General features: G+C 48.0%; 2 protein-coding genes and 1 long non-coding RNA gene across 7 annotated transcripts; all 3 read right to left on the minus strand.

Moving 5' to 3' along the window:
- Positions 1-9,307: 9,307 nt before the first annotated feature.
- On the minus strand, positions 9,308-96,578 carry COL6A3 (collagen type VI alpha 3 chain). Of its 5 annotated transcripts, XM_037849566.1 has the most exons (44): positions 96,329-96,578; positions 80,994-81,114; positions 78,887-79,504; positions 72,575-73,177; positions 66,169-66,753; positions 63,803-64,402; positions 62,017-62,589; positions 59,548-60,156; positions 57,642-58,247; positions 55,436-56,050; positions 53,421-54,020; positions 52,442-52,779; positions 51,629-51,707; positions 50,580-50,725; positions 49,162-49,254; positions 48,588-48,641; positions 47,619-47,690; positions 46,837-46,863; positions 46,602-46,646; positions 46,430-46,483; positions 45,911-45,973; positions 45,197-45,262; positions 44,683-44,736; positions 42,365-42,400; positions 41,701-41,763; positions 40,929-40,991; positions 39,535-39,597; positions 37,799-37,861; positions 35,896-35,946; positions 35,625-35,660; positions 35,079-35,141; positions 33,708-33,770; positions 32,400-32,432; positions 32,278-32,314; positions 32,162-32,173; positions 31,568-32,061; positions 29,179-29,275; positions 27,850-28,548; positions 25,932-26,034; positions 23,477-23,868; positions 22,180-22,443; positions 20,945-21,043; positions 10,854-11,018; positions 9,308-10,096 (listed from the first exon to the last, which is right to left on the minus strand). In XM_037849566.1, exons 2-44 carry the CDS (start codon positions 81,082-81,084, stop codon positions 10,050-10,052), a joined length of 9,534 nt encoding a protein of 3,177 aa, XP_037705494.1. In that variant the 5' UTR covers positions 81,085-81,114; positions 96,329-96,578; the 3' UTR covers positions 9,308-10,049. The 5 variants fall into 5 exon arrangements, with proteins under 5 accessions (XP_037705494.1, XP_037705497.1, XP_037705496.1 ...); XM_037849569.1 differs by lacking the exon at positions 78,887-79,504; XM_037849568.1 differs by lacking the exon at positions 63,803-64,402.
- A 21,274-nt stretch (positions 96,579-117,852) lies between these two features.
- Positions 117,853-133,881, minus strand: LOC119543866. Its single transcript, XM_037848687.1, has 7 exons — positions 133,843-133,881; positions 132,104-132,282; positions 125,386-125,509; positions 124,529-124,599; positions 122,028-122,134; positions 120,547-120,722; positions 117,853-119,931 (listed from the first exon to the last, which is right to left on the minus strand). The coding sequence occupies exons 1-7, from the start codon at positions 133,879-133,881 to the stop codon at positions 119,863-119,865; spliced, it is 765 nt and encodes a 254-aa protein (XP_037704615.1). The 3' UTR covers positions 117,853-119,862.
- Positions 133,882-136,377: 2,496 nt separating this feature from the next.
- Positions 136,378-142,917, minus strand: LOC119544651. The gene is made up of 2 exons (XR_005218892.1): positions 142,876-142,917; positions 136,378-137,969 (listed from the first exon to the last, which is right to left on the minus strand). It is a non-coding gene; the product is annotated as an uncharacterized LOC119544651 (long non-coding RNA).
- Positions 142,918-143,429: the final 512 nt, after the last annotated feature.

A 143,429-nucleotide genomic window follows, 5' to 3' on the forward strand; every position in this document is an offset into this window, starting at 1 on the left:
TTCCCTCTGCAACTGCCCAAATGTCTTCAAGCAGGCAATTTTTGGCAACAGCAGTGAGAAGGTGTTCACAGACACCGCGACTTACAGCAGGAAAAGGGGGTCTGTTCTCCAGCTCGAGTAGTGCTAGGAAGGTGCTCCCAAGACTCAGAGGCTCACTCTTCTTTTCTTCTTTCCCACCACCCACTCCCAGATGTCTTTTGGCTACCACAACTGCACTTTAAAATGCTACTTCTCTGTTGTTTAGTTCTTCAGTAATTTCACATCCAGCACATTGGTCACAGAATCGTTAATCATGTGGAAAAGGCTTCGTGAACTGGACCCGAGCTGGGCCGCAGGACCTCTGAAGGGTGGCCCAGCTCTGAGAGTCCAAGCAAACAGGGAGACCCCCCTGGGGATCCAGTGATCCGAGATCGGGTCACCAGCAGCACTTCAGCTCCAAGGGAAGGCAGCAGGCCAGGCAGCATCAAAGCTCAGGCTGGCAAACCCAAGTCGTAGACGGAGCAGACCGGGGGGCAGCAAGCCACTGGCCCATGGCCGGAATGCTCCAGACCATTAGCAGCCCCCGACTTCTCCAGAAGCCATGCCCGGATGGGTGGTACTCAGGGAGCCTGGCTCCTGAGGAACAGCTTGATCCAGTTGGAAATCTGACTACAACGGAATATTGGCAGGAAAGTAAGACCCATTCCCTGAAAATGAATCATCTCAGGGAAAGAAATTTAAAATTGATCTTGAGGGTTCACGATAGTGGCCCCCTACAGAAAGGCTGGCAGCCATTCACACGGGTTGTGATTTCTTTTTAATTATGTAGAAAATTTTAATGAGGGGGAAAAAAGAGTAGAAGGCGCTTATATTCACAAAGATAACAATGATGATGATGAAAGGATCGAAATGTGCTAAGTTGAGTCCAAACAGATGTCTCAGTGACTTGGCCTCAGCAAGCCACTTTCTATAAAGCTCCTAACCATGCTCCAGACATTCGAATGTTCCAAATCCCTTCCTCAGTCTAATGAAAAAGGGATGGGGAAGACTGAAACACAAGGAAAGGGGAAGAATAGAGTAACAGAAGGTCTCAGACAGGGTCTGGAGAAACAAACCACCAGGCATGCTTTGTGCGGGAAGAAAAGAGCCTTAATTCAACCCACTTCCAGAAACAGTCAGAAGACTTGGGTGAAGGACAATGTGAGTCTCAGAGGGACCAAAAAATGCTGGGAGCCCTGGGAGAGCTTCTGGGTGTGACAACTTGCTCAGATGCAGCCTCCGCTGGGCAGTGGCTGGGTGAACTGGCCCTCCTGGAGCTGTTGTTTCATCATCTGCAACACAAGGACAGGATGACGTCTGGGTGGTGTGACCTGAGCTAGTGCACCGGAAGCAGCTAGCACAGTGCCCCCACACAGCTGCTGCTGGGGTTAATCGTCTGAATTGAGGTAACCCTAGCTGCTAGAACAACCCATGATCTCAGGGCCTTACCCCTGCAGAAGTTTATTTCTTACCTACACAATCCAAAACAGGCGAGTCACCTTCCACCTGGCCAGGTTGGAGGCTGCCCCAGAGGGAATGGTATGGATGTCGGGGTCAGGAACAAGCCAGGGTTCAGGGAAGGATACAGAGTTGGTGGCAATGTCTGGCACCAGATAGGTTTCAGGAAGAGGAGAGTCAGGGATTCTGCAACTCAAATCAGGCTTTTCCACACCCTAAGTTGGGACATGTAAATGAACAAAGGGTTTTGTTTTCTTTGTAGGAAAAAAAATGTGAAAATTTGAATTAAATGCAAAAATTGAATCAATTCTTGCGTATGTTGTATCAAAATAGATCAGAATCCACTTCCTGGCCCCGCTTCTGCACCAGCCCTCTGGTCCCAGCCACCACCCACTGCCTCCACCTCGTGACAGCTGGCCCTGCTCAGCTCTGTGACTCAGTCATCTCCTCTGCGCACAGCAGCCGGGGGCCTTTTAAAACCCGAGTCATGTCATGTCAGTCCTCCTGAGCAAGCCGCTGAATGGCTCCCACTTTCTGGAGTAAAGGCCAGTCTCCTTCCAAGACCCCCAGTGACCCTCTGCCCCGTTCCCCTGCTCGGCACCATGCAGCCCAGCCTCCTTGGTGTCGGCACCCCTGGCTCCAGTGCCTGCCTCTGCCAGAACTCCCCTGCCCCCCAGATGCCTGCTGGACACCTCCCTCGCCTCCTTCAGGTGTTTTCTCAGTCACCCCCTTGGGGTCCCCTGAATTATGTCACCCTTCAGAATTTTGGTGACCGAGTGGTGACAGCCCCACCCAGAGCTCTGTCAATTCTCCTGACCTCCTCGCCATGCCTTCTCTGTCGCAGTTATCACCTCCCACGGCAGCGTATAATCTGCTCGTTTGTCAAGGTTACTGCATTTTGTCCGTCTCCCTCCACTAGGATGTAAGCTCCTGGGGTACAGGCATCCATGTCTGCTTTGCTTGCTGTGAAATCCCCAAAGCCCAGAGCATCTGACACACATGCACTCAGTATCTATGGAATAAAGTAACATAGTCAATTAATTGTCTTTATTGGAAAAAATAAAACAAAATAGAATGACGTGGAAATGGGGCCTCCAGATAAAATTGAGTATTCACCCATTCATCAGCCCTGCACCCCTTTTTATAACTCGTGCTGGGGTAAGGGGTGGCTTTGGGATTAGGGTCCACACACAAGGGCAGGGAAGGGGCTGCGGCTGGCACAGGGGAGGGGTCGGAGGGTAGCTCTGGGGCGTTCATGACTGAGCGGCCTCTGATGACCCCAGTCCACCCCGGCAGCTCCCAACCCTGATGTCTGAGCATCTCTTTGTAGGGGTATAAGGCATAGATATGGGCAGGACAGGTGCATGTGCCCTTGGGCACCCCTAAGGTTCAGGTTTGCTTTTCCTCTGGACTGCCACATGCAAACTGCATAAGGGTAGGATAAAAAAACAGTGAATGGGAGAGGCTGCCTGGCTGCTTCTGACCTCCTCATATTTTAAAGGTGCTTTGTCTGATGCCCCCCAACTAGGTCAGTGTTCCATGAGAAATGCAATCCCAGTGCCCAGATCCAGATCTGATGTGGTAGACATGCAGTGAGTTCTTGTGGAGGAATGAGTGAATGAATGAATGAATGGTTAAATATATTCATACACACAGATTATAAAGCAATTTAAATTTACAAGGAGTATAATTCTTAAAGGAAAATATCAGCAAGTTTGAAATACCTGTTTGACCAAAGTAATATATGTTTGTTGTAGAAAAAAATTTTAAATGCTGAAGCATTTAGAGAAGAACATTTAAATCATCACACCAGAAATAGCCACTGTCTAAATTTTGTTGTATTTGTTTTCAGTAATTTTTCTTTGCAAAAGAGCAACATATGTTTAGGTGTGCTTATGTGTGCATGTACACATATGTATTGGATTATCATATTAAACATACAGATTTGTATCCTCTTTTTTAACATTCTATCATAAATATTGATTGATTAACTGCATGGACCATCTGCTGACATTATAATATGTCTATGGACTACTTTGCTTTTATTTCATGGATAAAGCATGTTGTTCTTAAGCAATGGCCTCCTGTGGGCCATTTAATGATCTTCAATTCCTTTTTGTCATTGCAAGCGTTGAGTAATGAATATCCTTGAACAATCTGTGTGTCTCTGTTTCACAAGGATGCATTCCCAGATGCAAACTTATTGGGACAAGAGTTAAGAACTCTAAATGTTGTTGTGCACACCGCCAGATGGGATGATGAAAAAGCCGCATGCCTGGAATGTGGTGATGATTTCACAGGTGTATTCATTTGCCAAACTCATCAAACGGTACACTTAAAATGGGTGCATTTAATTGCATGTAAAGCATTTCCAAAATACATTTTACCATATATAAAGTTGATTTTTTTTACTTTGATACAGTGAACAACCCCCATGTGAACATTCTGACAAGGAGGAGAAGTCCGACAGCCGTCCCCTGGGCTTCTGTTTTCCAAGTCAAGTGCTGAGTCCAAGGGCAAGACTGGAATTTCCAGGGGTGATGGAGATTGTAAGCTGGGTGAGAGAAGAGGAGGGAGTGATTTGAGGTGAAAGGATCTTGGCGGAAAGGAACTTGGAGGCTGAGAACATCTTGTTAAAGGGCATTTGATTGAAATCAAACCACATAGTATGTGATAAAACTCTCCTTTCCCTTCCAGTAGTCTTCGGTATAATGTCCATTTCGCACTGTGTGGTGGAAGCGGGTCTGCTGGGTGATGCCTCGATGAGCTGAGTCTTCCCCCAAGGAGGGCGAGGGACAAGGAAGGAGGCAGTGCACAGGTGAGCAGTCACACCTGAGTTACATAAAGGTGACCGAGCCCTGTCCTGTCCCTCATGGATCTTCCATCTAGTGGGGGGAAAGAAGTTGGCTGCTGAGTCAGAACAGCTAAGATGGATAAAAGATGGAAGGACAGAACAATTCTGCTCGGTGGGGGAGGACGAGGCAAGAAGAACCTGAGCTGTTCCCTGGGCCCACAGAGGAGGGGGGCTTGCGGAGGAGGGGGACCTGTGTGTGCAAGGACCCCGAGGAGGGAAACAGTCTAAGGTGCTGGGAAGGGACACCTAGTGCAGTCAGCCAGGCGGGCACTGCAAGGTGAGGACAAGAGGAAGTGGTGAGGCTGGAGGTGAGCAGAGCCAGGCTACAGAAGGCCCCCAGGCAAGACAGGACTTCAGACATTTCCCTGTGGTCATTTGGAGAAAGTAACCCCCATCGGTGCCATGGTCCTCTCCAGGAGCGGCTGCACATCCTCTCACAATCCCGCATCCCACAGACCAAGCACTGGGCTGGGTGTCCTCTTTGCTTCCCTTTCTTGCTTCCAAACCCTTTCTCTTCCTTTCTCCTTCCAAACCCCAGGTTCTTTGATACTCATGCTGTCCAGCTCAGCTAAACCTCCACCCGCTACTCCTCCTCCCACCCAGATCAGCCAGCCTCCCGGTCTCCCTGTTCACCGTCTTCCTCTCCAACTGCCATCTACAGTTGTCTCAGCTTTCATAGGGACAATCGTCCAATCCTGTCCTCTCAGCTCTGGGACTCCTCACCTGACAACCTTCCATGTACCCTGACTCAGTCACGTGCATCTGTGGTTGCCCCTTGCGGTGCATTGGCACCAGCAACTGAAACCCAGCTTGGTATCACCCAGGCCCTCAGCACCAACCACCCACCTCCCATCTCCATGGTCCTATGAGTCGCCATCTCACGACCACTCCCTTGGCAATCCCACAACTGCCTTGCCCTCTTCTTTCTCTATTGAATCCACCTGGGGAAACCCCAACCCTGGTGGAACCCAACCACCTGCCTTTCTTATGTCTGTGCAGAACTGCTGGGGGAAATCCCACCACCAAGAAATCTGGCTTTGCTTCAAAGTCATGCCTGCAAGTCTGCTGCATCAGCCTGCTAAGTCTGCTTTCCCATCCCCAAAAGGATTATCCAGACCCACGCCTCCTCTCCCATCACCCACAACCAGTCCCCTCCCTCGGCCCATGACCACACCTCGTTCTTTATTTAGGAATAGGAGCTTCCTTGTTTCCTCACTTCCACATCCACCAGCCAGTGGCCATGGCCCCTCCTGTAACACACGCTAAACCTTCCCCTCATGCCTCGGGATGTTGTCCCTCCTCATGTTCACTGGGACCTGGCTCCTGAGACCACATGTCTCTCCCCTCCCATCCTTCACTCTCAGCAACACAACACCCATAGCAGACTGGTCCTACTCAGGGCCACATGTCCCACTGCCTGCAGTTAACTGTTCATTGTCCAAGAGCAGCTTGCCATCCCCTCGGTCACCGCCTTGCAGCCAGCCCTCTGACAGCCCACCTGGAATTTCTATCCTAACTCAGGTGAGAACATTGGTGTGATTTTCCCAGCAGCCCTCAGCGGCCCAGAGATAGGTGCAGAAAGAGAACCAACCAACTTCAGGTTGTAGGGTGGGAGAGCTGGAAATTGGAGGTGGTGAGGGGGCAGGAAGGGTCCTGTCTGGAGTGGATGGAAGCAAATCTCCCATGATGGGCCCCACCCCAGCCATATTTGTAATATGCCTGTGTCGGGCTCTGTGGGTGCCCCACCCATATACCTTGAAACTGACCCCTTCCCTGTGCTCCAGAGACTTTCACGTGCCCTCTTTGTGGAAGGCTTTCTCCAATGCCTCGGAAGGCCACCTTGCCAGTGTGTTTGTAGACTAAAAGAACCAGGGAATTAACTCCCAGGAGCAGCCAGCAACTTATAGGAGTTGGTGTATAAATACCCCAGCTCCCTCTCAACTCTGATTGGGTACGTCCGCTGTGGTAAGTGGGCCATGGCGGCTCCCCAAGTTTACCTGTGGGGTGAAGCTTCAGGTACTCACAAGGACAGCTGACTGCATGACTCTTAATTGCTATTCCTCCCCTGACTCAGTTGCTCAGTGGTTTCCTTCACCTCCCAAATAAACTACTTGCACTCAAATCCTTAGTCTTAGGGGTTGCTTCTGCAGAAATGCAAAAGAACACCTGGTTGTGATGCTCATTTTATGGGCATAGTGGAAAAATCAACAGGGGGGATCACTGGGGAAAATGCAGGGTTCAGCCCCCCACTAAGGGATTCAACTCAGAGCTCAGTATTCTGCAAGCTCCTGTGAGATGCAGGTGTTGGACCCTGGCTGGATCTTGTTTCCCCAGAGCCGATCACCAGGGCACACTGCACTGAGCACCCCACAACCACAGCTGATATAGGAGGACCAGGGGGAAATGGTCATTTTGAGGCACACAGAGTTTGTGAAAAGAGGCCATCCTCTTCCATTACCTCCCCATGGGAAAGAGGGACTCACTTCCCCATGGATGCTGGGAGAGTCAGTCAGGTGAGTCCCTTCCCTGAAGCCAAGGCCCGATGAGGCCCTAAGAGAAACACTCAAAGTTAGGGGTTTCTGAATCATTCCTTCCCATACCTCCAAGTCAGGGCCTGGAGACTAGCTCTTGACCGGAAGTTGCCTGACACTGGGACTGCAGAAGGAGTGCCCTGGTTGAGCCGAAAGAGAGATGCCAGTCAGCATGCAAGAGTGTGTAGGTTTCCTGCGGGTTACATGACCCACAGGAGGGCTGGGCTTGAGCCAGCTTGCTTATGCTTTACCTCAAGAAGGTGGTCTACTGGATGAGGGACCCAGCACCAAGAGTTTGTAGGGTGGACTCCCCAACAGGAGGTTCAGGATGGGAGAAAGAGGTTACCAAACCCAGATTGCCCAAGCTGGGTCCCCACAGATTCCTCCAGAAAACCAATCTATGCCCACGAGAGAGTCAGCATGTGGAAACCTGTCACAGATGGAGAGCCAAGGACAGGTCAAGGTGAGAGGGCACCCAAGGGCAGGTCAAGGTGAGAGACGAGCCAAGGGCTGGTCAAGGTGAGAGACGAGCCAAGGGCTGGTCAAGGTGAAAGCATCAGCAGCAGCCAACAGAATGGAACTCAGACCTTATCTCTGGAATCCAGTAAGGAGTACCAGTACATACCCCCACAGGCCTAGATTAAAAAGAAGAAGGTGCAGGAGAGCAAGCCAACCCCTTCCTCCCGCCCCCAACTCCATCCAGAGCCACGAAGCCAGCCTGCACTGGGTTAAGAGCAGAAGGGCTTTGAAGAGGGTCTGAGATGTAAGTTCTACAATGACCAGGACCTAGCCTTAAGGCCCAAAAGAGTTAGCTCTAATAACCAAGGTGACTAAGAAGTAAGGGAATTTGGCCAAGGTCTCTTTGGTGGTGCTGCAACCTGGCAGTTAGTGGTGGAGCACCAAAGCACGCTCCAGGTATTGGAAAAGCTGCGATTGTGTCATGTTTTATATCTACCCCCTACCAATTCAGTGATGGTCCCCCTCCTTAGCCCCAGTACAAACAGGTCTTTGTTCCAATGTGAGGAACTTAGTGTGAGCAGCCTGAGGGATGTGTGCGGATATATGTATGTACCAAGACAAGAGGCTGCTCCTGTGGGTCCGGGGAACTTCAAGAAAGTTCCAGGACATGCATTTCCCACCCAGGACAAATGGGTTTCTGAAGGGCATTCATGGCCATCACTGGACTCTGTGGGTCCACTAGGTTGGCCTCATGCTGAGAAGGGGAGGCCTTCTAAGTCGGTGGGGGGTGTCAGCATGGCCTAGAGGGCAGAAGGGGCCTATGGAAGGAAGGGACGGTTTGTGATGGAGAGAGGATTGCCAGGGGCCTCCGAAGACCGTGGGAGCAGAGGACGTCCAGGGCAGCCTGACTGTGAGAACCGGCGAGGAGTCCCCAAAGCTTTGCACTTTCCCTGCAGCCACCCCAGTGTTCAGCCTTCCCAGTCCCAAAGAGCTGCAGTGGAAGCAGATCCCCACCATCACGCATCATGAAGTCCCAAGTCTTCACCAAGATTCCAGCACATTCCCAGCAGTGGCCCGTCTGCCCACAGCATCCTTCCACTTCTCCCTGTGGTCCAGATTCGCCCCCACATTGACGGAGCTCAGAGCTCAGTTCTCTCACTAATTTCTAGAGTTGCACTCACTTGGAGCAGTCTGAAAATTTGGAAATTTCTCCAAAGAATCTGGGTGACTATGACCAGGTGTGTCTTTGTATCTCACAGCTGCCCCTCATCTCCCTGTATCTACACACTCACTCTCCTCCTCTCTCCCTCCCAATGGATGAGCTGACAAAGTCATCCCCCAATCTCACAGTCAACACTTCTACCTGCACCCTAGATCTTGCATCTCCACCATAAGCATCTGTCAGTGTATATATTTTTCAAAGTCAGTTTCTTTCCTAAGTGGAATCCAGTTGCCACCTAAATATATAATCTTCTCTTCTTGGTGTTATTTCCAAAAACAGGAACAAAAGGTCTTTCAGAAAAAGAAAAAGCTATGCCTTGTCTTTGAGACTCCAGAGGGGGCAGGTGGCTTGGGTCTGGGGAAACGGCATCTCGTTGCTCAGCTGTGGTGGGTGGGGCAAGGTGAACCCCAGAGAGAGCCTCACATTAAAGAGGAGGACAGGGAAGGAGGCCAGGGCTCTGGGGTCCAACCAGAACAGAGGAGGGGATGGAAAGCCATTCTGGCTCTGCAAACCAGGATTCAATGGCAGCATGGTCCTCTCAGCCAAGGGACGTGGGAGCATGTGGGGGCTGAATCCACAGGCCCAGGACCTGCACCGTCAGGGCCCCGTGAGTGCAGACTAATGGAGCTCTCTCGTCCCCCTCCACTGGACCCAAAAGGATGGGGCCCCAGACCATGGGCCAAGATGGGTCCAACGTCCCCGGTCAAGGGGTGGTTCTGACAACCGTTGTTATGGAAACAAGACAGCCAAGAAGACAAAACCCACAACACTTTCAATATACTTTATTAAAAAGTTTCTTTGTATAAATTTCCTAAAAATTTTAAAATTAAAATTAAACACCCCCCTCCCCAACAAAATAACAACACACATTAGAGGAATGCCAAAAATATTCGGTATTACGGCTTTTTAAAAATTCTTTAATTAAGGCATTGGTCCCAACAGTGCAAACAGATTAAGAGACTTTGCTTCCTTCTAACTAGATCATATGTTACAAGCTTTAAAAGCAGAAAATTAGCTCGAAATCTAATCCAAGAAATGGAAAAAAAATAAAAGAAGTTGGATTTTTGTTTATCCATCCTACACAGGCTGCTCATCTAACGCCGTGCTTAATCAAGAAGGAGGAAAATGAGCCAAGCTAAAGCACAGAGAGAAGCTGTGGAATTTCAGGTTACTTTCTAGACCTTACATTTGCCTGAAACAGGCATGAAACGAAACTCCAGAGGGAATCTGAATTTATAGAAATGTTCACATAAACACCAGCAGTGGATAACGATTACACAACGTTCCAAGTATACAATATAACTGCCTGGAGACAAACAGCGGGGGGTCCACAGACACATTTAGCACCATATTGATAAGTCATGCAGCAGGAGATCTCCCAAGTTCGAGTGTCAATCAAAGCAGGAAATGGTACAGTGCAAGGTAATGTATGCTGGGTTCTACACGGATGAGTTGGGAATGGCTGACTCCTTCTTCTTTAAGAGGTATGTGTGGCTGGCAGCCGTCCTTAGGTTTCTATCGCACTGATGACTCCAGGGTTGACAAGTACTGAGCCTTAGTGGAGGGGCAGGAAGAGAAGAGGGGAGGAAAAAGTCACATTACGGACTGACAAGGACATGAGTTTATCATGAAAATTATTGCACTGCCTCTGGTTTTCATGGCCAATCTACTGTCCCATGCAAATACCGCCAATGGTTCCCATCACTTGCAGGGCTGGGAGCTGGCGGCTCTCTATGCAATCTGAGTCCATTCTTTCACCCAACTTCATCTATTGGGCGTTTAGGCAAACTGAACTCTCCTTATTCTGGTGCTAGCCCAAGCTCACAAATAAAGTTGTTTTTATTTGCTTACCATTTGAGTTGGCCAACATAATGGAGATATTGGATGGTCCCAGTACAAACATTATTTATAAGAAGCAAAATTATTTAAAGATGAATATATGATGGTTATTTGCCTTTGGTGTTATCTATAAATGTTCACTGTATTATTTTCCTAATAATTATGTTTGGCACAATGTTTTGTGACTAACCAAGACTTAACAACACTTCCCAAGAGCGACAAGTTGTCTGCCATGTGTTTCTTCATCAGCAAAAATAAAAGTATACAAATATGTTTTTAGGAAACAAAGTAATGATTCATCAAATGAATTTCATGTGCTCTATTTGAACATCTTCCATATCTGAGGAGACAATTTAACTTCCTCATAGAATAATCATAACCATCGTAATTCAAATTTTTTTAAAAGGTGAATTATTGACCTGGATCTCTTAGCTAATTTGCAAGTCATAAACACAAAAGAATGACCACTTACCGGAAATGCAAACCTGTTCACATTCTTCCTGTGAATTAAATCTGTTTTTGTTTCCACCACAGCCTCCATACCAGAACCTTGCACAGCTTTTGGTCTCCGGATCATAGTACCACTTCAAAATAAAGTCTCGGCAAGTCCCTTCTTCTTTTGAAAGCTTACATATATCTTTAATTACGAGGCGAGAAAAGAACATTAATGAGAACTTGTGCGTTACTCTGCTTCCGGTGTTAGGGGGTGACGGTCTGATCACAGTGCTGATGTAGAGGGGAAAGAGAAGAGGGTCTCGAGAGGGGAACTGTCTCTCGGCCTCCCTCGGCCTCAGTGTCCTCCCTGTCCAATGGATATATTAACCACTACGGCTTTGTGGGGAATAAGTACAATCATACAATGAGAGGACTTCATAAACTGCCGATTGTAACACAAATATTTGCTGTCATTATTGGACAATAAAAAGGAAATGATCTAAGTTTTCCCTCTTTCCAATCATCGGGGCACTTGCCTGCTAAGTCCTTTAGTGCTAAATCCCAGAGAAGAAGCTGAATTTTAAAGTCTTGGAGTTTTATACTCCTTGGCAAATGGCAATTAAATCTTGTCAGGATATAATTAACAAATAAGGCTTGCATAGTCGCTACAAGCCAAGCAGATTGAAAATAAAAGTAAAAGTGGAGAAGACAACTCCTATAGGAGTGTCTGTGCGTGTGTAGCCTGTGAGGCTTGCCAAATTAAACAAGCAAGTAACAAGTACTAACACTCATATAAAATTCACAAAGGCTAAAACATCACATGGCAAAGCTATTTTGAAGAAAGAGGAGCATTCTTTTTCCAGTTAAGGAAGTTCATATTTTAAATGCACACTTTTGATGGAGCCCAGCTGCAAAGTAAGATCTACAGACCCTCACTGCCTGGAGAGAAAAGTTTAGGTTCACATGGAGTAAGACTTGTGTTTGTTCTGCTTATGAGGTTTTCTGGTAATCCTCAGGATATGCTGGGAAGGGAGAACACTGATGTCAACTGTTACTTGAAAGCTGGAAAAACACAAACCTTCCAACAAAACTCCCTGGCACTCCCAGCATCATAGGACAGAGAACATCTTCTTGACCAAAAGAGGGATGTGAAAGGAAATTAAATAAACTTCAGTGGCAGAGAGATTGCAAAAGGAGCCAAGAGGTCACTCTGGTGGGCACTCTGACGCACAATATAGACAACCCTTTTTAGGTTCTAATGAATTGGAATAGCTAGCAGTAAATACCTGCAACTATCAAACTACAACCCAGAACCCATGAATCTCAAAGATGATTGTATAAAAATGTAGCTTATGAGGGGTGACAATGTGATTGGGAAAGCCATATAGACCACACTCCCCTTTGTCCAGTGTACGGATGGATGAGTAGAAAAATGGGGGAAGGAAAAGAAACAAGGCAACCAGTGTTTTTTTTTTACTTTAATTGTTCTTTTTCACTTTAATTTTTATTCTTATTATTTTTTGTGTGTGTGGTAATGAAAATGTCAAAAATTAATTTTGGTGGTGAATGCACAACTATATAATGGTACTGTAAACAACTGAATGTATGCTTTGTTTTGTATGACTGCATGGTATGTGAATATATCTCAATAAAAATGAATTAAAAAAAAAAAAAAACACTCCCTGGCACTGACAATGATATATGTTTACATGAGCAGGAAACATGCAGGAATCATCCTGCCTTCCCACAAAAGGACTGCGGCTTCCAGTTAGCCTTTATCTTCAGCTCCACCAGGTGCTCGGAACTGCAGAGGTGGTGAGCCCCTACAGCTCTGACAGATGTCACCTTTGAGGTAAGAACCAGAGCTTGGGTCAACCATTGCAGACAAGACTGAATGGTGTCAGAGAATCGAGGACTCAGAATTTGTCTACAATGTTCTCAGTTGCTGTCACCCAAGGTGAAGGCCAGTGCCTCCACGATTTCATCATCTCCTGGGTGCAGATCCTCTCAGAGTTCCAGAAGGGCCAACAGCACTACCACAAGCCTTCAAAGGTCTGATGAAGTGTGCCAGTCTGAATGTATTATGTCCCCCCAAATGCCGTTATCTTTGATGTAATCTTGTGTGGGCAGAGGTATCAGCGTGTTGATTAGATTGTAATTCTTTGAGTGTTTCTGTGGAAATGCACCCCGCCCAACTGTAGGTGATAACTCTGATGAGATATTTCCATGGAGGCGTGGCCCCACCCATTCAGGGTGGGCCTTGATCAGTGGAGCCATATAAATGAGCTTATGGGCAGAGGGAACTCAGTGCAGCTGTGAGTGACATGTTGAAGAGGAGCTACAGCCAAGAGGGACACTTTGAAGAAAGCACAGGAGCTGCAGATGAGAGACAGTTTGAAGACGGCCGTTGAAAGCAGACCCTTGCTCCAGAGAAGCTGAGAGAAGACAAATATCCCAACTGCAACTAAGAGTGACATTTTTGAGGAACTGCAGCCTAGAGTGGAACATCCTGGGAGAAAGCCATTGTGAAACCAGAACTCTGGAGCAGACTCCAGCCACGTGCCTTCCCAGCTAACAGAGGTTTTCCGGACACCATTGGCCATCCTCCAGTGAAGGTACCGGATTGCTGATGTGTTACCTTGGACACTTTATGGCCTTAAGACTGTGTAACCAAATAAACCCCCTTTTGTAAAAGCCAATCCATCTCTGGTGGTTTGCATTCCGGCAGCATTAGCAAACGAGAACATGAGGCCACAGTGCACTGAGGACAATTTATGAAAACAACCATCTTCCCTTCAAATGTGCCAAGAATTGAAGGAAAATTCTGGGCTTTCAAGGAAGTAAGGGAGGAATTGAGTGAGGCAAGATCATTTCATCACCAAAACATATTGCTCGTTTACCGGTGAGTTTTCCAGTTAGCATGGGGTGCTGGCTAAATGACTGCCTCGTCCCCTCTCCTATCCAGAGCATTCACCGAACGGACCATCTTTGTTCGGTTTTATTTGTTCTGAGTGTACTTTGGTCCTGGCTGCCTGTCTTTAGCCACTTAGTTCCAACTCTGCAAGCTCTTTTGACCCAGACACGGTGCTTCTGCCCGGACCCAAGAAAACCTGGCTTGTGGGTCACCCTGTGGGAGGACACTCAGCTCCCCTGGTTTCTTTTTCAGGCTTCTTTTTATTTTCCCCTCAACTTTCCAGTACCAAACTATTGCTCTAGCATTTTGTATCCTTTATTCCAGAGGAGTCACTGCTGAGACTCTGTAAGGTTTACTAATGGAACAGAAGGACATTGTTACTGTGGATAACTGTGTCTGGAAAACCAAGAGAAAAATATTAATAAGAGCCACACACTATTCAAAGACAAAAGCCAGATTCTCCAGGCTTAAAGCATGAAAATGAGAACTTTTATGTCCTTCAGAGGCCGTATAATTTTTAAACTCCATTTCATCTTGACTTCTGCAACCCTCTATCTACCCTGGACTCTCCTAAGCTGTTTGAAGGCCAAAAATAAATCAAACCGTCCTGCCGTCCAAAGAGGGGATGCTCGAACCTCATTGACCGTCCTCTGGGTTTTTCCCAGGAACGAGCTTTGGACACAGCAATGGTTCATGTTTTCCCTCTAAAATGAGCCCCTTCAGACACAGCCCTGGAGGGAGCCTGGAGTCTTCTCTTTGATAAAAGAGGAATCTTTCGCTGCATATTCATTACTTTTCTCCTTATATTGAGAACATAACAGGAGCCTAAAAGACAAGAGGGGGTGAAAATTTTCAATAACCTTTCCTGGTTCACTTTTGCCTGGGAGTATAATTCACAGAAATGCAAACACATTTCATCTTAAAGGAGACTTGAAGGGCTGCCTGATTCAGATGACCGTCTACAGCAACACCTGGTGAACCGTCCTCACTATTGGCCATTGAGCTTCAGAGCATCCAAATGCAAAAAGGAAACTAATGCAAATGTAAGGTCTGGATAAAACCCTGTTCTTGGAATCCCACGTGTTCACAGAAGCCACAAGGGCCCACTAGAGCCTCCTAGATCAGCAGCGATGGGTTGGAAGGCCCTGGAAGAACACAGTCCATTTCTGTAAGAAAGAAATGTTTGTGCACTCGCGTGCACGCACCTACAAGTGACAGTCACGGAAAAGGTCAAGAAGGATATGCATTGGGCCATTGGGCTTCAATGCAGTCATCAATGGGCATCCACACTGTGATGATGGAAGTCACATTTTCTTATGTTTTTCTGTATGTTCTGAATTATTCACAATGAATACCTATTAATTTTATAACCAGGAAAAAACTATTACTTTGTGAAACATAAAACATTCTGAATTGGAAGATCTTGCCTTTTTCTTCTTTGAGTGTTCTGTAGGGTTTAAAAGCATGATTAAAGCCATCAGCTGTGACATTTTCCAAACCAGCCAGTTCTGGCCATCTGAGTGCTTCCTTGAGCAAAAAAGGGGGCTGGTGGAAAGTGTTTATGCTGCAATGTAAATATGTTTCTCATCGGTTTAATGGTTTCCAAACAAGAAGAATGTTTAATGGCCTTCAGAGCAGACATTGTTGACATGATATAAAAAGCTTCCAAATTTTTAAAGTAAGTATAATTTGCCTAAAGAAAAGTGCCTTCCTGCATCCATGTTTTGAACATTTGGTTGGCTCAAAAGTTACCAAGGAAGCTTTTTATATTTTTTCACTTTATTTTAAATGTAATTGTGGTTAAGTTTTGGACCCTTTGCTTGTCCAGATTATGACTAATAGACTTATTTTTTAAAAACTATTATACTTCACAGTGAAAAAAATGTCAAATAGCCTTTGAGAATCTTTGTAACCAAAACATTGCAGCTGACACAGATACATTCTCACACAACGATAAACAGACAGCCTTGAAGATGGCTATTTCTCCGTACTCAAGGAGAGCAAATATTTGTAGCTATTTAATGTACTTCAACCTGTGGGGCTGAGTTAATTCTTTAAATTATTATGAACCTAAAGTCAAGTCTTTCCCTATTACATCATTTTGTGCTAACCACTGATAGAGACTCACAATGGAGCATGGCCAACCAAATGCTGTATTTCATCAAATTGAAGACATCTTGCTTTTATGATGCACTGTTATTTTATGTTCCATTAGGTAAGAAAAAACATTGTCAATAATCACCAGTTGTAAGTCACATTCAATTTCGGAGATATTAAAATAGGGAAAACTATGCGTCTTAGAATCAATAAAATAAGTAATATGATGATGAGCTGATTTCCTTTGGAGATGACAGTTATGTATGTATAACTGACCCAGTAATGTCTGCTTATATAAAGTGATATGGCCAGTTCTACAGATTGCTAATTTCTAAAATAAGTGAAAAAGACTGCTCTACATTCTGCTAATTATGCTGGCTCTTTTGTGAATTAGAACTCTTCTTCAACACATAGGGATAAGCCAATAATTTAGGATCCATTTTGTAAAAAGTAAAAGGTAAGTATTCTGAGTTAGATTTGTTTAGAAACTTTGAAGAGTCTCAGCTTTAGTAATAATATGCATTTTAATAGGGCTTCCTTAGCCTAAAATTAAATGAAGGGAGGTAACAAAAAGCTGAAACTAAATTTATAGCAAATACACAGCACTCTTAAAACCGAGATAGTAACAGCACGCTACAAAAACACCTAGCCCAGTCAACACTTTTTAAGGTTTTGATAATCAGTGAAAACTTACTGCTAGCTGCCATTTATAGACAGCAAATGTATCATAGAAAAGCGGCTGGGGTGTGATTCTTTTCCATGCTGAAGACAGCCAAAAGTGGAGTGGGACTTTTTTGTGAGCTTTTATCTTATTTCCTTTTGTTGAGAAAAATGTAAGTCTTGATGGCCTGAACTTGAATCACGGAATACTGCAGAGTCTGGACTCCTGCATGGTTAGAAATGCTCTCCTCTGCTTGCTCAGGCAATCAGCCCTTTCCTCAAAGCTATGGGTCTACGGCCACACACTGGCCCCAAACAAAATGGGGCAGAATTAGTTTTGGGGATAAAGAATTCCTTAACTAGACAGTCCTTGCCTTGTGGGCCTGTGCCAAATGCCTGATGAACAAGGATCTGTGAAATGTGAATTTTGAAATGGGAAAATGTTAATATAAGTAAATGAAACCTCAAGTATTAAAACTCATCACCTCGTCTTCCCCTGCATGAGACAGGACTAGGACTTGGAACTTGATATTGCATAGGGTTTTGCCCTCACATTCTTGCTTAGGTTCAAACACTGGTCACCACGTTCTTTAAACCCAAAGGGGTAAACTGACAAAATACAGTTCCCTCAGAGAGTCAAAACCTGGTGAAATCTTGTATTTACAGAGGTAAGAAAGCAAGGAAAGGTATATAACCTTCAATACTAGAAAAGGGACACATCTCTGTAAGCATAAACCTCTCGTCTAATTAATTGGTGATGTAGAAAGTAAGAGGAATTAAAATGCACACATGTCCATAAGATTCCACCTACTATATAAAAGCTAGTTTAAAAATTTACTTTTGCCTGAATTGTCTAGAAAATACATCTATGGAAAAATAATACATTTTGTGGTAGTTGGTCTTTAGATGCAAATATAGCTGCAATTATTGAGTGAGAATGCAGTAACCATATGTCTAAAAAGTTGTTTTACAATGATTAGTTGTCATTTCTCTATCTCCAAAAATACAAAAATTATTAAAATGCCCTCTCTGGGGAAAATTTTCTATGTCCATTATGGATGGGGTAGTGTACCAGGGGTGCGGGTAGGGGATGCATTCATCTCCTAATCCTGTTTATCCATTTTGAATTTTAAGCACTCTAAAGTAAATATCCAATTAACTTAGTTCAAAAAGGGCTCTTGAGCGTGGCAGTTATATGTGAACACCTACATATAGTCCTTGTTCAGAAACTATGTATTAAGCACCTTCTCCAGAAAAAGCACTGCTTTGTTACATGTGGGTGGCAGAGATCAATTATGCAGACCTCATTCTTAAGAAACAACTGGGCAGTGATTTGTATCTTTGCACTGACCTGTATCACTGAGCGGGAAAGTCACACAGATTTACGTGCACACACGGCATGCACACACATGTGAAATGGTGCAAGAAAATGTGAGTCCAGGACTGGGGGGTTATGTTCCAAACAGCATGAAAGAGAAAGGTTTAAGATTTATCTGTATCAAATTATTTGTAGGCTTGAGATAAACATGAGCCTTATTTTCCAAAACTCTTTCCTCTTATCATCCAGATGGAGGAATCCTAAATGCGAAAGTCTGAATTGAAAACACCTTCTTAATTGTGAACCTTGTGACTCAATATTTAAAAAAAAAAAAAAAAAAAAAGCAGCCCAACCAGATTCTTGTTAAAAGATTGGGTTGTTTATATTAATGAAACACTGTGTATACATTCTTTTTCCTTCCAGACCACACATAAGAGAACCAGAAACATACCCAAATTTTGCTGCCTAGTTTACTCTGAGTTTCTCCCAAGGAAGCACCAAGTTTGCTGGGAATTTTGCATTTCCCATTCTTTATTAGGGGCAAAGTTAAGCAAGGAGTGGGAAAGCTTATACACAGATTTTAACGACTCTGAAATTAGGGTTGAATCCCAGCTGACTTATAGCTTTGGGGAAATTCTAGTATGTTCTTTGTACCTCCTCTCCGAGCTTAAGCACCATATTGGGGAAGCCTGAGTGTGGTAATTCAGGAATGGGCTGGAGGTCAGAAGCCACAGGGTACCAGCAGTGGAGGGGGATAAAGCTTCTCCATGGTCCCTTAATGTGGGAGGCAGAAAACTACTTACAAGCAGAAATTAAATGAGTGAGACTTTAGCATTCTGTACCCCCAACCCTCACTCCATATCCACATTTTAAAATTTGAGTTGAAAATCATAACATTCAGAGTTTTTATAAAATCTTTTTATACAATCCTTAAGAAGTTACAACTTGATTATGCAATCTACCACAAATTTCTGAATCATTCCTATAAATTATATCTAGAATAGAGAATTTTCTGTTTTTGTCAATCTTTCCATTGGGAAGCCTAGAAGAGTTTGAAAAACACATGACTGCCTCTATAATAGAGGAATTCCTAACCTTGTTTCTGGAAGAAAACTATTTCAAGACTTTTTCAGTTCTACAAGTCATTCTTTATTTGCCCTTATGATAACATCTATGTGTATAACCATTTCCTATCCCCGCTTTGACTTGCTCACCTGCTTTCTAGTAACTCTGGATGCCGAATGTCAGCCAAGTTGTGGCCCCACCAGGGGATGGCAGCCATATATATACTCACAAATCTATAGACATACAGACATTTCTGTTATGTTCTATTTTCAAAGGAAATCCATCAAAGGAGTGAAGCATTCGCTTTAGAAATATTTGGAAGCATCAGGTGAGCTCTACACACCAGTAGTCCCAAAGAGATGGGACTGTAGAGTCAGAAAATACTTAGAATCACCTAATTTTATATAAACACAGAAGAAATAGGGTGCAGACTCTACAGAAATGGTAGGAATAAACATTTTTAAAAAAAACTGATGGTGGGGAGAATAAAATGAGGAAGACGTGCCCGATAGCTCAAAATTGATGTGCTTTGGCTTTCTTATAATGCAATACATCTTGAAAGGGCATATCTGCTTTTAAATCTAGGAGGCACTCAACAAATGCCTTGATCACTGTCAATTTTAGAAGTAAACATAATAAAGAGATATGCTTTCTTCCTACTATTTGTGGCCAATTCACACAAAAAATAATAAATTACTCCAATAGCGAGAGGAAACTTTTTTGCTTTGGGGTCTATAAAACCATATAACTAAATCTAATGTAATTTCTTTCCTTGACATAAGTACTATGCCGGTTTGGATGAATTATGTCTCCCCAAATGCCATGTTCTTTAATGCAATCTTGTGGGGGCTGACTTACTAGTGTTGATTAGGTTGGAATCTTTGGATTAGGCTGTTTCCATGGAGATGTGACCCACCCAATTGTGAGTGACAGCTTTGGTAAGGGTGTGACCTCTTGATTGAATGTTTCCATGGAAATGTGGCCCCACCCATTCAGCATGGGTCTTTGATGTAGTAACTGAAGTCCAATATAAGAGCTCAGGCAGAAAGAGCTCGCAGCTGCAGCTTAGAGAAATCTGTGTATAAGCTATCCCACTCCTTGCTTAACTTTGCCCCTAATAATTTTGAAACCAGAACTCCGAAGCAGATACCAGCCACGTGCCTTCCCAGCTAACAGAAGTTTTCTGGATGCCAATGGCCTTTCTCCAGTGATTGTTGATGCCTTTCCTTGGACACTTTATGGCCTTAAGACTGTAACTGTGTAACCAAACCCCCTTTATAAAAGCCAATCCATTTCTGGTATTTTGCATAACAGCAGCATTAGGAAACCAGGTAAGTACTAACATCTTGTGCTGAACACTCTCAAACAAAACATCTCAACTACTTAAATAACCAGCTTCTCATGGATGAACAGTTTGAGCTTCAGTTCTGCTGAATGAAGGACTAAATGAAGGTCTCTATCAGAGTTGCACTTGTCCCAGAACCACGGTGAATAACAGCCTCCATTCCTGTATCACACCTAAATTCTCACTGATTTAATCTGAAATGGGCACAGACTCTCTCTGGGTCAGGCACATAAGATGGTGGGAATACAGACGAAGCCAGGATATGTGTTTAGGGAATGAGGACCAGAACATCCCATGGGTCACATTCCAAAGTGTGTGTGATGGGTTCCAATCTGGGCTGTCTGGTGTGCATCTAAGCAGCTGTTTATTACAGTCAATTACTACGGGGATGAAACCCTACACTTTTCAGCATCGCAGACCACAAATCAACTCCAGTCCCAATACGAGGCCTAAGGGAAATGACTAATGGATACACGAATTGCTGGTCCCATCCAATTTCCCTGAGAACCTGGGGACAGGCAAAGCAAGTTACCATTTACCTCTGAGAATGCGCCGAGTAAGAGCAGGTTGGGCTGCACAGGGCTGACCGGGGACTTTCCCCACGGAAGTCAAGCCTGGCCTGGGAATTACAACTCAGATGACCCAGAATCAAGACTTCAAAGGTTGGATAATATTTTGAAAAATATTTCTTTTGGTGCCATTAACAGACCTAATATTTTCACAACTCACCTGTTATAGGACCAGCCAAAGGCTCGGTGTTCACCATTAGATTGATGGTTGAACTAGAAGCTGATCTTGCTAGTTGTGGAGGTGGAAGCTGAGTTTTCTCTATAAAAGAAAAATATAAGCAGCTAGGGTGTAAATCAAAAACAGATGGACTTAAGAATCCCTAGCAATTGATGCAAGCTTGTCTTTCATGACCAACGTTTTATATAAGGGTGGGCCATTGAAACGGAGACCTGAGAAGTGCCTTCTTTCAACTACATGTGTGTCGTCTGCAACTTGGATCCATCTGTTAACAAACTAAGAAACTCTCTGAACAAAATCCTCTCATCTCCTACATAGCCTCTACTGCTGCCATGCAAGGCACTAGAACCCTGGGGTTGGATGGGCATCTTGGACTCCTGTCTCTAGGGGCATAATCCATGGGGACTGTTGGAGTTCCCTCTACTCAGCAAAGTCCCTTGATCTGAATCCCACTGGCCAAAAAAGAAGAGGGTGTTCGCCTCCCCTCCACATCCCAGGAGCAGTGGGGTCAAGGAGAACAGGGAGGCAGAATCCAGAAGAACTTACATAGAAGAGAGAAGGGGCCATGAGTAATTAAGAAAGTCTGGAAGGGCTCCAGAAGGGGCCTCCAGTGAAGCAGAGGAGTTGGGGAAGGGGGAGCAGACAGCAGAGGACAGAGCCAGGACGTGGGGGGACCAGGGCTGGGAAACTCAGAGAGTTTCTTAGTTTGTTTGTTAACAGATGGATCCAAGTTGCAGACGACACATATTCCTTTCTGCAGTGGTGTTGAAGGCTCAGGGCCCCTGGGCTTCAAACCCTGGGGTGGGAAGGCTTGCTGGACTCCTTGCTTACTCCCCAAGAAGGCAGTGCCCATCAGTGGTGTTTTCCACTCACTAAATATGGAAATCTGCTTCCGAAACATGGAAGGGGTGGTGGGCAGAGGAGAGCCCGAGACAGCTGACAAGGACACCTTTCCCAGTACTGTGGGGAAAGGGGCTGCACCTCCCCCACAAGGTAGCCCAGGACCTCAAGGGCAGGGCAGCCTTCCACGTGGAATCACACTTTCTATTCTGCCGATTTATAAAGTTGGGGTGCAACCAAAGCATCCAGGAATTGGTTTAAATCTTGTTGCTATTTCAGAATAGATTCGTAAATAAGAATTGCTCCCTTTATGTTCCATTTGATCTTCAATGTGGAAATCAGAGGCTGGATTTTGGCAAACCGGTCTGTGTACGTACTTGTAGTGAAGCTTCCTTGGTAGGTGGCCCTGACTTGGGATCTCAGGTAGCAGACCACCGCCACGTGATACGTCTGCCCGGCGAGCAGCCCCCCGATGACGCGGTCCGTGCCCGTGAGGTTGTGCTTCAGAACCGGGGACTGGTCGTGGGCCGAGGTGACGGTGAGATGGTAGAAGTAGGGACTCGGGGGCTCGGGTCTCTCCCAGTGGAGTTTGGCACTGTTCTCTGTGATGTCAGACACCTGCACCTCTCGGGGCCCCCTCACTGGAGGACAAATCAGAGGATGGAGAATGGATAAAAATAAAATTCTAAATGACTGCAGCACATAGGCAAGAGATACAACCTGGAGGAGATATGCCAGTGCACAGTTGATGCTCTGAAATTTAGATGAGGCAAAGAACTGATTTCTTGTTCAAGTTCCTGAGAGAAACTATTCTTATGATTTAATAACATACCTGAAATGTGTATTCATGGTAATTAAAAATCTAATTATTCATCAGCAAGGACAAAGTCACCATATTTTTTCCCTTTGAAAATCTCTTCTATTGAGGAGATACTTTGCAAATGCAAGGCCCAGCATGTGATCTGAAGTTAAGTGTTCCATTCAAAATGAGTCCCGTAATTTAAGATGTCACAATACTTTAGAGCATGATATGAAATAATTTTAAAAGAATCTCTAATATCTTTCCATTCATAATATAAAGACATTTTCCCTCTTTTCACAAGCACATATGTGTGTCCTCACCTTTCTGCACAGCTTGCCATACACTAAAATACCTTCTGTTACCACCTTTAAGGGGAAAATAAAATAACATACTTTGAGTTGCATTAAACTCACTGACCCCTCGTATCTAATTCGGTCTGGAAGGCATCTGTCTCATGTCAGTGCTAGGACTTGGCTCAGTCTTGGGGAGGAGCTGATTCAACCAGGTTCTGACTTTTCACTTTGCTAAACCAAGACACCCAGATATTGCCTGAGCAGACACTTTGGGATCTCTTTCTGTGGGTGGCATGCTACAGGGATGGAGTTTGCACATCGGGCCCCTGAACCCAAGAATGGAAACACAAGCTTTGCCGTGTGCTGCCAGCTGGCTTTCTCTTTCATGCTCTCTCATTCCCTAGATGAGAACTCAAACCCTATGTCCACTTAGAACCTCATCCACTGAGCCTAAGACAACTGGATTTCCAGAAAAGGATATCCAGTGCTCCAGTGCTTTACAAACAGGCTCCGAGGGACACCCCTTGAGGCAGTAGAAGACGATGCAAAGTCATGCAGCTCCGTCCAAGATGTTCTCACCTACGGGCTTGACGGCGGCCGGTTTAGCTGCCTGTGACTTGGTGGCCTCGGGCCTGGTGGCGGAGGGTTTCACGGGGGTGGCTGGTTTTGCAGCTGCTGGCTTCGCCACCACAGGCTTCGCTGGCACAGGTTTCGCAGCCACTGGTTTGACAGTGTCCGTCTTGGTGGCCTCGGGCTTGGTGGCCTCAGGCTTGGCAGCCACGAGCTTTGCGACGGCAGGCTTCGCCGATGGCTGATTTACGATGACCACTGGTTTTGTGGTTATGGTCACTGGTTTTGTGGTTGTGGTCACTGGTTTTGTGGTTGGGGTCACTGGCTTTGTTGTGGTCACTGGCTTCGTCGTGGTCACTGGTTTGGGTGTAGGCTTGGAAGTGGCATTATTCGGAACATTTCTGTCAAAACAAATTTATATTACCTCCGTCACTATGGTCTTTTGCCTGCTATCTAAGCTAGATGGACATGACGCCGTGAGTTACGTGAAACATGCTGTTTTAGCAAAATACATGCATCTCATACTACTTTTATGTATTACATGTAGCACAGTATATACCAAATGCCTTCTTTTTAGGATCTGTACCACAGAAGAGATATTGAACAGCATATAAAATCATCAAAAATGAACTCTACATCATGCTATAAATACATCTGATACCTTGTTTTCAATTTATAAAATAAAGGAAAAGAGGCAGTCATAAATAATAGTAGTTGAACAATGTTCTAATTATAAGAACTAACCAACTGAAATATATATACCAGAAATTAAATAAAAGTTAATAGCTACTCTTATTATAAGAAAGCATCCACAAAATATCAGCAAAATGCCACACTGAACTGGAAAGTTATGAAGTCAAGTGTATACCGTTTTACTCCAGAGTTTATTGGTGTGTGGAGCTGTATTTTTTGTCTATAGTCAATTTCTAAAGAGAATAGCAATGTAAACTCAATAGCCATAACAGCAGAGACCCACACTTTAATATGTTGCTCTTAGATGAAAATTCATTATTTTATGGTTATATGATGTTACCTGCCATCTACAGTATAGTTTATAGTTGATATCATAAAACTTCAAACACTAGGTTACTTTTTCTATTCTGATTTCTTAGTGATATGAAGAGTGACCCAAGTTTAGGGAAAGTTCCAGAGAAATAAATAATAAGGATAATTAAAGGCTAGAAAAATAAGACCTATGACTCTAAAGCAAGCAGGACCAGAATCATTGACCCCAGAGAAGCGTTGCAGCTGCCCGAATAATGATTTTTGACTGAATATGCTGAGATGTGAAACCGTTCCGTCTGGGGACAAGACAAGAGCTGGAGGACCCAAGGAGCGAGAGAGGGAAAGGTTTGTAGCAGCAACAGCCAGGCTCTCTTTCCCCATTTGGAGGTCTGCCAGCAGGAAGCCAGATACTCATTTTTCAAGGATAAATTGAATCCACATCTCATCTGGGTACAAAGGCCCGAGCCCCATGCCCACCAGATGCCACAGTGGGACACACATTGCTGACGTGCTGCTGGGGCTCAGTTCCCCCCAGCCAGCCCGTCACCTGCCACGCTGCCCTCCTCTCGGCTCCTGGAGTTGGACCAACAAGGGAGCAGGCATTAGGCTGACGAGCACACTCAGCAGCCAGCATCGCTGTGGGTCCCACAGGGCCACCACCTCCGGACCTCTTGTTAATCAGTCTTCCTAGTACAACATACGTGTTGTCCCCTGCTGTTACCTAAACACTCGCCACATCATCACTTGTGCTATTGTAACATTAATAATCCTAAGATTTGGGGTCCATTTTTGGTCTAATGTGTCTAATCACTCTACACGAAGTCATTTCTCCCCAGATACGGACGATTGTTTGCACAAATGGCCCCAATTATCCACCTCTCTGTGTACCCATGACCTTCAGCTTCTCCCATCAAGCCTGGTTTCCTGAACCTAGGCTGGCCTTGGGACAGGTTTGGGCCAATAGAATGTGGCAGAAGGAACCGTGTGCTGGTTCTGGCCTCAGCCCCAAGAGGCCTTGCACACGTCCTCCCTTGTGCGCGTGGAGCCCTGCCCAGTCTCCTTGTGAACATCACGGGCCACATGGAGAACAGGTGAGCCATCCCAGCCAAGACTATCCCAGACCAACCAGTTCACAGCCTACCAGCAGCTGACCAAAATACGTGAGTCCAGTAGAGACAAGAAGAGCTTCCAGGCTGAGCCCAGCCCAAAATTGCTCGCACACAGAATTATAAATTAAATAAATGATTGTTGTTTTAAGCTACCAAGTTTGGGGTAGTTTGTCATGCAGCAAAAACTAACTGATACATCAGATAGTTTGAGAAGAATGACCCAAGTAACCTTTGGGAGTCATATTTTGTATGTCTCCTTGTCCTCACCCATAAATTAAGGGGTCAGTTAGAGGACCTCTGGGTCCCTCCTAGCACTGCAATTTTTGAAGACAATGATTATAAACACTTACACTTGTTTGTGACCAAACTTCACAGAATTCTTTGTTGGTTGGTCCCCTTGGAACCAATCACACTGCTTCCTAATATCTGGGGACAAGTAAAAAGCATTTTCACCTAGAGGGAAATAAGAACAATACATGTTAACTGCATTTGAATCACACACAAATTAAAATTAATCTGCTAAATGAGTTAAATGGGTCACATAATAGACGGTCCATAAATAGTTGTTGAATTAATGTATTAATTCTGCCACACAAGCTAAGTCCAGTGATTTTAAGCATGAAGTGTGATGTTACCTGATCTACTAAATATCTGAAACCAGTATCTTCTATTTGGTGATAGCTGAGTGATTAGGTTAAAGGTAATATTTATTCATCACGTGGGAGAAGACATGAAAAGAAGAAAAATCAAGTTGCCTGTTGAACAAGTTCCAAGCTCTTAAGCATCAATTTATCTTCAAATCACTTTTAATATATTTCCAATGCTTTCTATAACAAACCTTTTTTTATTTTTTATTGTTTCAATATTCTGAAGACAGGTATAATGGCCCTTAGGTAAGCTCGCTAATGGACCTTTTCTTCACATTTTTTCCCTAATTCTTTAGTGGACTAGGCTTTCACACACATAAATACCATTTTCACAGACCTCAGCTTTCCCTTGAACACTGAACTTTCAGCATATACATGTTTATTTATCCTTTATAAAGCTCCCCCCTTTCCTCTTTTCCCATGCCTGCTCTGGGCTGTGCACCCATGCCAGGCTCTGGAGAGTAAACTGGTGAACCAAACACCTCCTCAGGGAGCAGCGTCTACAGGGACCCCAGACCCATAAATGAATAACCAGCCGGCCACACGAGAGGTGCCGTGCTTGTGGAAAGCACAGGGTCCAGATCCGGGCTGAGCAGGCCTTGGGAGTGAGGACATCCACGGGGAGCAGGGGCTATTGGAGCTGGGTTTTAAAGACGAATGTGGTTTGTTGCTAGAGCCAGGGGGGAGGGCGTTCTGGGGAGGGAGAGCTGCATTGGCAAGGGCCCAGAGGCACCCAAAAACATGAGTGTCCGTGGCTGCTGTGGGTTGAACTGTGTCCCCCAAAAAGATACGTTGAAGTCTTAATCCCCAGTGCCTCTGAATATGAACTTGTTTGGAAATAGGGTCATTACAGATGAAATTAAGCAGGTCAGAGTGACATCACATTGGAGGAGACTGGACCTGAATATGACTAGTGTCCTCATAAGGGGACAAGAGACACACAGTCAGAGACAGAGAGAGGAGACGGCCTTGGGACCAAAGAGGCAGGGATGGAACTGTGCCGGAAGCCAAACAACTTCCAGGAGGGCCAGCCACCTCCAGGAGTGTGGAACAGAGTCGTCCCCACAGACTTCAGAGGGGGCAGGTCCCTTCTGACACCTTGATCTCAGACTTCCAGCCCCAAGAATTAAGAGGCAAAAATTTCCTACTGCTTTAGGCACCCAGGCTGGGGTACTCTGCTGTGGCAGGCGTGGGACCTGAGGCAGTGGCAAAGCCCAGGACAACACAACTCCCTTGCAAAGCTATCCCTGGCCGCCCCGCCAGATGCACTCTCCTTTGACATGCCAGAACATCACATCTTGTATAAATAAATGTGCACTTGACCAGTGGGCTGACCTGGATTGTAAACTCTCAGGGACACTGAGAGTGCCTTATAGCTAAGAGGTGCCCAGCAAAATCTGGCTGAATGAATGAGTGAATGAGCAGTGTCATTCACTGCTGTCTCAGCACCTTAGGGTCTGGCACAGCACATGTGCTCAGTAGATATTTGCTAAACGAAGGAACAAGTCAGCACCGGCGCGCTGGTTTCTTTCCCATGCCCGTGCCCCCTGTCCCTGACAGCTAAGGGTGTGAGTTCACACACAGCCATGCGCCGCATCCCTCCATCCCGGGCAGGACTTACTGCTGACAAAAGAAGGCAGCAGCCGCCCAAAGCGCATCAGAGGCTCCTCGTTGAGCTCCGACGACTTATCCACTAGTTTGAAGAAGACGTCGTTCGGCTCGCTGGCGAAGCTGTACACCTCCTTGACGTTCACCTTCCTGCCAATGCCCAGAATCACGAAGAAGTAGCCCCTGCATTTGGCCTGCAGGATGGCTCTCCGGGCCTCCTCCAGCTGCTGCTTCTGCAGCTCGCCCGTCAGCATCAGGACCACGATCTTCAGGTCCCGCGGGTTGGGCGCGCTCTCGAAGATGTTCTCCACCGTGTATTCCACGGCGCTGCCCAAGGCGCTGGTTCCCTGCAGCTGCTTCATTCCACTGCTGAGGAATTCCACCAGCTTCTCCTTGGAGCCATAGTCGGTCAGGGAGAATTCCACCTTCACGGGCGGCTCGCTGGCATTGCCCACGGACTCATAGGGAGCCTGCTGCACAGCTGCCACCCTTGCAAAGTGCTGGGAGGCCTTGGGGTCTGGGCTCAGGTCCAGCTGTCTGATCAGGTATCCCATGTACTTCTTCATCTCGTTGAACTGGAAGAGTGTGGTGGACTCTGAGCTATCCAAGATGAAGGCCATGTCGATGTCGACGTCACTGCCCGCCGCCCTCCTGTCCCGGAAAGCAGGCCTCCAGCTGCCAAAGCCACAGGACGGGTCGATGTTGCAGATATCTAGGAGGCAGCACAGCAGCTCATTTATTCTGTGACCCTCACAGAGGGTGCCACACCTCACCCCACTGGGAGCACCAGGTAATTAAAATCGTCACAGAATATAGAAACCTCTTCCTGTCTCACTGCCATATTTTAGTTTTCATCACCTAACACTCATTAGACTAAACAAATATACAAACTAAAATCCTTGTTTGCATATGACAGTACTGGCATTTAAAAAAAAACTACTTTAGTTCTTTGCCCCTTTTGGAAGAACTGTGTTCTAGAAAAGTCACTAAAGCCAGACATTTAAATTCTGGACTCCAAGGTCAAACTTGAGCAGAGACCACCTTCTGCTTTTTTGTTTATGAAAAGCATCATTCTCTCATCTAAGAGAAGGCCCACTTTGGGGGTGGGGGACCCACTTAAATACGGAAACTCCATCCCAGCTGTGGGTGCACAGCTAGGCTTGGGGGCGAGGCTGTGTCTCTTAGCTCCATAGCTTCACCTCCCAGCATGCATGCAGTATTTATGCTGCTAAACTCAAGGCTTTATTCATCTTAATTTAACTCGTACTCTTTACACAGATCGTAATTATTCACTTTTTGCAGCAGCACCTGGGTAGATTTTCCTGTTTGAGAAAAGCCTTACCCAAGCAAATGTGACAAGTCAGGACATTCTTCAAGAAGTCAGTGAGGTCTCCCCTGGCGGGTAGGACCAGCGCGTGTCCGACCGCGGTGTTGTTGATCTGGGTTAGACAGAAGGAAATGTGTGGGAGGAGTGTGGTCAAGAATACAGTGAAGGACAAACAGAGCCAATTCAATAAAGTAAATTCCCAATAGATCAATGTTTTCTAGTTGTTGAGCCATTTGTGGTGGGGGGGGGGGGGTGCTGAGTATAACAGAAAAACGTAAATTTGTTCTGATGAGATGAGCTGGAGTTCAAATTCCACCCCTGCACTTCCTGCTTGACCTAAAGCAGAATTATTTAATCTCTGAGGGGCTCAGTTTTCCCAGCTATAAAATGGGGATAATGGTCCCTTTCTAAGAGGATCATTTGGAGGAGAAATTTAGATAATGTATGTAAAGTGCCTGGCATGTCCTCTAGCAAAAAGTGGGGCTTGAGTGTTATCATCCATTTTAACAGTAAAAATAGCTGCTAACAAATGTCGGCTCCATCCCTTTACTGCTCTCCCAGGTCTAGAAAGAGATTTCATGACAAAGCAAATAACAAATCACTTCCAATAGATTATAAAAGCCCTACCCATCACAGTGCCTGGCATACAATCAGTAATTATTGACTGCATGATTTTTCAATCTTGTTGAAACTACGACAGTAAGAAGCCCATCTGGGCCTGGGTCACTCGGCCCACACAAGGGAAGATGCACATAAATGTCCAAGAGCTTAAGGTCCAAGTTTACGACTGGATTCCCAAGTCCAGGGTTCTGTGGGTCCAAGTAGACCTGCAGTTTGGCAGAATAAACATTGAGAGATGGCGGCAGTAACTCAGCTGCCTCTTGCTGTCACAGGTGATGGCAAACCCACAGGATATCCAAGTTGGAAAGAAAGCCCTTAGGGAGCGTGTCGCCCCAGCTCATCTTTTACAGAAGAGAAACCTGAGACACAGAAGTGACATGACCATGCTATATTAAAGGGCTCAAAGCTGGAAAGGGGGAACTAGAACTGGACCCAAGACCTCCAGACTCTTGGTCACTGGGCCAGATGCTTTTCCTCCACACGCATCATCTGCAGTCCGTGAACAGAACTGAATATTAATTGATTGACTGTAACAATTGAGTGATTTATTTATTTAAGCAAGTGGCAAGGGGTCCTTGGCTTCTCCCCAGGCTGACCCTCGGACTCCAGCCTGGCTGAAGAAAGGTTCACACAGTGGTGCAGATGGGGGTGCCGGGATCACTGAGGTTTCAAGGACATCACTAAGAGACCCAAGGGCCTGCAGGGGCAGCTCTGGGAGATTCTCCTCCAGGGCTAGTTGGGGCAGAGTGGGGTGGGGTGTTAAGAGCACATGGCCCTCTGACAGGCCAGGTTTCATACTTGTTTGACACCCTCAATAATCCCAGATCTTCTTATCTGTAAGGTAAGAGTAATGATATAAACTTCCCAAACCTGTTCTGAGAATCCAATGCCAAGCACAGCATGTAAGCAGCTCAGAATAAGCCTCTGAGGCCATCTGAGATGTGCCATCACCCCAGGGAGGAGCCAGAGTGGACCCAAACTTCTGGGGACCTCATGAACAGAGCAAGCAAGTCATACTACCACCCCTGCTAGTAGACAGGAAGTGTCCACCAATGCTGGAATCTTGATCTGGCTGACAAGTAAGGAGACAGGGCTTTACCATCTGGCAAGAAACTCTACAGGTAAGGAGGGTCCTGGTGGGAATCAAGCATGGAGCTTTTGATGTCTGTCTAGTGCTGGAGCCATAAAGCTGGGCTGGTGTTGTGGTCTGGAGCTGTATGTATCCTAGGAAAAGTTCTTAAAGTGAATCCAATCCTATGGGTGTGAACCCATTGTAAGTAGGACCTTTTGGTGAGGCTACTTCAGTTTGACCCGCCTCAGACAGGATGGATCTTAGTTCTATTACTTTGGAGTCCTTTATAAATGGAATAAATACAGAGAGGGCGAGAGAAAGCCATGGGAGCAAGAAGCTGAAAGCAACGAAACCAGCAGATGCTACCACGTGCCTTATCGTGTGACAGAAGAGCCAAGGATCACCGGCAGCTGGTCATTGGGAAGAAAGCATTGCTTTGATGATGCCTTGATTTAGACATTTTCTATAAACTAATGAATCCCATTGCTTAAGCCAACCCGTTTCATGATATCTGCTTTGAGCAGCCTAGGAAACTAAAACACCTGGGAATCTGACAAGAGAAGTTCTCAGTCAGACTAGCCTCATCAGGACCTTTCAGAAACCAGGGGACCTGAAGCCGCCAAAGAGAGTGAGGCTGGGCCTGAGAACCTCCCCAGAGCCCAACACGGAGAGGGAGATGGGAGATGTCGGCCAAGCCCACAGAGCACAGACCTGCAAAGCGTTGATGAGCTGCCGGTCCTCCTGGCTCGTGAGGAACAGGGGCATGATCCCCGCATCCGAAAGCTTTAGCACAGCCTCTCTGAGCTGGGGGGACGCTCTCGTGGGCCTGTTGCTGAAGAAAATGGCCACTTTCCTCATCAGGAATCCATTCCTCACTCGCTTGAATGTGTTTCGGGCCACAAATGACATGGCGGTCTCCAGACTTGGCTGCTTGGATGTCAGAGCCACCTGGAGGTTCTTGATCCTGTCCAAGAGAGCGGACTTCTTCTTGGAGTCGGCAAAGCGGACCTCCGTGGTGACCTCGTTGTTGTAGGTGACCACGGCCACGCGGGCCCCCCGGGGGCAGTTGCTCTCAGCGATGGTCAGGTCGCCGACAATGCTCAAGAGCACGTCTCTCATCCTGCTAAACGTTTCTTGGGTGACCCCCTCGGAGGTGTCTAAAGCGACGGCCAGTTCCGTCGGGAAGACGGGACACTCCAGGGGTCCTGGGGGAAGTGGGGAGGGGACGTTCAAAGACACAGTTTACTTACATAAAAGGGATTTTTCTTTCCTCAGAAGAGAATCAAACCACTGCGATCAACTTACCATAGCAGCAAGCTATAAACGAAAGAAGGAAAACGGTGAGAGGAACGTCTACCGTGCAGAAATTTCAAATGTAAAAAAGTAAATTTGTCACGGACAACAGAAAATCAGGTACTTACGGCACTTGTCCTTGATGCTCTGGACAAGGGCACATTGCTGTAAAAGAAACAAAAGAATAACTACCAAGAGCAGACAAAAGGCGGACGAGGCAACGATTCAGCTCGGGACATACACAACTTACATCGACGGAGTCGCCTCTGTTCCCTTTGTGGCCCTGTAAAAGCAAGGGGGAAAGGCTGAGATCATGGCAGAGGCCCCGGGGGAGGAATTTCAAAGAACAGCCTCCGGCCCAAAGAAACAAGACAGAGGAAGTGCAGCGGGACTTTAGCAAACCTTGATCATTGAGAATGGCAGACTCTCATAAATTTGACTTTACTGCCCGAAGAGCAAAAAAAAAAAAAAAAAAAAAGAGGAGCCTTGGAGAACAAAAGTATTTCACCAGCAAAGCAATTTGGTTTTGCAAATGGTTCCACACCCTGAAAACTTGGAAGCTCGCTGCAAATCAATATACATCGCACCCTTAAGCTTAAGTGTAAATACCACTTCTCTGGAGAGAAAAGCCTCCCCTCACCTGCTTGCATCGTGCATCCTGTTCAAGAAGGCACAGCGAGGACTCACACAGCTCACCCCTTCACCTTCGCGGCTAAAGTGCCTCAGCTGGGTTCCACCACCGGTGGGATCCAGGGCTAAACCCACAGCAGCTCTCGGCGTCTCGTCCAAGGCATCACCGCCCAGACGTCAGGCAGACGGCTCTCGGGCCAGCGGGCGTCCTTTCATGAGGCCACTTCTGCCTGCTTGGGCTTCTGTGGTAAACGGGCTTAACCACTCCCCACTAAGCGCCTCACTCCCTCAAGCGGCCTCAGCCTTCTCCTCCCTGGATCCGATGAGCCGATCCCGTAATCCTTTCCTTCTCAGAGTGACTTTTCATCTCCAGAGTTATGTTTCCCATTCTTCTCTGAACCTCGTCAATTTCAGTGGGAAATTAAAATATGGAAACCGAGGCATTCATAATCAAGAGTCTGTCGAAGAGCTGTGTGAGGATATCCTCCTGGCTCCGGGTGGCTGCAAGACTGGTGGGTTTCAGCCAGTAACCAGGAGCTCCCTTGAGGATTTTATAGACCAGAGGAAGTGCTCTGACTTAATTTTACTACTTCTACCAGATGCAAGAAAGAGGCATTCAAATTTGCTCTCTCTTGTTTTCCCTCTACCCCAACCTCAAATAAACCTATACCAGGAACTTATAAAGGCAAATTACAATCCTGCCTAGGCTGCAGAGCATCACCTGCAACTTTTCAAAAAAGTTTCTGTTTACTCTAAAACTCCAAAATCATTTTCCCTATTGTGGGTAGCAGAAAGGAAGTGCTTAAAAAAAAATGAACAACAACAAAAATGTAGCACCCCTTCTTTATGAGGAAAGGAGAAAGTTTTCAGGGGCCATGCATCACACCACAAAGCCCCATGGCTTGGTTGGAAGAAGGAAAGTACTTACAGATGGTCCTGGGTAGCCAGGATCTCCCTTCTGTCCAACTGGCCCCGCAGGTCCTGCATTTCCCTAGAGGGGCAGAGCAAGGGTTGCTAAATAGTGGCAGAAGATGTAAAATCTCAACTCCTGCAGTGGGAAGCCAGAGTCAAGGTGACCTGGTCTAAATCTCCCCATCACCATGAGTGATTTCCCGCCTTAAAGGGAGCTCACATGTCTCCAAACTTCAAGACTACGGACATGTGACCTTGACAAAGCTGAAGTGCATCTCTTGCAGCTATGTTCTCTGGCAGGCCAAGAACCACTACAAGAACCATTAGTCAGATGGTCTGTGGGTGCACAAGAGAATCAGTAACCAGAAATTAACTAGACAACTGGGCATGTAGATAACTAACTCAATGTTTTAAAACTCTACCTGAGGAGTAAATGATCTAGTTTGATTGTCTTCGCTGATCAAATAACAGGATAATTGAGAGGCTTGTTTTCACTGTGTTTCAGGCTAAAGTTAACTGTCCACAACTTTTACCTGCATCTACAGCACAATTCAAGACTCAGTAAAACCTTGGTAGAGTAAGTCAACATCCATGAGAGAGGTTAATCCAGAACCAAGAGGACTTTATGGAAGAGTCTTATTAGCCGGGGGATGGGGAGCCCCTGGTCTCAGGCTGGCTGTCCCGTGAGCCTGGTACACTAGTGAGCAGTTTGTGGACCTCATAAATCCTCATTGCCTCACCACTGGGTAGGCATGGCTGATGGTGACAGCACAGAATTCTAACATGGCCCACTCCGAGGCTTCAACCTGGCTGGCACCAAGCTGGGGGTTGACCTTGGGGTAGTGACCCTGAAAATTGTTAGCAGAAGGGGCTGTCAGGGCCTCCCTGTGAGGGGAGCATGGCTGAAGGAGGACAGCCAGAGACTACAGCCACCAAGGTTCCATCCGCAATGCTTACGAGGGCCTGGGGATATCTACACTGTTTCTGGACCAAGGTACTGGAGCAGGAATGTTTCCTGCTCCAACCCTATCTTCCAGGTGCAAAGTAAGAACATGTCTATAAGTGCATGGTTTGAAAGACTCCCTTGGCAAAATGGCACTAGCACACTAAAAATGCTAAGAAATTACCAATAGTTTTTAGTAAAGATATTGTTTTGATGTATAATCAAACACTCATTGATGCAGGGAATCTGCCAGTTGGAAGGAAACTTGGTTCCATGCTTCTCTGAGTTGACCTGGACCTTAGGAATCCTTTCCTTCCACCTGGTACTATTCCTGGCAGGATGCAAGGAAGACAATCTTCAAGGATGCAGTGGCGCCTTCCACGGTTAGTTGCACCCCACACCGGTTCTCACATCCCCTCTACAGCCAAGGTGCAGGACACTCACCCTTCGGCCCCTGATCCCTTTGGGTCCCGGTGCTCCGTCTACCCCTGGCTCACCGGGGGTGCCCTGGGAAGAGAGCCAAGAAGCAGAACATCAAGCTCTGGAATGGGGAGGTCCAGCCAAGGGGTTCTGGGCAGCAAGCAGCTCTAGAAGGTGTCAGGATCACCTTTACCGGGGTGGTCAAACGGTTAACTTCTGTTTACTTTTCTGCTGGGCTACTAGTATATTTGGTGGCATTTCCGGATTCAGCCTTACTTTATTTAACCAATAATGAAAATAACAGTGAGATTATAGTATTTTACATTTAAAAATAATTTTATTGCAGTGCTATTTCATTTAATCCTCCTGAACACCATAAGTGTGTCTTGTCATGTCCATTTAACAGACAAGGGAGCTGGATCTTAGTGAGAAGGGAGACTTTCCTAGGGTCATCGGCTAATTAGCTGCAAACCCAAGCCTAGATCCAAGATATTCTGATTTTCACAGTCTATGGACATACCAGAATTATCATAAAACATGCTAATATTTTACCACCAGGGGAATATTTACCTTTGGTCCTGGATACCCAGGGAACCCTCTTTCTCCCTAAAAAAAGATAAATAAATGACTCAGCATATGGTTCCAAATTAAATTCATTTAAAATAAATTGATCTTGAGAAGAAAAAAATATATCTGTAGAGTCATCAAAAGGAAAAAAAATCACTACAATACAATTAAATTCACAGAAATAATTCTTCCAAAATGCAACATGTGAGAAGCTGTCCTTGGAGCCTCCTGGCCACAGGGTGTGTGTCTTCAGGAACTCTCAGCAGATACCTACTTTTTTGCCTTTTCGTCCTTCGCTGCCCACACCATCTCGTCCGTCATCACCCTAAGAATGGAAAGATGGCATTACATGGGGCACCCCTCAGTCTGCAGACATCTCTGCCCTTCTGCTGCCCTGAACCTGGGGGTCCTTGAGCCCCTGAAATGTTTCGGGAACAGGGTACAGACACAGGAACACTCCCTGCTCCTGCCCCACCCTCCAGGTGTCGATGGGAACCTGTCTGTACGTGGTGGGCTTAGAGGACCCCCTTAGCAAACCGGTGCTGGTGCACTAAATACATGAAGAAACTACTGCTAGCTTTTGGTAAAGATATTGCTTTGATGTACAACCAAATACTCCTTGAATGAGGGAATCTTAGATTTGGAAGGAATCTTTCAGGCCACCTTGACTCTACGCATCTCTAAGTGTTTGACTTCAAATAAGATCACTGGAACCGACCCCTTGAGCCCTCCTGAGTCCTAACCCAGGTCTTACCTCCTCTTCCCCTTGCCCCTTCCCTTCCTTCCATGTCATCACCTCTAGAACACTCTCCTCCCCACACGCCCTCCTCCGGTATTTCCGAACCTGTCTCTATCCCGCTCACATGTGGGGCACTCAGAACTGGACACCATGAATCATCTCAAAAGAATCAGAATGGTGTATGTTTATATAATTAATATCTCTAAAGCATGTATGGAATGTGCTAACTAGTTAATTCACATTTTTAAATGGACTTCATATGTTTTTAACATATGAACAGAAGCAGGAAGACATTTCCTTTAATGGTTTGAATAGATTTCAAAATCTGACTTTCTCCCCTCTGCTTCTGAGATTAACAGTAACAGAAATAATTTTTTTTAAACTTCAGTTATCTGGAGAAAAGTTACAAACACAAGAAAAAGTATTTAAACTTTGGGATTATAACAGATAAATCAACCGCATCCATTTATGTAGTTTACAGGTATGGTGACTCATTCTAGAACAAATCCCCAATGTGCTGTGGATTTATTTTTCCTACATCGAAATGCATTTTGTGAAATTATTGTTAGTAGCTGTTTGGAGTATTTTTAAAAAACATTTTTAAAAATGAATTATCAGGGTCATAATTTCTATTTCTAGAATGTCTCATTCAAAAGAAATTGTTTCACTCTAGAGTATAACCTTATCAAATCTAGTTCCATTTTAACCCAAAGACATTTATTTCTTTTCAAAAAAGCTCCATCGGGCCATGCTAAAAAAAATGGTTGCAGGGCCTAAAATGAAAGTGCTTGAAGCTTTAGTAAATCACCACATTCACTGATCAGGAAGATGAAGAAAGAACCATCAATGAAATGAAACTTATTTGTTGTTTACAAGCATCAGATCTCAGTGTTTTTCAATTATATCCTTGATAGGTACAAGCAGCAGAAATCAAGTCACCTCTAGCTTTTAATATTCTCTTCTCAACATTGGTGGTATTTGCTACTAAAAATCTTTTCATGCAACTTACCTTATTTAAAGTGAATTTTTAAGGTCTCTTTTCTCTCTTCTTAGAATTCTACAGAAACATTTAGTACAGTACAGTAGCATATAGCTATCAGTTTCCATCCCTGAATTTTGACGTTCAGTATCTAACAAATCCATTGCACCTTTGGTAATCTAAGATTTGTTTACAAATGTGCAAATTATTTAAAGTATAGACTATAAAGGCATTAAAAAACCTAATGAAGGTAAAATTTACATGCAATATGAAATAATTTTAATTTTGGACACTGTGCATATGTTTTTGTTCTAATAAACACAGTTGCATTAAAACAACAACAACCCCAATTTGCAAGGACAAAAAGCTGGCCCAGAGAGGGGTCCCATCTCCTCACTTCTTGAATCTTTCAGCAAAGAGTCAGAGACTACCTGGTCCCAGAACACACTGTGATCTTACCGTCTCCCCACGGGGGCCGCCGCTCCCGGCTCCTCCTTTTGGTCCTGGTAATCCAGGATCACCCTAGACAAGAGAAGCAGGGCTGAGAGAACCGGGGGTCTAAGACCCATTTAAAATGTGATTTCAAGTGCTGCTTCCATCCGAGGTGAGGTCACTGGCAGGGCTGCCTCGAGCCACCAAGGCTCCCCTTTTAGGGTTTGGTAGAATGAGTTTTAAAATATCAACATTCATGTGTGACTCCTGGAAAAGAATCTAGGAAATTTTGTGTTTGTTCTTTGCATCAGCATGGCTAGGACACTGGCTGAAGGGGAAGAGAGAATGGGGGAAAGAGGGCATGAAATGGTGGGCACTGAAATCAGCGATTAAACCCTCAACATCACCGAGGCAAAAGGATGGTTTGGATGACTCCGGGGATGAATCTGAACCTGGCATCATGGGACTGAGAACATCTTCTCGACCAAAAGGAGGATGCAAAATGAAATGAAATAAAGCTTCAGTGGCTGAGAGATTTCAAATGGAGTTGAGAAGTCACTCTGGTGGACAATCTTACACACTATATAGATAACATCTTTTAGGTTTTAATGTATTGAAATAGCTAGAAGTAAATATCTGAAACTGTCAAACTCCAACCCAGTAGTCTGGACTCCTGAAGACAATTGTATAATAATGTAGCTTACAAGGGGTGACAGTGTGATTGTGAAAACCTTGTGGATTGCACTCCCTTTATCTATATGGATGGATGAGTAGAAAAATGGGGACAAAAACTAAATGAAAAATAGGGTGGGATGGGGGGGATGATTTGGGTGTTCTTTTTTATTTTTATGTTTTTATTCTTATTCTGATTCTTTCTGGTGTAAGGAAAATGTTCAGAAATAGATTGGGGTGATGAATGCACAACTATAAGACGGTACTGTGAGCAGTTGATTGTACATCATGGATGATTGTATGGTATGTGAATGCATCTCAATAAAACTGAATTTAAAACAAAAAAAAAAGATGGTTTGGGGGCCCATGAACACATTTCTTTTGCTGAGGAAATATTTAAACAAAGATCAAAGGCAGCATTTGTCATATGTTTGTTGTTTTCACTACTACAAACGTTCCCTAGTCTTAAACAATATGGTTTACCAAAAGGGACCTCCAAAAGGCCTTGTATGCTAAGCATACTTCTTAAGAAGACAATTTGAAATATGCTCTTTTCAGATTTGTTATGAAAAAAAACTGTAGTTTTATAGAAGGCAGCTTCTCAGGCAGCTTCCTGTCTCAACAAACAGCAGATTCTCAACACACTTGCTGTTATCCAAAATAATTGGAGTCTGGGTGTCTTGGATATCTGAGCATGGTCAGCAGGGCTGTTTCATGTGCACTGCCAATATTTTTTAAATGTGTGTTCAACACACTCAGAAACTGGGCTAAAGGCCACCAGACAGCTCTGAAGGCCCAGACGGCGCTCTGGCCATCCCAGCAAGTGGATCAGATAATCCACCAGCTGATGGAATGTTCTGGCAATGAGAATGCCGACCCGCTGAGCCCCAGCCGTGCATCCCCCATTGTGGGGAAGCTGGTCCTGCTGCAGAGCTGGCATCAACAGGGGAGGCTGGGGTGGGAAAGCCAGTGGTGAGGAGAAGGGGTGTCGACACGAAGCCAGCGGAGAGTGGTGAGGAGAAGGCAGAAGCAAGCATGGCATCTAGCAGGTACCTGTCCTGAGCAAGTGAGTTCAACCTTTCTCAACGAACCTTTCTTCCCAGGGGGCCAGTCCTGCCGCGTTCTCCTGGAGCACCAGCCGTGCCTCCGCTTCCCTGGGGGAGAGGGGAAGAGGCTGTCAGGGAAACATTCCACCACCTGGAAAAAGCATCTCTGGAGGCTGCCTCTTCCCCTGCATAGAGATCAGAGCCCCTGGGGGAGGCACCCGTCCTCCCTCCAGGTCCCCAGCACCCTGGACCTCACAAGTGCTATGGACTCAAACACAGACACGTGTGGACATGGCTTTGTAAACCTGTGAGGTACTGTGCAGATTTAAAATATTAGTATCACCTCCCGGCACTGGTTTTCACAAACCAAGGCATATTGCAGATATTAGATGACAGGCACCCAGAGTTCATGTGACTTTGTTTCCCCTCTCTTTCCTACCCCTCACAATAAGCACCTGATGTATACTGGTAAATAAACATGTGCTGAATGGATCAAACAATCTGTGAATGAAAATAACTCTTACGGGGTTGTGCAGCATTTGTGGCCCAGAAATGGCCCTAACAAGTCACAAAGAATAGACAGTGGGAAAGTACAAATTAATAAATGGTTCTGGGGCTATTGGTTAACTATTTGAATAGCTTTGGACCTAAACATTCTGAAATTCTTGATTAATGAGAAGTTAAATAAATGCTTTAAAAAACAAACTCTTTAAAACTGGATATTTATGACAGCTCAAGATGGGGATGATTTTCTAAGCAAGCCTTTCTGCTCTGATTGTAAAATAGTTTTGTGCATTTATGTAGCCACAGGCCAGATCGTTGCCAATTGATTCATCATTACTATTTTCTTGTAACAAGTGATAGGATGGCTCCCTCAATACCGTATCAGATGAGAGAGAAACCAGAATTCATCAGGCTACAGCTCCTGATCCCCAGCTCAGCAGTGACATGTTTCTGCTTGTTCATAGCTAACTGCTGAGACATATGTTGATGTCTGAGGTCATGGCAAGCTTAAAGAACATCTTCAGTGCTGAACTTGAGGACAAGGAACACCCTACACAAAACACCTAACCCCAGGGCTATCTCTAGGGCCAGTTATGACATACCTCAGCATAATCTAAGAATTTTAGTAGCTATAACGAGGCCTTGCATGGTTCCATCCTAAGACTTCTGATAGGAGGCACTTCCTTCCCTGCTTACCCCCCGCTGACCTACATTTGGAGGGAGCAAAACTGAGACTTCAAAGTCCCCAGAAAACCAAGAATCGGGGTCTGTTAGCAAAACACCGTGAGACTGAGGTTGGACCCAGGGTCCGTGTCACCAAAGAGCAGGGCCACGGGGACGGTCTGCCCACAGTAAGGTCATCCGGGACCCTCCGCCCCTCGGGCCACGTGCCGGTCTGTTTAGCTCAGAGGTGCGGGCGGAGGAGGGGGACTCACCCGAGGCCCGGGGATGCCTTGCTCACCAATCAGCCCTGGAGGACCCGTGGGGCCGGGGGCGCCCTGGAGAGGGAAGAGGCGACATCAGAGCTGTGCTCGGGCGAGACGCGTCCACAGAGCGCAAAGCCTCGCTTCTGCCATCCACGGAGGACAGCAGGAGCACGTCCCCGCTCTCCCCGCTGCAGGACCCACCGCCTCAGTCCACGCCGTGAACGGGAAAGTTAGTTTACAAAAATACAGGGAACAGGAGTTCAACCAAGTCCTTGTACACAAATGTGCATAGCGGCATTATTCACAATAGTCAGAGGTGAAAACAAGCCAAACGTCCATCGACAGAGGAACAGATAAACAGAAAGTGGGGTATCCTGCAATGGAATATTAGTCAGCTGTAAGAAGGAAGGAAATTCTGATAAATGCTACAACATACAACATAGATGAACTTCAGAAACATTACACCAGGAAAAACAAGCTAAACACAGAAGGAAATGCATGTACAATTCCATTTACATGAAATATCCAGAAAATGTAAACCCAGAGAGACAGAAAACCAAAGGCTAGTGGGAGAGGGAGGGAGAGTGACTGCTTAGTGGGTAGGAGGTCAGCTTTGGGACTAGATAGAGGTGGCAGCTGCATCACATGCACTAAATACCACTGTACCGTCCACTTTAAAACAGCTCACTGTATGCTCTGTGAATTTCATATCAATTTTTAAAAAACGCACGACATCACCTGGAAAATATCCCAAGGCATGCAAGCGCACAGGGGTACTGACCTGTGACCCCCTGGTCCCCTGTTCTCCCACAAAGCCCGGCTGGCCTGGATTTCCTCTGTTGCCCTGGAAGCGAGAGAAGGTGCAGGGAGGGGTCAGCAGGCTTCATATCACCATCAGCTCTTGGTGCTACAACCGTTTCTGGACCAGGGAAACAGGTGAAAGGAAGCTCGGAGAGGTGGGGACAGGTGATCGACACAACTCCCTCAGGGGAGACATTTGAGAGCATGGAACCAGTCATTACTTTGTGCTCTGACATTTGCTTCCCACTTTGGCATCACCTTTTTTTTTAGGACGGCTTTACGGATATTTTAGCCCCAATCCTCTCTTCCACGGGTGGGAAGATGGAGTTGCCAAGAGGTTGTGACTTGGTGTTGATGAGACACCTGCCCAGGACCCTGCATCCTCAAGCAATGTGCCCCAGTTCTCCCCTCGTGCCTGCCTTTAACCATTTTCCCAAGTCTATGGAGAACAAGTTAAATTGGCAAAGATGGTAGAAAAGGTGGTGGCTGCTGTCTGAGCTACGAGAACCTCGATAGCCTAAGGAGAGGGTGTTTTAACACGTACGGTCCGAACGGCACCTGGGTTTTCTGTATAACACCCTCGCGTGAACACACAGCAAGTTCCATGTGATGACAATGAAGAGGTGCTGGCCTTAGAGGCTTACCTTAGCTCCTGCTGGTCCCCTCCGGCCGAAGCCACCCTGCAGAAGAAGTGACACAAACCGTGAGGGGGAGATGGGGCCCTGGGGGCCAAGGGTGGGGTGCTGGTTTCTGCAGCTTCACCTGCGCGCCTGTACACCTGCTCAGAGGACCTGAGCCGAGCGCCCACTGTGTGGCTCGTCAGCCTGCAGACACCCGCATGAGAAGGCACCCATACCCCTCCTGCCCTCAGTCCCTGGAGAATCCTGGCCCCCACGCTGCCTCTGCGATCACCCAAATGAAAGATGCGAGAATGATTTCAGACCTGCCAAGCAAAATGACGATTTCTCCTGGCTGTGCAATCCCACCCGATTTCAAAAAAGGAATGTGAAACAAGAATGTCAAACCTATTTTTCTTCCATTTTCCTAACCATTGTCAGAAGGAAACCCAATAATTATCATGGGAGTTCCAAACTTTCCAAGTTGCCCTGGCCAAATACAACACATACTCAGTTAAGAAAAGTATCCAAAATGCACATATGTGAACCTTAAGACCCAATGTCCTGAGGTTGGACTCATGACTTGGCAACATCTTCCTTGGTGCTCCACAGGTGACCCTGAGTTCAAACAAAGGTGGGCTCGCTGCACGAGCAATCCATTAATTCCCACTCGGTGCTTCTTTCCTGCGTGGTGGAAAGTTTGGGGAGGGAATGCGAGAATGTCTGGGTATGTCTTTCCAAGGTCAGGAGCTGGCCATTCCAGGACAGTAACAGGCTGCCTCTATTATGGGGCTGGGTCCTTCTTCTGCAGCAACTCAAGGACCAGGCTCTCTGCCCCCCAGGGACCAGCCCAGGGATCTTCTGGGGTGACCACGTCATCGTTCTTCACTGCAGTGACCACCTCCTTCCATGGATCCCACGTGGACAAGTGGGGGCACCCCGTCCCATGCAGAGTAAATCTCGCCTGGCCCCAGCTCCTCCGGAAGGAGACATCCTGGAGCACTGTCAGAGTCTACCAGTGCTCAGTAGTTCCCGGCTCATGAGCCCGTGGAGGCTCCGAAGGACGATGTAAAGAGTACACAGTCCGGTGGGAGGGTCAGACTTCATCTTGGCATGAACCTGGACCACTGGGGTCCTGAGGGAAGGGGTAGAAGGCCACACCCCCTCCTCACCCTGCTCAGAGAGCTCGTAACTGCACTGAATTCAAGCCCAAATTTCTACCCTGTGCACAGAATGGAAACGAGTTATATGCACCACTATATTTTAAGTCATTTCCCCAAAAACAAGGTTTGACTCGGTTCATGAGCTGAGTTGAAATAGCTCATGGTAACAATTGGTATTTCCTCATTTTTTTCATTTTACAGCTCAAGATCATTATTCAAAAATAATGCTCACATCTTTTGGAATCGCATTTTAAAAATTTAAAAATTTAGGCTTTCTTCTGAAAATTCTGTCCATGGCATATCATTCCTTTTAAAAGGAATTACTTCTGAGTGCATTCGCTCTGACTGCACAGCTGGTGATGCCCCAGTCACCCCACTGCCACACGGGAAGTGGCCAGAGCTCCCAGTTCTTGACTGAACAGGCCCAGTTGACTGCTTTTGTGCTCGGCTAGTTTCAGAGCAGAGACCTGTCCGAGGCATCCACCAGCATCCTGAAACTTCCGGAGTATTTACAGACTCCCAGGCCTCAGCTTCCTCAGGCAGGCTCCATCTCCTCCCCACCCTCAGGCCCAAGTTCTCTGTGTCCTGGTTCTGGAAGCTTCCAAATGGCATCATCAAGATCATTTACATCACTTTGGCTTTAGCATTTCTTCAACAAGTCTCAAAGATTAGGCATGCAGTGAGCTTGTCTGCAACAGACATTTCCAAAATGTCTTGAAAAAGCAATTTCAACATGCAATAAACTAGAAAAGTGAATCTAGTTTCATTGAATGAGTTTCAATAGCACAAAAAAAATGGAACAATTATAAAATGACCACAGATATACAACCCCCCAGCCTTCTTGCCCCATATGCCCTCACTCCCCTGGTATTTCCATTGGGATTTTGAAAACATTTAGTGGAATAAAACCTAGCCAAACATTCGAAAGCAGCAAAGATGTTATGTTTAAAAATCATTTCGTTCTGTTTTTTTTGCAGAACAGGATTGGGGGAGGGAGAAGGAATGGAAAACAGGGTAAATTACAAGAATAAAAAATTTATACAAGTAGCAAGATACAGGTGACAATGGTTCAGAAATGCCATTAAGTTCCCTACATTCAGAGTTGCTGAGCCACCCTGGCAGATTTATGGGGTTCTTGCTGATTCCACCTGAGAGCCCCCCAACACCCAAAAAGGCACTCACATCCTTCCCAGCTTCTCCAGGGCCTCCAGATACTCCATCTCTCCCAGGGAGACCCTGATGTGAGGGGAAAAAATTGACGTTAAAATTCTCATCCACAGAAAAGAATGTCTTAATCTGGGATATTGCATAGACGCTACCGGAAATTGACCAACATGCAAAGAGAGGTCACATCAGAATCAGCATCCAGAGCCTGTCACGTGGGGATGCTCCCGTTTTCAGCACACTCACACCCTGACACGCCTTTGGCTCGACAGGCATTCGCTGTAAATATCTAAGGCCTCACACTCTGCCGAGAAGGTGGCCCCATTTGGTAGCGACAGCTTTGGTCCCCGTTGGAGACGTCCCTCACGCCCACACCCAGACCCGCTTCACTGAAGCCCTGTGCCCCCAACCTTGTGTTACTCGACAGGGGTCAAGGCCAGTTCCATGGCCTCTCTGAGTGACGATAAGCCAACACGGGTTTTGTTTCTTTGCCCCTCCACACAGGCGATTCTCGGAACAAGGGAGAACTCACCATGGGGCCAATTTCCCCGGCTTCTCCTTTGGGTCCTCTTTGCTGGCTGTCCCGTCCCGACTCACCCTGAAATCAAGAACACAGATCAGGGAAATGAGCCACCTGTGCCAGGAAAGCTGCCACCGCCTGCACTGGGTGGTCAGCGTGACCATACAAACATAGGGCTCCCAGGGGACAGCCCTCCAGCCGCATCCATCTGGATAACAGCCATCCAACTCGACACAGGGTCAGCAAACCACTCAGAGCCCCAAACGGGGGACACTGGTCCATCTTTTCCAGGAAGAGGACCCCTCTGCTGCCAACCCTGGGCAATGGCTCCCTCTTGCCTTGTCCTGAGCCATAGGCATGGAATGGCCTGGAGGAAACGAGGCTGCCCGTGATGGTCCCTAACTTGAAAGTTTTACAGAGCCATGGACGGAAAAAAAAAACTCTTCTCTTTTCCAAAGGCAGATCTGAAGTGTGCTGAGATCACATTTTGGAGAAGCATTTTAGGTCTACATACAATAGACCCTGCAAACACTCATCTTGGCAGCTGGAGAATGAGTTCATCCCTAGCAATCCCGAGATTGCAGAAGAAGATGGACCACACATTTACCGACAAGTTTCAAGCAATTTCAAAAGTAAAATATTTCCTTTGCTCCCCCTTGCTCCCCACAGCCCTCCCCTCCCCCACTGAGGCAAGTCTAAGATTGTTGATAAGGAGATGGTCCTTACAGGGTCGCCTCGGATTCCAACGTCTCCCCTTTCTCCTCTGTCTCCTTTGGGTCCTTTGTCACCCTAATAAAGAACAAAAGGTGAGGAGGCCAGAGATTAGCTATGGTTTCAAATTTGCATTTCACTCTCAAAATCATGTTCTTCAATTCATAAATCTTAAACATAATTTTGTATACCATTTACTCACTTGCCATGATGATAAAATCAGTTCCAGATATTTCTGACTTACTAGTCAACCCACAAATATTTACTGACATCCCACTCTGTACCAGCCTCTGGGATTTATTTATAGTGAAACAACCTCAGTCCCTGCCCTATGGGATGTACCATCTAAACAAGAAAATGTAATGATTCTAAGCTGACCCGGGACTAGGGGATGCTGGGGGTTGGGACAGGGTGACAGTCAGGGAAGGCTGCCTGGAGGAAGTGGGCTTAATACACAGGAATAAAGGAATCAGACAGTCCTTAAAATGAATGTTTATTTTTTTTCCATAGTAGTAACACTGGAAAAACACCTACCCGTCTTCCAGGACTTCCTTTCTCTCCAGAAGAACCAGCCAATCCTTTGTCTCCCTGCCAAGACCAATGACAAAATCTTACTCCTGGCACAACTGCCACAGGGGACTCAGGGGTTGGTCACTGGAAAAATCAGAACTCAAAGCAGTTTGGACCAAGAGTGAAAATTGCTTACATCTTCACCGTCAAGACCGTCCAGCCCGATTTCTCCTAATTCACCCTGTGGGGGAGGAAGACACACAGATGAGCACAGAAAAACATTCCAGCAAATATTGCATTAAAAAGAAAGAGAGAGAAGGGGGAGAGGGAGGGAGGAAAGGGGAGGGAGGGAGGGAGGACAGGAGGGAGGAAGGAAGGAAGGAAGGGAGGGAGGGAGGGAGGAAGGAAGGAAGGAAGGAAGACTTGAATACCTTCTCTCCTGGGAATCCGCGAGAGCCCTGGAAAGAACAGGAAAGGGGAAGCCATCAGCTCCCTTTCTGCAGGGCTACCACTCAGGGGCAGACGAGGACAAGGCCTTTTCCCCCCTCCAGCCCCAATTTTATTGCCATCGTGTCTGAAACGTCAACACTTCAGTATTAGAAATGCATCTGCCTGGCTCCCTCTCTCCCCGTCTAAATTGCCTGGAACTGAGCACTCAGGTGGTCTGGGCTCCCTGGACATCCCAGAGGGGAGAAAGGGCATGAGAGGTGGGCCCTACAAGCCAGGGAAAGAGGCTCCAAAGGCCAACAAAGGTGGGTTCTGTCGACTTCATGACTTGCGTCATGATGGACCTTCCTTTCAGCATCTGCTTTCATTTGCATCAGCAAACAAAGGCAGGCAAAGTGCTTCAGCTCTTGAATCCAAGCGTTTCCTATCAAAGAACCTCCCAAAGCTTTCCACCTACTCCTCGTAGGCTCCCTCTCCGCCCTGGCCCCAAATTCTCTCCTCGTGAGCATTCCCTGGCCACTTCACGCTTCCACAGAAAACTCCTCGTCCGCTCCCAGGCTCCCTTCCAGCTGTGGGCCTTGCAGCTGAACCAGCCTGTCCCCGAGGTGCCTTCCGAGAAGCGGCCGCCGGGAGCCGAAGGCTGGGGTCACAGCAGCCAGTGGGCAGCGCTCCCCTCCCAGGACCCACACAGGCCTCTGGCACCGCCCCCGGGGCAGGATGCTGCGGGCCCCTCCCCAAACTCAGGGTAGCCCGTACCCCCGGGTACCTTGGTCCCTCTCTGGCCGGGGCAGCCCTGGAAACCTTGAGTGCCGTTCACGCCAGGAGGGCCTCGTTCACCCTGTCGTGAGAAACAAAGGCGTTGGCAAGGTGGAGCTGCTCGTTACACGCGCTCCACTGACAGTCTGCATCGCTGCGAGAGGCACGTGACAGAGAGCAGAGTCCCTGGCACGGAACATGATCAGCCGATGGGCCAGGCGGCGCCTCTCAGGGCCCCTGCCCACCCCAGGCCTGTGACAGCAGCCCCCACGCTAGACCTGGCCTTGAACCTGGGGTGTGGGGAGGGCATGGGCCTGAGGGGCCTCGGCATGGTCCCTGGTTTCCCCAGCTTTCCAGCGGGGCCCAGAACCAGTCCCTACACCAGGCACAGACATTGGGGCACTGCCAACCTCACCTAACTCCTGGGAGTCCCTTGACCCCCACCCCAGGGCTGACCTTTATCTTATGTCTCAAGACCATCTCTCAGGTCTGTCCCAGGCACTGGGATCTGCTGCTAGTGTCTAACCCTACCACTCTCAACTGACCCCAAGGCCACCCATGACCCCATCCAGTCTCCTGAAGGTCATACCCTCTGTACTCTGTACTCCTGCCCCCCACCTCCCCACCCCCACCCCCAGCTTCAGCTCACTCCCACTCCTGCTTGGAAGTCTTCATTTAGCAGAGACTCTGGGTATGTGACATAATGAAGGGCTCTCTGTCTTAGAAACCATTAATCTCTACCTCTGGAAACGAATAGCAAAAAAACCCTGCACCTTATATTCATATTTGTCACGCTGATTATCGTACTATTTTCCATAATGTAGAAATCTGAGCAAAATTAGGGATGTTGGAAATTAATATTTCTCCCAATGGGAAAATCAATGCAAACTGAACAGATTATGAATTCTACAATTTAGTCCCAACATATGAAGGACAAGGAGGGAACAGAAAGTTAATAAGCGAAACAGCTTGTACTTACCGGTCCACCCTCATCACCAGGGTAGCCTCGGTAGCCGTCTTCTCCAGAAATGCCCTAAATGCAAATGAAATTCCTTCATTAAACACTGTCATCTTCTTTGTTCTATATTTAAATATCTCCATGCTCCCCTTCATTTGGTAAAGTAGTGCTAAAATTTATCATGGCTTTGTTTCCTAGAACTTCACAGTTTCCCACGCACTACTTCAGTGTTTTGATTCTTTCCATCTAATGCTTTCTCTACCAGGAAAGACTGTCGGAGCTTCCCACCAACTCAGGCAAACACTGTGGATGGAGCCCGGCCTCGGGCATGGAGGTTGCCAGTGTACGACACCTGCTGTTTTAGCGTCATGTGAGGAAATGAAGAACCTCTGTGTTAAAGGAAGGGGTACACATCCCATGGAAAGGGGGTACACAGCAGACAGTGGGACCTGCCTCGGAGCAGTGAGGTTCTGGTCCTCAGGTCTCCCATTCCACCAAACGGGAATATTCTTTCTCCAACCTTATCCATCTTCTGGCCACGGTGTTGGAGAAACCACCCCAACAATGTTGGCATCAGGTACAAAAGGGACAGTACCTTTGGCCCGATGTTGCCGATGAGCCCCCGGTCTCCCCTCTGTCCTGAGCACTTGCAGGGAACCCCACAGCAAGCCTTCTCGGCGATGTTGTCCTACCAAAATGAGAAAAAACAGTTCAAGTCTCAGGAAATGCCTAGGAAAAAAAGCATAAATATGCTGTGAGGGGTAAAATCTGATGCAAATTGGTTTTCACAGGGACAGATGAAGTCACTCCTGGAGGCATTAAATCAAGGACTGGCTTAGGCTGAGGGTTCAGCTCTTGGCGGCTAGGGGGAGGGGGTCTCGGCCTTATTTCTAGAACTTTCCAACATACATTCATGTTTCAAGTATTAAGTAGAACTTACGTATTTTTAAGCAGTAAAGAGCAAAACCTAACAAACAAATTTCAAATGGTCAGGACTGAAGGCAGTTCCAAAATACAGATACACAGCATGCTCTTCCTCAGAACCACGGTCAGGGTCACAGAAAATGGCACCAGCCTAGCGGAGTCCTCTGGAACAGCCTCTTAGTCACACAAAACACAAACTCTGGGTCACTTGTGCCTCTAACACCCATCAGACACCTTTGACCTTCCCTGCCCATCCCAGACCCTGATCTTACGTGGGTAAGCACACACTCAAAATGTTTCCATCTGCTAAACTGGCGGTTGCCAAATGTTTTTTCTTGCAATGAGCTTCCTACAGCTTTCACTTTCTCCTATGTCCCAGATTATTCATTAAATCACTTCTTTTCACCCAATTTAAAAAAAAAAAAAAAAAGAATGAAAGAAAAGTCCTAAGTCCAGCCTGGGAAGAAGGATGGAGAGAAGGAAGGGGTAGAGTCAATTCATTCCATTCACAAAACCACAATCCACTGTTGCCACCACCAGAGGATCTCTGAATCCAAGACACAGCCTCACCCTACCCATAAAAACCCAACCCCATTCCAAAACCCCTGACCTCTGTCCTGACTTTGCCCACCCTTAGGAGCTGTTCCTCCACCTGAGAGAAGCTGTACTCAGTGGGAATTAGGAAGCCTCAGAGGGGCTCCATTGCTTCACAGGAAACTAAAGAACAAGGCAATAAAGTGCTTCCCCACCCAGAAGTGGTCTTCCTCTTCCCGAACATTCCAACACCGGGCACACTGTTTCCTGTTTGAGGATGGCCATCACAATGCTTTGCATTCCCAGCAATCTTATGAATGAAAAGCTATTAAAAGGGCAACTACGAAAGGCTATAATAGCAACTTATTTTCCAGCGAACTGTCTTTCTAGCTGTTTGACATCTCCATGTGGCAATTAGGCAGATCCCAATGAATTAAATGAATTAAAATTACCCACCCAGAAACTCCTACCCCATCCGTCTGGTGATAAATGACTTCAGTATCTTGAAATACCAAATGAGTGTGGTATCTGAACGTAAGAACATGAAAGACTTACAAGTTGCTCTGCTAGTTCGTAATCTAAATCCAGCAAATTAAGACTCAGGGGCCTGTTGTACGTGAACCCTCGTCCGAACTCCAGCTGCATCACCCTCTCCAAGTTGGCCACACGCTCCAGGCCCACGAAGATCAGCGCTTGGACACCTGTGAGGACAGGTACATTTAATAGGCTCCCTCAGCACCTGAGAGCCATAATGGCTTTTTTCTGGACTTTCTTTATTCACTTTAATCAAACCTATTGGTGACTTTGAAGAGCTAAAATTCTGAAACTTTGGACTCTGCTGAGTGGCTGTTTCAGATATGTCAATAACTAAATTTACTATCATAAATGCAGCAAGTGACACCCATGAAGTGTATTTGTGCATTCATTCTCATGCTCAGCTCACACACAGCGTGGGTATGCTGTGGAAGGAATTGAAACATTACACCTCCAAAAGCAAATAATGGCCGTCTCATCTCCACTGCTCAGGGAAAGTAAGCTAATAAATATAATGCTCTTACGATAATTTATACTTCCACAAATTCTCCTCAAACCTTTGGTGTTGGCCACCACTTTTGTTGGCCAATGCTACCGAATTCCAAGCAAACAGCAGTCAAACATTACATCTGATCAAAGGCGTGCATGCTTGCATTATTTATTTTATATAATTTAACTGTATTTTCTTTCCATATTTGGCATTGCTGAGCTGTAGAGACTGCAAACAGAAAATACAGCAATATTTTGGCCAGTAGAATAATTCCTGGTCTATATGAGAGAGCTAAATGAATTGCAATTTCCAGCTGTGCTACCCTCTGGACGAGTCTGAGCCCTGTGGGGCTTGTGCCCGGGACGTGGAATAAAGCTGTGCCTGGTACGTGAGAAGCCTGGGATCAGCACTGACACAGCACCCACGGGCAAGGCAGGGCGAGGACACCGGGTGGAGGGGCCTTCACCTGAAGCCCTGCCCTTGGAGGACTGTCGGTGGCGTCCTTTCTCTCCAGCAGAGATGTGCCCCCTGCCTCCCCAGGTCTGTTGCTCACATATAGAAAGCCACAGAGCATGCATACCTTCTTGGCGGAGCTCCTCAGACGCTCTTTGTAAATTGGCCATATCTCCATCCACCCCATCGGTAAGATGAATGACCACCTGCAAATAAAAGTTAGGTCAAACCCTAGTCCATATTAAGAAGAAATAATGTCATGGATCATTGTAGGGGAACTGAGATTATCTCATCAAATCCTCATTTTACAGGAAACTGAGGACCAAGGTTGAGAAATGATTTTCCCATGTTCAGGGCTATTTGATATGATGCAATAAATGAGGTATAAAATAAATGTGTATGTGTTGGTGCTTGATCTACTAAAAAAACAAAATCAACATTGACAGTAAAAACAAAGCCAACATTGACGATAAAAGCAGTTTATCTCATTCTCGTGTTTATGTGTTGTAATTTCTGAAAATCATATGTGTGTCTGTATACAATATGTATGCATGTGAGTGTGAACACACACATACACGCACCCAGAGAGAGAGATATAAACAGGAACATAACATTTAATTTATAAAACTATATTTAGACATGAATTAATCTCAAACTCAACTCAATCAAGCTTACTTACTAATTTTCAGGATACTTTTATTCTATTTAGAGCTTAGGTAAAACCAACAAAATGGGAGAGATATTACACTTCGGGCTGTTATGACCACTTAGTAAGTAAAGGACTTTTGCGTATACATGTCATCAACCTGGTCAACCATGAAGAGCATTTATATAAGAATAATCTGGGGGAAGCACTTCCAGACATCAAGGTATTCCTAATTACTATGACAAATCCAGAAACTTCCCAGAAAGCACCTGAAGCACGAGGAGCCCCTCTCACCTTCACGCTGTTGGGCGAGGATTGCCTGAACTTGTTCTGGTAGACCTTCAGCGTGTCCGCAGTGAGGACGTAGGGGTGCTGGTTGCGCATGTTCCGGAATTTCTCAAACAGCTCTGGCCGGTACTCATCAAAGTCAAAGGCCTCCACGGGCCCAGTGGGAGTGTTGGCCGCGATCGACACCCGCACGGTGGGTGCCTGGCTGCCAGTGCAGCTAATCCTCTGCATCTGGCTGATTCTATTCAAGATGTCATCCACCCTGGACTCAAGCCCTTTCTGGCTCACAAATACATTCTGGTTTGTCGAACCATCAAATCCCAGAATCACATCCAGATTACAGACTGAAAAGGAGAAACACAAGCAATGAGCTGTAATACAAGCTGCAGAGACCAGTTCTACTTACACCCGTGGCAAGTACAACCCCAAGGCATAGACTGGGACATCATGCTCATGGATGAAATGAGGGCTTCCAAATACAATCTTTGAGAAGCAACTAAATCTGCTTCTTTCAGAAGGAAAAATGATGCTAATGTCAGGGAACAAAAGTGTAGGTCTTTTAATACAAGGTTGCTTTTTCGTCATGTTCATTAATTTTGGTATGATAATATTCAGTTGCTTTTTTAGATGCATCCCAACTTTGCACTTGAAATTAAACACACATGAGACCTGAAATGCTCTGATCTCAAGCAATGGATCTAACAAACCTATAAACAGAAAGAGGGATTAATAAATCTGAATGGAGGGGATAGGAAAAAACTAAGTGTCATAAGGGCAAAAAAAGATAAGCTGTTCATGCTTATCCTGCAAGAACATCCAACAAGTGACTTAGGTGGTCACTAGGAACCAACCCACATGGATACAGCTAACTATCAGAAGCAATCAACTGCTTAAGGAATCAAAGAGCCAGCAGTGGGGATCCATATCAAAATGAGGATCAACTATCAAAAGCACAGGATTGAAAATAAGCACACAAGGGGATTACCTTTAGAAACATCAGTCACACCAGGGCATAAAGTCTCATGCATCGCATCGTGCAAAGTTTCCAACACTTGCTCGCTCAATTCCGACAGCTCCTGGACATTCCCCACGCGGAACGCCGTAGCGCTGTTGGACGCCATCTTCCCAACCTCCTCTGAGTCAATGTTTCTCACGCCAACCGCGAACACCTTGACACCTCTCTGGGTGAGCGCCAGGCTCATCTCCTGGGCGTCCTCGACCGACTTCCCTCCCGTGATCACGAAGGCGATCTGAGGCACCCTCTGATCCAGCCGGCTGCCTGCCTCGGGCACGAAGTGATTGAGCCGCAGGTGCTGGAGGCCCACCTTGGTGTTGGCATGTCGCCCCCCTTTGTAGACCACTTTGTTGATGGCGTCTATAATCTCCCGCTTGGTGGTGAAGTCCTTGAGGAAGAATTCGTCGGTGGGGTCCGTGTTGTACTGGACCAGCCCCACTTGGATGGAGTCCCCTGCTTCGTAAACCGTGTCTACAATTCCGGACACAAAACGGAGCACTTCTTGGAAATTGTCCCTCCTGAAATTGATGGAGCCATCCAACAGGAACACAATGTCTGCTTTCTTTTTCTCTAAAAATGATTAACATGAAAATGAGGAGAAATTCAGTTTCCGTACCAGGAACAAAAATATACAAAAAGGTCAATTGAAATGAGACTTTGCTATAGCTTATTCACAGCGAAACCTTGGCTCTTTTCCATACTTCCCTAGTTCCCTAATTCACAGCCCTCAAAAAAAAAATGCCACAAACAAAAAGATAAATGATGACTCATCAAAGCAAAAAGGAAAGAAAACACAAGAACTCAGAGAAACTGAGCCCTGGGTATCCCGCGCAAATTGGAATTATGCCAAGAATTCAACAGGGGCCTGAATTGACCATCTGTGGTCTTGGGTGTTTCAGGAAAGGCCACTAAGCTATTTCTGTTCAGTCAAATATAAATGGGAGTCACAGCCAAAAGTTAGAAACAACCCAAGTGTCCACCAACAGATGGATGAATAAACAAAATATGGTCTACTCTTACAATGGAGTATTATTCAGCTGTAAAAAGTAATGAAGTTCTGATACACATGACAATGGGGATGAACTTTGAAAACATCATGCGGAATGAAAGAAGCCAGACACAAAAGGATAAATATTGTATGATTCTACTTACGTGAAATATCTAGAATAAGCAACTTCATAGAGATAGAAAGTAGATTAAAGCCTACCAGGTTACCAGGGGACATATGGAAAGGGGAATGGGGAGTTATTGCTTAATGGGTCCATTTGGGGTGATAAAATAAGTCCCGGTAACAGATGGTGAGGATGGTAGCACAACATCGTAAATGCAACCAATGCCATTGTACGGTACACTTAAAATGTTTAAAATGGTAAATTTTATGTTATATATCTTACCACAATAAAATTAATTAATTTTTTAAAATGAGGCTCTCCAGCAGGAGTAGGGGGTGGTGGGCAAGGAAGAGCTGGGAGAAAAAGGTTGGAAAAAGGGAAGGAGTCCTACAAACCTTTGAAAATTGTATGCCAGGTTTGTGGCAGCCTGCTGAACATCAGCAGCACTTGGGGATAATTTCCTAATTATAATCAAGCAATCAAGACAGGAGCGGTGGGGAGGGGGGGGGGTCAGGAGACAGTATGAGGGGTGCCACAGCCATGCCGGAAGGACACAGTGAAAGAGCCAAGCAGGAACACAGAGACACAGATCCTCCCCGGAAAACCAGCCCTTGCCATTTCCTTCAGACACCCGATCAGCCACCACATGGAGAAGGGATTAGATTTGCTCTTGGTAGCCGCAAAGGTGAGAACCAGGAACACAGGGTAGAAGCTTTAGTTAAATAGCTTTACGGTCACAGGGAGGTGCTTCCTGATGGCCAGACCTGCCCGAGGAAGGACAGGGGCCTGGACCACGGTGGGTGTCCTTAATTCATATTAAAACAAATGCTTGTTGACAACACCATCTGCAATCATGGATCATGCAGCTTGTACCTGGCCGTGAAGAAGGAGGTGTGTCCACTCCTGGAGGTGCAGGGGTGGCTCCAGAGGGTTCAAATGAGTACAAGACTCTGTTTTCTATGTTGGGAAGCTGTGAAAATTCTTGCACAGTCAAGGCCAATGTGGGGTTGTTGGTGATGGTCTGCAGCTCGGTCAGGTCAACATCTTGGTCTCCTATCCCTAAGCTTATGATCCCAGAGGAGCCGATCACCTGTGAAAACCTGGAAACGTCATCCTGGGAGTTTCCACCAAGAAACAGGACTAGATGTTGGGGCACCCCATCTTCTATCCTGCTTCCAGCAGACTTAACAAAGAGATTTCTTGCCACGAATTCCAGAGCTTTGCCAGTGTTCAGCGGAGAGCCTCCTTTTAACCTCAGGCGACGTAAGGCATCAAGCACAGCGGGCTTGGATTTGTAGGTCTTCAGGAAGAATTCTGGGAAGACATCATTGCTGAACTGCACAACACCAATCCTCACTTTACTAGGGCCGATGTTGAGTCTTTGGACAATCCTGCCAACAAAATCTCGGATGTGTGCAATATCATCAGACCTAATGCCGTCAGAGCTATCAATTAGAAAGACAATGTCTGCAGCATCACTCTCAACAGCTATGGGTAAGGGAACAAAAAAAGGAAAATTCAACTGAATGACTAGCACTCAATCTGCTTTTGTTTCTGAGATTTGCATTATATTATAAATTTTACATTATATTACACCATAATATTAATTCATAAGCATTAAAATTATATCTTGAGACACCTGTGTTGTTCATCTCTTAGGCTTTTTAAAATTAATCATTAAAACATGTGCCTGTTTGCCTTTTTCATCAAGACAATTTCTACTTCTTTAAATATTTTAAGTTCTCTAAGACTGTCTCTGACTTTATTTTAATTTGGGCTTTGTGGTCTGGGTTGCTACTAATTTTTCAAAGTTAAGCAGCATTGAGAAATTAATCCTGGATTACCACAATTACAGAATCATGATCAGTTGCTACCACAAGATGAGAGAGTCAGCTGAGGCCAGAGGAGCTTGAGTGACTTGTCCACAACCATTAGCTAGTGACCACCTGAGTACCTCAACTCTATGCCGAGATGCCACATCTCCCCAGCCTTCGTGGCCACCCCCGCCCAACAGGGGCAGATACGTACAGTACAATACCATACGCTCTATATGCATCAAGCCACATTTAGTCTCCCCAGATGCGTCTTTCACAGCATTTCTTTTTGCTCACTTATCTCTAATATTTACAGAAAGCTTTTATTTTCACCATTTTTCCATTCTTTCTTTACATGAATCCATTCTTAACTATTATGTTAATCCAAACATACTGGAAAAAGACAAAATCATGGTTTCCCATTTGTCAGAAATATAGTATTGTACTTTTCAGATGCCGTTTTATTAAACTACTCATTTGTTGCCCCTCAAAAATTTCAACCTGTCTTTAGTCTCATAAATTGCTGAGCTATTGATGTGGAAATGCAGCACAGCAAAAGCTGAGCGGGTTGTATAATTGAACCATTTGCACTGGGGAAGAGAAAAGCAGCCCCTGGCATCAGGGAGCTGGCATGGCCCACAGAGCTGGGCCTTGGGGTTCCTCCGTTGGACATAAGCAATTTCACAGACAAGTCAACATCAGAGAAGGCCACTCTGTGGTCATGATGAATCAGGACAGAAACAAGACCCCTGGAGAATCATATCTGAACACAGACAAAAAGAAGAACATTGTCCAAACCACAAAAAAATAACTAGACACTGCCTTATCCAGACTAATATAAGCTACTGCTGCTTCTTTACCAATCACAGCTTTGCCTCGCTGTAGTTTTTCCTCCTAAATAAGATTTATTAAGATACCCAATCATAGCATTAGCCCCATTTCTTGACAGCATCCAACCTAAAGCAAAGCCTATCTTCCTTAAAATTACCTTCCCCAAAATCACCCATGACAGGTCCAAATCCATACTAAGATGTCCCATGCTTCATCATGGGGTGTGTACTCTCTCACTGCAAGAAGCAATAACCCAACCTGCTCAACCCCGGTGTGGCCTGGTGGTCTGGGGCTGGAAGACGTTGAAAATATAAAGCTGAATGAGCACCTTCAGATATTCCTTTATTTTTATTTAACTTATCATGAACACCATGGTCCTTAAGCCTGTTAATTTTTATATCAAAACACTCAGAGAAAAAAACAAAAGGTCTCACCTGGAGGAGGATAGCGAGTGCTAGCCAGGATTCGCTGTATTTGCTCTGAGGTCAGGGTTGTGATAGGCGTCAGCAATTTCTGCTCCAGGCTGGGCAGCTCCCTGAAGGTGCTCACCGAGAACACATATTCAGGGCTGAGAGAGATCTTCACCAGCTCCTCCTGGTCTACATTCCTTGCGATGGTAAAAGGCGCTACCCCGTACTGCTTGAGCTCCACTGCTGAATCATCAACCTCATCATCAGATCTCCCAGAGATGATGAGGACCAGGAACTGAGGGACACCCTCTTCAATCCGGCTCCCCAGTGGCCTCTTGAAGATATTCTTGGACACGTACTCCAGGGCTCCCCCAATGTTGACTTGCCTCCCACCTTTGGGCCTCAGGCTCCTCACTGCATTCTGCACTTCCTCCTTGCTGGTATGAACATTCAGGAGAAATTCCACCTTGGGGTCCTCACTGAACTGGATCACTGCTACCCGGGTCGTGTCGAAGCCCACGTCCAGGGATTCCACCAGCCTTTCAATGAGAGTGCGGATGTACTGAAACTCTGGCGCAGCTCTTTGGGATCCATCGATGAGAAAGACCACATCCTTCTTGCCACCAACATCTGTGAATCAAATGTCAAAATGGGCTTCACCTTTGTCGGCACTAAACTCTTAGCTTAAATGGATAACCTCCCAGTTTGTTGCACGGTCACCACCTGATAGGCAAGGGATCCTAATAATCACTGTTTGTACAAAATATCAGTTGGGGTGAGAGCAGAGTGAATCCTGGACATTTCAATGTTAGAGGTCAGGGGGAAGAGGAGGAACCAACAAAGAAAACAGAAAAGAGTAACCCTGAGGGAGGAGGAAAACTGGAAGAGAGGGTGCCTCGTGTTTCAAGAAGGAGGGAGTCTCAACTGTGTCGGAAGGAGGATGGTGCCTGAGAATCAACCATTGGCTTTCACCAGGCAGTGGGATCTTGACAAGAGCCAGGGTGAAAGCCTGATTAGGGTGGTTCAAGAAAGGCTGAGAGAAGGATTATAGATGTTCTGTCCCAGTTTCCCAAGAGGAGGTGAGCATCCCTCAGTTGTACCATATCATTTACCCCCATGCACCCTCATTTCCCCAAAGGGCACTGTATAGTGCATCTGACTTTTCTTCCACTCTGACTCTTCTTTCTTTCTTTCTTTCCTCCCTTCCTCTTTTCCTTCTTTTTCCCCTCTCTGAGCCATGGGGCTGCTGATGGTGTTCTGCAGAATACGAGCTATGAGAGAGCAAGGACGTGTCTGCCTCACGCACCTCCTGAGCCAGCCTAGCTGCAAGGGAGCCTTGGGGAGTATTTATTGAGGAAGTGGGTCTATCTCAGCCTCCTTCCCTCTTGGCAGTCAGGGCTCCCATGTTTCCTAATTTATTGCCTGAGGCCTAGAGAAAAGGTGCAGGATGAAGGAAATGGAATCACTTACTGCCAGTTAAAGACACTGTTTCTCGGCACCAAGCAAATGCAAGCACCATCTTTCCACTTAGACTCTGAAAACAGCAATATTTCAGGGACTGTGCCCAGGTTTCAAAGATCCCCTGTGGTCAAGCCCCATCCCTGACCACAGAAGGCTGCCAGTTTAATCTACACAAGTAGGTTGGAAGCAGTGTGGACAGACAGCACACCTGGATGTCTAATGTGGCCATCAGAGGCTAAACAATGAACCACGATATGTCCACCTTCGAGAGCTAAATTTGAGCAAAACATAAATCTAAGCACCTCTCCCATCCTCTGCCATTTCTGGCCACCTTGGCCAGAGAAGACCCACGGTTCCGAATTTTTTGTGTAGCCCTAGTTTTTGCTCCTTACTGCAGAGGAAACAAAATTTGTAGCCCACAGTCCAAACAAACAGATACAGATGATTATGAGAAACAATTACTCCTTACCTGGACTCGTGGGAAGGATCAAAACTGGCTGCAACCTGCTCAACTCTTCCCGGCTGAGCCGGGTCACTCTCTCGGAGACGACCTGTTGGACGGTCGCCAGCTGTCGGAAGGTGGGGATGGCCACGGCGTAGTCCGGGATGTAGGAGATGGTCTGCATCTCGGTGATGTCGGCATTCCCAATGCCGATGCCGATGGGCACTGCCCCGCCCCTCTTGAGGACCACCGAGGGGCCCCGCACATCGTCCCCAGACCTGTCCGCTGTGAGGATGATCACCAGCTGGGGGGTGCCTTCTGCCATCCTGCTGCCCGCGGAGGCAATGAGGATATTCCTCAGGACGAAATCCAGGGCAGCCCCGGTGTTGGGGACTGGCCCTCCCAGCAAGGTGAGCTGGCGAATGGCGTTGACGACACCCTGCTGGTCCATGTACGAATTCAGGTAGAACTCCGGCCGGGTCCGGTCGCTGTACTGCACCACGGCCACGCGCACCCGGTCTGGGCCCACGTCCAAGCTCTCCACCACTCGCTGGACAAACTCTTTCAGTACAGTGAAGCCGCTTCTGACGCCGTCAGAGCCATCGATCAGAAACACCACGTCCTTTTCGGCTGAAACTGAGACGAAGAAGCCCTGATGACTCACACAGGGTGAGATAGTGACAATGTCATATCAATTATGGCAGGCTGGGTAATGGCCCTGTGATGGATTGAACCGTGTCTCCCATGTTCAGATCCTAACCTCTGGTCCTATGAATGTGACCCCATTTGGAAATAGGTCTTTGAAGACATTATTAGTTAAGATGAGGCCAAGCTGGATGAGGGTGGATTGTAATACAGTATGATTGGATCCAATATACAAGATGAGGAAATTTGGACACATTCAGTAAAAGGAAAACAGGGAGAGATTCAGCCATGTGACTGAGGCAGAGCTTGAATTATGCTGTCGCCAGCCAATGAGTGTTGTGGATCGTCACGCACCAGAAGTCAGAGCAGAGGCCTGGCATGGATTCCCTTCTTTTAGAGGAAGCATGGCCCTGCTGACTGCTTGATTTTTGGATTTCTGGACTCCATAACTGTAAGACTGGAAATTCCTGTTGTTGAAGCCCACTTGTCTGTGGTCCTTTGTTGCAGGAGCCCTGGCCAACTAAGGTAGCCTCCCAGAGATGCCTGGGGCCAACCCTCTGGAACTTGGAATATGTACCCTATAGGGTGGAAGGGACTTTGCAGATGGGATTAAGTTAAGGACCCTGGATTCTCTGGGTGGGCCAATGCAATCACAAGGCTCCTTCTAAGAGGGAAGCAAGAGATATCTAGAGAGAAGACATAAGGACAGAAGCAGAGGTCAGAGAAAAGAGAAGATGTTGTGCTGCTGGCTTTGAAAATGGAGGAAGAGACCACGAGCCAAGGAGTGTGGGCTGCCTTTAGAAGCTGGAAAAGGCAAGAAAACAGATTCTCCTCTAGAGGAGATTTTAGTCCATTGAAATAATTTCTGACTTCTGACCTCCAGAACTGTAAGATGATACATTTGTACTGTTTTAATCTGCCAAGTTTGTAGTAATTTGTTATGGCAGGAACAGGAAATGAATACACCAATATATAGCCCTCTTCTTTGTAGAACTTTTCAGTACTTGAACAGTATAGTTAACTTTCAACTTTCAACAGTGTACTCAAGAAGACTGGGGGTAGGGAGGAGTGGATATGGTATGGCAGAGACCCCATAGTCATTACCATTTTATAGATGGAAAAGTGAGGTTCCAAGTCATGATTGAACCAACAGGGAAAAAAATGTAACCTGGATGTCCAGGTGACAATCTGAAACCTACAGCAACGGTGCCCTGTAGTCAATGCATACTCTGTAGATGCTCAGTGTTTAATCAAAAGGACTAGATGTGAAATTATTCTTTTCACAGCATTTTAATCAAGAAATGGAAACTGATCAAACAAAGCCATCACAATGTAGATTAGCCGTTGAAAATTTTAACAGAGTGTTTGTGATGAAAATTTATCTGCCTCCCCTAATGCCTTATATTTTTTAATGGCTACAGCAACATCATTATAATACAGTGATGTCCACCTAAAATAAAGACATTGGGGAATAGAAAGACTGTTTAGCTGTAATTTAACCGTGTCATGTAGCTTTTATTATGCATATGGCAAAAGTTGTGTTTGTAAAAGTGGGATTTGAATCCACTGGTATGTCTAAATCTTTATAATGAATCTTATTATGAAATATTCTAATGTCGTTAAAAATACATAAACTCCAATTCTCTTGTTTGACCTAGAGAGCAGGAAGACAGTCAAAGCAGGAAGAGAAATTTTACATTCTATTGTTCCTGCAGAAACCACCTGTGAAAGTTTCCTCTGCCAGGTAAACCTACGGAAGCTTCTATCTGAGGACACAGAGCCAGCTGCCCACCTTCAGCTCATGCATTGGAAAATTGGGGTGCAGAAGCAATCAGAATTCCTATACCATACCTGGTGTTGGTGCCCCATTCTGCACCGATTTTAAGAGATTCACTATCTGTGGTTGGAGGTCTCCCATCTTGGGAAGCGACTCCGCAGCCAGGATAAAGGCGGGGGACGGAACGATCAGCTCCAGTTCCGTGGGGTCTGCGTTCTTGGCTTGGATTATGAACGGTACCACCCCAGTCTGCTTCAGGTTGCCAGCCGGCCCGTCCACGCTGTCAGACGACCTCCCTGCAACCAGCAGCACCAGGAACTGCAGCACTCCATCCTCGATCCGGCTCCCGGCCGACTTAACGAAGATGTACCGCTGCGCGTAGTCCAGAGCATACCCCAGGTTGAGGGCCTTGCCCGTCTTGAGCTTCATCCTCTTCACTAGACTCAGGATTTCAGGCTTATTCTGGTGCTCATTGAAACGGGACTCCACCCTGACATCATCGCTGTACTGGGCCAAGGCGATCCGGGTTCCGTCGGGTTTCACGTCGAGCTCATCGATAACCTTATGGAGAAAGTCTCGGATGGCAGCTATCTGGCCCATGGCATTGGACGAGCCATCGAAGAGAAAGAGAATGTCTCGCTTGCTCTCTGCAATACAAGTAGACACAGTGAGGGATAGGAGCACCACATCTCCAGCTGACATTAGCCCAGCACCACCAGCCTCCGCTCAAGGGTTTTGACAACTCCACCTGATGGCCACTGTACCAGCAAGAGAAGAGAAAGCCTGCAGCGGTTGTCACTGAAATGTCCAATTTCAAAGCATCACATATTTGCAGAGGAATTGGATGACTAGATGGCTGTATCCGATCTAGTGTCATGCAAACAGAGCAAGCTAAGGAAACTGCCCAGAGGGTTCTTTGCTCTCTCTCTAGGAGAGCAGAGAGCAGTGTCAAACTATTATAAATAAAACTATTGAAAATGTGATACTTATTGTACTTTTGGTTAAAAAATGACCTTGAGCTCTAGTGATAAAAACCAAACTGATACCGGTTAACCTCCCACTCATGAACGATTGTCACATATCTGCTCTAATTGGATTATCTTCTCATTAAATTTGAGGTCATGGATTAGAACCCAAAATTGTACCCTCATTGCTGTTAGTGAGTTGGGTTCTCAGTCAGTGAAAGCACAGCTGCCTGCCTGCAGGAGGCCATACAATGTAGTATGATTATGATTTTCAGTTCGAACTGTTCTTAAAATTACTTTGATTAGGTTTCAGTTGGCTCAAACTTGATACCCATTTGTGGCGTCAGGGCTGGTAGATCTAATGCTTCCAAATCTACTGCCATATTAATTTGTTAATGTAAAAAATCCAGACTTCATTTGGAAACCATTTTACCATCTTGCATAAAGAGATACTCTTTGTTGGGCTTATAACAAATAATTTTCTAGATACAGTGGATCTTGAACATAAAAAATGTCATATAAAGAAAATAAAATTTTCAACTGATTCCAATGCAACTCTTGCGTTAAATGGAATCTCTCTCTCTCATTTCCATCATTTCCATCTGGATTTTCACTCCAGAAATCTTCACAGGCATTGGGGTAGGGATGGAGGAGCTTCTGAATAAAGGTTGGGAAAACATGGGAAAACAGAAGCTGGATTTCTATACTTCCTTTCATCAACAAACACCCTCTAGGCAGAGAATCTCCACGTGCTGGTACAGTGTCTCAAGCACCCATGGGAGCAAGTCGTCTTGGTGGAGTTCATGACCCTCTTGAGTTGGGACCGGCCAATTGCCCTCCAGAGAGGTCTCCGAGGAGGGGGTGGGAGGATCCCCGCATGGTAGGGTGACTTTACCTGGCTGGGCGAGTGGGACTTCCTCCACACCTCCACTAACATATGTGGTTAGGGGCTGAATCAGCTGCTGAGGCAAAGCCGGCAGGGAGCTGAAATCATCCATGAGGTACACCAAGCTCGGGTTAAAAGCAATCTGCTCGAGCTCTGCTTTATTCGCCTGGCTAGCTCCCACACAAAAGGTCAGGACGCCCGCCCGCGCTAGGGCATTGGCAGCTTGCAAATAGGAGTCATCAGCCTGCCCGGCCGTGAGCAGGAGCAGGAGCTGTGGCACGTGTTCACGGATCCTGCTTCCGCCGGCTTCCGTGAAGTGGTTGGCATGGACAAAGCCCAGGGCCGCGCCCGTGTTCAGGCCCGACCCCCCCTGGAGCTGCAACTGCCTCAGGTGAGCGAGCAAATCTGCCTTGGTCTCATATGTGTTTAGAGAGAACTCCGTGACGGGAGTGTCACTAAATTGCACTAAACCGACACGAATATTGTCATTTCCAACATCAAGGCTGCTAACTAGGTTCACAGCAAAGTCACGCACATAAGGGAAATTGGTTTTTCCAACGTTGGACGATCCATCCAAAAGAAAGATGATATCTCTTTTGTTTGCACGAACTGCAGTGGAGCACAGAAAACAAAGTGAGACATACACACGGCGGAAGGGCTCTCATGTGTGCTTGCAACACGTGCACACATGCCAACATTCAGAACACAGAGAAAACCAGGGTGGCAAAGCATGTCCATCTCATAAAATATGGCAGACGGCTGCATATTTTCCGCTAGTGGTGGCCGGTGTTTGTGAGGCATATTGATAGCCAAGTTTACGAAACCAAGTTGGCTCACAGAGAGATACAGTGCCAAAGTCAGAGTTTTTGCAACCAACACAAATGACCAGAATCCCTGAAAGAGAGCATTCCTTCCCTGGAACACGAATTCTCCAAGGGTGCTGGGCCTGCCTGCATCACACATGTAACCCCAAGACTGCAAGCAGATTTGCATGTGCAGAGCTGGGTCCTCCTTGGTTTACCTCTGCACACTTACAGAGAGCTTTCCATCTACAGCTTAAAAGCAGTTGACCCAAGTCAACTGGAGGACACAGTTCCTTAAAGCTAAATAAATAAGCTCTTCCTTAAAGCTAAATAAATAAATAAGTAAGCTCTTCTCATCTTCAAATCTGCCTAGGACCTCCAATTTTTCCTTCTCTACTGGTTTTCTTCCCCTGCCATTGGGGATTCACAGTATTGCTAGGCAATAATCCAATGGGGTGTCCCTGGGAATCCCCCCAAGATGTGACTACAGAATAACAGGGACAAGTTACAATACAAGGAGACTGTTTGCCATGCATGGCTAAGGTTATATACATGAAGAATAAAAAGTACAACCTTCAAATCATGGGTTTTCCCCCAAGATATTTAGCACATGCCTTTAAAAAAAATAATTTTCCACTTCTTCCCTTGATGCCTTGCTAAAATTTAGACCTAACAAGTGATTTTATCCTATGTTCTTTCAAACTGAACATTGGCTACACAACTGGATTAGAAGTTTGAAGGAATGAAGAGAGAGAGAGAGAGAATACAGCTTCTAGAAGACCAGGGCCTCAAGAGAAAGCATGCACTCATGCAACGACACAGTTCATGCATTGAACAATCCTTCAGAATTCGTGGACAAGCTCCCTTCCATGATATTCATCTTCATTAAGGACGGCAATTTTACATGGTCAATTCACAAGCTCATTAACTTTTATATTGTCTTTGAAGATAACTTTCCACTGATCATCATATTATATGAGGGCTTTGAAGAACCTCTGGGTTTTCATCTTCCCACCCACTCACCTAATACACTTTCCCTTAAAGACTGAGAAGGGGGTGGAGGGGGTAAGAGCTGAGGACACTGCAGCCCACCCTGGTCAGATGGGGGCCATTTAGAAGAGGACGGCCAGCTCAGGAGAAGCAGGAGACAGGCTGAATATTGGTGGTAGGAGAAGGAGGATGGACAGTTGTCACCATCAAAAAAGAAGAAGAAAGAAGAGAAAAGAGAGAAGGAAGACACTGGGAACTGGCCAGGGACAAGAACTGAGAAGCAACGTTCTCAGCCAGAAGCTTCAGCAACAGGTGGCCCCATGGCCCCGCAGTCTGAGGCATGTAATTCTTAACGTCTAGAATTTTAAGTCATACAATTCTCAACTCAGGCTGAAAGGAACCCCAAAATAAATCTTATTGTTTGGGTTTTCTTTTGTTTTGTTTTACTGTTGCTTTCATCATTTGACAGTTGACTGGTCTAGGCTCTCCTTAGCTAAATTCAAATAAAACCTCTTTTTTTCATTGTCAATGGTCCTGCCTCCAGACCACGGCACTGTGTGTCTGCAGCGGGGGCCACCTTACCTTCTGTGGTCCCGGAGAGGGTCCTCAGCGGCCCCAGCAGGCCGGGCAGCAAGCCTTGCAAGGGCATGGCCCGGAACTCGGCGGGGATGAACACCAGGGAGGAATCAAATGCGATCTCTTCCAGCTCAGCCCGGTCAGCCTCCTTGTTCCCGACCGAGAAGGCCATGATGCTGCTTCTCTTCAGCTCCTGGGCGGGCTGGCCGATTTCGTCTCCGGACTTACCACCTGTGAGCAGCACCAGAAGCTTCGGGACGCCCTCCGCAGCCCGGTAGCCGGCCGCGCTCGTGAACAGGTTGTTCCGGACGAAGTCTAGCGCGGAGCCCGTGTAGCGGGCCGGGCCGTCCAGGGCCTTCATTCTCCGCACGGCCGCCGTGGCTTCCTTTTTGCTTGGGTAGCTGTTGAAATAAAACTCGGGCTTCACGGTATCTGCATACTGAGCCACTGCCACTTGGATCAGGTCCTGTCCGATCTCCAGCCTCTGGATGATTTTGGCAATGAACTCGCGGATTGCGTTGAAGTTGGCTGGTCCCAGGGCCGATGAGCCATCTACCAGGAAGACTATGTCCCTCTTGTTGACTTCGATGACTGCAGGTAGCAAATGTTATAGGGTCAGGAGAATGGCCTAACCAAGCACATTCAACAACAATCTACAAAGCTAACTCGGTTTAAAGGATGTTCCCATTAGCTCCGGCCAGTTTGAAGTCAGTGGGAATCCCAGAAAGAAATTTGTCATGAGGCACATGCCACTTACGGCTGCATCCTTCCCCATGGAATGACAAACCAGGTGCCCTCCCATCCTGTCCATCCTACCCACAGCAGCCCTTTTTACAGAATAGTTGCACTAAAACAAATTTAGCTTAGCAATGTTGTCACTCCAAAGCCAGTAAGCTCTTTCAGCCATAAATAGACAGCTTGGATATTAGAGGCCAGAATGAAGCTGCAGTTTTAATAACTTAAGGAGAAAACGGCATCTGCTTTACTGTCTGGAGTTCCAAGAACACATGTCACCAAATGCAAAGGCAGAAAGAGCACAGACCTGCCCACCCCCTCCAGCTCTATTTTCCATGTCTTCATTTGTCAGGCAACACCAATTGCTTGGCACCATAAAATTTATTAAAAGGAAATCAGCGTCAAAACCAGCAGGTGCCACAGGAGTATAACATGTTGAGAGTACGATCACTTAAAGACAAATCACATAGCAAAGCACTGCACCAAGGACACCGCCGGACAGGGACGACTGAACCTCTGTCTAACTAGAGAAATGCTGTATCAAGGCTGTGGACAGCCCACCTGGGCCATGGAAACACCATCCAGAGACCTGCTACACCTCTCAAGACTTACAAGAACACAAATGGTTAAACCTGGGTGGTTTGTTATTTATTATTTACTAAATAATTATATGAATTCAGTAGTCCTCCATTACTCTTTACTATCTGATACATAGCAATTAGATTTTGCAACACTTCAATTCACTTGAGATTTGACTATCTTAGTATTATTGGTCCAAACTCTCCTCTTTAAGAGAAAATCTATAAATGCACACACAGATACAAAATGACCGGGGTCAGGCTCTTAGGGACCATTGCTTTGGCATCAAATCATGGTATAAACAATGACTTGCAGGTCCTCAGACTCCTCAGGTAGACAGGACATGTGGACTTTTCGCCACACACGCATGCTGTTAGATACTGAGCCCCACAGACCCCTGCCTTCCTCTTCTCTCCATGTACAGGTAAAAGATAAGTAAATACATATGTAGCTGTCCATACAGCTAATGACGTACTTTTCGTACACATTCAAAGACAGTGAGCACACCTGGATATACACCCTCATCTACACACTCCTATATACCATAGGTGGTATAGACATTGAGATAGACACCATAAATGCAGAGGCTCCTATACAACATGAGATGATATGATACATGATTGATAAATAGATCGATTTCCATCCTATTGATCACCAGAGCTCAGCAGGCACCCGCATCCCCTGCTCCCACCCCAGTTGGCCTAAGAGACCCAGGGAGACGTCTCGAGTGGCAGGGCCCAGTGTGCCCTGCAAGTCTGGAGGACAGTCTGGGCGCTGTGTTCTAAGGATGAGGCTACATAGGAAGGCACCTGAGACATCTGCAAGGAAAGGCTTCTCAGGAGCCCCTCTCCTGACCGGGCAGCCCTCCCTGGACTACCTCCTCCCCGTGCTGCGCCCGCCTAGAGCCGGCTATGGATTGGAATGGTGTCTTTCTGGATGGATTTCATTCATGCCCGTCTTCCCCACTAGACTGAGAGCTCAAAGAGAGCAAGGACATAGCTGAAGTCATGTTGAATAAATGAAAACAAATGAAATACAGAACTCAGATCAATGGCCAAAGGAAGGTGGGTTTGGGATAAATGTGAAGAACTTTCTAGGAGTTGGAGCTCCTCCTATACTGCACCTCTAGAATTGGCCCAGAGGCCGTGAGTGTAACGGATGGATTCGCAGATGCCTGCCTCGAAGAGAGGTGGCCCCTCATCTGCGCACTCTCTGCACGGAGAGGAGACCCTGGTTCTAGAGAACAGAAGGCTGTATTCTCTGTACTAGCATCTCTAGTACCAACAGCACAGTTATCCACCAGAGTAGCAGCATATTTCAAACATCATTTAATCTTTTCTTAAGATTTGTAGTCATTGGTATGAACCTCTAGGTTGAGCTTTCTTTCCTTCCTTTAGTTGAGAACTTGCTGTCTCTCTGGGCCACACCTTTTATTATTTTGGTTTAAAATATATTGGCAGGTAAACCTGGATGTGCAGATGTGCAGGGGTATGTTGTAGACTGAACCGTGTCCTCCTAAAACACTTAACCCCCTCGTCCTGTGGATGTGAACTTATCTGGAAATAGGGTCTTTGAAGATGTGATTAGTTAAGAGGAGGCCACACTGGACTGGGATGGATCCTAATCCAATGTGCCTGGTGTCCTTATAAGAAGAGGAAATTGAGCACAGACAGACAGACAGACAGAGGAGAGAAGTCACATGACAGCTGAGGTACAGAAGGCTGGCAGCCACTGCAGAGGCCAACAGTGTGGATTCTCCCCTCCACGCATAAGAGGAAGCAGGGCGTGCTGACAGTTTAATTTCAGACCTCTCGTCTCCAGAACTGTGAGACAATAGACGTCTGTTGTTTTAAGCCACCCAGATTGTGGTACTTCATTACGGCAGCCCCAGGAAACTAAGATGGGGGCTCTTCACGTTATACATAATATTAGAGACGATAGATAGATACATAGGTAGGTAGATGGGTAGGTAGATAGACAGACAGACAGATAGAAAGATGATAGGTAGATAAGTAGATAGATAGATAGATAGATAGATAGATAGATAGATAGAAAAAAGATAATAGATGATTACAGACAGACAAGATTAGAAAGATAGGTAGGTAGATGATTGACAGATAGGTAGGTAGGTAGATAGATCAGTAGGTAGGTGATAGATTGATATTGATAGATATTCCATATGGAACAATATATCATGTATCTACTATGTACATATTTATCATGTACATAACATAGAATAAATAGACACTCTATAATGATTACCCTGAGAGCTCAAGATACATGAAGCTTCTTGCCCCTACACCAAGTGGCCCCAGCACATTATATCATTCTTTCTGAGTACAAACAGTGACACAACATGTGGGCTGGGAACTGGGAAACATCACCCTTTCCTCCTCCCAAATGCTAACACCTCCTGCCACCACGGCACTATAAAATCTACCAACGGGCCAAGGGAAGGGCTGAGTTCCAGCACTGATGAAACACGAACTTGGGGGGACCTGGAATCAGCCCCATGAATTTGGAAATGCACCCCTCAGGATTTCAGTTCTGAGCCAGAGGTCCCCTTTGGGTAAGCAAGATGTCACTTACATTTAATTTTATCTGCAGTCCTGGGAATTCATAATGAGATAATGGATCCTTGTACCTAGAAACGTGCTTAACTAAATATAATAAGCCCCCCAAAAGTATTTAATGAATCAAAGAATAATTGAATCCCTATGTTTGCTTCATGGCTCAGTCACTTACTAGTTGCCTGACCTTGCAGAATTGTGTAATTTCTCTGGGTTTTGGTTTTCTCGTCTGTAAAATGAAGGGGCTGCACCATGGATTTCCTTGATTCTGGTTATAAAACCCTGTGATCCTCACAACTGCCTCTTCTGGAGCCAGATCATGGACACATCGCTAATCCCTTCAGCCTGCTGTGGAATGCCAGCCCACTCTGCTGGAACTGGGCTGAAAATACCCTTGTCAGGAGGTCACCCTGAAGGCCCTGCTCACTGAAGGCACTGGATAAACCCCTTGAGCCCTCACCTCCCGATTGACTGCCCCCTGCCCGTCACTGGATGCTGACCCCCGTGGCCCTCAAAGACCCAGGATTGGTGGGGAGTGATCTTGCTCTTCCTCTTCTTTCCCTACAAAATTGTCCTCCAACTTCCAAACCACCCTCAGCCTGCCTCAGTGCTCTCTTCCTCCTCACACTAGTCCTCCCACCACCCTCAGCTCCTTGGGGAGATCTGCCCAACACTGCATCTCCGTTCCCTGAACTCCTTCCCACCAATAAAGTGTATTCTCCATTCCACTTCAGACTCTGCTCCTGGACCACATCTGGCCTTTCAGCCCCAGAGACACCCCCTCTGACGTCCCACCCATCCACCCCTGAGGGACCTCCTTCCCCTCCAGCCCATTCCCACTGCCCCATTTCTTCAGCCACACTGAGGTCTCCAATTTATTTAGGTTACCCACTCTTGGTGAGGCCCTGTCTAGCTCTCGTCCCTCTCTGGGCTGCTCACCCGCCCTGGGCTATCGTTGGGACATCTCTGACTTAAACAGCCTTGTTCCCTTGCTCCCTTCCCTCCACCAGACTCCCCGGACACAGCCTGCACCCTGGGGCTTCTCCTTGTGTCACCCAGTCAGGTGGATGGTTCTGGAGAAAATCGCACAACCAGGCTCCTGCCCTGCAAGCTTGGCGGCATCAGCACTAGGCTACGGGAGAAGGCTGTTTCCTGGGACGCGCCACCTCCCCGGGCCCCCGATCGACGACTTCACAACTCAGCTCTCTGCTCAAGCCTCTCTCTCTGCCACTCCCCAGGAGGATCAACCCCCACTGACGAAACAGAAGCCCTAGAGGTAGCTCCCACCACCTACCCCACACACCCACCTTCTCCCCTCCCACGTCTCCATCACCTCCTCTCATTTGCCACTCGCGTCCTTCCCCTCGGCCCCCCAAGCCAGTGAAGCTGGGGATGAACTCGGTCTTCACCCTACTCTGGGACCCCGCCGGCCTCCCTGGGGCTGTGGGATTTTTAAAAGTCCCCCCAATTCTGGAGCCCCCGTTTCCTCAGCTGGAACTGGGAATGGGGTCCATGCCCCAGCACGTCTCATGAAGTGTTATTCAAGTCAAAGGGAAAGCACTTTTGTTACTTTATGATTAAAATAATTCCAAGCAGAGGGATGTCCAGACATATCAAGAGAACTTTCAAAATGTAATGTCACATCAACTCCAATTTACCCCTCCCGGGAATATGTTTAAAGTCATTGCAATAAAGTCTCAGATGGTTGGAGAAATTATTGGTAGAACTGGGTCTGCCTGATTTTTTATTGCCACAGCATAAAGTGCAACTGGATTCTGATTTAAATTTTGCAAATGCACCTCCCACGTCCCATGTTTGTTACATGTATATGCTTTACGTGAGTCGGTGGTTTATTTGTTTTTTAAAATCACTCCTAGTAGCTGTTTTGCATAGACCCTACATTTGAATATATGCCACCATCTTGCTGTTCAAAAGAATGACTCCTAAACTTGATTATCACAGGGAAAATATTTTCATAAATTCTCCACCAAATGAGTGTTTTGTTATTTCTTACCTTCAGAAGGAGTTCAACTCTTAGTACTCCAGGACAGAGGGACTTGGAGGTGACCACCCTCACCTTGTGCCTCTTCATAGCTTTTGGAAAGCGATTCTTTGTGTCTGAGCACACTCTGAGCATGCCGACTTTTAGAAATCATTGCCATTTTCCTGGAGTAATTTTCCCAGAATTGTCACGAGCCCCTCAAATCCATTTATAAGGTGACTGGTTTATACATAGATCATGCAACAAGGTCTAATAACCTCCAAGCAAGAGGCTTGAGTCAGCCTTCAAAGCTCACTTTCTTGACCATGCACACTTTAAAAGTGCCCAGGCATGAAGTAAAAACACAACCACAAGAGTGAACATCACCCCAGGCACTTGGATCCCAGGAGTTCATCATGGAAGGAATGGACTGTGGGTACTTACAGGTTCTCCTGGGGTGACTCACTCCAGCGCCCGCCTGACTTCTACGGAAACCAACACCCAAAGGACCCCCCACCCATTCGGATGGCGAGAAGAGCATACGTACCTTGTGTGACAATGGTTGGGGGTTGCAAGACAATGTGCCTTTGGGCCACGCCAACAAGGTACGGCAGTAATTGTTCCTGGAGGTCCCCAAAGCTACGGAATTCCGGGACAGTGAACACCAGGTTGTCATCGGTAGCTACGTGCTGAAGCTCTGCCCTGGAGGCGGCCTGGGCTCCGAGGCCAAACGAGAACACGCTAGCCCCCTTCAGTGCTACCACCCCGTCGCGGATCTCGTCACTGGAAGGCCCGGCACTTACAAGGACCAGCACCTGGGGAACCCCTTCCTCCACTCGGCTGCCCCCCGCCCGGGTGAAGTGATGCTCAGCCACAAACTCAAGGGCAGAGCCAACATTGGCCAGCTCCCCACCGGTGAAGCTGAGGGCTTTCACCGCGTCCAGAACCTGGGCCTTGGTGGAGTGGGTGTTCAAGGAGAACACAGTTCTGGGCTCATCGCTAAACTGGACCACCCCCACTCGAATCTGCTGAGCTCCAACTGAGAGTCTCTCAAGGAGATTTACAAGGAAGTCTCGAATGATTGCGAAATTGATACTTCCGGTGTTGTTTGATCCATCAATAAGGAAAATAATGTCAGCAGAGTCTTGTGCTTTAAAAGAAAGAAATGCAAAAAAACGTGAAAGCGTTAGAACAAGTGATCACATGCATTTGTTCAGTGTTCTGACATGTTTCTTTGGAAACCAATAAGAAACACGAAATATGGACAATGAAACACATGTTGTTTAAGGAATGTGAAATTCTCTTTCAATTCTGCATTCTGAATGGATAAGAGGCAGCTTCTTAGTAATTATGGTGTAAAATGGGAGCATTCAGATCAACTTTTCATTTGTGCCATTTTTGTGGTTAAAGTTCAAAACATCAGCTCCACTTTTCTCAGGGAGAAATCTTGGGTACGTATTCTGGAGATGTCTAGCACAGTCAGAGAGGGAAATGCAGTTGCATGGAATTCTGCATTGCCACACCTATGGGAGAAAATAAATGGGTAAACTAACCAAACTCCAAAGAGTTCTAATGTCTGGACATTGCTCCAGCTTTCTTGTGTGATTACAAGAATTTTTTAGAACAAACCCATAGCTGCAAAACAGAATCTCAGATCTGTGCTTTGGTGACTCAGCACCCCAGGGTGCTGAACACTTGATTCCTTGAATAATTGTTGTTTCTTTCTTTTTCTTTAACAATCAAAAGCCTGAGCCCATGCGACTTTGTGAATCTGCAAGGAAGAACTAATACTACATCAGAAGCTTGTATTTTAGAATACCTTGATGAATTTTTGGTTTGATTTTCTTTTCTCACGTGACGCTCAGCGGTATGAAACTCCAAAGCTGGTCTGGGATTGGTCATAAATGATGTTTCTTTCATTCATTTTTTTCTGTTGCCTCTATATTCAGTCATATAATGCAGAACGATGTTAAACAGGGTGACATGGAACCAGTCATGACAAAATTATCCAACCTTATTTTTATGACAAACCAAACTGATTGTCTTGTGGGACCATGAGCATCTAATAAACCTTTAATCAGAATTAACCCTGGAGCTGTCACCATGGACAGATAAATGGCTAAGACCTCTCTTCTCCCTAAAATGGCAAACTTGAAACTTTCATTCTGTTACTGAGAATGGGGGTTACATCGGAGCATTGAGCAAACAGTAGCCATCAATAAATCTACAAACCAGAGAAGGATGTATCAAAGGCTCAGCTAAAATGTTTAAATCATACTGAATTAAACTAGAGTAAAAACAAAATAATTCTAGTAAATATTTTTAATAACTTAAGTGTGTTAGCAACAGGAGGAAGTTTTATGTGAAATATATGATATTTATATTCTAGGAGTCAATGAATCCCAGTCATTATTTAAGCTATAATTGTAATATCATATGTAAGACCATTCATTCTGGTCTTTTTTAAAGTATGAATGCTTTATAAAGTACTCATTTTTATGACAGTGAATACTTTATATTTACCATTTTTTTCCCTTATTACAATGAAATTGCTTTTGTTTTCACTGTGGAAATAGGATACAAAACTTGTCTCTTAAAATTGAGTAATTTTGCTGCAGTGAAATCACATTCTTACTCAAGCTCTCTCCTTAAATGAGCTGAAACAGGGATTGCTACCATCAGAACTTCTCTCTTGCTCTCTTTACATTCACAAAAATTCCTGACAACATCTTTTCAGAGGAATTATTTACATAAGGAAAGATAATAACTTGGAAATATTGCTGTTACAATCTTTTTGTAAGATATAATGTGAAGATAATTGTTTGTTACAGTAATTAAGGTCTTGTGTTCTCAGTAACTGTTACACAAAAATATTCCGCAAGACTGGGCCGTCGCTAAGAAATCCAAGGTATCTGTCACTCTTTGACCAAAACATGAGCTTCTAGAAGGATCTTGGGGAGGGTGCAGAGCCAGGGAATGGGACTTATGCTGCAGACCAAAGAACTGGCCCACATCCCCGCACCAGAGAGAGGTTCTAAAAATGACACAAAACCCAAACCTTTCCGAGGCCCAAACCAATGACCCAGAAGGACCTGGAGAATTTGCCACTTAGCACATTCTAGAAGGAACAACCATGGCCTTAGGGTCAATAAAAGAAAAACAACATCTAAATCATAGGATGGCACTATCCCTACTAATTTATTCCTAACGTTGGGGTTGCAATTTACAGTAGTAAAAATAAGAAGATAAAAGAGGCCTGAGGGGAAATCCTTGAACGTTTTCTTCTGAAAGGCTGAGCGTCTACAATAGCAAGTCATAGAAAAATGTTGGATAATTTGTCATCACTGAAAAATAAAATGCCACCGTCTTCCACACACACAATGATGCAACACACATAAATGCATGCTTGTTATCCAGGACAGCGGAGCCTCAGACAGACATGGGAACTGTGGCAGGGCACACCGGTGACCAAAATTAATGCCGAGAATAATTGGATCGCTCAAAAATAACTGTCGACGTTGCCTGGTTTTCTCCATTGATGGCTCCTGTCTCACACCCTTCATGGCATTTTCTATGGGGGAAATGTTTCGAAAATGTCTACGGGAAAGTCAAAGGCCCCTTAGCATTGGAAACACTATTTTCTTGAGCACATTTGTGTGGCCTCAGGAGATGCTTCCCTTATAAAAAGAAAAATTGCATTCTTATTTCCTATGCAGACTCTAAATAGTGGCTGTTTCATGAATTTTTCAAATCCTCATATTTTGCAGACAAACGAAAGCTCATGCCAAGATGTTCACTCAATACATAGCACCTTGAGCTTTCACTTTACTATAAAAGTTCTATACCCTAGTCACATACATTTTTTAAAGAATAACAAAGGAATTTTAAAAACACACAACTGATCACCGTTAGAGATCAATTACTTAAGTGGAGTTCGTTTAGAACAGTGGCAGGTATTAATCTTTTACGTGTTTATGTGTTTCATAATCAGTTACAATATATGGGAAAAGTTACCTAGTGAATGAACAGATAACCAATGGGAAGAAAAGATCCCCAACTGCTAGCCTAGCTATCGTGCCCTCCAAAACCCCCTTCCCAAAAACCATAAGTAGAGACATCATGATTACTATTATCTTATGTTTTGCTTTGGGGCATGCAGTGGGGCATGATGGAGGAACTGCAGAGTGAGGTTAATTAGAGAAGACAACATAAATGGATTAATAGTCCACCATGGTGCTGCTAGTGGCTTGGACACTAGAAGACAGAGATGCTTTCTTGGCATAAAAACAAAGGTTTTTATCATCTGTGTGGGAAAGTTTCTCTGTTGATTGGCTCATTTGTCATTCAATATGGGAAGCAAATTCTTCCACTACATGGTGGTTAAACATAAAGGCGAACTCATCTATTCTTTTCCCTGAGTTTGCCAAAACATCAGTAAAGATGTCCCGTTTCTCTACCAATCCTCTTCACCACTTTCAACGTGTTTGTTATTGTCCCTGTGTTCAAAAATGTGATGGATCAGTGAATTACTGCTTTTAAGAATATTGCAGAAATAAAGAGTGGGTCGTTAGAGACCCCTCTTTTGTCATTTCCTTGTAACCTGGCGTTCTGGTCTGGGATGCTCTCAGGATACGTACCTTCTTTTCCCGAAATCCCACAGAATCGATGCGTGTGTGAAATGGCAGACGCGAGGGCTGACATTTGGAAGCAGAAAACCTCCCCTCTTATAAATGAGAATTATCGAGTCTTTTCAGTGCTAGCGATAAATAATCCAGGCTGTTGCTCTCCCTCCAGACTGTTGCTCTCCCTCCTTCCTCTTGCAAAGTAGATGGGCTGGTAGGGACATTGGCCCTCCAACCCCATCAAAGCCCCTATCATGGGTAACCACTGGGAAACCATGGGTTGGTTAATTCTGAAACCCTTCTCTTAACCACATTCTGCCCACGCTCAAGACATTCTGCTGACATCCAGCAGTGTGCTATCTGAAACCCTGTAATGAAAAACTTCACCTAGTACTCTTCCCCTGCAACTCCCCCACTACTGAAATCACAATCCAGAAGGCTCTCCTTTCCCCAGACTTCTGCTCTGTCCACCCTTCTACAGGTCACTCCCATTTGGCCCTTCATATTACTCGATGTGCATCTCCAAGCCCCAACTCTTTCTTCTTCATGCTCCATCTGCCATCTTGAATGAGCCTTCCACCACTCGCTTCCTGACTCCCATCTCCTGCACCGCTCTGGATGGTGACCACTTTTACAAGTGTAAGAGAACAGCTGACTGTAAATCTCACTCATCATGACCACTTCTTCTCTGTCCTGCCTGCCCAACTAGGCCTGCTAGACCACCCACTCTTCATCTGTTGTTCAAATAATCCTCCACTTCCTGTTGGCAGTTGAGTTCGCTGAAGAAGTTCTCCACCGTTCCTAAATGGGTTCAGTTCCATATTCTTCCCTGCATCCACACTTCACACCCCTTTGAGAACCAGCCTCCCAAGACTTCAGCTTCCTCACCTCCACTTGTCCTCTGTCTATTGCCCTCCAACCACTGAGGCCCAATGTCAGCACCACCGAAACTCCTCTACCCTGACCGTCTGCCCTCCTAAGTCTCCCTCCTCGCAGCAGCAGTGGCCTCCCTGCTCACAAACTCAGCCCTTCTAGGACCCGTACCCCTCATCCTGACCTCTCATCCTTTGGCTCCTCAGCAGGCTCCCTACCCAGCCAGGACCCCATAGGGGCTACTTCAGGATTACTTGCTACCACCCAAGAGTTCCTCCCCAAGAAGATTTTCCTCTTGTCTGTCCACTAATCTTCTTCCTCCCAAAGAAGATTTTCCTCTTATCTCTCCGGTAACTCCTTCTATTCCTGGAGTGCTGAGATATCTGCAGAAAGTCATGGTGCCAGGCTAATGGAGATGACCAACAGCATACTCTCTGCCAACAGCTGAGCATTGTTGCAAGATAGCAATTGCTTCATGAATGTTTTGTGACTCTTCATCACATTCCTGTAGTAACTGTTCAGAAATAACTCCAATTCCTCCAAGCTCCCAAACCCAACTGCTTCCCTCCCTCTGTCATCTTCCTTTGAGATGACTGATGTCAATTCAACTTGAACTGTTGCAACTTCCCTCTTATCCACCTCAAAATGGAAACAAAGTCCCCTTTCTTTTCCCTTCCTTCCATCTCAGAGGAGGTGTCAACTCTCCTTTCTGGAGTTCACCCCCGCCCCAATGTCCTTGATCCCACCCTAATTTCATGCCCATTCTGTCCAGAATATGTTGACTTCAACTCTCAAATGGCTGCATGGACTCATTTTCTAACACAGGGAGGAGGTTCCTCCTCCCAGCCCACCACTTACGAGTGAGCCTATCCCTAGACACTACCTAAAATTGCCATAGTATGGTACATCTTGAAATGAACACGTCAAATTCATTCTCCATCTGCCTTTTAGGCACATAGTGCTGGAAAGGGAGCTAACAGGCTTGACTGGTTAAATAACTTGTCAGACAACTAGCTCCACACATACCATCGTGAAACAGCATGTCGATGCAATGTTCACGCATTATCAACACTTCCAGAATGTCACTGATGGGCGCCATGAGAATTGGAAGAGCCTCTGTGGGCACAGCCATGGCTATGGCATGGAGGAGACACAGAAGGACCTCTTGGGAACGGGAAAATCTCTATTTTGGAAGGGAACCACAGAAGACTGTGCAAACCTTTGTTTTTAGACCTCCGAATACTCATCTCTTCCCTGATCCGCCCACCACCTTTTAGCCACAGTGTTGCTTTAATGCCAGCAGTCGCCAAGCTCATCTCTAGAGAACAGCAGGGCAGGAAGCAGCCGGGCGGTGTCGCCATTACCTGTGATGTCTTTAAGGGTTTCTGTGACTCCAGACCTTTCTGGAGTCAGGGATGAGTGAACACAGGACACTAAGTTTCCTACTATGTCATGAAGTGAGGTAAAATTCTCTAGGTTGAAAACATGCTTATTGAGTGGTTCACTTGCTATTTCTTTTAACGCTCCTTCATCTGCATCCTCAACTCCGATTGCAAACACGTTAACATCAGCGGACTTAAGTTCGCCTGAGGGCAGAGCAAGGCTGTCCTCCAAGGGTCCATAGGTTAGAACTACGATAACCTGGGGGACTCCATCACTGGCCCGGCTTCCAGCAGCCTCTGTCAGGTGATTTTGTATTACGTACTCTAATCCTTTTCCAGTCTGATTGCGTCCCCCAAGGTAAGACATGTTGGAAATATGGGAAAGGACTTCTTGTTTAGTGCGATAGGTATTTAACCGGAACTCGGTATGTGGGTTTCCGTTGAACTGGACCAGAGCAAAATGGAAATCATTTTCTCCCACCGCTAAAGATTTTATAACATCATAGAGAAACTCTCGAACAAGTTGGAAATGTTCCTTTCCAATGCTCCAAGAGGAATCCACTAGAAATATTATATCGGCCGTGGCACCATTTTTGACATCTTTAAAAAAAGACATTGGTTTAGAATTTTCTACTGTTCAAGCAATCACCTTCTAGCAGCCCAAAATCCTCCTAAATTAATTCGGCTGATGCTTGCTATGACTAAACAACTCACATGTCACTTACAGTGCAGACAGGAAGACTACTTACCTGGGCAGCAGGGACGTGACACCTGGGCTCAACTGCTGAGGGCACCAGTCACTGCCCCAAGTCCCACGTGCAATGACCACTAAACACGAGCCAGTAACACACTCCACAGTAGAAAACAAGTCCTTTTCCTGGGTGTGTTTTAACTCAGGTGTGGTTCTTTGCAGTAGTTTGAGCCCTAAGACCTACCTGATCAGACCAGAGGGGTATCTTATGCTAGGTAAACCAACCACCATTTTACAAATTCATTCTTCAGGTTGGGGTGTGAAACTGGACCTCGACAAGAAGGAAAAGTGAAAACTACTACGGTTTTACATTAACAACGCCCTGTGCTTTGGGTAATTTGGTAGAAAAATAAATGTACCAGATTCATCTTCAAGTGAGGAAGAACTGTGCAAATGGGGAGGAGGGCAGACGTCTCCTTTTTCCCTGATTTTTGAGCATGGCACAAGGTACCCTCTCTAGTTGCTACATGTTTTTTGGAGGCAGAAAAGCCTTCACAGACACTGAGCATGATTTATCGCTTTCAAAGATGAATGTAGTTTCCCTCAACAGTAGAAGCAAGAGGCTTGGGTACCAAACCATCGGACCTGGGGCAGGGCCTTCTGCGGCTGCAGGCGGCCAGCTGTCCACAGCACATCCTGGACTCCACTCGCCTCGGGCTGCTGTGACACCCCCATCGGGGGGGACTAGCCTCCCTTCCATCCTGGTTTGATAGGAGAATCCCTGGCAGAGGCTCCAGCCCTCCAGGCAGGAAGAGGGAGGCCCAGCCAGTCATTTCGAGCTTATAAACTACCATTTTAAATGCACAAGGCATTTCTTGCTTTTCTAAAATACTGCAAGTAAACTTTTAACAGGATTAATTAGAATCTATCTTTTAAAATCATTTTGGGGAAACTGTTTTTTAAAGGACCAATGCCTAAAAAGATGAGAAAATGCCTTTCTGGGTACAAAGTTAGAGAGAGGGTGATCTTTGTTTTCCCCGGGAAATGAATTTTTACTCTTGATAGTCACTTTCTCATGGTTTCATGTGTTAAGAGACCAACCAATGCCAGGCAATGTGAAAGGCTCTTCAGATAATGAGACATTTGAGACACAAGCATTCTGCTCACATCCGATACAAAACCAAACCACTTGCAAAGCAACTCCAAGATAGCAAACCCAGGTTTTAGGAAAAACAAGCATCTCTCCCTGGATAAAGTAAATGAAAACAGCTGTAAAATAAATGAATACCTTGTAATACATGGCTTGTCTATCTCTTGAAAACATGTTCCATGATGTCTAAGACCTAAACTTAGAGAACTGTTTCTTTTTATGAAAGTAAGAGATGTTTCTGATCTTACCTGCTTGTTGTTGTTGGGCACAAGTCAAGGAAAGGCCTGAGAGAAAGAGGCAAAAGATGGCCAGCAAAGGCGAGTGCCGATGCTTCCTCATTTTGAGTTTTTCTAAGCACCAAGTATGGACCTAAGGGGGAAAACAAGGCAGAGAGGAATGATCAGTTTTTGAATCGTGCTGCACAATCCCTCAGAGATAAGAAACACCGCTTTCTCTGCCATCATTCTTGGGACAAGCAGCAAATGGATAGACAGACAGATAGATGATGATGATGATGATGACGAAGAAGAAGATAGATAGATAGATAGATAGATAGATAGATAGATAGATAGATGATAATGATGATGATGACGAAGAAGAAGATAGATAGATAGATGATAATGATGATGACGAAGAAGAAGATAGATAGATAGATGATAGAGATGATAGATATAGATAGATGATAGATAGCTATAGATATAGATAGATTAGATAGATAGATAGATATAGATAGGTGATAGATAGAGATGATAGATAATAGATGATTGATAGAAGATAGATAATATAGATATAGATAGATGATAGATTGAGATAGATAGATAGATGATAGATAGATATAGATAGATGATAGATGGATAGATAGATACATAGATACATAGATAGTTACAGATAGATGATAAATAGATACAGATAGATGTTAGATACATTGGATAGATAAGTAGATAAATTAGATGATAGATAGATATAGACAGGAAGATGGATGGATGATAGATGGATAGATAGAAAAATGGATGATAGAAAGATGGATGGATGATAGGTATAGATGATAAAACATACATACATATGTAGATGCATGAATACATACATAATTGATAGAATAAAGAAAAATAGGAAGGAAGGAAGGACTATAAATACCTATAAATTTATATCTAAACTATATCTATAAATTGATTGATGCGCGAGAGGTGACTGGAGAGCACGCTCTGCCTCTGAGACCTGGGGCCTCCTGTAAATAGCGAGACCCTCATGACCCTCCTTTCCCTTCGACGGGGACCGCTCAGCTCACTCTTCTGGCTGAACATTCTTAAACATAACCCAAATAACAGTTCAAAGAAGACAATTACATATTTTTAAAAGGATATTCACTATGGTTTTGCTACAAATATTCTCTTTCTTTAAACAATACTAACTAACGAATCAAGGATTTATCTCTCATGAAAAATAGTTTTGATTAAACACATAAATGAGAATATTTGAATTAGTGACTAATACTTTGGCCATCCAAGGCCAGAAAACTTTGCAAGTACATCTGTTTTCCTCTCAAACCGAGGCAGGCAGCAATGGAATATTTCTGAACAAATGTCAGAACAAAATAAAGCCGGAAGTGAAGGTACACAAGGCACAAAAAGTGGAAGGGTTCTCATACCAGCTTCACTTTGCAAATCACATTTGAAGGAAACCACAGGAAAGCTTCAGTTCCTTGGGGAGAAGAGGTTTCACCCAAATTTCAACATGTGGAGACCTAACCACAGCAACTGGTTCTATTTTGTATCTTCCCCTTATTCTCTATTAATATTTAGCACTTTCCCTCCAGTGAAAACCTGTTATTTGCCCACCTCTGATCTCAGAAGGGACAAACCCAGGGATGTTCAATTCGCCAGACTGCCCAGCCAGACTTCAGGCTCACTGCTCTTTGCACACAGTCTCCCACATCCACGCACCAGCCAGTGGACTTCAAGCTGGCCGAGCTCAAATTCCATGTGGCCTGTGTCACCTGAAAACTTTTCCCTGCAAATGACACTTCTTGGCCCCACCCCAAATCAGAAAAGCACCACCATCCCCCAGCCTTCATGTCCACCTCTACCCCACCAAGCCCCAGGTCCGTGAGAGCTCCCTGGGGCTGGGATCATCCTAAGACCCCTCCAGGGAGTGGGATTTCTCCCTCCAGGCTCAGGACCTCTTACCAGGGCCGCACCTCTTTCCTCCTCACCTTTACTCAAAGCTCTTGGCTTCCCCAACTTCTCTAAGGGCTGCAGCCAGGGCCCACCCCAGGGGCGTGCAGCCCCTCACACAGATGTGCGCTGCCCTTGGTTAATGCTTTACTGTCACTGTTTTGAAATTCTTAATGACTTTTGACAAGAGCCACACATACTCATACATACACACCCTTTTTAGTCTTGCCCACAGTGTTGCTGGCCATGGCTGCAGCTGTTGCCCGATTCCTCAGCTTTTCAACAGTGACGCATCTTTTACAGACTGTGCAGGGGTTCCCTGGCCAGAGGTTTGGGTAACAGCATGGAGGGAGGGTGCATTGACAACACAAGTAGGCCAGAACATTATCAAACCACTGTCTTTTATGTCATGTTTTCAGAAGCACCTACTAGGTACCAGGTTCATAACTGATCTTTGCTTTATCCTTCTAGTAGATGCTAATCTCCAAGGTTACACTGAAGTCTCTGGGGCTCAGAGAGATATTGGCCCAAGACAAAAGGCCATTCAGGGGCATCTCGGTGTGCAAATGGCACCCACCCTTGGAAAGTTAAGAAGAGAGGATAAAGGAAAGACTTTTAATATTCCATGACAATACATCAATCATGTTCAGTAGCCCGAATTTGGGGTTGTTTAGGAATCGGATAAGGAGCCATGACCTTGGGGAAAGACAAATCGCTTGGAGTCAGATAAACGCGGATCCTGGTGGGCTGATCAGTTAATCTCACTAAACCCCAGCTTCTGCACCTATAAAATGAGAACAATAATTGCAATACAACCTCCCTAGCCGGGTTTTGGTGAGGATCGCATGGCAGGCTGTTTGCTAAATACCCAACACAGACTGGATAGTTAGTGGATTACAACTACCATTCTCTTCCAACATTTCCCAAAGGGTCCTCCATGGAACACTCATCCATGAGTTGTTCTGAGGGAAAAGAGGAAGGGGTTCCATGAGCAGCCAGAGTTTGGGAGGCACTGATACCAAACCCCTTCTGGAAGGGTTACAACATGTGTTAACCTGTATTGGCTCTGAGAAGAAACCTGTTGTGCTTTACTTAACCCAGCATTTCCCAAACATATTTTTCATAAATCTTGTTTCAAAACTGCCTATTAACATGCCATGAAACAAGCTGCCATGAAACAAGTTGCACAGAGCACCCCTTGCGAGAAGTAGGCTCTTCATTCCCATGCCTTAGTTTGCAAAAGGATTCACAATTCTGTAGCATCAGTGAAAGGTAGTGCAAGCTGCCCAAGACTCCACCTGACCCAGGCCATGGGGGTTTGCAGCTGTCTGTTCTCTGGGACTCTTGTAATTGCCAGGAGGGACCCAGGATCCATGTCCCTTGATGGTGGAGCTCACCCCTTCCCAGTGACTGGGTGAGAGGCCTGGGTTATGAACATGACCCAAGTCTCATCCTAGAGACCTCCGCCAACTGCAGGGGGCTCTGAGGGGTGGGGGAGGGGCTCTGAGGGATGGGGGAGGGGCTCTGGGGTGCGGGGAGGGGCAGCACCATTGCTGCCATCAGCACAAACCTTCACGGTGCTAGTTGATTATCGGTTATTTTTCCCTTGGGCATGATTTCAGGAAATGCTACCCAATTTGGGAAATGATATAGCATAAACTATAGTTAAGCAGAAAACTCCATCTGGTTTAAAAAACTGAGCTGCATTTACTCTAGGGAGATTGGATTACCTCATAACTTATATCCCACTGTTATGGTTTGGTTTTAAGGTTAAAAAGACAACCTTATAGTGAATTACAACGTGAAAAGGCATTCAGCATCCATATGAGTAGAAATCAAAAACACCTTTCTCATTAGTTTTCAAGTACAAGTTGGATTTCTTCAAATGTAATTTTTTTTCCATTTCATAATCCTAGATTTCTAAATGTGTATAAATTGTTTTCAATCTCCTGCCTTGGAAATGGTTTGGCTCTTCCCTGGGGTTGGCTAGGGGATACGGGAGCGAACTGGGCACATGAAGTGGTTGAACGACACCCAAACTGTGGAGAAGTCTGGAAGATTTCATGCAGCCTTGGAAGAAATGGGGCCGGGAAAATTCACCCACCAGGTCTTCAAAGAAAAGTGTTACCCAGTGAGGGGTAACACTGAACCCCCAAAAACGTAACCTCCAATTTAACAGCAATGATATAAACTTTGCATCTCTTTTTTGGACGTGTGATCAATTTTGGAAGCTCAAAGGGGAAAAAAAGTACAACTAAACACATACATGCATGGACCCCTTTACTGTAGTTAAATAACATGATATCCAGCCTTTCTTCTAAATAAAATTTGGAAAGGAAGAAGAGAAGACATATATGGCAACAAGATGTTAGGTTTTAGGAAGAAGACTTGAGTCTGATGAAAGTGAAAAAGAATCTGATGAAACATTCAGACCTGGCACAAAACTCTCTCTTCCCCTAAGTGGTATGGTCAGAGCTCGACATCAACTGTCTGCGGGGACCAAGCTTCAGAGGGTCTGGGCAATCCATAGATGTGTGTCTCCCCTCATCATGGTCCACTGGGCAATGCCAGAATTCCAATGTCCTCCCACAACTAATGCAGCTGGTGAGAAGGACCATCTGGTGTTTTCAACCTTGCCACCTGGAGACCAATGGCATGGAGCAATCTGTCCGGCCGGAGGCAGGGGGCTAGTGTGCAGACAGACCGCTTAGCCAGATGGCAAAGACGGCCATGGGGAGCACAGCGCAGCCCCTTGGTGAGGCCACCTCAGGGCAGGGGTCATGAGGATGCAAAGGAAACCTGGGGCTCAGTCCCATCTTCTGGCTCTTGACTCCCTCCTTGAGGTCAGGCCAGAAGGAGGAGCTGGAGTCAGAAGGAGGAGCTGGAGTCAAAACCCTGCAGCCCAGCTTCAAGGAGGAGTGGACCACAGACCCTCGGTGTGGATCACAGACCCTCGGTGTGGCCTGCCAAAAACCGGCGGAGGAGAGGAAGACAAAACCATAAAAGAGGGGAGGAATTCCAAGACGTGTCTTTGGATTTCCAGGGAAAGTCAACAAAAAGTTTCACCTGTGACAGAATTAACCTACTCTGCAATTCAAATTCTGGGGGCTTGAAAATGTGATGGCATTGGCCAAACTAGAACCACCTGTCCATACAACTTTTTCTTGGAAATGTTTGAGTAGTGAGAAGGAAATATTATAATGATGTTTAGGAGGCCAGTTGTGCCGGTTAGTATACATTATGTTCCCCAGAAAAAGCCATATTCTTTGATGCAATCCTGTGTGGGCAGACATATTAGTGTTGATTAGACTGTAATTCTTTGAGTGTTTCCATGAGGATGCGCCCCACCCAACTGTAGGTGAGAACTCTGATCAGATAATTTCCATGGAGAAGTGGCCCCGCCCATTCAGCATGGGCCGTAATTAGTTTACTGGAGCACTATATAAGCTCAGACAGAAGAAGCAAGCTTGCTACAGCCAAGACGGACACTTCGAAGAATGCACAGGAGCTGAGAGAGGAGCTGAGACATTCATTTGAAGACTGCCGTGGGAAGCTGATGCAGATATTTTGGAGAAGGCCATTTTGAAACGCAACCTGGGAACAAGCAAACACCAGCCACGTGCCTTCCCAGCTAACAGAGGTTTTCTGGATGCTATTGGCCATCCTCCAGTGAAGGTACCCGATTGTCGGTGCATTACGCTGGACACTTCATGGGCTTAAGACTATAACTGTGTAACCAAATAAACCCCATTTTATAAAAGCCAATCCATCTCTGGTGTTTTGCATTCTGGTAGCATTAGCAAACTGGAACACCAGTCATCAAAAGAACATATTCCTTCCTGCAGTAAATCAACAGTGAGTGATGATAACGGCAGCACTGCTAAAGTACAGTCCAATTGTCTTGGTTTGAAATGGTCAACCACTGCTTCTCACTGAGATACACCATACAGAGGAGCCGTCTTCAACCCCAGGCGCTCAGGTTCAAAAGTTTAGCCTCGGCCATGTCGGTGTTCGTGGAACTCCCCCAGGAAGTGTGGAAACCCACTGCCCAGCCAGGCACCCCGGATGGCCCACCCTGCGCATAGCCCCAGCAGCCTGCCCTGTTTGCTCTCAGCATTCAACAGCCCCATGCTGTATCCTGGGAATCATCCAGGACTTTCCATCAAGCCCAACTTTCTTTCCCCATCCTCTGCTGGATGCGTTCCTGAGTTTTACTTAGAGGAAAAAAAAAAAAAAAAAAGAGAAAGCAAGCAAATGCAATGCCTGTGATTTTGTGTGTGTGCTCTCAATTAATTGATGACATATACCCTTTAGAATGATGTAAAAGTACATTATACCTGTGCTATTCGTCAGTCTTTCTGTTCAAATTGAACACCAGATTTTTAAATCAGGAATAAACATCCTACTAGAACATTATTTTTATGGCAAAATTGGGTTTGCCCTCTTTACTGAAATTTACCAAATTCTTTCCAGGAATGATGCCTGTCCTTTCCAAACCAACTGGTAATATTATGATTGGTTCTAGATCAGTTGGTTAATACGGGATCCACAGATTCAAAGGATCTGTGAGCCTCCCACAATTGTGTGCAAAATTGTCTGTGTTTGAGGATTTTCCTGGGGCTGGGGTCCGCGTTCTTGTGCAATTCCAAAAGGCGTGGATGCCAGACCGCTCCCAAAGTGCAGGCACCACTGCTCCAGTCAAAGCTGTTATCGTAAATCCTTTCCAGGGATCCAGTTCAGTTAATTTAAATATCTGGCCCATGCACAAAATGCAAGCTCTTATGTTAGTATTTGAGAATTAGAACATGAGAACATTACAGAGTCTCATCAGAAAGGCCCAGGCTATGTCACCTGTGTGGGAGAAACCTGGCGTGAGCGGAGGCCGCCTGACCGCTGCTGGCGGCGAACGGGAGGTGCTGCAGTTTCCTCTGCGGACAGAACACGGGGTGGATCGGGCTTTCCAGACGTCACCGCACATCTGTGTTAAACGCTGAGCCATGTTTGCAAATTGTTTTTTTATCTCCTGTACCTCGCACAGAATCAGATCTGATTTCTTTGAACCCACTCAGCCCGCCATATGCTAAACATCGAGTGGGGTCACTATTGAGCAATTAATTCCAAATACTTCACAGCCTTCTATAGAGCCAACGCAATCCGAGTCAGGGGAGGATGACATCTGTCACGCATTTTTAAGCAACTGGTTGCTTACTTCAACCATCACCTCAGCAAAAGGAGTTTTAAATGCTTTGAAAATCTTATGTGACGATTTTTGCTTCCAAGATATTAAGCTTTAAAAGGGCAGCTCCCTAAATGAAGTGCTTCCCATTGAAACAGAAAGTAAATATATACATTTGTTACAGTGCACAGGAATTATCTTTTCCAAAAGTCTGCCCAGCTTGTAAGGAAAGGGGAGGCGGGGGGAGAGGGGGTTGGGGAAGGGAAGAAAGATGAGAAGAGAGGGGAAGCAGGGGGGAGTAGGGGAGGGGAAGGGGCAAGAGGAGAGGAGGGGAAGGAAGAGGGGGAAGAGGAGGGGGAGGGGAGGGGGAGAGGAGAAGGGGGAGCAGCTCTTCAAACTGAAAAAGCAGGACAGGAGATTCTGCCTGGGGGTAAGGAAGTGTCCAGGCTCCACTGTTGATTAATCAACAGGCCTGGTTTGGCCAAGCTGAATTCCCACGTGGGAAAAACGCCTTCGTCTCCACATCCTTTTTCTCTGCCATCATGCTTAGAAGTCATGTGGCTCAAGGCTTCCTAGCCCAGCTGGTGTTTTTCTTTGTAATTAAATCTATTCTGCCATTTATCATGTCCTAGAGTCCCAGTTTTTAACACTGAATTTTCTGGCAGCAAATCATGGAGAATTTTTTTTCATTTAGAAAAAAATGAACACCATATCCCCAAATGATCACCTGGCTTTCCCATGTTAATGGGGGAGGGGTACGCAGTCACCCACCTTCGTTCTCCACCCACCAACCAGCCCGAGGGAGAAGAGAGGAGACAGCTCAGGATGTCTGTGAGCCTAACCCGCAGATGTGGGGCCACGCCCTCCTCCCAGCGGTCCGGGGTCTCCAAGGGGGAAAATGAAAGCAGGGGAGGTGAAGTGATTTGCCCAAGGTGACATCCACAACAAGAATCCTAACCCAAGTCTACAATCCCAAAGCCCAAAGGGAAGACCCCCGGGCAAGATCTCGAGGAAGCTGGCCCTGTCTTTGGGGGGAAAATAATAGACTTTGTGAGTGTTGACAAATCATAGATTCTGTGACAACAGAATCTTATTGTCTGACACTGCTCTTCCAAATCTGGAAAAGAGAAGTCAAAATCGGTTTCTTGAGACTCTTCGACGGGGTGCAAGGGTCTCAGATAGTCTATGTCCTAAAAGCAACACATTCAATAATAGGAACTCGTTCAATTTTCATTCTTATTTTCCTATTTAGCGTTATTTATACCTTTGTTACTCGGCCTCATTCTAAAAAGGGTTCAATGTGTCTTTTTCCATTTAGCAGCTGTCTCCTTGTAACTTAAAACAATAGCTTTTATTATAAAGCTTGCCCTCCGTGGCCTTGCTCTCGAAATCATATTCAATCATATTGCAAAGACTTTCTCAAGCTATTTTGCAAAATTAGTTTTCATTAAGCCTATTCAAAAGCTTTTACTATTTTTTTTTTCCATTTTCCACGTCTGGAAATCTTTTTTAAGAAAAAAACCTACACATGCACACAAGGAAATAATTTTAAAACAAAGGCTTAAATGCATCCAGAGCTCCCATTTTGAAGTCATTTGTTGGGTCTTCTGCAAGCACTGCTTTTTGAAAATCGGGCCATTCCTCCTAGCAAGAGCTGAGACTTCTCTTAACTCCTAGCTGTCCGATTATGCATTGTGGGAGCTGCAGAAAGAGTCAAAGAACCGCAGGAAGAGAGCAACGCACATCTCCTGTGGAGTGGAAGGAGCCACAGCGGCCTTGAACCTGCAGCACCGTCCTCACCTGGGTTTGACACCTTGCCTTGACCATGAGAACTGGAGCAGCCACGTTCTCTTTTTCTTCCTCTCCCTCACGTTTCCTGACCGAATCCTGGAAAAGGAATCCTCATCTTGTCCTCAGAAAGGAAGCCCAGAGAGGATTTATCATGCCCTCCAGTTCGGGAAGGAGGAGAGTGCGATTTAACAGGCTATGGCCGTTTGAAAGGCTTTTGGGGGCTCCTCCAAAGTTAGTAGAGCATTGGGAAATACTCTAAGAAAATCCCTCTAAAGAAAGACATCAGAAACCCTTTGAGGGAGTTTTCATTTCTGTTTTACTGTTTATTTTACAACTTCAACCTGCCATTTCTATTTGATGAAAATCCTCCATGGGGGGGAAGGGGCGGTGAAAAGATCAGCGATGCATACATGTCTGTAAACAATAGTCTCTTTGACTCAGAGTCTGAATGTGTTTTCCTGTGATAGCAATAGTTGAATGGAGACCTTCAACTCCCCAGCCTCCCTGCCACCCACTGACATCCTTGGGAGACACTGAGCAGCTGACTAAGGATCTTCAACTCTTCCTGGTAAAATCAAATAAAACCATACCCTTTCAGCAGCTTGTGTATTATAACAAAGAAATAAAGAAAGGGAGGGTTTGAGCCTCCCTAGCCACTGTCTCCATAAATGTGGTGGCATGTGAGAGAGTGCCAAGCACAGTTCATGGCTCCCCAATGTCAGTTTCCTTCCCCCAATAAAGGCAACTTTAAGAACCTCCAGATGAATGCCCAGATATTTGGAAATTTCTTTAAAACCTTATTCCCTGGGTCCCAGACAATAACCACGAAGCAGAATGTTCCATATCTGCCGTAGTTTGAAAAGCTAGACGCCACGTGCAAATGGAAAAGGCATCTGCCCTCGTAAATATATGGCAACCAGACAAGACTTCGTCTCTGTTTATAAACTGCTCATTATAAACATTAGGCAGAGATTAGTTCCATTTTAATGTGAAGGAAGAGAGCACAGTTTAAAAATGCTTCAAAAGAAATTGCACAAACACCCATTCCATTCCAACCCGTGACGTGCTGTGCTGTCAGATCCAAATTAGCGCTCGGCAGTTATTCTCTCTTCTTTTCTTAGCCACTGATTTTAGCACTCTTGACCTCTCAAAAGTCACAGTGTTCTGTTGTAAAAGTATTAAAACCAAGTGGGTGAAATACTCTCACATTGTAAGGAAAAACTAAACAGTTTTATTGGTTTCCTAATCAGATTCATAATCAAGTGAAGAAGAGAGTAGTATTGTTTAAAATAAATCATGACTTGAAAAAACTTGAGTTGAAACATGATAAACTATCATCAACACTCAGTTTACCTTAATAGCCTGGAAAAATTCTACTTTGTTACTCCCGCGTCGGAAATGGTCAGCGACTCTCTCTCCCAGCCTCAATGGTTTCGTGTGTGAAAAAACCTGTTAGCCTCTGCTTTGACCCGTGGTGGGTTTCCTACTTCCTGCCTTGAGACCCCATTGCCGTCCGGGCAACCTGGACTCAGCTGAGCTGGCTCGAGCTCCGGGTTCCTGCACTGGGCTGCTGAGACCCGAGTCATCTCCAGCTGCCGTTCAATTTTTAATTTTGAGATTGACCCATAAGCTCCCTTCCAGTGGCCAAGTCCCGAAGGTCTGGGTTCACAAAAATCAAATGTGTAACAACCCCGGGTGATTTCACAGAAATAATTCCCATTGTCCTTTTCCCTCCCACTCCTAACTCTCAAATGCATCTCTGTGTTCCCTGAGTCTTCGAGTTCAGGGGAACAGCAGAATTATGCTATGCTAAATGCAACCAGGCCCTAAAAGAGACTCGGAACTGGCCTTTGGGAGAGGGTTTGGCAGAACTTTTAGTATTTGTTTCATTTTTCTTCTCTTTTCTTTCCAGATTAAAAAGAAAAAATAAAAAATTACCCCTCTGCTAAATGAAATTAAAGTGCTATTCCAAAGAAGACTGATCAGTAAAAAGAAATTGTTTTCTTCACATGATATTCTAAGATATGCTTTTAAAGGCTGTACCTCCCTTTGATGTATGGGTCCCAGATACCTGCCTGTTGTAATATTTCTGTTGGAAGCATTAGGCTGTGCTGGAGGAGAGCTCAGGAAATACTGGTTTCACATCTACCACTAGCCCTGTGACTTTGAACCCGTAATTTGCCTCTCTGGGTTTCCATTTCTTCTACTGAAACAAAAGGGGACTGAAGAAAGCATCCACGGGGGAAGTAATTTTTCAGTATTTCAAACAGCCAAATAGAAATCCAGAAGGACCTGCAGGCACTAAGTCACGGTCATTTTTGTCTCCGACCGCTGGCCCCCAAGCTCAGTGCACCAAGAGACAAACTAAAATCTTAGCCTTCTTTGCTCTGAGCTGGAATTCTATAACTCGTGATTCTGATGGAACTGTATCGCAAGCTAACAATCAGAAGTCTGAGAGTCACTTATACATTTTTATTAACAGTTAATAAAAATGGGATATTCATAAATTACAGTTTGCTTGAATTTTTTAAAAATTTGTTGAAAGCAAGTTGTCTAATAGAGGAAAATAGCCAAGGGCAAGTAGTGAAAAGCTTGGGAGCTACTGGATCACTCAATTTTAAAGTACTTCCAGTTTTAAAATTCAAAAATTCTATGTGGAAACAGCATGGCATGATTATGCAAACTCTCTTTGGTTCTGAAGCAACTTAACTGTTAATTTAAATTTTGTTATTAGAGATGGGTAAAATATTTCATTCTAACTTTCCTGTTTTCTTAACACCCTTGTAATGCAATTGTTTTACAGTACAAAATACCTCATTTCAATAGGCATGATTTCATCTCAATACACTCTATCTCTACATAAAAGAAAAGCAAAACTCTAAATATACGTCTACTTAAGATATTATGAAAGCCACATTTAAAAAAAAAAAAAAAAAAAAAAAAGGATGAACTGAAACAGTCTCCGGGTCTATCCTAAATTTCATCGCGAGCTCTGTTGAACCGGACGTCAGCAGGCTCGCTGCAAACTGAGCCCCACCCTGGAGGCTCCGAGGCACCCCTTGGAGATCTTTCCGGAGCTGGGAGGGATACACTGCCCTCTAGTGGAAATAAAACCTGACTGCATTTCCAGAAACTCAAAATTTCATCTCTTTCCCAAAATTGACATGTGAGACCAAAAGATATTAAAAATCATATTTTCTAAAATTAAAGACTTCCTGCACGGGGTTCCGCTTTGCAAGTCAGGACGCTCTGTGTGTTCCTGAGACGTGCATTCCTGCCCATGCTTTGGAGGCGGCAAGCGGCGTCTTTTTTTTTTTCAATGGGATTGTCTCCCAGAATTTTTACCTAAACGGAGAAAATATACCTTGAAATGGAGGAATAAAGAGAACCTCCTTTTTCGTATTTATAGCTGTCAGAAGTAAGCAGGAACGTTTTAGAGCTTTCCTGCTTTAAGATTTGAATCATTCTGAGCTTTCATTTCCTTAGCTAGAGCTACTAATAGATTTTGGTAAATGTCAGGTCACTCCTCAAATCGTCAACTATTTATGCAGCAGCGGTGGTTTTTTCCTGCCTGCTCTCCACAGCTCGGGCACTACTGAAAGTCCCCGCGGAAGAGCCACGTGGGGAGCACAAGGTTCCCTCCCGGAACTGCCCACGATTCTTCCCCAAGAGATACCAAGTACTCAGCTTCTTCTAAAAAGAACAGGCACAGAAACTGATTTTCAAACAAAACTTTTTGGCTCAAGTCATTAACACACCTGCAAGAAAAGTCTAATGCAACAGAATTCATTACTTGCCCGTGAATTTTAGATACTCAATGTGGAATTTCACATAAAAGTGGGTGGTGACACAGACAGCTCGTGAAAACGGCACTTCATCCAGTTGTCTGAATGCTTTTGAGCAATGAAATAAATGAAGCCGCCACGGCAAAAACTCTCGGCCGACTTTGAAAGCATGGGTGGCTCCGGCTCCTGACCCCAAATAAGGTCAGGTTGGGAAGCCTTGTTAGAACCACAAATGATCGAATGGAAAGGGTTCTTCTTACTTCATCACAGTGATATATTAAATTCTAACATATAAAATCATGAAGGTCACTTACAAAGAGAGAGTGAGATACAAGGAATCCTCAACACTTTGGAATTAGCGGGAGGTACAGAGGTCAAGTCAGCTCCTATTCAGGAAGATGCTGAGCTCTTATCAATTTGACATTTGCCAAATTTCCAATCACTGGAGCCATAGTTGGGGGGCAGGGGGGTACATCCGCTTCCTAAGCTGGAAGAAGAGTCTTGACAAAGGGCTGCTATTCTAGAGGCTTCCCCAGCCGCCTCCCAGGAAGGTGTGCCAGCCACACCTTCCAATTCTCAGCTAGGAAAAAACCACACTCCACCGCCCCGGCTTTGGCATCTTTTTGCAAAGTTCTCTTCCCCACCCAGTGTCCTCTCAGTGGGTTTCCACTGCCTCCATCAGGCCATGACAGATGGCAAGAGAAAAATAAACTCAAGGTAATGAAAAACCTTGCCTAAACAACAAAGATATCAAGGTCACTGGGGGGGTCCAATGGGAGATTGGGGAGTGGCAAACGTGGACCCCCAGAACAAACTGCTGTGAGCTTAGGGGAGTGTCCTGCACCCAGTGGGGACGTAGGATGTACATGGCCGTTCCTACATCTCCAATTTCTGCAAAAGCCCCCAACCTCCCCATTTGTGCCTTCACCCTCTGCAACAGGTCCACAAGAGAACATAGCAAAACATACCATCCCTCAGGCCCCCTAGACCCCAGAGGTGACCCACCGGTGGGATGACATCTCAGCTATGTGGTCACATAGCCAGTGCTCCGTCCTGTGGGACAGCTCACCTGCCCAGCCCTTCTTCCTCCATTAGTTGGTATATCTTTGGGGAGCGTAAACCAGTTTTCACATTACACTTCATAGAACGTGACAGGAGGAAATGGCCTTCTGGGGGAGCAAATCAGATATCATGTCTCAAGTCTGGACGCCCATGAGTTTGGGATCCCTTGTTGCTCAGCTTATCTGCCTTCTTGCTCTCCTGCAATAGTAAGGGGTTTACCACCCTCCCGGCCGCCTACTAGTTCTGTGACCTTGCCCATGTAATTAACATCTCAGGGAGGGACTACATCAGTGGCTTCCAACTAAGAATCTCTTCCAGTATCTTTAGTCCAGCCAAGAGCTTAGAAGTCCCGATAATGTCAACAGCCAACGAGTTTTCAACGTCATTTTGGTTAGGAGCAGAGAATAGCTCAATTTTAAAGCCACTTCTCTTCAGTTGGAAGTATTGACATTGGGAAGCTGGAAGTTAGGGATCTAAGTTTGGAAAGCGCCTGAACACGCTAGCAGCTCTAAGATTCTAGGTTTCTCTTCTAGCGTGGTCAGTATCCCTATGTCCCCACTGGGTGCAGGACACTCCCCTAAGCTCACAGCAGTTTATTCTGGGGGTCCACATTTGCCACTCCCCAGTCTCCCATTGGACCCCCCAGTGACCCCACCCCTGCTTCAATCCCGGGGGGTTCTCTAACACTGCGGGCCCTTGAAACAGGTCCCCAGAAAAGGCTGGGACGGTCCATGAGCACCTTCCATCCCCAGCCCCCACCCCACAGCCTGCCCGCTCCCAGCAGGGTCTGCCCTCGTGAATCCCCAGCCACGGGACAGGCCTTGGCCTCCAGGCTTGGCACCACCACATCTGGCAGCACGAGCCGCCCAAGGCCCCAGGCACCCTGCCTTATCCACTTGGCAGGGTGCCCAGACACCAAAATCCTCCTCCTTTGAGTCCTGCAGCTCCTTTCAGCAACCCCAAAGGACCGACACCAGCACTGCCTTCCGGTTCCTACCAAGGCACAAGCCCTGATGGTGAGTGCCGAGCAACGTTCCACTGGGACCTGAGCCTGGGGCCAAAGGCACCCCCTCCCCATTAAGGCCACAAAATGCTCCACCAGCCCCTCCAAATGCAAGGCCCAGGGCAGAAAATCACCAGGCACGTCCCAACCTGAGGTCACCAAGCAGAGGGCACAGAGAAAAATCTCCAAATGTAGCTGCTCAGCAAATAGTTCTTATACACCTCGGTGAAGACACTTTTTCCAACAAAACAGGTTCCAGTTGGGTTGGGGAAGGAGGAAACAACTTAAGCAAAATCATAAGCTGAAGACATTGGGCATCAGACACAGGAAAGCAAAGTCCACGTGTAGAAAGTCCACGGCGACCCACAACTACAAGCCACTTACACTCTTAGGCAACCCTGGCCAAAACGGACAGAGGAAAACCCAACCGAACCTTCCAGAGATCTAAAACATGTACAGAAACAGACTCTAAAGGAGCAGACATAAAAGCTGCTAAAGCCACCTGGAAAGAGCCAGCTCAGGTTTTAAGTATTTCCTTCTTGCAGACAAACTTTGGAAACAGAGTGGGGCGGGGGGGTGGGGGCATTGCACTTACCCCTGAGCAAACCGAAGGCTTATATGTCCCTGAACTTCTCTAGTCAGTTATGTTTGGATCTGATGCATAGTTCTCCACGGCTGGATCTCCGCTTTCTGTCGTCTGTCTCCACCGAAGGAGAGGGGCTCCTTGAGCAGGAGGAGGAGACTTCCCCTGCAGATGTTGCAGGAGGCTGCAGCCCTGGAGAACTGAGCAGCTTTGGTGGAAAGCTGAGCTCTCAGCTGGACCAGGTCCAGGGAGACAGCCAGGGCTCCCTCCAGCTCCTCCTCCCGCCTCCCTCCCTCCCTCTCGTCCTCCCCGACCCCTCCTCTCCCCTCCTCACTGTGGGACTGACCCAAACTATAAATGAAAACCAGACTCCAGTGCTCTGTTGCTTCTGGCCCCCGTGGCAGGCTGATGTCACCCTCCAAATGCTGTCTTCACCCCACGAGCTTTTAGCTGGACTCCTGCAAACCCCAACTCTTAAAAAAAAAAAAAATCAACCGCTTCTACTCGTCACCTTTTGGGCTGGGCCCCTGGTGGCAGAGAAAATGAATTTTGGAATTTCTTCGTGAGTCTCCATGGTTTTCCTACAATGTTTTCCAACATCATCTGAAAGGAAAACAGGAAATGCACTCCCCCCCTCCACCCTCACCACACCCTCCCATTTCTCTTGAAGTTTCTGAATTGAGACTTCTCTAATGGCCTCCCCTTTCAAATATAAAAACCAGCAATTAAAATTGCCGGGGCTTACCCTTAACCAAAGCTCTGTTTGCCTGTGAAAAGGTAAGAAAAGAGAACTACATTTTTTTTTTTTGAATGTTCTATACATAATGATTCAGATTGTGGGATTATTGGTTCTAGAATACATACAAGGGAAATGAAAGGGTTACCTTGCTCAGATTTTCCAGAAAATTCTTCAGTAAGAATTGGTGTTTCCACAAGGCTTTGCAAATTTAAGACACTTGGAAATACATGATCCTTTTTATCATGAACATCACCACCCTTTTAAACATATCTGTCATTTTTTGTTGGAGGAAATTAGGATCCCATTCCATAGATGAGAAAAGCAATATTCAGAGAAGGTGAGTGGCCCTGAAGTGGGCTCCCTCCCCTTAATCTGTAACAAGAGAGTCCCCTTCCCCCTCAACCGGTAATGACTGCAAAGTAAACATTAAAGCCCTGAGAGGAAGGGGGTGAAACTGTGCCGTTTTAGGGAGTGAGACTTGCGGATGTATGCATTAGCCAAGCGTAACCGTTTCAATAATTAACCATTGCACCGGCCTTGAGAAAATTTCTCAAGCTTGCTAAAGATCTTAAGCACCCACTAATTAACCGCCAACTCTGCTTTTGTCCAAGTAGCTTGCTTGCATTTTCAGGATGTGATTTCTGCCTATGTAAGTCTCAAGCACTCTCAGGTCGGGGCTGCTGCTGCTCACTGAACTCCCTGCTTGGAGTGACAGGCTGCAGTCGCCGGCCGGCTAATAAAGGCTCTTTAAATTCTGTTTGGCCGTCTCGTACTTTAACTCGCGGGCACCGTAACAGCCCTGCCACTGTCCCAGCTTGGACTGGTGGCAGAGGTCAGGTCAGAACCCTGGCCCTGTACGTCCCCAAGGCTCTCCTTCTCCCCCAATCACATGGCCTCTGAAAACTCAGTTAATGCAAACTATCAAGAGACATCAAAAGAATACTTTGGACTTTGAGATCTTTCCAGAGCCAAGTTTGAAGAGTAGAGAAATTGTGACATTCTTCCCATGGATTATCATCTCCTTCAGGTTTAAGATAGAGGAGAAAAGGTGCAAAAGAGAACATGTCTTCTCCCTTCCTGCAGTCCCAAGGCCTCTTTGCTCATACATGAAAGGCTTCACCCCTTCTCTGCACCCTCAGGGTTCAGCTCCCAGAATGTCAGGGCCAAGGAGCAGAAGTGGAGACATGGATGGTGGTGTTTCCCTGCCCGTGGCCTCTGAGAAAAGAAGAGGGCAGCAGCTCCAGGCAGGGGTCCACCTTGGCCATGTGAAGAATGGGAAGCTGTGTGCCCAAGCCGGGGGATCCAGCCCTCCCTGCCACCCACATCCCCTCTTACAGGGCAGGCCTGGGTTTGGGCCCCCAGAGCGCTGGGACATTTGCTACCACTTTCTGGTTAGAGTTTGCAAGTTCAGCACAAGGGGAATAATTTCGCCAAGGCACGTTGCCTACAAATAAGACAACCTTTGATTACAGCCTTGTGTTCCAAGCCGCCCAGCTCACCACGGCTGAGGTTAACTGAAAGAGCATGTAGTGTGTATTCCCACCAAAGTGGTTCCCTCTTTCAAGTACAAACACAACTACTGTTTCCAAAATAGCTAAGAATGTACATTCTTTGGAATTAAAAATCACTATTTTTTAAATTTCAAGGATGGTAAATCATTTTGAACAAAACTTTAAAAAATAGAAACCCTGCATCCAATAAGGGACCCCACTCTCTAATATGTAATTGTTACTAATCGCTGTGAATCTAGACCCTCTCCAATGCTGCCTATGGCTCTGGAAACTTCTGGCAGGTCTAGCTTGTGGCAAACCCCCTACAGCCTCCTTTTGTGCTCCACTAAAGAGAACATTTGTATCCCTACAGGTTCCTCACTTAATCACCCAGATTTGGGATTCTCACGGAAAGTTCCAGTTCCTCTGGGCACCTAGTCTCAAGAGGAAACCACCTCCAAAATCAGCCCCAAACCAACATCAAGAGTCCTACGTTTTGGGTCTTTCCTGGCTACCAACTGTCTGCAGGGCCTCATACGTCACTGACTCTCTAGACTCAGTTTCCTTTAAATGTTGGGTTGAACTGGCCCTTAGCTCTGAATCCCATTTCCTTCTAGCATCCTTTCCTGTACTGCAAAAGTTAGAAAATGCTACATCTCCCAGGGTCCCTTGTGGCTGTGGCTCTGGATGGAATCGGGGTTCCCACTTAGATGCACTGGTGTTGCAGACAGATGGGCATGAGGTGCAGATAGTTTCCCTGCTTCTCAGGCACAGTGCTGCAGACACTGTGGGTGCCCCTCCCAGATTCCTTTATGAGCTGACACTGTGGGTGCCGGCTGCTAAGGGTGCACACCTGCCCTGTCTTCTGGACGATTGCCCTTGGCCCTGGGAGCTGCCCTAGCTGGAGAGGCTGGGGGCTGGGGAGGTGGTGTGGACAGAGTTCTGAGATGACCTTCAGCGAGTCACACCCTGGCATCACCCCTTCCCCTTGAGACTGAGCAGAACATGAGTCTTGCTTCAGCCAACAGAATATGACAGAGCTGGTGGGATGTCACTCTTGTGATTAGGCTATTTTATATGGCAAAGGTAATGGCAGAGTCACTCCAGTGATTACATCAACTGAGACCCCAGCTTGGTCTGCAGCGAGAGCTTATCCTGCCAGCTCTGCAGAAGCAAGCCTCCATATCAGGACAGTGACTGTGACTGAGGCACGGGGAAGGAGATATGGGACCTCCAGGAGCTGCAAGCAGACCCTGCTTGACACCAAAAAAGCAGGGACCCCAAGCCTAGAACTGCAAAGAACTGAAGTCTGCCAACAACCACATGAGCTTGGAAAAGAACCCCAAGTTCCAGAAAGAAACACAGCTCCTGAAGGCTCTGAACTGCAACCTTCAGAGACCCTGAGGGCACAACCCAGCTAAGCCGTGCCAACCCCCCAACCCACAAACAATAAATTGGTTCTACACTGCTAAGTTTGGGGTAATTTGTTACTCAGCAATAGATAACTAATACAGAGTTGCATCCGTCTCCCTGGAGAGTGGTCTAGAGCCCGTGACTGACAGATGAGGGATACAGCACCCCAGGCCCATCGTCTCCAGGCAGAGCAACCTCTGCAGTGCAACTCCTGCTCCAGAGCTCCCCGCGGGACCAGGCTGCAGCCGGGCTTCTCCTGGAGACGCACCATCCTTCTTCCCTGCCCTCATCGTGCTGCCCTCACCCCTCACCCCCTCACAGGCTCTTCCTGTGAGCTCCCCGCAGTAAGAACCCCGTCTCAGGCTCTGCTTCAAGGGAACTCAGGCAGAGACCCCCAGTCACCCAGAAGCCAGCGCCGAGACTCCAGCTTCCTGGTGTTAAGAGGCAGTGGGGGGTGGGGCTGGGCTCAGAATGTTCCTAAATTCAGTCTCCCCAGCGCAGACTCCTGCTTCCCCGCCTTCCTGAGTGGGTCAGAGGGCCTCAAGCCCACATCTCTGGCCTCTCCCTACTTCCCAGTGATGATTCCTTCTCTGCTCACCGTAGCTGGAGCGGTTTCTATTTCCCACATGGAACCCTGACTAGTTCAGACGTATTACATCAGCTCTGAAGTTTTTTCGTGTCCTAATGATCTAGGCTTATAGATGTCACATGACTGATAAAAGGAAATAAGAGTAGCCCAAGAGGGTTTGTAGATACAATATCATATTTAACTGGCTTCTAGCTCAATCACAGAGGGACATAACTGCCTCTTGGTTTTTGCATCTTTTTTCTCAAAAATACTGGCTCTGTTTTCAGTCTTCTTATATCCCTCTCTTGACATTTCTTTTGATACGTTCCATCTTATATTTGTAGTCTACATCAAGCTAGTATACACAGAGTCAACTTGGACATACACAGACTATCAAAATGAATTATTAAATCTCATCTATGCCACAATATAAAACGGAAGGATGCACTTGAACTGAATTTGAACTCTTTTTTTTTTAAGGAAATGTAAAATGATCATTTTAATTCCACTTAGTAAGTCCGCACTGTTGGAGATGAGAATACTGTGCTTCTACACAAGCCTGGAAGAGTTAAATGGCATTTGGTTAAGATGGACGCTCACCCAGCATGTGGGAATCTTCAGACATATCATTCGCAGGCAACTTGGGAGTAGGGGATCAAATGGTCATGACCAGCTCATCAGGGTAAGCTTCCAGAAGTTGACATAGCCTAAGCCCTTTTCCATATTACATCCCAAATCAGTTTCCTACCACCATCCCCATCACCCAAACAACCCACACGCCATAATAAGCACTGATAGAAGCAATGGAGCCACGAGGCGGCCATCATGGCCTTTGTCCCGGTTTAGAGATGTGTGTCCCTGGGGCTGCTCCACTGAGCTCATGGTCCCTTGATGAGTTGAGAGCTGCCTCGCTGCCTTCAACATTTAAAGACTTCTTCTGGGTCACAGCCAGCACCCCCAAATTCTTAACCCGAAGGAGACTTCTCAGAACCAAAACAATCTTCCCAATAGGCATCAATAGATTCAGCAAATAACAGGCAGACATGAAAACATAAAGAAGAACCCCAGTTCTACATAAGTTTGCCTGATCATAAACAGAGGCCATGATATTTCTAAGATACAAAAAGAAGAAAATTGTCATCAGCTGTATGTTAACTTTCACAGAATCAGTAACTAAAAGGACAAATGGTTGCTTCTATCCTGGATGAGAGTCAGGGAGAGAGAGGGAAGTTTCTAAAGTCAGGGCAAACCATCAAAGGTCATGTCCGACCAAAATTTTGCTGGGGTCTCCCTTAATCTGCCAGTGAAGTGCAGCATTTCTGGGTTTGCAGAGTCCCTTCTATGGGTTAAATCCTATACTTGACAATGTTTAGGAAACACTGAGCAAGGGAGAAAAGGAAAGTCAATGGGCATTTCTGCCTTTAAGATAAAAATCAAAGTCCTACAAGAGACCAAGCATGGGTGGGTGGGGGGATTCTCAAGACTTTTTCTGCTGGCCTGAAGAGTTTGCCACATTCAGAGCTCATGACAGCATCTGTAGCTGAAATTACTCTAACAGATTTGCTTGTCGTTATGAGGCTGGGGCTTCATCTCCTGGAGGGGGTATGTGAGGTTCCAAGGCCAATTTAAAAATCAGATGCATGAGAGAGGCAAATCTACTTTATTATTTCAAGAAAAGAAGGGCTGGGGAACAATTGTAGGTCCAACTGATGAGGAGGATTTTGGGGTGTCCATTGACCCTACAGCCAGGAAGCCAGCTTGGATTTCTTATTCCATCTCTGTGCCCATGTCGAGTCTTCCTAAGTGGCAGAGTGGAAACTAACTGCCTGTCTGGGAATGGGGTCATCATTCCTTCTTTGCTGCTAACTGACCACAAGCCTTGGGTGACTCAGCTGAGCTCCCTGCAGCTCAGTTTCCCCGTCCACAGAATGAGTGGTGGCTGTGCCTGCCCAGGATGCCCAGGACCAGCCCAGCTAGTCCCTAAGAGTCTGAACCATGCCAGCCACATGAGCTTCTGCCAGATTTCTAGTCTCTGTAATCTGTAACTTCTGATTCTCCAACTCTAGCTTCAGCCCCACCCAAGCCCTAGCTCAGGGACAAAGATAGCAAATATGCAGTGGGCTAGCTGCCCCCGCCCCTGCTCCTGATGCCTATTGATATAAATATAGTAATCTATGAAGGAAAATGTCCTACTAGTAGGGGGCATCTCTTGTGTCATCTGTATAGGCCAGCACTTCCCTGATTCTTGGAAATGCCCTTTCTCTACTCTAATCATTGGTGTCAAAGAGGAGCGGCCTCCTTCCTCAAGAATCTCCCACCAACCACCACCTCCACTGGTTGATCCAGGGGTGCGTACACGGCAGGTGGACCAATCAGAGCCCTTCCCCAGGGTTTCTAGATTGTGCCTAGAGCCAGCAAGTCGCAGGCCCTCTCTGGCGGTGAAGCTGTGAGATGCGATGCCCGCAGCAGCCACGTTTGTTGCCATTTGGACGAAGCAAGCGGAGAGAAGGAAGCAGACGGGAGAGGAGAGAAGGTACCATCAGCTTCCTGGTTCCAGACATCCTAGAGGCCGTACCTGCATGGTGGTTGGTCCTGCCTTCCCATCTCATTGTCCCTTTGATTATGTGAGCCAAACTCATTCATTTGCAATGCCAGTCGAAGTTAGATTCCTGGCACTTGCTACAAAGGAGTCCTGCCTGATGCACTAATAAAAACTGTTCAAAGACAGCAAATTTCTCAAATAAGTGCTAGCCCAGCAGAGCAGTCAGGCTGTTACAATAATCACCAGTGCAATTCCATGAACCCCATCCTCCCACTTTAAATTTTTCTTAAAAATATTTTCCAGTCAAAACAGGCAGGAAGTGTATTCTCAGTTACTGAACGGCATTCAGACCCAAAATTCTGAAATGTAAACTAGACATGGAATATATCCACTCAAGTAACAATCCAGAGGGTGATGTGGGGAATTTCAGACCTAAAGCAAGACCTCGAGTTTAAGTATATGGGAAATACTTCATAATAAAGAAAATTCTAACAACAGGAATTTTTTATTTATCTTGAATCAGAAACTTTTGGGGGAACACGTTAACCTCGTTCAACTGGGGGAGAACGAGAAGATTGCATTGAGTAGATATAACATGCCAGCACTGAGCTGGCTCTAGGAAAATTGGTATAAGATTGTCCAGATTAAAATACAGCATTCTTCCTAGAATTTTGTGAGCTATAAACTATGCTCAGCTGATTAATTTTAAGGATGTCAAACCCAAATATGAGAGTAGCCAAGAAATTTTTTTGCAATTGATTGGAATGCAAAAATTTTAGCAAGGAGATGTTTGATTTTGTAATTATTGGATTAACCAAAGTTCCAATTTGCCTCTTTTTTTGTTCTTTTTTCACTTTGAAATATAAATTTCCATTTGTGAAGAATGGGTTGGGTTTGTTCTTTCATTAAATATCTTAGCCTTAGGGTTGCTGTTCTCTTAGGCATAAAGTCAAATGCCTACTTATTTTAGCTTTAGTGTGCACGTCATCTCAATTCCTTCCTTCCTTCATTTATTCCACCGACACATACAGAGAGGCTATTGTATGAAAAAGAGCTGTGCTAGGAAGCGGAGGTAGGCCAAGATGAGTCCGACGTGGAGACTTTCCTAAAGGGTTGTATTCTATTTCGGGAGAGATCTAAGGTGAAGTAAGAGACTCAGGGGAGGACAGGGTAATGCTTGGGGAGGCCAGAAGAGGGCGCCCTCACTTCCACCTTGAAGAATTAAGAAGGGCATTTGGAAAGAAGTGGTCACACTGAGATTTGAACCCAACTCTTCCTCCCAAGTGGGAAGATGGAGATGAGTCTTACCTGGACCCGTCATTCAGCCCTGAAGGTGCCTGGAAGTCAGGCGGGCACGGGCTGAGAGTCCCACCGCCCCAGCGCCTCATTTGCTCTCTTCCCCATTCATCACGTCTTCCTTCTGCCTCCTCTAAAATTACACAGTATCTGCCGAGATTAATCCTGTAAGAGAGCCGGAAGAAAATGAAGCTTCCTCAATTCCTAGCATGTAGACAAATGCATTGCCAACCCAAACCGCTTCTCCTCACCACTTAATTGGATATTGTCCGTGGGTGAAGGAGAAAAGAGCAACCCTCAGCTTGCTCTGCAGACTAGTCAAGTCCAAAGATCCTTGAGCCTCTCATTTCCCATAAAGTCTGAACCTCTCGTACAAGGAAGGGGGCCCGCCTCGTGGCAAAATGCATCAGTCCACAGGATTATAGAATTCGAGAACTGAAGGCCCCTTGAGAGACAAGCTAGTACAAATGCTTCATTTTGCAGATGAAGAAACTGAGGCAAGTAAATGTGGAGATTCTCTGGGTCACTGGGAGATCCCGGAAGTCAGCCTCCTGCTCCCTAGCCCCCCACCCCACCCCACCCCCGAGTCTCCACGTCCCTCTTGATGACCTGCTGACTTTGCCACAGCTCTCCCGTGGGCTGCTAGAGTCCCTCACCCTTAACCACAAACTTCCTGAAAAGAACACTGAGTTTTTCTTGAGTCTGCCTATTTTCAGCATCAAAATATAGACTACTTTCCACTATTTGGAGCTCTGTTGGAAAATACAGTATGACGAGTTTTCTGTCATAGAACTAATCAACCTTGGTTTTTCTCTCATGTCATCCACATCCTCTGAATGGCTGAGTCATATCCCTGCAACTCTCATGGAGAAAGTAACGGCTTTTCTTTGCCCTTCCTTGCTAGATTTCCAAGCTCACATCCAAGATTTGAACATTTCAAGGTTTGACACAGCCATTAAGAAAGTTGTTTGGGGTCTCCAAGATAATGAACATGGGTATGGCCTAAGTTTGATGTACGAAAATTGAAGGCAGAGTCAATACAGAAATGGGGCAAAACAGTCTTCTCCAATTAGTCACCAAATAAGACTGAGTTTGTCCCCGTCTTGGTGGGAACATCAGGCAAGGCTGCTGGACAGCCCTGTTGGGTGACGGCGGCTGTCGGCACCCTCAGCCCACCCATATCTTGCGAGGGAGGCACCAGCCAGAGAGGCTTGGCCCCTGGGACCTTTCGTACCCATGACCTTGGGCCTCGCCCTCACCTCCCGCCCTTCCTTCCCATCTGTCCCCCTCGCTCCTGACCGCCTCAACTCTGTCTTCCATTGCCAGACCTGAGCTTTTCACTTGGATGAGGAAGTCTTGGATCTGATAATTTTGGTTTGGAATCTCCAAGAAACCTAAGATCAGAGGTTCCCAATTTTTCTCCATTCCCAGCATCTTTGGTGTGTCAGTAATTTTCAGTGTCCCCAAACCAAAAGAAATTAACAGTTCTGTTTGTTAGGTGGTTAGATCCAAACAACTGAATAAATATTTATGTCCTAACAACTTCGAGGTCATTTGAAAAAAAATACACATCCAAAGAAAAACCTGTACACGAATGTTTTTAGCCACTTTATTCATAATTGTCAAAAAGTGGAGGCAACCAAGATGCCCTTCAAAAGGTGAATGGATAAACAAACTGTGAGGCACCCACACAATGAAATATTATTCAGCACTAAAAGGAAATGAGCAATCAAGCCACAAAAAGACATGGAGGAAACTTAAATGCATACAGCTGTGTGAAATAAGCCAGTCTGAAAAGGCTCCACCCTGTATGATTCCAACTATATGATGTTCTGGAAAAGGCATAACTATAAAGACAGTAAAAGGATCAGTGGGAGCCAGGGGCTCAGGGGGAGGGAGATAAGAATAGGTGGAGCCCAGGGGATTTTTTAGGGCAGGGAAACTCTTCTGTAAGATGCTGCAGCAGTAGATCCATGACATTACATGTTTATCAAAAGCCATAAATCTGTGCAACACAGAGAGTAGACCCTAATGTAAACCATGGGCTTTAGTTAATAATAGGTATCAATATTGTTTCAGAAACTGTAACAAATGTGCCACACTGACCCCCTATGTTCATAGGGGGTGATAGATGGGGTCTCTGTACAATTTTCTGTGTAATTTCTGCGAAACTTTCTTTAAAACTAAAACTCTAAAAGGTGTCTCTTAATAAATAACATAAATAAATACTATGCAAAAAGTGAAAGAAAAACAATATTTTTATTTCATTCTTAAATAGCCACAGTTACTTACTGAGGTGGAATGGAATGGAATGTAACGGCATATTAAAATGAATATAAACATAAAAATAAAATCACAGACCCTGGGTATCAACCGAACAGCAGAGAAGTGGGGGGCAGAGCGGGCTGGGCGGGCCAGCTCTGACTTGGGGGCGGCCGAGGGTTACAGCCAGCTCTCCCACGGGACTCTGAGCCGGTGACTCCATCTCAGCTCCGGTTTTCTCGGTGGTAAAATGAGAAGGACAGTCCATCTTTCTGGTCTCATGAGTTGTCATGGGAATCAGCTGAGTCAGTGAGTCTAGAAGGCCACGGAACGTTCTAGCAGACATAAGGAGGTAAGAGTCTTGGAACCCCGTCACCACTCCTACTGTCCTCTTTGCCTGGAACGCTCTCTCCCTTGCTCTCTGCCTCAAAAACTGTTCCCGACTGCTTTCTCGGTGCTGCCCCCCCGACACCCAGTAGGCCCACCCCTGTCCAGTGCTTTGGGCCCCACCCCACGGGGCCTCACTTCTGTGCACTCGTGGCCGGGAAGGGGCCGTGGCCTCTCTGCACCCAGCACCCCGCCTGACAAACAGGGTGAATACCTGAGCCAAAGAATGCCGGTCACTCTCTGGGGGACAGGGAATGAATAAAGAAGGCTCTGGGGAGACCAATGGGGAAGGTGGGCACGGCCCCTGCAGAGCTGTCCCAGGCCTGGGAGAAGGCCTGGCAGGTGGGTGGGGGAGCACTGAGGAAGGTTGGGGAGCACTGAGGAAGGCAGGGGGGCTGGCCCAGGAGAGCCCGATCCGCTGTGGCCCGCCCCCCACGGGAAGGTGGAAGGGCTGGGCGGGACCCATGAGGCATCTTAGACGGAGCGGAACCGGCGGGGAGCTGGCGCAGACGCCCCGTGGTTTCAGCTGCCGCCTCGGCCCTCCCTCCAGCCGCAGAGCAAGCGAGCTGCCCACCGGGGAGGCCGCCTGCAACCTGATTCACGGTTTGCAGGGAGCATGAAGCCCTTTTTCCACTGGCTCTGCTGCCCAAGGGCGGAGAGGCTGTAAACAGGAAGGGTAACCACAGTGGGCGTCCCCAGCTCGCCGTCTCCTCAGCTCACCTCCCCAGCCCCGAGCGGCACCAGGAACGGCCAGCCAGGTCCCACCAACACCCCTGTCCAGGGTTCCAAAGGGAGAGGCGGGAAAACGCCCTGAGCCCTTGGAGGGGAAAACCAAGACTTAAGGCACCTGCCGAACTGGGAGAAGAGGCAGGCAGGCTGGGAGCCTGCTCCCCAGAGAGACCAGAAGGGGCAGGTGCCAAGTCCTTGGTGTCCCCAGAGGAATTTCCAGGCAGCAGCATGGCCAGGGGCATTCATCCTCACTTCATTCATTCATGCATTCATTCATAGAAGCAAGTGGTCCGTGGAAGCCATTGCATGCCAGACCCTGCCGGGGTCTAGGGGTGCAAATAGACTCCCATGCAGAGAGAGGGCTTGCAAATTTTCAGTGCAAATTCCCAAGGCAAGGATCCCCTCCAGGCACCGCTGCAGAGAGATGCTGGAGATCAGACCCATCATGGGTGGTAGTCAAGATCCTGGAGCACAAAGTAATCCGGGCCGCATCCCCCTCTCCAGAGTTGTCCTGGCCGGGCTCAGAGCTGTCTGGATGGGTCACAGCACTGCGCAGGGCTAAGTGGGCAGGTGTCCGCTGTGCACCCCAGGTTCCTTTTTCAGTTGGGAAGGGCCCACCGCCCAGCTGCTGCAGGTGTGGCTGATAAAGGCTCACACCTGCAACCTCTTCTAGAGGATTGCTCTTGCGTGATAGGAGCCGCCTCCCTGCAGGTGCCAGAAGGGTGTGTCCCCTTCTTCGGGGGAGGCCCCAAACCAAAGACTGGCAGGTGCAAGGATGCAAAATGTGCCCCTTGCCTCAAGGCACGACAGATAAAAGGAACGTCCCAGAGCTCCCTGGGAGAGCCGTGGTGGCTGCCTTCTCCTGACCCACACCTAGCTCACCTTCTCCCCAGTCCTCTCCTGTTTCCCTCCCCCATGACAGGAGACCCCCCAAGAACAGCCTGCATCAATTACTGGGAGCCGGACCTAAGTGGCTGGCTGCCCAGGCCTTGGTTTCCACCTCTGTCAAGTACGGATACTAGTAACACCTGCCCACGAAGGAACTGTCTGGATCGCGCGGGTCAACACGGGTAAAGTGCCGAGGCCAGAGCCCGGCCCAGCTCCCAGCTGAGCGTGTGGGCCACCAGCTCGGTTCAGCAGGGGGCTCTGATGCCCCTTCACTCAGCCGCCCATTTTCTAGGACACGTGGACAATCGGAGTCGAACCGCACCACGCACAGACTGGTCCTACTGAGCACGTTCGTCTGGAAGTGCCTTCTCTGAAATCTCAGGGGATTTTCAAAGTTCATTTTCAGGGAGAAAGTTTGAAGAACTGAATGAAGCTTACAAAAAAAAACGCAGACGGTCTTTGCAGGCTGCTTTGAGCAGAGCAGGGATTCCGAGCTGGCGGCAGATGGGCATCACCTGGGGAAGGGACAAAACTACTAGGCCCCTCCCCTCTGTCCTGAGAGTCTAATTCGGTAGGTTCTGGGGACGTGTTTCCTTAACAAGCACCCAGAAAGGTGGAGTCACGAAAGGCTTCCCGTGGAGAAGATGCTGGAATGGGGCCTGGAAGATGAGTAGGAGCAATCCAAATGGAGAGGAGGTGTGGGGTGAAGGGCACCCCGAGCAGAGGGCCAGTGAGGGCAGCGGCGAGGCCCTGGCACCGTCAGCGGGGGCAGAGGGCGGCAGGCGGCCCGTGTGGCAGGAGCGAGCGCACGCCACATCCACCACGTGTGGCCTGAGGTTCCCGCTGCCCCTGGGGACCCCCTCGAGCCTGCGCCTTCCGTCCATCCTCAGGCCTCGTCTCTCCCTCCATCGTGCCAGGGGAGAAGAATTGGGGCCCTCAAGTGGGGCTGGTCTCACAAGTGGTCCCTCTCAGGCCATCTGGACCTAACGATGACTTGAAAGACCCAGAACATCTTCTAGAAGCTTCCCTGCCTGTCCGCCCTCTTTGTTGGCCAAGGTGGAGCTGGACCCAGGCGTGTGGCAAATCTCGGCACCAGGAGCTCAGGACTGATGTCACCGCAGCCCCGATGGCACGTGGGTGGTGGACTTAGCAGAACCACGGGCGTCCTTCCTGGATCTCAGACGCGGGAAGGTGACCTCACTGAGGACACCCGCGAGGCAGAGAGAATGGAGCTGCTGTCCTCCAGCCACTGCCCGGCTGGGGTCGTCCTGGTAACGCCTGAAAGAGGCCACGTCAGGATACGGAAGGGACGGGAGGGTTCACGGAGGTGCAACCAAGTGACACGTCGGTGATTCTTGCATAATTGCTGTGCATTTACCGCCCGGCAGAGGCTCGGAGCCGGCTACACGACCCAGCCGAGAGCAAGGCCCAGCCCTGGTGAAACTGAACACGGAAAGGAAAGTTCAAGGACGACAAAGAAAGGGCACACCTATAATTTGGATTATTTTTGTCATACATCTCTTTGTTTAAGCTAATAATACCTAACATGATTGGAATGAATCTGCACACCAGGCTTCTACGGACACGTAACAGTGTTACTTAAACACAAAACAGCCCTAGGGGAGGGAAGATAGGGACGGCGGGTCTTTACTCAGAGCTCTTCAGACCCGTGTGGCGCTTGCCCTTGGCCCCGGGGCTAAGTGTCCATACAAAAGGCATCCTTGGCTGCAGAGCAAAGCGTTTCAGCTTTTCACCTTCAGCATCAGCTGTCCCGCTGATTTAAGGTTTCCTCTCAATCACAGTGCCCAAGCTATGGAGTGGGGTTTCCTTCTGAAAAGCTCACAGCCCTTCCCCTATGACACACTCCACCCTGCAGACAAGCCTGTTACGGAGAGAGATTGTTATTTTTTAAGTAGTTTTGCCAAAATGCATCAGAAAGAGGTAAGGAACTGAAACTGACGGTAGTCGACAGCAGAGTCTTCACATTGCATTATTCCATCAAATCTGCCGATAATTACACCATGTTACGATGAAATGGACAAGTGTTAAAAATTACTTGTAAAATCCCAAACAGATAGAAGGAATTTAAAATGTCATCATAAGCTACCCCCTCTTCTGATTCTCCGAGCCATCTGGGGTAGAGGATTCGCAGGCACCCTCTGGAGGGTGAGGGGGGTGGAAGCGGGGGGCTCCCCAGCCCCCACCCGTCAGCCCGAGCCCACAGGGCCTTGGACTCCACGAGCTCGGCCCCCGGGGAAAGCTCTGCCCTCCCTGCCCTCAGCTTCTTTGAGTCCAAGCCAAGGAAAGACCTAATGAAGTCCATTTCCTACAGAACTGCACTTGGAGACAAGAATTTTGTTTCAGAAACCCTACGATTAATCCCTCCTATAAATTTCAACAACAAAAACAATTACGTCTCCTGCTCCTGATCCAAGGCACCATGTGAGCCTTTCCCAGCTGACCTCTCATTTTCCTGTTTGAACAACCACTTATAAAGCCGCAAGTGCCTGTGTAGTATGGAGCCTCAAATCGTTTTAGAAAAGAAAAATCAGATTATGAGCTAGATATTAATCAGGTTACCACTTAATTGGAAACAGTATCAGGATGTGCAGAGACTGGCTCTAAACCGCCTTTCCCGGGACTATCCACTCTCCAGGTCCGATCAAGGCATCCGCAGCTCCCCGGAACCCTGAGCAATTTCAGGTGCACCCCTGAGCCGGCAGCTCGGGGCTGGTCACGTGCTCTCCCTTCCCTGGGAGGGGAAGGGGTTCATCCCCTGCCTCTTCACCCCTAAGGGGGTCCGTACATGTGAGCCCGGGCTCCAGGCGGGCTCCAGTTACATCTGCCAGGGAGTCCTGGGTTCGGGGTTCCTTCCCTCCGGCCCCAGCCCTCTCCAGAACCCCCTCCTGCACCCCATTTCTACAGTTCCACAAGGTTGAGGTGAGGTGGGAGCCACGGGCACCTGAACAGAACACAGTCCCCACCCAGGGCGGCAGAGAGGCCAGGGTTTCAAGAGGGGCTAGAAGTCTCACTTTGTGTGTGGAATCTGAATTTTAAGTTTGCGGCAAATTCTCTTTGAGAAAACCACATCTGCAAGCCTCCGGCCGTGACCTGCAGCCACAAGGAAGGGGCCCAGCTGGAGCGGGCAGGCCCAAGCACAGCTCGCAGCTCTGCCTGCGGTGTCCGGCTGCACACAGCGAGGGGGCGAGGCAACAGGAGGTCCCCCTGATTCCTCTGCTTCTCCTCCCCAGCCAAGGAAAAAACAAAGAAAAAATCCTGACTTAAATTTTCTAGCCAGCTCCTCTGTGCAATTTTATTAGAGCATTAACTGAATTATCAATGCCTCTGTTCAAACAAGCGCATGGCCAGTGGCACTTGAGCCAACCACCGATTTCCAACTGCTTTCCGTTGACCCATATATTAAAATAGTAGATGACTTAGGTCTCTTAAGGTTTCTGGACAACCTGGAATCCAGCAGGAATGACGTCCCAGTGGTGGAATTTCACTAGGCAACAGGCCCCAAACAGAAAATGTTAGCCCTTCTGAAGATCCCCGGACTAGTGCAGAGATTCTGGAACACTACCTCCACCCCATCCCACCCCCTTCCTTTTTTTAAATTCAACTCCTGCTCTTTCATTGCTTTGTTATTTTTACTACTCCCTTTAAGTGGTCATGTATGTATTTAGTTCTGTAATTTAAGGAGCACTTGTCCCCCTAAGATGGCCCCTTCTGACTTACCCCATTATGCGGGTCTCCTCCATGCCTAAAGGCATGGACCGTTGAAATGCCCCCCGGGAGGGGCAGTGAGTCAGCTCTGGGTGTCCGAGGAGCAGGTCTGCATCAGTCTCAAGCAGGAGCTCAGAAGGCACCTGCTCAGGGCGTGGCTGGACGGCAGGAGAACCCAGTCAACCTCCAGGTTAGACAGCCCAGAAGGGAGCGAGGCTAGCAGAGGGTCCGCGATCCTGCAGACGGGCTCAGGCACCAGCAGCCCCCACAAGGAGTCCCAGATGTCACCCGAGAGAGCCCCCACCCCCTGCTGCACAGAATATAAACACCTGTGAAATGAGGGGAAATTAGGAGGTGCCCCCTGCTTCTTACAGTCCACTGTCCCCCCTTTTAGGGTCAGCAGTTAATGGCCCCTGGAGAGGCAACAGTGCAGCTACCCCCCACCCCATCTTCATCCACAAGACACTGGTGGGGACTCACTCCACAGGGATCTGGGTTGGAAAATGGCAAGTGTCGGGAGCTTAGGGAGGGCACTGGGTAGGATGGGAGCTCCCAAAAGATAAGCTGCCCAGAACCCATGGATGTGACTTCATTTGGAAATATGGGTCTTTGCAGATGCAACTGAGTGAAGGATTTTGAGAAGAGATTGTCTGGATTAGGGGGCAGAAGGTGTATTTATAAGAAACAGAAAAGGAAAAGACAGACACAGGGGGAGAGAAAGGTGGAGGCACAGATAGGGTGATGGGGCCACAAGCTAAGGGTGCCTGGAGCCACCAGAAGCTGGACAAAGAGAGGGCGGAGTGTTCCCTGGCCCTTCGGAGATAGCACAGCCCTGCCCACGCCTCGGTTCAGACCTCTGGTCTCCAGAACTGAGAGCACATTTCAGTAGTTTTAGGCCACCCAGTTGTGGGGCTTTGTTAGAGCAGACCCAGTAGACCCATGCAGGGAGCCATGCTTAGGAAGATGCCCCCAGGCCCATGGCCCACCCAAGTGTGAGGTCCTTCAGGGGTGGGGAAGGGTCGGTGGAGGGAGCACTGAGCTGAGGGTGATCCGGACGCCTGGACCCCACTCCTGAGAGTCACCCAGGACCAGCCAAGGTCGGCGGGCCAGGAGAAGGCCCAGTCCACGGGGCACCCTGGAGGACCCGGGAGCCCAGGACAGCGGGCTAAGGCACTGGTCATTGTGGGAGCAGACACAGGCCTTCCAGCCCTCGGGACATGGTCTGCCAGCCAACCAGTCACAGCACGAGCTGAGGAAAGAAAAGAGCTCCTGGACTCGAACTTGGGGCCAAGCCTGAGCGTGGTGATCCCCTGCCAAGCAGGTAGGGGTGGGGAGGAGTGAGCACCCTGCTGCATTTTATTTTTACATTTTTAACAAAATTAACACGTGAGGAGTTCCAATTCTGGAGTAAGAACTTTTCCATTCTTGTCTTCTCTCAAAAAGTCACCTTTTGAAAAGAGAACAGGGAAATATTGAACTGGTTTGAATCCATTATGTACCCCAGAAAATCCTATGTTCTTTTACTCCATTCTTGTGGGAGCAGACCTCCTATGGGTGGGACCTTTTGATTAGGTTGTTTCCATGGAGATGTGACCACCTATTCAAGGTGGGTCTTAATCTTCTTACTGGAGTCCTTTATGCGAGGATAAAAAGCAGAGACATTTTGGAGAGAGCTCAGAGACGCTAAGACAGAAGCCCAAGACATTTTGGAGCAAGCTATGGAAACCAGAAGCTAACCCCGGGGGAGGACTAGCAGACATCACCATGTTCCTTCCCATGTGACAGGGGAACCCCAGATGTCATTGGCCTTTCTTCAGAGAAGGTATCGTCTTGTTGATGCCTTAAGTAGGACATTTTCATGGCCTTAGAACTGTAAATCTGTGAACCAATAAACCCCCATTGTTAAAGCCAATCCATTTCTGGTTTACTGCATCCCGGCAGCCTGCACTAAGATCCTGCTCCACTGCAATCCTCCTTGGAGAGGACGTTCTCCTCTTGCATGGAATCCAGGTCTGCCTCTTTCTTAGTTTACCTGCTTCTCCCTCGGTGGGTATGACCTCCAATAACTTCCACAGAAAGGTGCATGGAAGGTAAACTTCCTGAGCTCTTCAACGTGTGAAAATGTCTTTGCTAGTCCCTCACCCTTGAGCAATGGTTTAGCTGGATACAGAACACTGGGATTCAAGACCGTTGGTGAACCAAGCTAAACCATTGCTGGATACAGAATACTGGGATTCAAATCATTTTCCCTCACAATGTTGAAGGCCTTACTCCCTTGTCTTCTAGGATCCAGCACCACGGATAAAAATTCTGTCAGTCTGATATTTATATCTTTGCAGGTTATTGGTTTTTTCCCTCTTTTTATGTCTTTGAGAATGCCTTCCCTTCCATTTTCCCTGTTTCTTTTTGTTTCATGAATGCATTGTTGTTGTTGTTTTAATTCATTTAAGATATTAATCAGGGCTTTGGTTTGAGTTCTTGCTTTATTTCATTTTACTGTATTTATTCTTGCTGGGTTTTTTTTTTTTTTTTCTTTTCTTGCATTTCATGGGTCATCTGCAAAGCAGACCTGATGACAGAGTTAGAAGTGAAGGAAATTTATTGGCAGTAATGTCTGTGACACTAACAGGGAGGGAGGATTTCCAGCTTGCCTCCAGATTCTGAACCAACCCATCTGTGAACCAAGCCTGAGCTTTTTCTTCTTCATTCAGCAGGTTACATTGGACCCACCCATGTAGCCACAGATGCAAGCTGGGGGAGGGGCACTGGTCCACCTGTCATAGGTGACGTGGAGACTGGGATACCTGCTCACACAGCTTCCTCATGCCCTCTGGTCTTGCTCAGGGCTGACCCCAGATAAACTGCTCTCATGTAAAAATGGATTGCCCCTGGGCACACCCAACGTTATGACTTGGTGGACTGTGATGGTTAATTTTATATGTCATCTTGGTTAGGCTGTGGTGTCCCGTTGTTTGACCAAACACTGGCCTGCATGTTGCTGTGGAGGGATTTTGTAGATGTGTTTAGCATCTACAACCCGTTGACTTGAAGTAAAGGAGATGACCCTCCATAATGTGGGTTGACCTTACACAATCAGTTGGGGCCTTCAGAGCAAAGCACTGAGGGTTCCAGAGAGAGAGAGAAATTCTATCTCAAGATTACACCTTCTAATCCTCTCTGAGCTTCCAGCCTGCTGACCTACCATACAGATTTTATACTCAAGACTTCAACATCCACTCTTCCCAGAATTTCCAGCCTCCAGCCTGTCCTACAGAATTTGGTCTTGCCAGCCCCCAATCCACAATCACATGAACCGATTCCTTAAAATAAACAGATTTATAGATACCTTTATGTATCTGCATATATCCTATTGGTTCTGTTTCTCTGGAGAACCCTAGCTGCTATATGAGCCATAAACAGAGATATGGGAAGGTCCATCACCCCTTCCTCCATAGAATGGCCAAGAGCAGCGCTGATCTGCACCACCCCTCCCCCCATCCACTGGGTCATTGGTTTGGACTCACTGTCTTGGCTGCAGAGTGGGGGTACAGTTTCAGAGGTTTACACTTAGACGTCCCTTCTACAATAGCTCTTATCCCACACTCCAAGGATCCAGCATGACGGTTAAACCAACTGCCAAATATATCAATCGTAATTTCATATTCGGAATCAGAGAAATGACCACTGGGTGGGCCCCTGGACCAGTGGACCTGCTGTCAGATGGACTCTGACCAGGTCTCTAACAAGGGGCCTCAATGACACCTTGTGTCTCTGTGAATCAAGATCAACTTAGACTCTATGTCAGATAGCTCTGAAAGTATTCCCTTGTATCCAGTGTTCAGTCACCCAAGTAAATGGCCATAGGTCTCTTGGAGAAAAAAATAAAACAGGGAAGCATCACAGTATATACTTCCAGGAGCCTTTTAACCCCTTTCTCCACCATCTTCCAGGCAACATTTCGACTTCACTTCACTCGACATAGTGCATCACTTTCTCCAGGACTCTAAAAGCCACACTAACAGCAAGTTTGCTCCACCCATGGTGTCCAGGGCAGGGTCTAAATCCTATGCCCTGAGAGGTGCCCCCAAGTCAATAAACATTGATTACACAGTCTTAGGTTCTTGATCAAGCACCTTCAAAGCTCAATCCCAAGTACCTTCTATCTCAGTGCTTCTGAGGGTATCTGCTGGCTGATATTTGTATCTCCTCTATGGTGCAATCTCTTTTCTCCCTTATCAGGCCCAGCATGTCCCCAGCCTGGTTGTGCTGGTATTTAACCCTATTTATTGAACTGGCAGCCAGGGGAGGAGATGGGGCAGCCCCTGAGAGGTGGGCTATCTCAGCTCTGTGGGCTCAGGGGAGTCCCAAGAACCATAGTCTTTGTGGGCATCCATCCAAAATTCCCCATCCCTCGTTCAGGCTTTCCCACGCAGGGCCCTTGTTCTGGTTTGCTAACCCTGCCATTATGCAAAATACCAGAAATGGATTGGCTTTTATAAAGGGGGTTTATTTGGTTACAAAGTTATAGTCCTAAGGCCATAAAAGCATCCAAACAAAGACATCAACCATAGGATACCTTCACTGAAGGAAGGCTGAAGGTGTTGGGAAAACCTGCTAGGCGGGAAGGCACGTGGCTGGCATCTGCTGATCCCAGGTTGTGTTCCAGCTCCTCTCTCAGCTCCTGTGCTTTCTGGGTTCTTTCTCCCAGAATGTTTCTCTCTAAGCGCCTAGGGATCCTGTCTTAACATATCCCAGGGAAAACTCTGGGCTCCATCTCTAAAGCATCAGCAAAATTCTGCTGTCAATGGCTGTCTCCAAAATGTCTCTCTCAGCTCCAGAACCGAGCTCCTTCTGTCTGAGCTCTTATAGGGCTCCAGTAAACTAATCAAGACCCACACTGAATGGGTGGGGCCACACCTCCATGGAAATAATCTAATCAAAAGTATTACCCACAGTTGGTTGGGTCACTTCTCCATGGAAACAGTGTAATCCAAAAATTCCAACCTAATCAACACTGTATTAGTTAGGGTTCTCTAGGGAAACGGAATCAACAAGAGATATTTATAAATATAAGGTTTTATAAAAGTGTCTCACTCAACTGTGGGAATGCACAAGTCCAAATTCTGTAGGGCAGGCAGCAAACTGGCAACTCCAGTGAAGATGTTTGATGAACTCCTCAGGCAGCGAACTGGCGACTTCAATGAAAGTGTTCAATGAACTTCTCAGGAATGAACTGGCAACTTCAATGAACTCCTCAGGAAACGCTTCACTGTTTAGCTGAAGAAGAAGTGAAGGTCCTCTATCTGTCTCGCTTAAAAGTCTTCAACTGATTGGATTAAATCCAGCTGATTACATACTCTCATTGTGGAAGACATGCCCTTCGTGGATGTCATCAGTCACAGCTGCAGCCAACTGATGATTTAATAAACCAGCCTTGAAGTAATGATTAGGCCAGTGCTTGCTGGACCAGATACCTGGGTACCATCACCTGGCCAAGTTGATACATGAACCCAACCATCACAAACACTAATACATCTGCCCCCACAAGATTGCATTAAAGAACATGGCATTTTGGGGGACATAATACATCCAAACTGGCACAGCCCTGAACTACCTCCACTGAGCAGCCAACCATCACTGAACCTCGGCAGCCCCATTACAAGATCCTGAGTTCCTCCTCTGCTGTGTTGTCTCCACTATAGGAGATAAGGGCCTCTGTGCAAGCTCAGTGAGGCCCTTCATTTTTAGGCTCTAAATGTTTATTAACCACCCCCAGTTTCCCATTATCCCTCCATAGGACATCAGTGACTCGGAATCAGCTGCATTTCCACTGTGCTTATGAGCATTTCGACAGCTGGACTCATCACTAGGCAGGGCATCTCCCTTCACTGGGACATCCTTCCAAGTCAGCACCACTAAAATCATCAACATCTGTGCCACCACTCTGTGCCAGGGATTATCCATACCCCTGGGGATGGGGTCCTCCTTGCCAGCCAGGCTGTGGGCGATCCAGTTCCTAAACCCAATTCTTGGGTCCTCTGCAAAGCAGAAGCAAAAACAGAAATGCAAAGGAGTTATGAGATATGATCCCGTGAAAGATGAAGGGGAGAAGGAGCAGGAGAAGACAGGGAGAGGCTTCAGAATGCAAGGCAGGTCTGACACCTGTGCCAGGAGATGGGGGAGGAAGGAAGACTGTGGAGAAGGAGCCTCAGACGGTGGTGGATTCCTGAGAAAGCCTCCACCAGCCTTTGGGGGAGCTCCAGTACGAATATTGTCCTTGGAGGATCCCACACTGGCCAGACAAGGAGAGCCATGGTACAACTGCCCTCCTCTGCTGGTGGCTGCCCACGGAGCCTAGGCCTCAGCTTGAAAGCAAGGCAGAATCTGAAGGCACCCTCAGCCAGAGCCCATCAGCAAGCTGTGGGCTTTGTGGGGGAGGGCTCGCTCTTGAAGGGACATCTGGCTGCTACATCTCCAGGGCAACCACATCTGTCTCTGGATTCTCTTTTGCCCTGAATTTTTTATCTGATTGTTTTCCTTGTTCTTTCCTTTTGCATTTCCAGTTTTCCTTAAACACCTGATGATCACTGGCTGGCTGTTCACTTTTTAAAGCCAGGCACAAAAAGCTGCTTGGGAGCCCTGGGGTTGAAAGAGGGGCCAGTGGCTAGTGGACCTCACAGAAGGGCGTGCAAACTGGGAGTAAATAGTCACCCAGGACCAGGGCCCAGGGGAAGGAGTCAGCAAATGCCTCATCAACATCCAAGAGGAAAGTCACACAAAAGAGGCCACACCAACGTCTAGACCTCCCCAGAAAACTCATTACTATTTTTTTTATCAGTAGCATTCTCCCTGTGTTGGTTGGTTGGTTTGTTTTGCAGGGGAAGGTGGGGTGGCCTGGGAGGGATGTTTGAGTGCCAGGTATTTGGGGGAAAGGAGAATCAGTAGGTGCACCTCCACTTAAGCCCCTGCTTCAGGTCCACGGCCTTCATCCTTCAAAGGGGCTCCATCCTGACACTTTCCTTGAATCCACAAATTTGCAGATCTCGCCATTGCCCATCATTCATTCCATCACATGAAATAGGTCATAAGTGAACATCCGAGTGGAACCTTCAGATCCATAATGCAAGCATCCAAGAGGAAAGTTGTTCAAAAGACAGTTTCTGGCTAAATGATCAATTTCTGAACTTTCCTCATGTTCTCCTCACTTTACACAGACTCTGTTAGTCTGTCAAGTTCAGATGCACCGGCAATTGGGGTTTTGCTAGTTTTGCAGAGAAACAGAATCTGCACTATTCCATGAGAGGGACTGTGTACACACACACAAGGGGTGGGGTGGGGAATCCAGGGGGGATTTGCTCAGCCCCGGGAGACACGGACCCCTGCACTGGGCAGGGCCCTGCTCACCCTGTGACTTGCTCCTGCACAGTCACCTCATGGGATAGACACCTCCACGCGGGGCATTGGTATGAAAGCAAATGTCTATGGATCGCAGGGGTACAGAGCAGCTCAGCCGGGGAGGTGGCACCGGGGCATCCTCTCACCAGCAGTTGCCGTGGGCAGCACAGACTCAGGTGCCTGATGAAGGAAAGAGGTAGTGAGTGGCGGGTGCAGCAAGCCCCGCAGCCCGGCTGGCCCTGCACCCTCCAGAGCCGAGGCGACTGGTGAAACTGGGTGGGGCTCGCCCTGGATTCCTGCCCAGGGTCCCACTGGCCCCTGCCACCCCTGCTGTCACCGGACTGCTGGGCAGCTTCCTGTGCGCCAGACTGCCTGCTGGTTTGCCCAGCCTGACCCCTCCTGCCTGGCAAAATGCAGAGGCTCGCACAGGCAAAGGCATGGGGTTGGGGGAGTGTGGGGTCCCCATGGGTAAACTGCAGTGGAGAAGAGTTCAGCCTGATCTGGCACCAGACCCCTGGCCAGGGCCTCCCTGAATCCTGATGGACAGAGCGCCATGTGGCTTGCCTTCTTTGGAGAAGAAAACACTGCATTTTTTCTCACATATTAAGCAACACCCAGTTCTGACTCTCCAGCTAATATTTCCCCAGATGTTCCTTCGGGCTGGGTTGTTACAATGTTGCAAGGGCAGCTGAACTAGAGCAAAGGTATTCAAAGGCCCGGGTAGGGAGCCCGATGACCCTACAGAGAAAAGACCCGGGCAGAACCAAAATCTGAACCACGACCGGGAAAGCTTACCCCAAACGGCATTCCGTAACAGGAAAACAAAAGAAGGAAACTTCTGTTGGGATGCCAGCATGACAATAAAACATGATGTGGAGACAGCTGGGCAACCTCCATCAGTAAACTTCTGAAATGGATGTAGGTCAGATGTTCTCCAGCCATGGCCGTTTTTATGTCCCTGCCATGAGACACTTTTAAAAATATACATATTTCATTCCAACAGACTCTGTTAGTTTGGGTCTTTCACGTTCAGATGCCAAGATGTGCAATAACGTAGGACACTACCGCACTCTAACGCAGTGCCGGGTCCGGCTGCCTGGAGTTAGAGAAGACACGCAGGGAGAGAGCACTGCCCCCTGAGACTGCTTTCACCCAGACCCCAGCCACAAGCTCGGGGGTCCCAGGCCACCCACACTTCCGATCAACTGGCTACAAATTCAGGGTTTCCACCACCTCTTCAGGTTCAATAATTCACTAGAATCACTCACAGAACTCGGGAAAGCACTATACCTGACAATAATGGTTTTATTCATAGCAAAAAGGAGACAAATCAGAAGAAGCCAAAAGAAGAGACGCAGAAGACGAGGTCTGGGAGGGTCTCAGACACGAGCTCCCATGTCCTCTCCACGTGGAGCCAGAGTGTGTCACTGTCCTGGCTCACTGATGTGCGTGGCCACCCAGGGAGCTCACCTGAGCTTCAGGTGTCTCGGGTTTTTACGGGATCTCATTATGTAGGCAGGAACAGTTACGTCAGTGCCCCCATGGTTGAACTCAATCTCCAGCCCCCACCTCTGCCAGGAGATCAGGCTGATATGACCTCCCAGCCCCCTAATCACCTTTCTGGCTTGACCTCTCCACCCTCAGTCCTCTCCTTAGTGTGAACTATCAGGTGTGGTCTGGGGCCCACCAAGAATAACAAAAGACATTCCTATCATGGGAAATTCCAAGGGTGTAGAGGTTCCCGCCCAGGAATCTGGGACAAAGACCAGCCAAGTTCTTTATTACACTACAACATGCAGGAGATTGATTGGGGGAGCCACCTGTGGAAGGTAAAGGGGAGAGAATAGGAGAGGGAAGAAGGGAGCACCTGGACCGGGATGCAGGTCTGGCACCCAGTAGAGGAGACAGGGATGGAAAGAGGACAGGGTGGTTGGAACCTCAGGAGAGGCTCAGCCAGGCCAGAGGGAAGTTCTCGAGCCTCAGGAATGGGCCACACCAGTACCCTATGTGCTCAGTCCCCAGTGGGGGCAAGAATGCAGCCATGGACCAGGAAGGGCACTGGTGGACGTGAGCACGATCTGCTCCTGCAGCAGGAGAGCCGAAGGCAGGCCAGGCCCCCTTCACGACGTCTGCACCGGCTGTATCTTCTGCCCGTGACCCTCTTACCCTCACATCTCAGCTCCAGTGCCCCCTCCTCTGAAACCCCCATAGCAGGTAGCCCCTACCCCAATCACTAACTACACCACCCTGGGGCACTTGTCACCAGCAGAAACGACCTTCCGGATGCAATCTGCTCCTTTGTTTGTCAGCTGTCTTCTCCACCACAGTATAAGCTCCTTGCAGCAGGATCTTCATCTGTGCATCAGCCTCCAGCCCCTGACACCTGAAAGACACGTTTAAGGCACTAAAATATTTGTAGAATAAAAGGAGGAATGAACAGAGCTCTCAATTTGACAAATTACTACATTGAAGCAGGGATTTTGAAAGTACGGAAAGTGTAACTCATCAACTTAGAATAACAAATATTCATATTTCTGCTTGATTGATATCACATGGGCAACTATCCGTTCCCAAAATATCATTTATTTCTTTCAAAAAATAAAATTGCTTTATGCACTCAGTATGCGTGCAGCCATTATAACCCACAGCCCTGGGAACACTCTCAATTTTATTATTTTCAGTAGAGGGTTTGTGACAGGAGAACTACATGTGATATTATTTTTATGCCTCTGTTGGGCTTTCCAAAGAAAAAGCATTCCTTCATCAGGGAGGGGGAAAAGAGATGCGATATCAGGTCACAGAGCCTAATTTATGGCTGCTAATCTAGAATTCAACTATTGTAGATGAGAGTTTAGCATCAAGTCACATTAATTGCCAAAGACATCAAGGATCTGTCAAACCTAGACATAAAACTGTTTTCACCTTATAATGTTAGCTAGACAGTCCCCTCTTCTCTAAGGACTTCATCGGCAAGCAAGAGAAATACTTGGGGCAGGCTAACCAGGAAAAACGGAAACCAATTGTGCTAGTCAGTGTTCTCCAGAGAAAAAAAAACAACAGGAGATATATATGTACATAAGTATTATGGATTTAGTGTAGCAATTGGCTCACAGGACTCTGGAGATTGGCAAGTCCGAATTAGATAGAACAGGTTGCAATTTGGAAACTGACAAAGGTGTAGCTGAATTCCCCAGGAGAAGCTAGCTGGCTGAAGTCAAGGCAGGAATTCTTCTTTCTAATTGCTGAAATCCTCAGTTCTGGCTTTAAGACCTCTGACTGTTTGGAAAGGGGACTCCCCTCCTTGCTGACGGCAATCTCCTTTGTTGATTGTAGATGTCACTCATCTGTGGTAGATGCAATCAACCGACTAGTGCTTTAAATCCTGAAATATCCTCACAGTAACCATCAGGCCAGTGCTTATTTGACCAAATGACTGGACACTATGACCTGGCCAAGCTGACACATGAACTTAACTGTTAGATTCCAGAAGAAACTAACATGTAGAAGGAGTTTCTAACTCAGGGGCCCCACAGCTTATCTCACAAGAAAACAGGTGCCCCATAAACTAAAGAATGAAGGCTGTTCAAGGCTGTTCCAGCCACAGTGTCCCCTCAAAGGTGGATAAGGCAAGGTCAGAGATGCCCATAAAATAAACAACCAAGAAGGCCTGCTCTCCCCAGTTAGATAACGCAGCTGCTTTCCTAAAAAGAATATTGTCTCAGAATTCTACCAACCAATCAGCCCAAAACTAGATAGGCACTCACCCAACCGAGGCACAGAACATCACAGCAGACACCCTCCCCAACGTGGGTTCCTTTTTTCGTTAAAGAATGCTGCTCTCAGATAGAGAGCGGGAGCCATTATCTTTTTCTTCTTTTCTGCTGGCTCCCACCTGCTTTCTTCCTCTAATAAATGTTAGACTTTATACTTAAACTTTGACTCACTGCATTGTGTGAATTCTTGAATGGCTCTGAACCTAACATTAACCATCACATCCTTTGTACTAAGAAACAGCCTCTGTGAATATTTATTTTAAGACAGCGATATTATGGTTTTTAATGAAGAGGCTTTTTTTCCCAACTAAGACAAAAAAAAAAAAGTCCAAATGCATCTACTACTAATTGTAAGTCCAAAGTCTTTCTCATGAAACTCGGTATATCCAGGATTCCAGAGAAACGTAGAACCTGTGAAATAAAAATGGCTTGGGGGAGGAAAAGAAGCAGCTTACTAATCAAAGAGAGCAAAATTATGCTTGGAATGTAATGACTTTGATTGCATGTGTGACTATTTTATTTTCAAAATGGGATGCAAGGAAGAGCAGTGACTGGTTGCATTGACCTTGACCTTGACCTTGCTCTGCCCTCCTGAGTGGCTCTCCACCCCTTCTCCTCCTTCCTCTCTTGCTCCAGGTCTGCTTTCCAGGTATCCCCCCAGGGGCCAGCACTTCCAGAGCCCCTCAGCGGTGGGGTGTAGGCACCAGCTCTCCACCAACAAACCATCAAGACCCTTTCCACCAAGGGCCTTCCAAAGAGGAGATGCAGGTGCCCTGGGTAATTTCACAGCAATGTGCCACAACATGCCCTTCTGATAAACACCCCTCATCGTGCTTCCCCAGCCAAAAACGAGCGCCCACATTTGCCCAGGCCGTCACGTTGCGTTCCCACTCATGCCCCTTGCTCCTTTGCCCCTTGTTCCCACATTTCTCTGAGAGGGAAACCGAGGCCTGAAAGGTCGAGGAACAGGCCTGGACCCACAGCCGGGAAGGGGTGGTGCCCACCTGGAGTGGAAGGTCTGCCCTTTAATCCTCCCGGGCTGGCTCTTTGAGCCGATGCTTTGGCACTCGAGGGGCTGGCACAGAAATGGTTCATATGTTCATTTGATGAGTCACAAGCACTTGCCCAACCCCTGGCCCTGCCCTGTTCTAGGCCTTGGGCACAAAGGGGTCAACAAAGCAGGCAAGCCCCTGCCCTCCCGGGTGGGCATTCCAGCAGGAGCAAAAGACGACAGGCAGCTCGGAGCTTCCTGACCTCGTCCGAGCGCTCACTGGCCATACTGCACGAGACAGGTGCCCTCAGCGCTCCCTCAGCCTGCCTGGGCCAGGGGCTGGGCCCGCTTTCCCTTCCAACCAGGATGGCCGAGGGCAGCATGCCCCAGGAAGGAAAGCTCTCCAGTTGTCCCCCGAGCTGACCCTTGCCAAGCACGCTTCCAGTATCTCAGGGAACCAAGACCCCTCCCTGGGGAGGGGGCTGGGGACAAGCGACATGGGACCCTCAAAGCCCTCAGGAAGGACTCCCAAGACAGGGTGCCAGTGGGGTTTCTCAGGGTGGTGGAGGGGCCATCGTATTCCAGTATTTTCTTTCAGGCCTGCCCTTGGAGGGGCTTCTTGAAGAACATGGAGGGAGGGGCTGGGCCCAGGCCCCCAGGCCCAGATGAGGGCTTCACCAAGCACCAGCGCCCCCAGGCCCCTCTGGCTTTTGAGTTACGAGTAGAGAAAGATGCCCAGGAGGCCTGGACCCAGGGACCATTGGTTACACTCCATCCCACGCCAAGGGCCCTCAGCACGGCGTCAGCTCAGAGGACGGGTGAGCGTGGGGGACAGCCGGACTCCAGGGACCCCCAGGTCTCAGCCCTGACCCGTGACAGGGGAGCCCACCCAGGCCCAGACGGTGGGGGCGGAGGACAGCGGCCAGCCCTGTCCACGAGCACGTGGTCCTTCTTGTCCCCGGACAGTTCCTGGTCCGAGCGGATCTTCCCCAGGCTGCAAGAGAGAGAAACATCCCTGCAGAAGGCTGAGGGAGGAGACTTATCCTTCCACTTAAAAAAAAAAGGGTAGGAGGGGCAGTGCTGCGATTTGCTAATGCTGCCATTATGCAAAATACCAGAAATGGACCGGTTTTATAAAGGGGGTTTGTTTGGTTACAAAGTTACAGTCTGAAGGCCATAAAAATGTCCAAATGAAGGCATCAGCGCAAGTATACCTTCACCAAAGGGCGGCCAGGGGCATCCGGAAAACCTCTGTCAGCTGGGAAAGCACGTGGCTGGCATCTGCTGATCCCAGGTTGTGCTCCAGCTCCTCTCTCAGCTCCTGTGCGTTCTTCAAAGTGTCTCTCTTGGCTGCGGTGCCTCCTTCTGCCTGTGAACACTTTTCTAGGACGCCAGTGATTCAATTCAGACCCACCCTGAATGGTGGGGTAACACCTCCCTGGAAATTACCCAGTCAAAGGTCTTGCCCACAGTTGACTGAGTCACGTCTCCGTGGAAACACTCAAAGGATTCCAACCTAATCAACACTAATACCTCTGCCCCCACAAGACTGCCTCAAAGAACATGGCATTTGGCAGACATAATACATCCAAACTGGCATGGGGGGGTGGGGGGAACATGATAAGTTGTGTCCCATTTTGAGTGGGAAGTTTTATTTGTTCAACTGTCCCGTTATTTCCCCTCCCCTACAACGGGGTGGGGATTTGACCTGTGGGACCCTCAGAGCTCGGGCCTTCAACCTGCCTGGGCAGGGGTGCCTCTCAGACCACCTGCCCCCCTCCTCCCCTCCTTAACTCCCCTCTCCTTCCCTTTCCCCCCTCCTTCATCACCCCCTCTCCCCCTCCCTCCTCCCAACCCCCTTCCTCTCTCTCTCTCTCCTCCCAAATGTCTTGAAGCAGGAGGGAGCACGTGTGCACTTTGGCTCCAGCCTCCCGTTTTGACCCCAGTAAGGGACACACGTGGTCCGTCATTTGTGAGCCTGAGAAAGGCCCTGCATGCCGGTGGCCTCCTCAGAATCCTCGCTCTCTCCCCCCAGCTTCCCCACATCCACATCGAGATCAGCTAAGTGAGCACTTCTGTCAAGGATGAAGAAAGCATTTTCCAGAAACCAGACTATTTCCTGTTTGGCCCAGGCCGCACCAACACATTCCGCTGGGAGCAGGGGCCGGGCCCAAAATGTGTTGTGTTTACACAAGTCAACTGGAGGCAAACAGGCCCAAGGGGCTCCTGTGTGGATCGGAAAGGCCGCCTGGTCTTTCTCCTCAGTTCCCTCACCCACGCTGCCGCTGCTTTGCCACCAGTTTCACCAAATGCTGTTAGTCTGGTGCATTACTTCACTCGCGTCTCAGGGAGCCCTCAGAATCCCCAAGCCAGTGAAATACACCCTCCTGCTGCTTTCACACGCTGGTAAAGTCGATTCTTCTCATGCCCTAAAGCGGCTATGCTGTCCCCATGTGCTCAACAAGCAGTCTCTAGAACCTTCCACACGCCGGGCACTGCCCTCGGGAGTGAGGGTTTAGAGTTGGCCTTGCTAAGAAGACCGGGGACAGGAAGGAAGGATGGGAGAAAGGAAGGAGGGAAGGAAGGAACGAAGTGAGTGAGAGGAGCACTGGGCACGTGGGGCAGCTCCTGTGAGGACCATGAGGGGCCCACGGAGGCCTGGCTGAGGCAATGAGAGGGAACGTTCCAGAAAGTGAGGTGGGAGGGTACGAGGCTGAGGCAATGAGAAGGAATGTTCCGGAAAGCGAGGTGGGAGGGTACGGGGGAACCGGCTCACGGAGGCCCCTGGAGGTGGCCTGGCCAGGGCTGTGGCTGTCCGCCTGAGTGAGAGGAGACGGCTCAGCCGCCCCTGAGAGGAAGCGGCCAGGGCACAGCGGGCAGCAGGGACGCCCTGGCCAGGCCCACGCCCCCGGTGCCGATGGCCGTGGAAGGCTTCGCTACTGGAAGCTGACGGAGACCCTCTGAGTTCTGACCTCCGTCGATGGACACATCTGTTTCAGTCGCGGAGGGAAGCAGCTCGGGAAGTTTTCATACCACGCGTATAATTGATAATTTGGTGCCAAAAGACGTTTTCTTAAGGCAGGGACACAGTGTTGGAAAAAGTGTAAGCGTGATCGTTGGAGAGACGCGCAGGGGTGTCCGGGGTCCGGCACTAGCTGCGGGTCAGGGACCGACTGGCCAGCGAGCCCAAGGATGAGGGAGATAAACAAGGTGGGGGCCCAGCACCCAGCACCTCCCTGCAGGCTGCCGACTATCCGGCAATAAGGCCAAAACCAGGAACGAGGCAGTGGCCCGGCAGGGAGGCCTGGACTCGCTTCCTGGGGCTGCTGTGTCGCGTTACCGCAAGTCGGGTGGCGTGAAACAGCGGGCATTTACCCCACCACAGTCGCGGAGGCCGAGCCCGGAACCGAGGTGGCGGCAGCCCCTGCTCCCCCCGAAGCCCTAGGAGGGGTCTTCCCAGCCTCTTCCAGCTTCTGAGGGCTCCAGGTGTCCCTTGGCTTGTGGGTGCATCACTGCAGCCCCTGCTCCCACAGCCACCTGGGCTTCTCCTCTGTGCATCTGTGTGTCTGTCCTCATCCTACAAGGACTAGGCCACCCTCACCCAGGAGGCCCTCATCTTCACTTGCCCACATCTCTGAAGACCCTATCTCCAAATAAGGTCAAATTCTGAGGTCCTGGGTGGACATGAACTTGGGGGGACACCCTTCAGCCACTGGGCAGCCCTTCCCAGCTCCCCGGCACCTTCCCAATGGCTGCATTCGTGGCTCCCACTGCCTGGACTCCCCCGGCCGCCCCCCACACCCCGGCTCTGCCTGCCTCCCCGTGTCAGCTCCGGCTCTCGAAGGACTTGCTGCCCACGGCTGCCCCTTGCCCTGCCCTACTGTCCCCAAGGGAGGGACAGGGCTCCTCTCTCTCAGTTCCCCTTCCAAACGCCCTGGGGGAGGCAGTGGGGGTGGACCCTGGCGCCTGCTGGGTCTTGGGCCACCTGGGACCAATCCCCGGGACTGGGGAGGTGAGGCCCCCACTCCTGCCTGGGCCTCGAGTTCAAGCTGGGCTGAGGGCTGGGACAGAGGGCTTCCATGGGACCCAAATGCTCCCCACTAGCCACTGGGGCTGTTTAAATTTGTGTCAACTAATAAAAATCAAATAAAATTAGAGATTCAGCTTCTCAGTAACAGTGCCATATTTCCTGTGCTCAGTGGCACTCGTGGCTGGTGGCTTTCCTACCGCATGGAAAGTTCTACTGGACAGCGCTGGGCTCGAGCAGACCCAGGGGGTAACTGCTCTGCTGAAACACTCTCTTTCCTTATCCATAAAATTTGTTAATATTCCAACTTAGCTCTCAGAGCCACTGAGGGTATTAGATGAGTGATGTGTGTGGAGCCTCTCGCCCAGTGCTGGGCACACGTTAACTGACATTATTATAGAAGGAAACCCCCAGCCTCAGCTCTTAGCAGCCCTGAAGCCACTTCTTCTCCTGCTGTCGAGCCCCACTGTGGCTGCCGCTGCTACAAACACACCAGCAAGCCCCTGAGAACCCCAAAGAGGCTCAGCTGAAACTCTGACCAATAGCCCATCCCGCACCCTTGCCCCTTCACCTCTGCTAGTCTGGTGGTGCAGGCGGAGGCACGTGGGGCCGCGGGGAAGACCCTCGTGACTTCCCTGCACTGGAGGATGAAGTGCTGGCTCCACCCCCTGAGCTCTGAGGCCGGGGCCATCTCTGGGGACCCCCGCCCCCCCCCTCCAGGGGCCCCCCTCCCGTCATACGGCCCCAGAAAAGCCACATCCAGCATCTGTCTCTGCCAGAGGCAGCGTCTCCTTCACTTTTAACCCGAGACCCCTCCTGCTGCAGCTGGGTCCCACTTCCTCTGAAGGCCCCTGTGAAAACGAAAAGCAGCTGGGGAACATCTCTGCAAACTTGGAGCGCCGCTCCTTCCCGGAAGGTGGGGTGCGGGACGGGGCCAGGCCCCACCTTCCTGGGAGCAGATCCCAGTTCCCACCAGTGTCTCCCAGGCCATCCAGACCCAACCGCTGCTTATTGAGCACCTACTGTGTGCGGGACGTGATGCTCTGTGCATGGCCATCCCTCCCCCCACAAAGCAGCCTCAGCAGGAGCCCCTGACAGCAGCGTGAGGGGAGCAGGGTTGAGGGCTGGGAGGTGCGATGGGGGTGCAGGGCCGGGGGGCAAGCAGGGACCCTTGGTCTGGCTGGAAGCCCAGGAAGGTCCCAGGCAGGAGCTGGTGCTGGGGCGGGCCCTGGGGTAATGTTTCCTCTGAGAGGAGAGGGAAGGAGGGTCTTGCAGACAGGCGAGAAGAGAAGTAAAGTCCCTGGGCTGGGGAGGGAGACAGGTGGGTGTGATTTGGGAGCCCACCCCTGGCCTCAAATTCCCAGCCCTCTGACCTAGGCCCTGCTGGTCACACTGGGACCCAGAGGGGTGAGGTGGGCTAAGACCTCACGGCTAAACCAAGACTGTCGCCTTGGAATGCTGAACCAAAACTGGGGGGAGGGGGTGTGTGAAAACATTACTTAATGATAAATGAAATGGCAATATACAATGTAATAGAAAAATTTGCATAAATGTAGGGATTTATCCTACATTAAGATATCGAAGCAGTTTCACACAGCCCACTGAGACAAGACTCCTGACATCTGGGCTGCTCACTCACTATCCTCCCCGATTCCGGCTACTTGGGAGAAAGTGTGAGAAAGAGCAGATTTTACTACGAAGCTGCAAAGTGTCCCCTGGGAGAGGCCTCTTGAGTCACCAGCAGGGATTAGTTCCTCCTGGAGGCTGGGGATGAATCACAGACCCAGTAAATGGGAACAGCCCAGGGCAGGGCAGGGAAAGGAGACCTGGAGGACATGGGGGCAGGGCTGGGGCAGATAAGGGCCCGGGAGCATTGGGGGGACAAGCTGCAAGGTCTCCCCGTGGTGCCCAGCGGGCCTGCTAATGCCTGGTTACCAGGCAGCAGTTGCTTCCAGATCCTTCAGTGGGAACAAATAAAACCCAGAGCCTGTCCAGCCTGCTGGTTGTCACTTCCAGATGCCTCTACTCCCAAGGGAGGACAGTCTCAGCTGCGTGTCCCAGAAACCCCAGTTCCAACGACTCAGGCTCAAAGACTTGCCCACCAGGAGCACTCCAGGGTGGCACCAGTCTCAGCCACAGCTGGGTCCAGGCACTCAGTGCAGGCCACCAGGGCACTCTGCCTCTCTCCATCCTCCCGCTCTGCTTGGCTCTCCCCACAGGTGCTCTCCTCAACACACTGGGACCCCAGCAAACAACGGCCTCCTCCTGGAGGGAGCAGAGGTCTCCTGTCCCAGTGCCCACTCAGCAATCCCAGGGAAGACTCCCATTGGCCCTGCTTGGGTCACATGCCCCTCCTGAGCCCATCTCTGGGGAGAAGGAGAGACTCCATTGCTTCTACTGGGCCAATCACTGGGGCCAGGAGGAGGGGATACCTCCATTGGCTCAGCCTGGGTGGGAAGTGAGGGGGATCGTCCAAAATCACATGGAGGATCAGACTATAAGGAAAGGGAGACAAGTAGCCACAACCTAGCTTCACACAGACTTTCAGAGAGATCTTTGAAATCTGCAAAGCACTTCTGGAGGTTGCAGGCAGGAATGGCAGCTGCCATGTCACAGGGGAGGGAGCTGGGGTTCAGAGACGCTGGGAATCTTCTCCAGGGCTGCAGCAGCCAGGCAGGTGCTCCGGCCGGATCTCTGCAACCCAGACCCGGGGTTCTCTCCAGTTCCCCACCCTGCCTGAGAAAACTGCACCTCTCGGGCAGACTGTGCCCAGCCCATGCCCCCAGGCATGCCCCTCTTCCTGCCTTCCCACCCCATACCCCGGTGGCTCTGCCTTTCTGCAGACAGAAGAAGACACAGGGCCTCGGAGGGCAGGCCCAGAGAGAGGGGCTAAAGGGAGGTGGCAAATAGATGTCCCGCCTTCTCGCCTCCTGGGAGGAGGGTCCCCAGGGAGACTGGGGTAACACTTGTTCGTCCGATCGCCCTGTCTCTCTGTCCCTCCCGTACCAGCTCTCCCTGGGATCACCTCCCACGTCAGTGACTTGCACATTCAAGTTCTCACCTCAGGCTCTGCTTTGGAAGGATCCCAAATTAAATGCTCCCTACATACTAATAAACTGTTGTCAGTAAAGGAGATGCAAGGAAATGCTAGACAATGAGTAAATTCTCTATCAGCACTGCCACCCACACTCCTCTCCCAAGAGACAGACATGGCTAATTGATCACGGCACTGTCTGAGGCCGCATCCTGGCACAGGGAGAGAAAAGCATCATGATCAATCAGCCATGCCTGTCACTGGTAGAAGAGGGGGTGGTGGTGGCAAGTGCCTTGCTCTTTGCCATCCCTGCTCCAATCTACTGGCTTGCAAAGCCCATAAAACCGTTTGACAAATGCCACTGGCATAACATCAGCAATTCCCAAAATGGCTCATTCCCCTTCACCCCCTTTGCAGTTCTCACAAGCCTTGTTAAAGTCTCAACAAGTCCCCAGCTCCTCTAGCCATTTGGCGTAAGAAATAGGGACACAGAATTCACAGAGCAGTTAGTGGGAAACCTGTCCTACCTGTGTGAGTGGGCTGCTAAAAGCAGGCATGACTGACTTTGGCTAGGAGGGCCAAACCGCAGCTCCAGCAGGCCCTCCTCCGCCTCAACGCCTGAGACATCCAAGGAGCGGAACCATCTGTGCTGTATGTACAGCTCAGCGTGTGCAGAACACACAGCTGCACATCCGTCCAGACTTGGCTCCCGTGGCAAGTCACATGTTCAGGGAGGGCTCGGCTCCTTATGTTACACAGAGAATTTCCAGAACAATCTGGCCACGGCTCTTGAGCCCACTAGGAGTCCCTGGATAAACACATCCCGTCACTTAGGAAAACAGAATTTCATTTTCCGTAGTGATGAAATAAATCTCTAGGGGGTATTTATGAAAATATATACTCTGCTGGGGACAGCGTGGGTTTTGCCAGTTAGCTAGGACAGGAGGCCTGGGGTCTTTGCACCACATAATGAAATGAAAAAATTGAGTCAGAGGAGGAACAAGAGTGAGAAAGAGAAAGTCCAGTTAGGTCCACATTCAAAGTAAACAAACAATTTTACAGTTACAGACAGTCCCTGATTTAAACACAGGCTGAGTTCCAGGACTATGTTTCCAAGTCAGTCCTTTGGCCCTTAAAATGCATTTTCCCATAGAAACTATGTTCCAAAAAGAACCCATAGATGTATCTTTGTCCAATAATGTGCACAAAATATATTACCATTTTCACCTTTCCAGTTCTCCTCAACATCATCTCCAGCATCACTTCTGTGAGAAAATAAACTCTGACATCTAGATTAGGACAGGGGAACTCCTCTCTCCTTGGGATAATGAAAAAAATTATGAGAACATGGGTTGAAGCAGTGAGACTCGGTGAGTGGCCATCGGCTTTGGGGATGTACGAGCTGGGTGTGAATCCCAGCACCACCGCACGCTCTGGCAAAATGCATAACCTCTCTCGGCCTGGATCACCTCACCTCTGGACAGTTCCTACCTTATAGTGTTAGTGCTGGATTAAATGATAGAAAGTTCATAACATACAAAGCATAGAGATCCACCCCAAACAAGTGCTTGACGAATGGTAGCTGTTACCTTTACTATTACCTTTTCATGTGATCAAAGAGAGAACTTGATCATTGAACCCAAGCATCTTGGGGTTTGAGGGGAGCGAGTAACTGTTGCCAACAAAATGCAGGAACACTTCTGTTTTACTCCCTAATGTGAAATCAGTGTTGGACCATGGCAGGCTTTAACATGAGTTTGTTGGATAGATGGATGGGTGGATGGGTGGCTGGCTGGATGGCTGGCTGGATGGATGGATGGATAGGTGGATGGATGGATGAATGGATGGAAGGAAGGAAGGAAGGATGGATGCATGAATGGATGGATGGAGGGAGGGAGGGAAGGAGGGAAGGAAGGAAGGAAGGAAGGAAGGGGGAATATCAAGTATGTTCTACTTTCTTTTTGTTCACCATTACCTCTGGCTTTAGTCTGGCAACTTCCTCTCAGGCTGTCCCCTTTGCACTGCCACAGTCTTTGATGCCACTGACCCCTACCCTCTAATTGCCATTCTCTGTCCCCAGGCTCTGAGGAATCACCTCTTTTCCCCAGCTCCTCTTAAGTCTCCTTACCTGACTGCTTATGCCCCAGTTGCCATTTGGCATAAGTAACCCCTCAGCCCAGTTCTCCCTCTCTACCCTCCCCATGGATATCTTTCTCCCAGGGTCAGCTCTCATTTCCCCCTCATCTTTCCAGCCTTGGTCTCTTACCTGAGGATCAAAGTCCAGTTCACTCTGCCTGATGGTCATTTTCCAACAGCACTTTAAATCCAAAACCAGAATGCCTTCTTTTCCTTGCTTCCTTCCCCCAAACAGATCTGTTCCTCTTCTGGAGTTTCCAGACCCCCCTAAGAAGCATGTCCCCCCTCACTGTCACAGGTCTGAACTCTCAGAGTCACCGTCAACATCCCCTCCTCCTCTCATTTTCCCCATGTAATCAGTTGGGTAAGGAGGAGCACCACTGTCTCTGCACTCCCTCCCAATCTTTGTGGCTTTGCCAGAGTTCAAGCCCCCGCCACCTCCTGACAGGTCTGTTGCACTCAGCATCTATCACAGTCAGAGAACCCAATGCTAGCTGTGCTGATAGACAAACCTTGAAATCCCAGTGGCTAACGTGACACCAGCTTCTCTCTCGTTTGGTTATCTACTGCTGTGTGCAAACCATTCCAAGACCTAGGGACTCAAAACAACAACTGATCTTATTATCTCTCATGAGTCTGTGGATGGACTGGGTCCAGCAGGGTGGTTTCCCTGCTCTACACGATGTTGACTGGGACTGCAGTTGTCTGGTGTCCCAACTTGGCCGGAACATCCGACATGGCTCACTCAGGATGGCTAGGAGGCTGGGCTCAACTGGAACACGATGACAACGAGCACCTTTCTCTCTCCAAGAAGTCTCCGGATGTCTCCCTCTCTACTGCATGGTAAGTCCAGGAGGGTAGCTGGACTTCTCATTCAGCAGCTTGGGGCTCCCAGAAGTGGATGAGGGTCAGATGCCTTGCCTTGTTAAGGCTCAGACCCATAACTTCACAGACTCACTTCTGACACACCTATTGGTTCAAGGGAATCGGGAGGCCGGCTCAGATTCAGCACGGGCGGGCACACGCAGGAGTGTGAATGCAGAGGTGCATTTCATCGGGGGCCCTCTCTGGAGCCGAGCTACCACACTCACTCGAGTCACAGTGCTGTGCAAGGTCCCTCCCCACCTTGTGTGCAACTCATGGTCTCTAGAGTTATCATGGCAGAGGAAAAGAGCTGGAGGAAGTACAGTGACTTTTAAATGCTTCATCCCAGAAGTGTTTCATCACTTCCACTCACATTTCATTGGCTAGCACTAATCACATGACCCCCAACTTGACTGCAAAGGAGGCTGGGAAATGTAGAGGAGTGGATGGCTATTTGGCCAGCATTAACTGTCTCTGGCCCATTCTCTATTTCATTTAAAGGATGGCACCCACGTTGGCACACATGTGGGAAAGCAGAGCCTCCCACTCACTGGGGGTAGGAGTTGTCAACTGGGACAGCCGTTGCTGGAGGACAGCATGACCTACCCAGCTTCTCGCGTGCAGATGACACCAAGCCCTGGGGGCCCTCCCAGCTCCCAGAGTCAGTGGTAATTACTAAGCCAGAGAAGACAGGGGCTGAGGAACTTCAGAACACCCACCTCCTGTCTTCTTTGCCAGGGTACTTTGTGGTGCTGGCCAGAGTAGAGAGGAATTCATTCCTCCCAGGGGTGGAGGCCACTTGTGTGACTTTGCTTCCTCCCACCTAGTTACGGGGAGGACACGCAGCGTCACTGCGGCAGGAACATTTGGCCACATTGGGCAAGCTGATTTGTGTGCTATTTCCTCAACACTGTGCCCGATTCAGGGTGCCATGTTAGAATAAAGGTGGAGAACCCAGAGGGAAGGCCAAAAACAACAAAGCCACTTGACCCATGAGCAAAGGTGGAAGGGATTTGAATTAACTCACCAAAAAAACAGGCAATGACTCAGCATCAAATGCCTGCAAACAGCAAGTCATCAGGAGTGTGGGCAGGGCTGTCAATGGCCCTGGACTTGGGCACAGACTCCACTGGTTACCAGATACAGGTTACCAGATACAGGGTATTAACCTCCCGGATGTCACCTTTGCTTGTGTAAACTGGACAAAGTCACAGTAGCACCCTCACGGTGTTCTTGGGCCCACACGCCCAGCCCATGTTAGGTGCTCAGTAAATGCAGGAATACCACAATGATATCAAGGAGTTGTGGGTTAATTGAGAGGGGGAGTCAATGACATTCAAAGACACTGACAATCAAAGTTTCCTGTGGCCCAGAAGAGCCTCCTGTCCTGGCCCGTCTGTCTCTGTGGCCAAGTCCCTATCTCACACCACACACCCATCCTTAAGGAATGGCTCTCAATTAAAGCCCAGGTTAGAGACCTTCTGGATTCAAGCAATAAACATGAACTTGAGCAAACATGAGCAGACTGGGGATGAGCTGAATCCAAGAAGCACTGAAGACCCAGGTCTCGGGAAGAGCAGGCACCAGGCAGCTCTTGGGGCGGTGGGGACCTCAGAGGCCAGTGAGTTCCATGCAAGGCAGCCTGGGCCTGGCAAAAGGAGGCTCAGGGAAAGCAACTGTGGGGGAGGAAGGAAGAAGTTAACGAGGCAGGGTCAGTCCTTCTGGCCATCTGCCTTCACACAATCAAATCAGGGTTGCCTCCAGTGCACCTCTGGAGTGCAAGAGACACTCTGCAAGGCTGTAGGCTCAAGCATGCTTTATTCTGCGTTAGAAAAATCCTACCCAGCACAACAAACTCTTGGTCTCAAAGATATTACTGCTTAGGAAGTATATGAAGGGTCCATTTTCAAATTTCAAGTAAATACAAGAAACACATGGATATGGCAAGTCACCAAGGAAAAGGTTTGTGGATTCCGACAGCTTAAGAAATGTGGCCTTAGAGGGATAGTTGTAACGTGCTCATTGTAAATAGAAGTTTCCTAATGAATCCAGAGTCCTAAATTCAAATGTCTTCAGGGGCCAGACAGGAAACATGCACATTAGGGAGTGGTGGAGTCTGGGGCAAACCAGGGAGGGTATATGCCCCAATTGACTCAACTGCGGTCAGCTGTCCCTATGAAGAAATGCAGGCCCAGCATTGCCAGATCTTCTGTTTTCAAAGAAAAGCCAGACATGTGAATTCTTATGTGAAATTTTCAGATTTTTAAATGTGGGTAACTAACTCCAAAGTCGCAAAACAATGTGTGAGACGTACAAGCAACTTGCGGACAGAAGCTGCATTTGAGCCACCAGCACGCAACCTCTGGCTGCACCAAGGTTCAAGACAGAAACACACACACACACACACACACATACACACACACTGCAAATGCTGTGAATCTGAGCAGTTAGCTGCTCCTCCTTTTTTCCCAGCAAGGAGAAAGAGTTGTAAACCCTGCCCCTGGTGGAAAGGTTATTCCAGAATCAACCTGCTTCTCCCCATCAATGAAAACGGTTTGGCTTTGTTTGTTTGTTTGTTTGTTTGTTTTAAACAATATTTGATTATGAAAATTTTCAAACAGAGAGGCTGAAAGTGAGTGTCTCTAGCTCCACCACCTAGATTCGCCATTAACACTTGACAGTACTGCTCCAGCCCACATCTGTCCATCTTGGTGTGAAATACCTGCCCTGGGTTCCATACTCTTCATCAGACCACACACAGACAAGAGGTCAGCAAGGATGTGACTTCAGGGGTTCTGGGAAGCCTGCACCATGGCAGAGGTGGACGTGCAAGACGCCCGCCATGGGTGCACCTGTGAGAGGAGGAGAGCGGCAGGCAGCGGCGGCAGAGGGGGCCTTCAGACCCGAGGCCAGAGAGGATGCCCAAGCAGGGAGAGCCTTGGCCAGCCTTCCCACGGGTCCTGCCCTGGGGAGAAGCGGCCAGTCCAGCCATGGCTGTGCTCCATCCCGGTCTTGAGCTGCCCCAACAGAGCTGGCCTCTGCTATGACACCACCAAGGATCCCGAAGTCCCCGAGGAGGAGGCTGCCAGCTCACTCGCCTCCAGCTTCACCGCAGCTTCTTTCTTGAATGGACATACAGATGGCACACCTCCCTAGGACCACAGCAAGCTACTCTTTAAACATAAACACTGTCAAATTACACATTGCTTGGCTTCTAAAGGAAATCCGCTTGAGTCAAGAAGTGAACAAGAATGGGGGCTTGACCTCGAGAAGTTGAGGTGTGCAGCTCCTAGCCGAAAGTCTCCTCTCCATGGACACTTTTCAATGCCAGACATTAATCATCTGAGTCTTGGTGGAAGGGACGGTTACTGCACGGCTGGGATGAGTCCAGTTCTCTCAAAAAGGCAGAGAAATACTTTAAGAGGTAACTCCTTCCCCCTGCCAACTGGAACCTGGGAAACTCTGCTCTAAAATTAGCATTTGCAACTAGCTCTAAGGATGGGGTGGAAACCTCCAGCGGGGACAACCTGTCCTCTTTAAACAGGTATAGTTTGCATTCAACAGAAGACACCCATTTTAAAAGAACCTTTCAATGAGTTCAGAAAAACACGTGTGCCCCTGTACACTGAAGTGGGTGTTCTGCTGAGCCCCTGCCATGCAGACAAGCAGCACCCACGTGACAGTGACGATCACAGGGACCTCAGTCACCCCCCACCCCACCCCCAACAGTCACTCATCCTACCTGCGGCTCCAGGCTTCTTCCTGGTGACCCTGAGGCTCCAGGCTCAGAACTCACTCAGCCTCCATCCCTGCTGGACAGGGAGCTGCTGGGTGACCCTCCCAGCCCCCTCATGAGTGGTGCCTTAAACGCACCTGGGGGGCAGCTACCTCACCCCCGACCCCGACTCGGGAAACCGCTCCCGGGAGGGCCGCCCATGTAGAAACGTCCAGTCCAGATTTTCTGCAAGTGCTGCTTTGGCGGAACCACCGCAGAATCTAGCCTCCAGACAGCTGGAAGCATTCTGCCTGCGACATCCAGCAGGGGCTTGTAAGATTCCAAAGGCCATCAAGTTGAAACCAGACCCTAAAGAGGTTCTGAATCATTTAGCAAAGGCATATAAACATTACAGCAGAAATCAGTGACTGTATGGGGCCCCCCACCACACTACTCAAGATCAGGTCAGCCTAAATAACCCCATCCCACCCCCACCCCGGTACTCAGGTGGGGGTGGGAGCCTCACCTGTGGGCCCAGGACAGGTTAAGCAGATATCTGGGTTGGGACAGTCCCCTGCTGCAGAGGTGGTGTGAAGGCCTCCAACACCCCAACCCCACCCCACCCCACCTCTCCCCCGACCCCATCCCCATCCCCACCCCCCACTTCCAAGGCTGCTGCTTCCTGGGTGCGGCCAGGCCTGCAGGGTCAGCCGCAGTAACCTGCTCTGGCCAGAGGAGGGCGGCAGAGGGCAGCAGGACTAGCCTGGAGGGCTCCGCCTGACGTCAGAAGGAAGCTGCCCCGGGAGCGCGGGCAGCAGCAGGACCGACGGAGGCCAGCAGGGTGACCCGCCTCCCACAGCTCAGCCCTTTGGGACAACAGTTCTTGCCTCCAGTTGGCAAAGAATCGGGGTCCAACCTGTGGCAGCCCCACTAGGATGTGAGCTTTTACACTGCTAGGGCAGAGGGGGGACAGGGCCCAGAGAGCACGGTCCAAGCAAGCGTCTGGTGACTGGGGGGGAGCTAGGGGGGCTCCAATGCCAGCCCATGGAGCTTGGGGACCCACAGGCCCTAAGGAGCCATGGAAGGCGAGCGAGGGGGAGAGCTGCCCAGGGACCAGCTGTGCCTTCAGGAAGCTCACCCCAGCAGACAGTAGGGCGTTTGGGTGAAGAGCAAGGCAGCACGGGGAGTGTTTAGGGGGCTACTTCCCAGGAGAAGGGTATTGGGGGCCTAGGCCAGCCTCGAATGGGGTGTTAGAGAGAGCACAAGGTCATGCCCTGGAGCCCGGGAGCCCAAGTGACTCCTACCCTAGGATCTGGCCCAGCAGAGTTGGCTTCAGCCATCCTATTTCCCCAAGGCAGTTGCTGGGACAGCAGTGGCCCTGTGCGGCCTTCTAGAAGGAGCAGTGCAGCAGGGAGCCCAGAGACCAAGCTCTGCTCCCAGGCAGACCCAAGTGGGACTCCCAGCCCCGCCCCCGTGTCCAGCAACCTCAGGAAGGTCACTTGGCTGAACCTGAACGTCCCCGAGCCTCAGTCTCCTCGTCTATAAAATGGGCATGTTACCAGCAGTGGGGTCTGGGTGTCTCCATGTAAGTCACACTCAGCACAAGGCTGTCCTTGGGCCAAGGGTGATATCGGCATCACAGTGTCATCCCTTGAGGTGCAGAAGTGTGCAGAGGGGCCAGGCCTGACCCGTGGCCTGGGGTTTAGTGCCCTGAGCTCGACTATTGGTGCTGCACCCCACCCTCCAGGGAGCCCACTCACTGGTCCCATCCTGAACAGGGGTCCTTCCTCCTAGAATGAGAGGCCAAGGCCCAGGACGCCAAGTATTCATCCATTCAGCAAATGCCTGCTGCCTGCCAACCACACGCCGGGCACTTTGGAGATAAAGGGCACAGGGGCCAAGAGCTCGTTCCTCTTTGCACGCCCTGGGCATCCAGGGGGCCGGTTTGGTCTGGGGGCCCGGGGAGGCACTCAGCAGCCGGCTGTACCACTGCCAAGGCCTACTTACAGATCACTTACGACAGAAACAGGCTCCGGACACCTGGCAGCCCCGAGGAAACGCAGGGTGACGTCTGTGCAGGACACCCCCTGTTGGCCGACCACACGCCCTGCCCCCACGGCCTGTGCCAACTGTGCCCCTTGCCCTCAGGCTTCCCCTCGGGATCGGCCAGCAGGAGCCTGCAGCGCAGGAGACAGGGGCCGCGGGATCTGGTCCCTCCCTGCCTGCAGCTGCAGCCACGCTCCACCCCAGGCCCGGGGGAGCAGCCCCTCGCACAGCTGCACACCCCACATCCTGGAAGCGGCTCCCTCACTTGCCCCTTGCAGGCCGAGGGGGCGATGGCTCCCCTGTGGCTGGCTTCGGAGGCGCGTCACCAGGACTGCTGGTTCCCTTAACTCTGCCTGCCCTGGGTCAGCGGTCGCTGCATCCACCACCCTTCCGTCCACTCCAGCCCAGGCCCCGGCTGGCAGGAAGGCATGGGGTGCCCACAGAGTGGACGACGGAAGGCCATGGGCTTTGACCTCAGGCTGGGAGCTCTTAGGTCACGGAAGTCACGCTTTATCGTGGGGTTCAAACACCCCCTGGGTGGAGCTGAGACATCAGGACAGACCTGCTGGAGCAAACCAGGGCATGGGCAAAGGTCATAGGGTTTTCCAGACCTGGGACCGGGTAAGAGGAACAGAACCCCATGTGGGAGCGCCACCGTGCAGCAGGTGCTGGGTGCGAGGGGACGAGGAGCCTCTGGGCTGTCACTTGGGGCCCTGAGCTCGTGCTCCCACAGCCACAGCGGCCCTGTCCCTCACCCCCCCTCCCCCCAGGGGTCAGGGCCCCAGGCAGGGCCAGGAAGCCACCAAGGCCTCGACATGACCAAGGCTGGGAGGGAGACCCCATAGCTTCCCACAGTTTCCTGGGAAGCCCGGGCCCAGGCCCCACTCAGGCCCTCCCAGGAGCCAGAAACAGTGCCTGGCCCCTCCCCCACCTCCCCCCTCCTGGCTGCTGCGGGGAAGTCTGGGTCCGGTCCTGGGGAGGGGGAGGCAGAGGCCTCCAGGAGAGGGTCAGGCTGGGGTCCCCACCTTCCCAAGCAGCTGCTGGGGTTGGGATTGGGATTGGGTTGGGGTGAGGGGAGAGCAGCCTTGGCTGGAGAACCCAGCGGTCCCGCGTGGGGGTTGGGAGGTCCCTGGAGGTGCCAGGGCCAGGTGGGCAGGAGGCGGGCACCCTCGCTCCCCAGGTTTGGGGGATGGAGGGCAACCCCAGCTCTGCCACACCCCAACCCCAGGAAGGCTCAGTCACTCCACTGGCAGGACTGGGGGAGCAGAGAGTCAAGAAGCCCACCAGTGTGCTGCAAGCCCCAGTAACAGCCAAGCGGGGCGGCGACGTGGCCAGCGATGGACCTCGCGGGGGGAGCGGGGTGGGCCGCCAGCGAACAGGCAGGGCCCCGGAAAATGAGATCATCCCACCCACCCCGCAATTTGACATTAAAAACACAGAAGGGTTCAAGTAACCGCCACGGATCGCCCTGCTGAGTGCGGGCGGGTGCCCGACCCCAGACCTCCTCGTGGCTTAGCTGGGATTCTGAAGGTCCGAGTGGCCCCCGGTTCACGGCCCCGGGCGGCTGGGGGGTTCCGACGAGGGTCACCGGGTCAAAGAGGGCGACATCGGGGGCTCCGCGTCCCGAGGAGGAGGGCGAGCCTGCGGGGTGGCGGCGGCCCCGAGGGTCGGGAGCAAGAAGGGTTTGGAGCGGGGGAGCGGGGGAGCGGGATCCCGGAGGGGCCGCTGACGGGGGCGGGGGCCCGGCCTGCAGCGCCCACGGGCTCAGGCAGGACGACCCCCTGGCCCGCCGCACCCCTTTAGGGCCGGGGTCGCGCCCCACGCCCCTCGGGCCCGCCGGGAGCGACACCGACGCCGGCCTCTGCCGCCCCCTCTCGGTGCGGAGGAGTCACGGCAGGAAACAGCGCAGCGGCCGCCAGGGCTGTCAGGGCCGCCCTTACCCCGCCCGGGTCCACGCTGCGCGTTTCCCCCGGGAACCCGCCAGGGCAGGATGTCCAGGGGCACCTGGCTTCCGTGGGGGGCCCTGCGTCCAGGGCTGGGAATGTCCCGGAGGAGCGCTGGAGGCTTCCCCTGGCCTTCCTCCTATACCCCCAGCACCTGTCAAAAGCTTGACACAGCTCAGGCTTCCGGAAGGAAGGAGGGAAGGAAAGAAGGGAGGGAGGGAACGTTCAGGGAGATAAGCAGGGACCTAGAGGTTTTCATACAAGCACATGCAAAAAAACAAAAAAAAATCCTCTGATCATAACAACAACGAAAATAAGCACTGGTAGGTATTGCAGCAGGCCCGGGAAAGTGCTGTGTACACATTTCCATCCACCACTCACACGCTGTGTATCTTTCGTACCCCGGGCTTCCGTTTAATCCCCTCTGAAATGAAGACAGTGCTGGTACCTGCCTCCTTTGCTTGTTGGGAGGATTAAATGTGGTCAAACGTGTAATTCCTTTAGAACCAGCACTTAGTAAGCTCGGAATAAAACGTAGCCAGTGCCCTTCTCATCCACTGTTGGGGACAATTAAGGTAGCATATATAATACTCACCTTCAGCGATACCGGTAACATGCAACATGGCCGCCAGGGCTGATGCAAGAACAGCTTAAGCTATAATTAGCCTTCTTCAAGGAAGTAACAGTAGTTCCCGCCTAAGCAGTAGCTAGTTCGCGCCTAAACAGTAGCCACCCATTGGCCATCCACCCTAGCAACAGCAATCACCAATCCCAGACCGCTACCTGTCCTTATTAGCCACCCCCTCTCCCTCCAGGGCATATATACCCTGCCTCTTCAATAAAGTTTTGCAGCTTGATCAGAAACCTGTCTTGCTGTCATTCCTCGTGTCTCTTGTCCCATACCATTCTTCCCTCGCAGGACTTGGAGCTTCCGTTGATCGTCCCGCGGGCCCAGACAATCCACATCTTCTTATCAAATCAGGAATGCATTCAGCTGCAAGCTCAGAAAACCCAACTGACAGTGGCCTGAATATGTGGTGTGCTGGTTTGAATACATTATGTCCCCCAGAAAAAGCCATACTCTTTAATGCAATCTGAGATTAATTAATCTTTCTGATTGGGGTGTGACCTCTTGATTAACTATTACCA

This window comes from Choloepus didactylus, chromosome 9 (assembly GCF_015220235.1).
Source record: "Choloepus didactylus isolate mChoDid1 chromosome 9, mChoDid1.pri, whole genome shotgun sequence".
NCBI lineage: Eukaryota > Metazoa > Chordata > Mammalia > Pilosa > Megalonychidae > Choloepus > Choloepus didactylus.

Coding starts and splice junctions, on each gene's coding strand:
- COL6A3 (XM_037849566.1), bottom strand. CDS start 81,084: ATGAGGAAGCATCGGCACTCGCCTTTGCTGGCCATCTTTTGCCTCTTT. Junction 64,403..66,168: donor CCTCTCCGGGACCACAGAAG/GTAAGGTGGCCC, acceptor GCTCCACTGCAG/TTCGTGCAAACAAAAGAGAT. Junction 45,263..45,910: donor TTGGAATCCGAGGCGACCCT/GTAAGGACCATC, acceptor TCTTGATTTCAG/GGTGAGTCGGGACGGGACAG.
- LOC119543866 (XM_037848687.1), bottom strand. CDS start 133,881: ATGACCATCAGGCAGAGTGAACTGGACTTTGATCCTCAG. Junction 124,600..125,385: donor GGTGGGCTCCCCTGTCACGG/GTCAGGGCTGAG, acceptor TTTCTGTGCCAG/CCCCTCGAGTGCCAAAGCAT. Junction 122,135..124,528: donor GGGCAGACCTTCCACTCCAG/GTGGGCACCACC, acceptor CGTGTCTTTCAG/GTGTCAGGGGCTGGAGGCTG.